The 143,886-nt window shown below is 47.2% G+C and overlaps 1 protein-coding gene across 6 annotated transcripts; it reads right to left on the bottom strand.

The window, feature by feature from the left end:
* Positions 1-2,182: 2,182 nt before the first annotated feature.
* SLC4A11 (solute carrier family 4 member 11) lies at positions 2,183-99,933 on the bottom strand. Of its 6 annotated transcripts, none has more exons than XM_018923162.3 (21): positions 99,637-99,933; positions 81,651-81,701; positions 70,211-70,354; positions 61,331-61,377; positions 55,643-55,874; positions 54,928-54,990; positions 54,303-54,384; positions 44,729-44,852; positions 41,300-41,506; positions 36,088-36,172; positions 28,935-29,060; positions 28,100-28,213; positions 26,930-27,062; positions 26,562-26,635; positions 21,673-21,898; positions 20,351-20,457; positions 19,081-19,249; positions 15,870-16,043; positions 11,215-11,410; positions 9,194-9,363; positions 2,183-5,663 (listed from the first exon to the last, which is right to left on the bottom strand). In XM_018923162.3, exons 1-21 carry the CDS (start codon positions 99,686-99,688, stop codon positions 5,600-5,602), a joined length of 2,640 nt encoding a protein of 879 aa, XP_018778707.1. In that variant the 5' UTR covers positions 99,689-99,933; the 3' UTR covers positions 2,183-5,599. The 6 variants fall into 6 exon arrangements, with proteins under 6 accessions (XP_018778707.1, XP_050830136.1, XP_009096406.1 ...); XM_050974179.1 differs by lacking the exon at positions 99,637-99,933 and adding an exon at positions 98,796-99,609; XM_009098158.4 differs by lacking the exon at positions 99,637-99,933 and adding an exon at positions 94,822-95,323.
* Between the last annotated feature and the right edge of the window lie 43,953 nt (positions 99,934-143,886).

Here is a 143,886-nt window from a genome sequence, read left to right on the forward strand (position 1 = left end):
GGATTCCATGAAGATGTGATTCCCAGAAAATCCAGGCCAGCACTCCCTGGAGGTGCTGTTTGAAATCAGTGGCACTGGCCCCAAATTGACCCCAGGGAGGTGCCAGCAGAGCTCCCAGGGGGAGCAGCTCCAGGCAGGAGGGGACACAGCCTGAGCTCTGTCACCCCCATCCCAGAGCTCCCCCCAGCACTGGGGATGCTCAGGGCACCCAGGGCTGCACCTTCTGCTCCAACCACCCCTGCAGACCCACCCAGGCCATCCAGCCATGGAAAACTTACCTCAAACGAGCATTCCAGGACACCAACTGCTGCTGCTGGGCAGATGAGAACTGCTCCCAGCCCTCCCAAAATCAGCACTGAAATCAGTGCCCCAGGTGTTGGATTTGGTGAGGATTTCCTGCAGGCCCTGATCACATCACAAACACCTCTCTGCTGCAGAGCTCCTGCTTCTCCCCACGTGCTGAAAAGTCCCAACCACACTCAGATCAGGAGGGAGAGATTTTATTTTCAAGCTGTTTTTCCCCAATTCTTTGCATTTTGCTCCCCTTCTGTGGCTGAGTGACCCTTCTGTGTGCCTGCAGCAGCAGGAATTTGTCTCCTGGATGAAGAGCAGAGTCTCCAAGGGAGCAGCTCTTTGCAGGAGAGGCAGATGGGGAGCAGAAGGCAGCAGCTCCCCCAGGACAGGCTCTTCAATATTTAATGTGACATCAGAGCAGAGCCAAGTGATCCCAGCTCATGCAGCGTTTTGTACAAGGCAAAGAAAGACACAGCCAGGGAAGTGTGAGAGGAAAACACCCCAAAGCCAAAGAGCAAAGTGCTAATTTGTGATTCTAAAGCTTGTACTGCAACAACTCCCTCCCCTCAGCTCTGCCCACAATGTTGATGGTTTGTTCCTTGCAAGCAGAGCTGCAGCCACGAGTGGGATGGCCAAGGTTTGGTCCTTCAATGCTTTAATTAGACAGGAAAACAATTAGAGAAGATGATTCCCTTCTAACATTCACAGAAAATAACCCAGCCCCAGCCCATTATGTCTGTTTAGGTGGTTCTGGAAGCTTGGCAGATGAAAGGAGGACACCCCAGCTGGAACAGGGGCCATAAAGGAGATTCTTGAAGAGATGGGGAGGTGCAACTGCTGCACAGGTATGAATCCTCCATCACTGATTCTCTGGTCAAGGAGCCCCAAGGAGCAGCCACTGCCAGACACAGGCTCAGGTCCTCCAGGAAAAAATCCCACTCAGCATTTCCCCAGTGGAAATTCCAGAGGGAGCTTCTAGGACGGGCTGGGGAAGGCAGGGAGCTGCTCAGGAGATGACAGCAAACAGCTTGCACTGAATTTTGGGGGAACAGACACAACAGAGGTGCTTGAGCCACCCCTGGCTCTGCCCATCAGTGTTCTCATCAGGTAAAAACCCTGCAAAGGGCAGATGCAGAATGCAACAAACAAGAAAAAAAGGTTGGGAAGGAGTGCCGTGAACGTGTGACAGTGATGGTGCAGATGCCTGTGGGACACACTGGGAAACAGGAGCTGCTTTTGGTGATGTGACAGCTCAGGTCCCTTTCTTGTTGCTGAGAACTCCACAAAACCCCCCAAACCAACCCCTGCCCTCTCTCCTCCAAATCTATCCAACCTTGGGGGAACTTCAGGAGTGCCCACAGAGCAGAAGAGTGCAGCAGCAGCAGCTCCTAAAGCAGCCAAATGTCACGAGCAGAAGTCTCTGGGTGCAGCTGGGGATGTGGAATTTTGGGGAAGAACCTACAACTGTACATAAGTGTGGCCATCTCCCCTGGTTCTTTCCAGAGCATCCCAGTTCCCTGGACCATCAGGAAGCTCGTGTTGTGTCCCACAGGGCTGGGGCTCTTCCTGGACCACTTCACCAGCAGCAGCTCTGAACCAAACCAGCTGAATCCCTTTACTCCATCCCCATCCTGCAGCACATCCAGGTGGAGCTTGACATTTATTAAATAACTTCAATGTTGGTGCCAGGCAGTTTGGGGTTGTTGCAGAGCAGTTGTCAGCTCTGCTTCCTAAGCAATCCCAAAAGGGCTGCACTGCTCATTCAGCAAGTTCCACCTTTTCACCACCTTCCCTTCATTTACAGGGACAAACACATCAAATCCCACACACAGCACGTCAAGGACGTCTTCAAAAGCAACAAAATAAAGTCTCAGACCAACAAAACCAGTCAGGTACAAATCCAATTTTAATTGTCAAGCTCACTTCTAGCTCCTACATTCAATGCAAGGATCAAAAACTACAAGTTCCAGAGTAGAATTTTATTCTATCTCCAGTTTCTGATCGTTTTGGCAGCTGTCAAATGGCAACTTCCAAAATCCACTCGTTTCAGCAGCTTTTCCCTACCTTGCAATGCCAGGTGAAGCCCACGGACTCTCCCAACAGCTCTTGACACCTTTCAGACTCAGTTCTTTGGCAACAGTTACACAGAGCATTGTGCGTATATAAAGAGCTTATAATAAAACTTCTTTTACATTCTAATTGTCTGAAACCTTCACAGAAGTATTAAAGTGCTCAATCAACTCTGAACAAACCCTCCTTCCCTAGTCAGCTACTTCCTGGAAACGCCTGCACTTAAGTCAGCAAAACCAGAAGCAAACAAGAAGAGAAAAGGCATGGAAAAAAAAAAAAATAAAATAAATCCTCTGCAGGATGATGAAAACCCCTTCTGAGGCAAGAGGCCTCGAGTCTCACATCTCCCTTCCACCCAAATATTGAGACATAGGTCCAAATGTTCAATCAGTCCAAGCCAGCACAGCTTTCACCCCCACCCCCAAGCTGTGCTGATTTCCCATCAGCTGATTCCCTGACTTCTGTAAGAACAAAAACCCTGCAGAACAGAATCCTACTGATGCTACAAAGAAAACACAAACACCGAAGTCACACCACTGAAGGAAAAGAAAAGATACAAACAAGAGTTGTGGTTGATATTTAACCCTCCCTGCTGCCTGGATCTTCAATTCTCTCTGCCACATTTGACACTATCTGAAATGGATCTTTCAAAAAAGCTTTAAATGGGGACATTTTTGGCCCTTCTAAGTGGGGGATGGAGGGTGCACCTCAAAATTATTTCATGTGGTAAAACCTGCATGCCAGTCCACCCCACTATGGCTCTGTGCCCGAGGAAATCCCACCCAGAGCCTCAAAGAGCACCAAAGCCACGTTCCCTTGGGCACATCCTGTCCTTCCTCCAGCCACAGCCCCCAAAATATCACTTAACCCACCCCCCAAGGTGACTTTTTCCTGCAGAGACACCAGGAATTCACCCACAGGTCACGTGGGTGTTACAGCTTTACTCAGCCAGAGGATGACACCTCTGATTGCAGCTTTGCTTCAATCTTTTGACATCTGTGGGAAAAACATGTTATTTCAGCCTCAGCAGCCCTCTGCACTCCCTGGCTCCAGCAGGTCCTGAACTGCTGCCTGTCACCTGCTCTTTTGCTGTTGACTGAAGATCAGACAGAGTTGTGCCACCTCTGAAATCCTGTCTGCCCCTGTTCCTACACGCAGCCCTTGCTCACAGCTCTGAGTGATCCTGCCACAGAAATGACTCAGAAGCCAGGGAATCTTGGGGAAAGCGGTCAGAAACCACGTTTGGGTTTGTACCTGCTCCTGTCAGACGTGGCAGGAGCTGCTCCTGAGGCTGCTGAAAGCCAAATTCCCTGCCTTGATGCACTGGGGTGGTCACTCTCACCCTGACACTTCTCCCATCAGCTTGGTGCCACATGAAGGTCCTGGTGTTGCTGTCTGTGACATTGTTTTCTTGCTAAGCTGAGGGGTTTCCCCTACAATTCCCCCAAGGATATAAAATCATGGACACAGGAACTCTCACTGCTCTCCTCCAGAGTCTCAATACAAAGGGTTTCGTAAGAAAATGCAAAAATTAGTTCTGCACACAAGTTTGAGAGCTGTGGGCAGCTCCACAAAGATTAAATACCTTCTGATCTTTAGTGCAAACACACCAAATCTGCAGTGGCTTGAGCCTGGCTTAGCATCAGCTTTGCACCCAAAGCCTTCCTCCCTCATGGCTGGGTTGGTCTCCCTCACCACACTGGGATGGGAGGAAAAAACTCTGCATCATTTACTGGGCAAGCAACTGGTAAGAAACATTTCTCTGTGCTGATAAATTAATATTTTTCATTCCTCTTCCTCCCTCATTTCTACTCTTTTGAAAGTTCATCACCGAGGTCCACAATTTTCTGAACATTTTTAGCTGTGACCTGTGATGTGCCAAGCACTGAACTAAAGGGCAGCTTGTTTCACAGTACTCCAAATAAAACTGACCATAGTACAAGCAAAATTAAATAAACTGAAATATAAAAGACAGCAGAAGTTAAGATTCATCCAGAAATATAATATAACATCTGGGGGGAAGGTGTGTGGGGGGGGAACTGGAAATCAGCTACACAACAGAAACAATGAAATGACCAACAAGTATTGATTAGGTGGAAAGAGGAAAACTTTCATTGCATTCTGTACATCAAAATTAAATGAAAAATTCACATGGTGGAGCCTCGAGACAGAATGATGAAGGTCTCAAGCCACAGGAAGGAGAAAGCAAAGGAAACACCTTGAAGAAAGCAACACGTGAACAGAAGCAGTAACTGAGCAGCTTCCAAAGGAATAAAAGTGACCATATCTCAAATGAGAAAAAGCAGCACTGAAGCAGAGAACAAGTATATGGTCAGGACATGGTGGGTAACACTGACTGCACAAAACACTTGTGAATTTGGAAAGAACCAGGCCTATTTGTATATCTATGCAAAATATATACACAACTCCAATATGTATATATGTACACATAGGCACTACTGTACATATGTATATGCAACCTCGACACAACTGCCCTCTGGGTGCAGGCAAAAAATGCTGCAGTTGTGCAAAACCCTACAATTCTGTGTTTGATTACCCAGGAGAAATGGGAGAAAGATCCAAACTAATGCCCAAACAGCTCAAAGCCAGCAGGGGTTTCATCCACAGGGCCATGTGAGCCCAGCCTCTGAATGTTCCCAGCTCATTTACTGGGATTAAAAATCCATCCAAAGCTGTGGGTTGTAGCAGTACACATTGCAACTGTTTCCAAACCCATGCATGTGACAGAACAGCCACCACCTCTGCTGCCATCAGTGGTGCAGCACGAGGCCATCCCACCCAGAAACACCAGTTTGGGAACACTGGGTGCACAGGGAATTGGATTCCAAGGCCAGGCCGGGGCTGTCACTCTATAAAACAAGGGTCTGTTCTTAGTGTTGGGGAAGAAAAGGATGTGGTGCATTAAAAAAATCCCTCCCCACCCTCAAACAAGGGAACCCAGGCCAACTCTGGATGCTCCAACCACGCAGCCAGGCTGATCTTTGGGAGTGTGGAAAGAAGCATTTCCCAGAGAGCTCCTTGGCCTCACAGCTCCAGAGAGCAGCGTCCTCTCCGTCCAAGGCTCCCTTGGTCTGGCCCAGGCCCCGTGGAGCTGTGACAGGAGTGCATGGCCAAGGTCAGAGCACGAAGAAAGGGGTGAAAGGAAGGTGCAGGGATGGTCCCAGGCCTGGCTGGCCCCCAGGGGCTGTCTCTGCTGCTCTGCAGGCTGGGACCCTCAGTACTCTGCATCCATGGCATCCAGGTACTTGGCCTCGATGATCCTGGGGAGCAGGTTGTACCTAGGGCAGAGCACAGACAGCGAGTCAGTCCCTGCTCCTGCAGCGCTTTGCTCTCTGTCCCAAAGCTCCTGGGTGAGACTGGCTGTGACATTCACCCAGTCAGGGGACACAAAGTGGGGACAGCAAAACCAACCAGTCCTGCAAGCAAACACAGCTCTGCAAGAGCCTCCTCCCTCCTTCCAGCTGGGAAGGGACAGAACATCCTCATCCTCACTGGAGGAGTCACTTCCCAGAGCTCTGTCACCACCAAGGGCTCAGGGGGACAGAAATACAGAGGTGAAAAGCCACAACTCCAATCAACACCATCCTGACCTGGTGTGTGGCTTCTCCACGGAGACATGGACAAACTCCACATTTCCATGCAGATGCATGGACAAACACATGTTAAATAAATTACTTCAAAAAAATTTATAAACTTACTTTAAAAACTATTTACGTTTTATTTAAGTTTACTATAAAAAATTTAATTAAAAATTACTTGGTATAAATTTTTTTTAAAATTTGATTTTTTGCAAGAACATCCTCACAAATTAATATCTCTGGGTTAGAAAGGCACTGTGAAGTTGCTCTTGTAAATCTTGTAAATAAATAAAACTATTCACACAAATAAATAAACTTATACACACAAATTTTAAATAAAAACCCAAAAAATATATTTACATCAATAAATAATATTATATACATAATTTTTAAAATAAGAACTAACACAACTTTCATACTACCTTCACGCATTAAAATAAAATTTAAATTAATTTTAAAAAGTGTTTTAAAAATATTTTAAGCTATTTTTTTATAAATAAAATAGTTTGTATTTTATTAATATCATTACTTATTTACTATTATTTCATCTTATTACTATTATAGGGTATTATTTTATTTTATTTTATCATAGGGCATTATTTTATTTTATTATAGGGTATTTTATGAATAAAATAACCTATATACCCTATTATATTTTATTTTCTAAATAAAATACCCTATAATAAAATACAAACTACAACTCAACAACAACCACAATAACAAAAGAAGACAATTTAAAAAAACCCAGTGCACATTTATGTGGCATTTTCCCTTGTTTAACAAGGAAGTGACTCTTCAGCTGTTAAAATTTTAACTCATAAAGCACCAAAAAATCAGTTTCAGATTTCAAGAGCTGTGCAAGAGATCCCAAACATCACTTATTAATGAGAAACACCAGGATCTCCCTAAATAGACCCATCACAGAATAAAATGCTTGAGAGCCCAGGTAAGAGAACTTGGAGAGAAGATTCTTCTGTGGACAACCAAAAACTCTTCATGCCAAAGTTCTGGATCTAGGCCAGGAACTGGGAATAGCCAAGGAGATCAAGTTTTCCTCCACCAGGCTGTTTTCCACTGCAGTCATGGATTTCAGTGGCTTCTCAGTATCTGTCTGAGACCACAGCAGTGATCCCCCACTAATGGCAACACAAATCATCTTTCTCAGGCTGTTGGATGGATGGAAATGTGGCTTTGGGACGTGGCTGAGTTCTGGATGGGACACCAAGCCATGCCTCACTCATTTCTGTTTGATTCTTCAATCTGCCCCCTGGCTACTGTCCCATCTCCTCTTTCTCCCTTCACTTCTTTAAAGAAAACTGGAGAAAATATATTAAATTTCTTCAAATGCCTCATCTGTTTAGAGTGCCAAATCTTTGGGAAAAAGTCATTAGCTCCAGAGCTCATGGATCATGGTGCTGCCTTCTTGGCTGGAGGCCACAGAAACTACATGAAGGCAAAAGAAATCAGAGGAAGCAAAGCCAAGGGCAAATTTCCATGCTGTGCCAGGCAGCAGCATCTTCCCCTTGGCAGCAGGGCTGATGATCCAGCTGCTGGGAAAAAACTGCCCTGGAAAGAGAAATGAGTTAACACACAGGGTATAAACTGACAGCACCTTATTTACTGAAAAGAAGACAAATTTGCATATTAGTATCCAGCTCTGAGTACAAAATCAGGTTTTTGACTGCATTCTCTCCACACTAATTGAGTTTTTTATACCATGTCCAATACCTGAATTTGACTGAGTGTGCCTCACGTTTTCTGTTCTGCACTGAGCTGCAATTCCCACAAGAGCCACTCATCCAGCACTGCTCACAGCTGGAATATTTACCAGCCACTCATCCAGGCATCCCAAGTGCCACCAGTGTGAAGGGCAGGTGAGGCATTACCACCAGAGGAACAATAATTTCTGTGTTTTCCAAGCCTGTTTATCTTTGAAAATCCAGCCCAAATGGCTCTGACATGATCCTGTTGAAAGCCATGGTAGCTCTAACATTTGCTTTTCTTTCAGAAAGGACTGGACCCATCTTAATCAGCCAAGGAAAACACCACAGCAGGTGGTGCAGATCAGCAAATTGGCAGCCCTGGACTTTGGGATCAGAGGCAAAAGCTCTGGGACTGCAAGCTCAAAGTCAAGCAGATATCACTGGTACCTAAAAATAATCAAGTGGATTGGAAACTTGATCTGTTCCTTCCAAGATCTTTTTCTGGCCTCTCATTACATCCAAAGGACTGAGAGCATGAATGATTTAACTGGACAATGATGGGCAGTGGCTGCTAATGAACCCCAAGGAAGAAATTAGTTAAATTTCTTAACAATTCTCTCTCAATTCTCTCTCTCTGTAGGATATTGTGGGGTTCTCCCACCTTTAAACACCTATTTTAAGTTTAAATGTGGCAGTTTCACCCAAGTGATCACTGACAGGGGCATCCAGCAGTGCAGGAGGTCTGGGAGGTCACCACAGCTCTGGGTAAGAGATAAGGATCCCTCTCAGGAAAAGTTTCCAGCTCTGCTGGAAAATCAAACTGCAAAGTGATAAGGAACATTATCAAATACCACCTAGAGGTTTGGACTATGGCTTCTCAGGAAGATCAGGCATCTCACAGGCACTAAAAAGGAGAGGTTTTCCTCCTGGGAAGCTGGAAGAAGAGCACTTGCCAGCCCAGAACTCTCTGCACAACTCCCAGCAGCAGTGAAATCCTGATTTCTCCTCAGGCCTGAGCAGGTGGTAAAAAACCCCTTGTTATTACCCCCTTCCAGGAGCTGGTCAATCTGGAAAATGCAGAAAACCTTCCTGAACCACTCCCACTTCATGCAGTAGCTGAAATTGGAAGGGACCTCTGGAGATCCCCCAGCCCAATCCCCCTGGAGCAGGTGACACAGGAATGTGTCCAGGTGGGTTTGGAATGTCTCCAGAGAGGGAGACTCCAGGGCCTCCCTGGGCAGCTGTTCCCCACCTAAAAAATAAAGAAATTCTTCCTTGTGTTGAGGTGGAACTTCTTGTGGTTTACTTTGTGCCCTTTAGTCCTTGTCCTGTCACTGGGCACTGCTGGAAAGAGCCTGGCACCATCCTGGAGGTATTCATATGGATTGCTGAGATCCCCTCTCACTCTTCTCTTCTCCAGAGTGAACAAGCCCAGCTCCAGCTTCTCCTCTCCTCAGACCTCCAGCAACCCAAGCCTGAAGACACAAGGCACAGGAGGCAGGGAAAAAAGACAGCCAGGCTTCCTACCTGATGGGGATCATCCCTATCATGATGAGGGGGAAGATCATCTTCATGTAAGGCAGGGGTGACATTCCAAAGCCACAGAGGATGAGGAGCTGCAGGACCTGCAGGCCTGTGAAATAGTGGATCTTCCTCTGGGGGACTCTGCGGATGTAATGGGTCGGAGGATAAGCAGTCTGGGAAGAGAAGAGCCACATGTTAGACAGGCAGGGACCTGGACTTGGGACAGCAGAATGGAGCTTTGGGACACCAGGGTTTGAGGGAAGTCATCAATTTATACAATGAACAAATCACCATCAGGGTCCTTAAAAGGTTCAGCAGCTGAACACGGGATTTGTAGGGTTAATTCCAGAAACCACAGCATGGGCAGCAAGACCCGGAGGAGGAGTGGGCACTGAGAGCCTGGAGAGAGCCAGGACACCCCTCAGGGCCAGGACTGCCTCTGGGAACACCTGGAGTGCAATGAAATACCTTGGGAAGTGCAGTAATGAGATTCCCTGAGGAGGACTGGGATTGCCAGGGCTCCCCAGCCAGAGGTGGGAAGGAGAGCAGATGCATCCAGGTGTTGTTCCTGTCCATGGCTCCTCCACCTGACACCCAGCTCCTCATCATTTTATAGCCTTGCAAGGCTCCAGGCTTGCCCCTGGTGCTCCCATCTCTTGGCTGAACCCCTCTAGGGGTTCAGGAGATGAGGGAAATGTGGGAAGAAGCTGTGCTCACACTGCAGGAGTTTTTCTCAGCTCCTATAAGCCACCCATTTTTGAGAAAAAGGGGGAAAAAATGACATTAATAGGCTAAATATGGTGGTTTCTTTTGACAGTTCCTTGCTCATGTCTGAGCACAGGCTTTGACTCACTGTCTATACATCAATGAGTGACTGTCTGCTGGCACCAGCACAGCCTCAGTGGCTTTCAGATTGTGCCATGACTCATTAAAAGGTTTCCACAAAAAGGAGTTTTCCATATTTGAGAACACTTTTTAATTTTGCCTGCCAAAACCTGGAAAATTCCACACATAATTCCTACTGAAGCCAGAAGTAATAAGTCACATACATCAGTAGCTGTTCAAAAATTGACATGACATGACAAATGTAATCTTTACCCCAATTTCACAGGTTTGACCTCTGGGGTGTAATATTGGAGATCAAGACAGATTAGCAGAGATGCAGAGCCAAATGTTGGGCTTATTTAGCCCTTGACCCTTGTTATATAAGAGAAGGTGAGCTGGAGATTGCTCCAGGTACCACCTACACTCCCAAACAACACATTTTAGCACCTGTAACAGAGACAGGTTTAAAAAAACATCTTCCAGGTTTGCTTTCAGCCCACATCACAGAGGTTTCAATAACACAAGTAATTTCATTTTGAGTTTAAAATCCCATCTTGCTGTATTTCACACAAAATGAAAGTATAAAACAGCACCAAAAAAATACCTGCCTGAAGCTTTGTTGAGGAAATCAAAGACCATAATTTCCTGATGTTGTGCTTATTATATTTTGTATTATTATTTTTTTAAATGCATGTACTCTGCAGATGACACTACTGAATTTGCAGGGATTCCCAACGAGGGGAGAGGAATGGTGAGGAGGACTCCATCTCATAGAAGGCTAATAATTATTTTATAATACTATATTATTCTATATTATATTGCATTACATCTAAACTGAATCTGCCAAGCACTCAACTCTGCACACACTGCACAGAATCTTGTGTCACACACACAGGCTTGGCCCTGGAAACAAAACCCCATCACTCTGGGTAAACAATGTCCACATTGCATTCTACTTTGGCACAAACACAGGCACAGCAAATGATAGGAATTGTTTTTCCTTTCTCTGAGGTTCAGAAAATGTGAAACCCAGAAATATTCTTGGGGGAAATTGTGCCTTGCTTTTCTCTGGGAAGAGAAATGTGATGACACAACACGACAGCACGGTGGGGGTTTAAAACTCCACCCAAAAAAACCTTCACAAAAAAATCCCACACTGAGAGTTTGAACAGCTGGCTTGCAAACACAACTGCAGGTACCTGTTCCTTGAGCAGCAGAGCCACCCTTTCAAAGAGCTGGTTGCCATCGATGGAGGTGAGGGCGATGTAGAGGAAGAGGCCGAAGAGCACCGGCTTCGGGATCCACTGCAGGGGGAACGGGAGCAGCAGCAGCGACAGCCCCACCAGAAAATTGGCCATCAGACTTGTCAGCCGGGTCTCCTTCACACTCACAATCCTGGCAGCAGGAAAACAGGGGTTGGGAGATGGGAGAACAGCCCAAGATCCTTATTTATCCCAGTGGTTGCACACGTGCCACCAGGGAAAGGGAAACTCATCCCCACCACTGAAATCAGCACTTCTGGCCCCGTGCTGACACTGAGGAGGCAGAGCCTGGCTGGAGCCAGGCCAGGCACTTAATCCTCAGCTCAAACAGAGCAGCTGGAAAAGTGCCAAATTCCCCTTCTGTAAAGCTCTACAGATCCTATCCTGAACTAAACTGCCCTCGAAACTGATTCTGTTTAGCACAATGCAGAAAAGAAAAAAAACAAACCAGCCAAGAATCCTCTTTCTGGTCAGTAATCCTTCCCTTGCTTTACCCTGGGCAACTGGCTTCTCTCTCAAAGGAAACTCATTGACTTCTCCAGGATATAAGGAACATCTTGGAGGGAAAAAAAACAAAAAAAACAAAAAAACAAACAGAAAGTCAGCAGTCTCCTCCTGAGAGCGAGTCAGCATTTCTGATGGATATGAGGATCTCCCTGTTTACATGGAAGGGAATGCTGAGAGCACCACACAGGGATTCTATCCTGCTGTGGGCAACTGCCTATTACCATGCTAAACATGTCATTAATTAATGCAAATTTTCCAGAGCTGACAGGCCACAAATTGAGCTTTTTTGAGGGGAAGACTGACAGGGAAGCAGGCAGCAGCTTTAGCAACCTGCTTGAGGGGAGGCTGCTGTGTTAGCTGGGCACTTCAGCTAAACCTGTGAGCATCTCCTCCCAGTCTGAAAAAAATCACCAGGAACAATAGGAGGAAAGGAAACCCACACCTGTCAAGACTACTTACAAGGCAAGAAAAAGAGGATTCCTATTTTTTTTTTTCTTTTTAGAAGATAAATCCAACAATTCAGTGGATCAGCCAGTGAATAAATCCCCCTGTTATGAGGGAAAATTTTTGTCCATAGGCTGTTTTGGTGTCATTTAGTGACCTCATTCCCTGGATGAGACCCCTCAAATTCTGAATTAACCCTGTACACAAATTTCTCTGAGGATTAACAGCAAAGATCTATCAGAACACATTTCCCTCCTTTGCACATGCACTGCTGGGACTTCTTTATCCCTTCTGTCCTGAAGAAGATTGAATAATTGCAATATTAAGTTGGAGAGTTTTGCTAAGAAGTAAGGTCAGGTTGAACTTCAAACCTGTTTATACCTTCAAGGAGCAAAAGGGGATGAAGGAGCCTTCAACACTTGTATTTGGAGAGGGAGGGAAAGGGGGACAGCCCAAAACTTGTTCTGAGGATTTGGATAACAAGGCAGAATTAACAGCAGCAGTCATGAGACCTAAGGAGCAACAGGTACCACAAACAGCACACAAAATCCTGAGAACAACACTGGAATTCTTCTGTGAGCAGTGGGGCAGGTCCTACAAACAATCCAGGATTACCAGGACAGGATGCACAGAGGTGTTAACCTTTAAGTAACCTTCCAACAGGTTTAAACCACAGCTTTTCTCCTTCCAAAGAGATTTTTTTGATTCTCTTGCAAGTCTCCTACTCCAAGGGGTCCCTGCCAGTGCCTGGAGAAGCTGAGGGAGAGCAGAGTGCTCCATTCTTGCCAGCTCTGGTGGAACTGGGACATCACCTAAATGGACAAAGTTTGGCATCTTTCCCACTGCCTCCAGGTCTGGATCACCACAGAAGTGCTGGAGATGAACAAAGCCAAGCAGCTTCAAGGGCAACTGAAGTGCTGTGCCAGGGGAATTCCAGTCTGGCCACTCCAGAGCTGCCAGAACCACCACGAGCCTCCATGGTGGCTCAGAGAAGCAGGAGTTTAAGGATGCACTGATTTCACCTCATCCAGGTTCAGCAACAGTTCCTCCAGCACCAGGACAGCCACAGAGGAAGAATTCCTGCTGTTTCACTCAGAAATCTCTCCTCCTGCTGAGGAGGCTCCTGCCCTGCAAGCACACACAAGTCTGCAAGGGAAGCCATGCAAGTGGAAGAGCTCAGGAACAAGAAGAGCTATAAAATCACATTTCCATCAGATGCAAGGCTGCAAGAACAGGCTCAGAGTGCCAGCCCTTGGGTAAGAGATTTCTGAAGTTCATGGAATTTTCTGCAGCCATCTCTTAGGGGTGCAGCAATCACAGCACTGTGTTTGATCACAGGCAAGATGCACTGCAATTGCTGCCAGCTCCTGCTAATGCCATTTATTAGTTTGGAATATTTTATCAGAACATAGCTAAAATTGCTCATAATTGGCCAAACATGGTATTTTAAAAACTGATGTTCCCAGCCTTAGATTGGTCTTCTGCTAATTCCAGCACCTCATTTCCAGAATAAGAACATCACAGTCACATTAAGTCAACAGAGGAATCCTTGATTTCCATGTGTTCAGAATCTGGTTTGGCCCTTGAGGAAACAGTTCCAGAAAGTCTGTGCTGTGATGGAAATCAAGTAATTAATGGAGATTAAAGAGCATAATCCAGGCTCATTTTCCCCAAATCCTCTAAGTATGGCTAGCATGGGATTAGCCATTCCTGAACTTCTCCAAGTAAGCAGCAAGAGCCTGTTTGCAGATTGCCACAGGAAACTGAAATTGTTTCTCTACAGGGGAGAAGAAAATTTTGCTTTCAGTGTGACAGATCTTTATCCTTGTTTATATCATCATCCTGTGGGAGCTTTGATTTGAGTGCAGGGAAGGAGCCTGCCAAGGGAGACAGAGTTGATTTTCTAATTGAGCTTCATTTCTTTTTCAGCAGAGCTGGCTAAGAGGGAAAAAAAAAAGAAAAGGAAAGGAAAAAAAAAAAAAAAAAAGATGACTACATTGCTTGGAGCCTCCTGTTCTAGCCCCAGTGCTTTGCAGAGAACAAAAAGCTTAGGTCTCAAAGGGAGTTCAAAGCACTAGGAAACCCTCATACCTATTTCACTCCCAAAATGCAGCTCCCAGCACCAATTTGCCTCCAGCAGAGCAGAGCTGTGCCATGAAGGAACACCCTCAGGGAGATCAGGGCAGCCCCCAGCCCTTCCAGGATAATCCCTGGAGCTGTATCTAGGTCAGAGTGGCCAAAAAAGCCTCTCTGGTGCTTTTTTTGGGGGCAGCTGGGTGAAGGAGGAGAGGAGAAGTGCAGGAATTAGTCCTTAGTTCAGGCAGGGGACTTGAGCTGGTCACAGCAAAGCCAGAATACAGAACCATGACAGTGGAAAAACAGGAAAAAGAGGCACTTGGATATTCAAAGTGACAACAGGAGACAAAGGAGGGAGGTTTGGCACATGGGTTTCAGAGTGTGAGTTCTGCATCTCTCAAAGCAACAGAGAGTGGAGGTATCCTAGAGCAGATCATGGACACAAGAAGCAAGGCCATGGATTAAAACCCTACAGAACTCAAATTTCAAAGTTGATTTTTTTTCTTTAAATAGGGTTTAGCATTTATCAAGAGAGATACAACTATGGAAACAAACAATACCAACATATCCTAATGGGAATACAAACCCAGGGGACTGATCTCCCAGGAAAAGATCTGTAGAAAAGTTACAGGGAGCAGCAGAACTCAGCAATTTCCAGATGTGGAAGGTGAAATCTGCCCATCCCCAACCCAAAAATCAGCTGTGCCTGGCTGGGCTGGGCCATTTGGCACCAAAACAAGCATGAAGGCAAGACTGAGATTAAGACAGACCCACTCCATCCCCCAAAGTCAATGATCACTTAGCCTCACTTTTGGTAAATGGCAATGCAGAAAATGGAAACCAAGGCAGGATAATTAAAACTAATGGTATTGAGTGGAAATTACCACTCCTGTGGTAAAAGCACTCAACTGCAACAGACTGAGACCAGATCTGCTCCAGAGCAGAGATTGTTTCATGAGAAAAAGGTTTTTAATTTTTTTTAATAGGTCTGTGATAAGAATGCATTGCTCAACTCAGAGCTGCAGAAGAGTTGGTCTTAAATAGAAACCCATGACCCAGCCATGGCTTCACACTTGTTTTTGTTTAAAACCCAGAGAATTTAAGCATCTCCTTCCCAAAATGTGGTGGGAGATGTTATGGGAGCTCTGAAATAATGGTACATTTTTCCTCCTCTTTGTAATAACCACCAGACAGGTTTCAGGCAGTGAATCAGCTTTGGATTCTTTCTGGGGAAAGCATCCGGAGGGATCCGGCCAAAGCATCTCCTCAGCTTTCCACAAGGCTGAAACTGCAAATGGCCTTGGCTGACTTTTCCAGAGGAGAATGTGCAATGGAGTGGGTGGGATCCCTGAAGGATGCTGCCACTGCCCAGAGCATGAACTTCAGAGCTTGAGTGAAGGGGATGAAGCCAACTCAAGGTTCAGTGGGTGCATCTTTCCATCACTTTCCTATCTGGAATACAACACCCAACACCCCAACCACGCAAACCCACTGCTCCCAAAAGATTGGCAAGGCACAAAAATGACTCCAAAGAGCTCACAAAGAATCCAAAGAGCTCAACTTACGTCTCATAGATGTGTCCACTCTCCACCCTCTCCTCCACGTAGGCCAGGGCCCGGACGTGCATGGGGGAATGCGGGAAGGCCGCGTGGATCCAGGGCAGGCCGAAGACCGACAGCCCCGTGTTGATCAGTGCCACCAGCAGCAGGTCCCAGTGATAGGCTGTGCCCTTCACCAACCTGCAAGGAGCAGTTGGGGACAGCAGTTACACCCTACAGGCTGCCTTTCTTGAACACTCAAGTTCTCACACACACATACACAGATTAAACCTCTGGATTTATTGTGTGCACAGTGGGAACACTAAAGGAGTGAAATGGGATGGTTTGCTCCCCACAGTTGTTGTCATCTGGGCAGAACAATGCTGAGCAGAAAGGCAGCTCACTGAAGTAACACCCCATGGAAATTTCATCAGTGTTTTTCTCCTACATTTATTGCAGAGTCTACACAAAATCCATGTGTGTGTTTGCTCGCAGAGTCCACACAGGGAGTGGATAAAATCCTGAGCATTTGTTGTCAAAGTACTGACACTCAAGCCTTTTGTTTGTAAGAACAAAAAACTGATCTCTCTCCTTCCCCACGAGCAGAACACGTGCTTGGTATGCTGCAGTAATCCCCTAATTATGTAATTGCTACTGCATGATAAGAAAATGGGACAGGAATTCATTAAACTTCAGCTCCTCCTTGGTAGTCACAGAACTGTGGAATGGATCACAGAATGGTTTGGGCTGGAAGGAATCTTAAAGATATCCAGTTCCACCCCTCTGCTATAGGCAGGGACACCTTCCACTATCCCAGGTTACTCCAAACCCTGTCCTTCCTCTCCATGGACACCTCTAGGGGGGACAGCCAGAGCTTCTCTGGGCAACCCATTCCAAAAGGTTGGTAGCCAGCCAAGGAGATTTGGTCCTTAGTTCATCAAATGCTGCAGAGCCTCCCCGTTTTATTTTTTAGGGGATGAGGAATCTGACAGCCTTCACTGGGGAGTTTGAGCACACCCACTTTGCCAGGACTGTGCAGAAAGCAGCACCAAGACTGAACTCACATCTACTTTAACCATTTTTTCCAAGGTCTGTCCCTTTCCTGAATACTCCTATCTTATACCAACTGCTGAGATATTATAAGTAAAGTTTAGAAAAAAATGCTGGGGAAAGATTCAGCTCTCAGACTTTAAGCCCTCACTGAAAGGTCTAAGGCTGAATCTCTGCCACTGGAGCTCTTGACATCCTCACACAATGCAAGGGATCAGCTGAATTCTTTGTGGCCACCACCAGCTGGAAAGGGAGCATCATTTAGATGTGTCAATGCCACCCAAACGAGCTCCACTGAACACCTCAGCACAGACCTGGAGCCACCCATGATTCTCCTGGACAGGGGGCACATGGAGCTGGCAGAGCTGAGCCAGCACATGGAGATCAAAGCCATTGTTTGGGCAGAAATCTGGGGTGGGGCTTGTTTGGGACAAAAGCCTGGTCCCACTGGGAGTGTCCCCCTCCACTGAGTGAGGAGGCTGTGGGGTGAGTGGGTCAGGTAGGTGTCTGCCCTGCAGTGCCTCTGGAAGGTGCTGGCAGGAAGGGTGGGATTGCAAACGCGTTTCCTGCGTTGGCTCATGCGTTGGAAACACAGCCCCTGCTCACGTGCTGCCTTCTCTGAGCAAAGGCACCTTCAGCACCCTCAGGGTCATTGTTTCTTGTCCTCCCCATTCTTTTCAGAAGGCTTTAAGGATGTCAACCTGCTGGAATGAATCCAGAGGAGCCCACTAAGATGATCAGAGGGATGGAGCACCTCTGCTGTGAGGAAAGGCTGAGAGAATTGGGATTGTTCAATCTGGAGGTGACCTAACTGCAGCCTTCCAGGACCTGAAGGAAGCTACAAGAATGATGGGGAAAGACTTTACAAGGGCCAGGACAAGGGGGAATGGACTCAAACAGACAAAAAGTAGAGTTAGATGAGATATTAGAGAATAATCCTTCCCTGTATGGGTGGTGAGGCCCTGGCACAGGGTGCCCAGAGAAGCTGTGGCTGCCCCTGGATCCCTGGAAGTGCCCAAGGCCAGGCTGGATGGGGCTTGGTGCAGCCTGGGATAGTGCAAAGTGGCTGTGATGGCACCACAGACAGATGGTGTCAAGTCCTAGTTTTTACATCTCTAAAAATCCCTGCCCCAACACCTGATCAGCTCAGCCCTGTACTGAGGTGCTCTGAAAAACACTCTGAAAAACTCCAAAGAATATTTTAAATTCCTTAAAGACATTCTAGTGGAAAATACCAAAAGTGTAGAAGAAATTCATCTTGGCCAAGAGATGACCCACTTACATACAGATTTATGCAACACTTAAAGGGATATAATAGAGATAAGAGGTGGTCAAAGGAAACTAAATTAGTGTAGCTGAATTTGAGCTTGTCTCCTCTCTCCTAATACTGTGTCACTCCAGCTACAACATGGAGAATGCTAATGGATATTATGCAAGGAGAGAACCCTCCCACGCATCACATTAGCAAGAAGTCCTCAGAGACGTGGTAGTTTCCCTGAAAAAAAGTCATCCACGTTCCTTCTTGACATCACATCTGATAGCAGTTGGCACAAAAACATCAGAGGGAATATGTTAATAGTGCAACATCTCCAGTTTGCACATAAGTGAGACTCATCAGACACTGGACATATTGTTTTATTGCACTTCCACCTTTTTTTCAGTTGGAATTTACTAACTCCGAACACTCCTGATGCTCAGCTGCAGCACGTTGTGCTACAGCATTTATGTAGGTCATTGACTTCTCATTCTCTGTACTGCAAGAGCAGTGCAAGTGTCCACATGTGTCAGACACTCCCTAAAATATCTTGAGGTGCAACCAAAGACCTCAAACTGTACAAAACATCCATTTCACATTCACTGTGTCACCTCTCACCTCCCAAACTCTTCCTGAAAAATGCCTTGAGAGTTTTAGGGGACAAATGATGGTGTTGGGCAGAGAGTAAAGAAGAAACAGCTTGAGGTGATGAGCTCAAGGAGGATTTGTGGTTTTGGTCACTGCCACACCCCCAGGCTTTGGGGAGGGTGAGGAGTTAAGCAGCAGAGTTACCTCCACCTGTGACAAGAGGAATTCCTAAAAACACATCCTGAACACAATTTCTGATGTTCAGAGAAGCTCTGGGCCAGCAGTGGTGGTGACAGACCCAGGGACATCTCTCCACAGAGGGAAAAGCAGCACCAGAGGCGTTACCTGTTCTCTGGGGCGTTGGTGAGGGACGCGACGATGTTCTGCTCGATGAAGAAGAGCATGGAGAGGAGAAATCCCAGCCCCATGGCACTCATCACCGACCCAATGGACAGGGACTGCACGGGGGCCAGCACAAACAAGCTGTCAGAGGCGTTGTAGTTAAATTTGGACACTGCAAAGAGGAGGGGAAGGATGTTAGGAGGCACCTTCTTGTAAAACCATCAACGTTTTACCCACACCATGAAGTACTGGGAAGCAAGCAGGAAAGCAGGCGTGATGCTCTGGCATGTGGGAGCCTGGAGGCCATGGGAGATGGGTCCATCTGGCTGGTTTGGTTTATTTTTTATCTCTATCCACTTACAACTTGGCTGCCATCCTGATAGGACAGACCACTGCTAGTCCTAGCGAGGCATTACAGATATTGGAGCAAAACAAAACAGGGAAACTTGTTTTCCACAGATGCAACATGTTTTTAGATGAAGAAGCCTTATTTCTAACCAGCACCATAATGCTCAGTTCATCAATCCACAGAGGCATTTGAGAACTTCCTCATCTCCAACAAGCTGTGCAAGGCATTTTAGTATAAAATCTAAATCAAAACTGCTGCTGTTGGAAGCAATCCATGGCTAGGGATAAATCACACATGGCCACGCATCATTTTGCAATCCAACTGGATGGAATGGCCATCACAATAAAAAAAAAAGCCATTTCTTATTTGTTTCCATACATTTCCTCACATCACCCGCTCACGTCACTGCAGGACAATGCAATTCCTGTCCCCATTATCGCTTCCTGATATGGAAAAGTTGATCTATCTGGCCAATGAATGCTGTCTCATTTTTAGATTTCCTTGTGTTACTTAGAGCTGCCCAGATGCTCTGCACCATTTCACCTAAATTAGCAAAACAAACTGGAGACAAAGAGGACAAACTGGGATGACCAACTCCATGTTGATATGACTGGCAACAACCCTTCCTGCCTGCTGATTACTCTGCCCTTTGTTCTTTGCCAGAAATTGTTCATCTCCCTTATTGTGACACACACCTCAAACTCATTGAAAAGACACACCTGGATAATTTTTCTTGCCCCAGCCTCATTTAATCAGGGTTTTGAATGACATAAATCTAATGGTGAGGAAATCTGAGCTCTTGGTGGGAGGTACACACAATATTTGTGAAATTATATGGAAGAACTTTATTAGCAAAACCCTTCTAGGATTTCATTTCTCTCTTTCACAAACCCCAGTATTCCAGAGAACAAAACCAGAACTTACTTTCAATTTCATTGAAGATAAAGGAACCCACGATAGAGAAGGTCAAGACTGAAATGGGTAAGGCACAGTCGGACAGAATTTCACGTACCCTCGCGTGCAAATATGGGCTGCAAAAGACATAAAAAATTCCCATCAGCACCCCACTGTCAGGAGAATCACTCAATCCAGACAACATTTAATGCTTCAGAAGTGAAAATTCAGTTCCATCTTTCAATGCTGAAGAGATACTTGATGAGTGATGAATTAGTCTTTCACTCAGCCTTAAATCTTCTGGAACCTACAGCTTTTGAAGGTTGATGAGTGCAGAAGCAAAACACAAAGAAACAAAAAAATAAGATGCAAGCTAGGAAAAAAAAAAAAGGCCTTCAAGCACCAATTTGTGTCTCATTTCCACTTTACTTTAATTGCTTCCTGCATCTCAAATGAAGAGTTTTAAGAGCAATAGGAGCAACCCCCAAATTAGAGCCGGTGTTTGACTCCCAGGAGCACACTGAAGGTACATTCCCAGTAGACCTTCATGCACCTTGCCCAGCAAAATGGTTCAATGCCTGTTTGGAGGGAGATACAGGGATCCCAACTGGGAACCCAAAGCTTTTTTAGAAAGTCACTTGTGAGGCCAAACCAAGGATGGAAGGACATCGTCCACTGAGCGAACATTTTGTTCTGCTGGGAATATTTTCCAGGTGGCTCTGGCAAGTTCATCTCTGCCTCTGGCTTCCACCTGATTTTCCTGGGTTGCAAAATTGGTGAGGCCACACCTTGAGTGCTGTGTCCAGTTCTTGGCCCCTCCATTTAGGAAGGACGTTGAGACACTTGAGTGTCTCCAGAGGAGGCAATGAGGCTGGAGAGGGGCTGGGAACACAAACCCTGTGAGGAACCACTGAGGGAGCTGGGGGTGCTCAGCCTGGAGAAAAGGAGACTCAGAAGTGACCTTATCACTCTCTACAGCTCCTGAAAGGTGGTTGTAGCCAGGTGGGGTTGGGCTCTTTCTCCAGGAACTGACAGAACCAGAGCTCACAGCCTCAAGCTGTGCCAAGCGAAATACAGGTTGGATATCAGGAAAAAGTTTTTAACAGAAAGAGTGATAAAGTTCTGGAATGGCTGCTCAGGGAGGTGGTGGAGTCCCCATCCCTGGGTGTGTTTAACAAAGCCTGGATGTGGCACTGGGTGCCAGGGTTCAGTTGAGGTGTTAGGGCTGAGTTGGACTGGATGATCTTGAAGGTCTTTCACCCTGATCATTCTGTGAATTAAGATCTAAGCTGTTAATGACTCCCTCAGAGAGAACAGGAAGTAATCAGCAGTCTGAGCTCTAAACAACTCACCTTTTCTTGAACTGATAGAGGGTATGGCCAAGCCAGAGGGTTCCCAACATCAGCATGAGGCTGAGGACGGCGGTCTCACGCCCGTAGTGCCCATCGTGACTGCAAGTCTGGTTCTCGCTCACCGAGGAGTTCATCAAGAAGCCGGTGTTGATGCCAAGGCCTGGGATAGCATCAGTGTGTGACTTCCCATCTCCTGTGTGGTCATGGTGGTAATATTTCTTGAAAACTGCACAAACAACCAACAGGCAAGTGTTAGGAGAGGACAATCAAAGCAAGTAAATAAAGTGGGTTTCTAGCCTGATCACGAAGTATTAACGTTATGCTTCACCAGCTCTGCCTCTCAAGCCTGCAGAAAGAAATCAGAGCTGTTGCTCTTAGGAAGCCAATCCTTCACAAATTGATTTTTTCACTTATTTTAACAGGTTAGAGTTAGATTAATCTATAAAGCAACTCTGTAAGGACTTCCAGGGCTAATTATGTGGTTTTGTTCCCAACACTGGAAGCACTGCTGTTAGATACACATATAAATATTTCTATCTAGACACCTGCTTTCAGCAGCCTGGCAAACAAATTCCATCAAGATTCTCTGGAAACACTAAGAGCAGCCAGGCTGCACAGATCCTTAAGTGGATTACACAGTGTACACTAATTACTTTTCTTCCAAGGCTAGTCCAGATTTTAGAGGTAAGTGTTGATATGAAAACCTGGCAGAACATTTAAATTTACAATGCAAATTAGAGCTACAGGCCTGAAGTAAACCTGCACAAGCAAAACACCCAGTAAAGCCTCTGGAACTGTCCATAAATGTTTCAGATCAGCTCAAAGGCATTTCTATAAGGAATGGACAGCTGTAAAAACCCTCTTGCTCTAGAGCATTCACTGTGTTCCCATTTCTATGTCACTGGCTGGCTCCAAGTGTATAAATATGGTTTTGGGATCATTTAACCTTTTTGGGGAAGAGGTTAAATGATCTCCTCCTCTTGCCTGAAGGAGCAAGTAAACCCAGAAGATGGGAATTGGGCTTTGCAGCCTCAGTGCTCCCACAATATCTGCTCAAATGGCAACATGCAGCATCCACACTTCCCTGTACCCATGGGAAATACAGGAGCATGGAAACCACCATGCCAGAACTTTGCAGTCCCGTTACCTTTCTTCATTTTGGTCAAAATACCCCTTCAAACTTTGCCTAGAGAACTTGAGGGCAAGACCATCCACTTCTAGGCAAAACCACAACCACCTGAAGCTTAGGTTAAAATGCACTTCCTAACATTTCCCTCACCCTCAAATAACAATCTGGGTTCTGAAAGCCCCAAACACTTCAGCTTTTCCATCTGCAGTGGCCACAGGGAAAGCAGGGAAGACAAACTAGTTCTGAGTATTTGAGAAGAAACTTGGAATGTTCTTGTGCAGCACGACCAATATTTGCAACCACCTTGAGTGTGGCTGAAGCCCAGGTTGTGTTACTGCTGCTTTGGAGCTCACCTCAGTGTAAAATGCCCTGAGTTCAACCAAGGAGCCATCTGAAATGCAGTAATGATCTTTCCTGCACCATCTCTGGAAGGATTTAAAGGTGTTTTAAAAGGAGTCTGGGCATTCCACAAGTGGATGAGGTCAGTGTGGCATGTAGGCCACAAAAGACAAGACTGCCTCCCATTTAATACATCTGTACAGAAATTTAAACATCACAGAAGGTTTACAGTTCAAAATTTAACCTCTTAAACTGCACCAAGAGCAGCCAGGAGTGAAGAGATCACCTTAAAGCTGCAGAAAGGTTCCCCCAGTGAGGAGCAATCCTGTCCTGACCCTGGGGCAGAAAGGTTCCCCATCGCGTGCTATGGAAGAGGCTCTGCTCTCCTTTATTTCCTCCCTCCGTGCTCCAGCTGCCTCAGCCCTGGCAGGTCACACACACACCTGCTCTGAAAACAGGTCAAAAAAAAATCCTGGGCCCCAGGGCACTGCCATGACCCAGAGCCTGGCACAGGATGGGTCGTTAGAAGATTTGCACTTTCCGGCTCCGAACGCCAAAGGACGCTTTTGTCCTGACAAAAATGATTCTGGCAGCATTTCCTGGGAATTCACAGCTGGCCAGGGAGAAAAACCTGCTCACCCTAAGAGCTACTGGGTCCTAGAGACACATCTGAACATCAGAGAAACCAGCAGCACAAACAAGCCAGGAGCTACAGAGAACGTATTTGCATTCCTCTGGATTAAGATGTGGACTGGAATGAGTAACAAACAAATGACTTTGTTTTGGGTCTCGTAGATTTTCTCAAGCTCCCACAGATGGCTATATGGCAACAACATATTTAGGGCTGGGATTATATTGCAATAATGTCTTTGGGGCTGATCTTTGGTGCTCAGCTGGACTGCATCTTTCCACGCTCCATCTCTGAGGCTGCAATTCTATTTATATGCACCAACCCAGGCAGGATTGCTCCAGTCCCTCATGCATGGAGGAAAAAACCTTGCCTTACTCTTGTATTTTAATTCAAGCAACAAGGACACACCAAGACAGAGAGTGGAAGCCTTCAACCCATACAACCTTGCTGGGAAGGATTTGATTCCTGAATATTTCTGGTTTGTTTTCACACCAGAGCTCAGTGAACCTCGCTGCCATCATCCAGAGAGGGCAGCAGAGCTGGGGGTGCCCTGGCTGAAACCAAGCCCTTCTCCAGCCTCCAACAACATGAGCTGGCTTTGTTTTCCTCTGCCTGCTCACCACCATTTCCTGCTCAGTGCAGATGTCAAGATCAAACAAACACAGCCTCGGTGGCCGGGCCAGGCAGTGAAAACAAAGTGTCACCGGGACCTCGTGGCTTTGGTTCCCTTCCCCTCCTTTCCTGCATGTGTACCTTGCACAGAATCAAGGCTATGAACAGGCTGGGAAAACATCTGGGAAGAGGTGGCATTGTCCCCTGGCACTCAGGAAGCCCAGAGTTGGTGCCAGCAGGATAAAGCCCTAACAGTTCACATTTAAACAGCTTTCACTTCCTACCGAACCGCTCAACCAAAATTTTGAGTGGGATGGAGGAGGTGGCAGCAGTGACCCAACACCCTCTCAAAAACCAGGCAGGGAAGAACAAAGATGAGCCTGTGGCCATGAGCTGACTGGTGACATGTTTTTAAATATGAGCTCTAAGGGGGTTAAGGATAAAGTCTGTGCCTGCCAGCACCGGGGCCCTCCTGTGTCTGGAAGCAGCTTTGGTCCCACCTGTGGATGCCCTGAACACTCCCAGGTGCAGCTGAAGCCAACATGAGCTGGCAAAGGAGAGTTGGTGTGACTTCATTACCATCATTCCTACAAATTCATCCCTTCACAAGTACAAAGAATGTTCAACTGGTTTATTAATCACACATAAAATCACAGAATGGCTTGGGTTGGAAGGAACCTTTAAGATCATCTTGTTCTACCCCCTGCCATGGGCAGGGACACCTTCCACTAGCCCAGGGTGCTCCAAGCCCCATCCAACATGGCCTTGGACACTCCCAGGGATGGGGCAGCCACAGCTGCTCTGGGCACCCTGTGCCAGGGCCTCACCACCCTCACAGGGAAGATTTTCTCCCTAATATCCAATCTAAACCTGGTTTCTGTCAGTAAGGCCACTGCCCCTTGTCTTACAGCATCTTCTCCTGTTCCCACCACAATACTCCAAGGATTTTCTTGAATATTCCTGAAAGTCTGCCAGACAAGACCAGTGGATGCTTCCTGCAATTTAACCTCTGCTATGGGAGATCAGCTCTGGGCTACAGAAGCTTTGTGAATATTTGCTAATTTTTACAGAGCAGGTGAATGTTCTGTTGAGGACCACCTGGAGAATGTCCCATGCCTCCAGGACAGGGCACTGACAGCACACACTCAGCAAAGCTCACAGAGGCAACAACTACCCCATAAAACCTCTACCTCACCAAGCTGTAAGCAGGATATTTAAAAGATGCAGGTGTTCTACAGAGAAAAAACCACCCTCTGATTGCACAATCAAAGCACACAAGGCAATTAAGGATTCCCAGTCAAGAGAGAAAGTTTCTCACTTCAAATTGCTCTGCAGTGTCAAATCTCTTGGAAAGCATTCCCTTGCAAGCCTGAGTGTCTTAGAAACAAGGAGTGTGCTTGGGTGTATCCTGAAGGATTTCAAAGCATAGCCCAAACTTTGGGATGCAGGATAACAGGTCATAAAAATCAAGGAATTGTCCAAGTCCTCACTGGGATGAACAGAACTGCTGCCACCCACAAGGTATTTCTGCTACCACGGTTCACCTTCTGAAATAACTCCTGCCAATCCCCGTGGGGAGGGAGAGAAGTGTCAGAGGAATCTGGTAAACCCCAAGGCTCTCCATGGAGATTAGAATTTAACCCAGAAATGGGAAAACCAAGTGGCTGGAAAGGGCAGAGGAGTTTCAGGAAGGTGCTGGAGGCACTGCAGTCATTGACTGCCATTAAAGAAGGGTTTTAGATCCCAGGGAAAACCAGGAAATCTCAACCCATCTTTCAACTCCCCTCCACAGAGGCTGAATAATGTGTCAAGGAATAAGGACTCCACACACTGCACTTAAATTGGACTTTTTTGTTTTTCTTCCAGGACCATTCAAAACCAAACTGGAATCAGGAGAAAGCTCTCACATCAATAACATAATGGTCTCTCCATTTGGTGAAAATTTAGAAACCAATTCTGTCTCAACCAACAGAAATTAGAGCTGCTAAAAATTCTGCACACCCAGGTAAACTGCAGACAAAGGGCTGCTTCCATCTCACACACACTGATTTTCTTTTTTTCCCTAAAGACTTTGAACACAGAACAAGCAAACATCACACATTTTTGCAGCCTTGTGCTTGCCTCTGACAAGGCAGCAAAGCAGAGATCTGCTCTGGAAAACACTGCTGCAAGACTTACCTTTAACAATGCCTTTGATGGCATCAAGCACAAATGTGATGGATATAAAAAGTGCAATTATTTCTTCTGTTGACCTGTGGAAAAAGCCCAGGAATTAATAGAGCTGCATTCAACTCTGCTCAAAGAAAAATCAGCATATTCATCAATTTACATGAAAATATACCAATTTGAGTTAGGCTCCAACTTAGAAACAAAACCCAGTAAATCAGAGAACTTCTTTCAAGCTGGAACAATAAGCCAAAATGATACTTTCCTCATCTCACAAAATACATTTTGCAGCAAGTTTATAATTAAGGAGCTTGTGGAATGTGTAATTTTTCCATTTGAAGAATAATCTGATCAAAATATGACTTTTTGAAAATAGCTACCTTTTAAAGAGCTTCATCAGGAGGCTGACATTAAAGAGGGAGTAGATCACAAGGAAAAAGCTGTTCCAGAGTCCAATCCAGGCATAGAAAGCACTGAAATTCAAGTTGTAGTCATCACAGATTCCTTGGATGACTGCAAAAGTGAAGCACTCATGTGTCACAATCAACTCCTGTCACTGCCACCCAGTGATCCCCATCTGCTCCAGACCAGAAAGAACCAACTTCAAGACTTTACCCCAATGCATTTATTACAGATAGCATTAAATCCACGTTCCTGCACTTCCACTGGATCAACACAAACTGTTCTCCCCTTCCATCATGAGAAACAGGGAGAGACACTTGGAAAAATATTCCCCCCATTCTGCTCAAAGCATTTTTCCTTGGGATTGAGGCCACAAAAGCAGCTGGAATTTGCTCTCAGTGACATTTTGGGATGCTGTTGAGCAAGGGGTGTCACAGATGCTCTTCCCAGCTGGTCACAGCCCATCCTCTGATTATCCCCACAGATACTGAGCTTGTTCCTCTGGCTGATTTCTGGTTCATTGAGATCAGCTTGCAGTATCTCTAAAGCTGCTGATCATACTTTAAACATTGATAAGAAAAATCCAAAACTCAACAAACCCAAAAACCTTTGTCTCAAGCAGGTTAAATGCAGCCACATGAGAAAACCATTACTTAAACAGATTTCCTCACTGAAGCTGAAGAAATGCTTATTTTCATGAAGTTTTTTTCCTGCAATATGATTTCCTCAGAAAACAATTTGAACTAAACCAGGAACTGGTCTTGATGATCCCTGTGGGTCCCTTCCAACTTAGGATATTCTGATTTTGATGGTGATGGAAAGGGGAGGAATTTGATTCAGGTTTTGCAGAATCCCAGAACATCCTGAGCTGGAAGGGACCCCTCAGAATTATCCAACCAACTCCTGGCCCCACACGACACCCCAACAATCAATCCCATGATGTACCTGAGAACCTTGTCCAAGCATTCCTTGACTTTGTGCCCTGTAACTCCCCAGGGGAGCTTGTTCAGATGCCCCACCACCCTCTGAGGGGAGAACTTTCCCTGACAGCAGCCAATAAACACCAAATTATCAAACAAACCCAACTCAAACTCTACAGAGCTCTCCCCCAAAGTCCCAATCCCTCAAATCTCCTGCTGCAGACTCACCATTGATGTAGAGGGCCAAGGGAGCTGTGGTCAGCAGCACCACCAGGGGCTGCCCTGAGAAGAGGGCGTAGAGCAGCCCTCCGATGCACTGCCCGAAAATCGTCTTCCGCACATCTGGATTTGGGGAGGATGGAAACAAAAACAGGGATTTGGGTCAATCCCTACCTCATCCAGGAGCATTCACAGGGCACAGAAACCAACCTACTACTACTGCTAATGAGGAGGAGAAATGGTTCAAGAGTGCAGAGGTAACACACCCATAAATCAAAAAGTGAACCTTTATTTGTATCCATAATTTAGGATCGAGCTGGTCAGCTAATTGATGGACTGGAATTTTTTGTGTGCACTGTTATATTTTAAATTTACATTTTAAATGTATTTGTTTTATTTTAACACCTATAAGACATAAGCAGTGCTTGCTGGAACTGTGACTGCAGCACAAACTGCTTCTACAACTGGGATAAAGGATGAGGTTTAGCTCTGTCCCAGGGATTTCAATACTGGCAATCAAATCCAGGTCAAAAGCACAGCAGCTTGTACCAAGAAAAATGTGCAAATAATTACATGAAGTCAGTATAATTCAAAAATACAGTAGCATACATCTGTATCAGTCCAAGTCAGATGATAACACCCAAAGCAGTGTTCAGTTTTTCTTGTTTTCAACAAAAGTAATGAACTTAATCAGAAAAAAACCCTTCAGTCGTGATTTTGGGTTTGTTTTCCCCCTGTAAATAAAAACTATCAGAACTTTCTGTGACCAGAATGACATTTTGAATACATGGAATCAAATGCACAAAACTGGTAAGTTTAAGAAGCACAGAACTGATGAACTCACCAATAGCTCCTCGGGTATTTTCATCATTGAGGGACCCAAAAGCAATGGCTGGAAGGAGGCAGGCAAAGTACAGAAAGATCATGGTTGTGATGTATTTCCCTATAGCTTTGTTGTTCCCAATAATACCTGGGGCAAACCACAACAAAAACCATGTTGGTAAAGCACTGTAAACCTTCTCACATCAGCCATAGGCACCTTCAGTTCATCTTGAGAAGCAGAAATTCAGTCCACACTTGAAACATGTAACCAAACTGCTAAAGTTTGATTCTGCAAAAGCCACACTCTTCTGTTCATCTGGGACCAGAAGTAACACCAAAATTGCCACCAGACATTTCTGACATCATCAAAACAGGAAATACAAGAAGCCTTTTGCTCAGTTTTGTCAATCCCCATAGCTTGGAAGAGGATCAAGGCAGAAACTGTAAGTTTAGGGTTCATAAACCTCCACCCCTGCCTTTTAACACCAACTTTTCAGGCATTCTGGACTGTGTCCCTAAGGAGCTTCATGACAGTTTCTTGTCTCCCCTACTCTTGTCTTGGGCAGGAAATCATGAAGCACTTTTATTTCTCCCTGAACAGAAGTCTAAGGCTGTAGGTTTGAATCAATAATGCTACCCTGAGCCAAAAAAATGATGGCAGCAGGACACAAAGGCAAACAGCCCCAGAGGTCAGGAATGGCTACACTGAGATTTGCCTTACCAAGCCCTGCTGAAAGAACAGCCTCTCTCTTTTCCATCCGCTCACCCCTCTCATCTCCATCGGAAAAAAACACACCAGGCCAAAACACAAAGCAGCCAGAAAGAGAATTAAAGTGTCAGAATATGAATTTAAGAGCCTCTGAAGTAGCTTCCCTTCCCCTTCCTGTTTTCAGGCTGATGTTGATATGAGCTCACTGGGGATGCACAGGAGAAAGGATGAGATGACAGCAGCTGATGTTGCTCCAGGAGAACACAAGTTTTTCCACAGTACAGAGAGGATGCACTAGAGAAAGCATCCTCAGCCTCCAGGCTGTCTGTGCCACCATCCTTGATGGTGCTGGAGGAGCTTGGATCTGCCCAATTCCCCTTTCTGGAAGGCTCCAGAGCAGAGAATTCCCACACAGGAATCTGCCCTGAGCTCCCAAATGCCCACCTAAGCTTTTGCAGCATCAGTCTCTTGCTGAGAGAGGTAAAACCCAATGAGCTGGATCAGATAAAGGAGGGCTTGGCTTTTGAGGTTATTGGCGCCACACTGAAAATCTTTATCACCAGAATGAAAAGAACAAAAATCTCTCAATGACTTTGGGATCTTATCTAACATCTGCTTTCTGCACCATTTGCAGGGCAGAGATAAGGATGGGAGGAGGATGTAAAAACCCAAAAATCAAAGGCAGCCACATGAATGAAGGACACCTTGTGAGGTGCCTGCTTGTAGGCAGGAGAGGAACAGACACAAACAGCACTTCTGATGCTCAGCATCCTCAAACTCCAGGCTAAAACCTGACAAGAAACACCTCAAGCATGCAAATATGAGCTTGACCTTTTGGGAGTCATCAGACCAGCTGTTCCCAGGCAAATTCCTTTGCATTTATTGGGAAGATCCAGAAACCACAGGTCACATTCCTGACCACTCCTGGCAACCCAAAGGGCTGGAATTTAATTGTCACAGATGAAGATATCCCATGATCCTGAGTCCAAACTGCTTGAAACCTTCAGAGAAAAGGAAGGATTTGGCAAGACAAACAGGGCTGAGGGGTGGGTCCATGAGTAGACACCGTCACACCCTGGTTCAGAGGATTCTCTGTCACACCAAAATATTGCTTTTTGGACAAGGGAGTCTTTCCAATATGAAAGGTCAGGGGCAACGATGCCTGGAAGGTTTGAAATCATTTCTGAAAGGACAACCAGGTCCAGAGAAGCAAATAATATCTTTTTTTAAAAGGTTCAGGTGGTTAAACCATAGCATGAGAGGGCAGTAGGAAGAAAGCTTGAAGAGCATCACAAAAGGTCATTTTCAGATTCCATCCTGGCAAAGGAGCCCTTGCTGGTCATGGAGGTCCTCATGCATAAGACATGGCCTCAAGCTGCACCAGGGGAGGTTCTGATGAACATCAGGAGGAATTTCCTCCTGGAAAAGGTTGTTAAACACTGGAATGGGCTGTCCAGGGAGGCAGTGAGTGCTCACCCCCGGAGCTGTCCAAGGAAGGACTGGAGGGAGCACTCAGTGCTCTGGGCTGGGGACAAGGTGGGGATTGGGCACAGCTTGGACTCAATCTTGGAGGTTTTTTTCCAGCTTCAGGGATTCTGTGATTCATCCTGGCTGGGTCCAAGACTTCCAGCACTTTCTTTAATCCATAATCAGCCAGATAAGATTCTAGGATCAAGAATCCTTCTGATGGGCAGTGAAATTCACTGTGTAATGGAGACAATAATTAAACACACTCCTTCCCAAAGCTGACTGCTCACTCTTTAATTGCAGTCACGACCAAACATTGCCTCTCCTTGTACAGATCCACCTGCAACAGGCACTGAAATCCAGCATTAACCACAATTTACCTTTCTGCCTTTTTAATGTCAACATCTGATGAAACATTTTCAGGATGTTCTGCAGCCCATGAACTGCTGTGGCTACATTCAGGAGAAGGTGAGCTGCATTATGATGGCATTTCATCTGTGACAAGGCTCATAAAGCCACTGAAAAATGTGTCACTCCACCTGCACCATGGAAATTTATAGCATAAAAATCAACTCTTGGTCCAGCTGTGGAGTTGGAGTAGCTGATTATTACAGGAGCATTCCCCTGAAATTAAGGTATAGCTACACACTGGAGTGGGGAGCAATTATGTTCATCAATGTGACAGTTCCATTTTACCTGCCTGGATTTCTGAAATCTCAGTTTGTAGAGACAAGGTTACAGTTTCAGGGGAAACTGCAGCAATTCTGGTCTCACTTTGCTTGGGATTCCACAGCAGTAAGTTAATCACCAGCAGCCCTAAACACTGGGTTTACAGCTCCTGAAGTCTATTAACTGTGCATTTACTAAATCAAAATCACAACTGATGGACATTCTCTGAACTGCCTGTTCATGTTTCTTCCAAATTCTCTGAAATATCCCGTGCAAAGAAAGTTTCATTACACTGACCTGCAGCACAGCAGCAAGGATGTGTTTACTAAAGCCCTAATTAAAAAAAAAAAAAAAAAAACCAAAACATTTTCATATGAAAAACACTGTAAAACTCAGAATTACAAACTTCTCCTAATGCCCTCAAGCTGGCCTTTCATTCATGTGGCGGCTCCTGGATTCTGCCCAATGTTGTGAAGATGAATCTTCCCTGAAGTCCTGTGAAGAATAAATCACAGAACAAGTGGGACTAAGAACTCAACTGGAAAAGAAAATCCACTCAGGGAGTTTGGAGCAGAAGCCAAGCATATGCTGAGAGCAGAGAGGCATGAAAAATCAGATCAAGGCTCAGTCCTTTCCCTTTCCATCTCACTTCCTTCAGCCCAATTCCCAAGAAATCCTGGGTCTCTTGGAAGGAAACATCCATCCACAAAACACGATGCTTTTATGCATCTTTAGAACATTCCCATCCACCACTGACACAAAGAGACCCCAAAGCAACCCAGGTTGGGTGTTTTGGGCAATCATGACAAGTTTGGGATGTTAAACTTTGGTACTGAGGTGATATTTAGGGATGAAGGGCTGCAGAGTGATGCAGGAGCTCCCTCATACCTGATCCAGGGCAGGAGAGAAAAAGGGAAAAACCTCTCTGCAATCCCTTTATTTCCCTCCTTCTCCAGGAATGGAATCCTGACAGACAAGGTGGCCAAGGCAACCAGGCAGGAAAGCTGATGAGGATTTGGCACAAACCAAAACCAGACCATGGTCAACATTTCAGCTCTGGGCTCAGATCAAGGTTTAAGCTCTGAGCAACCTTGGACAGCCAGCAAAACAAAAGTTCTCTTTCAAATCCCATTTCTCCAACACTTTCAAGCCTTCCATTTAAGCATGCCCACACTGCAGGGAGCTTTGGAGATCTCCCTCCTGCAAAACACCACAGCAAATCCCAAGGATGCTGCCAGCAGACCTCAGGAGCTGGTTAGGGATCCTCTGCAGGACCAAGGACAGGGGGAAATCCACACTTCCAGCACAACTTTCCACCCACCACAGCCAGGTATCAAAGACACAGGCCCAGAAAAAAAACAGGGAGAAAGAATAAACCTCTTTTTCCTTCATTTTCCAAATCCTCCTCTTTTTCCTTTGTTGCCCCTCTCCAGGAGGAGAAGGGATGTGGATGTTTAAGAACACAGCATTAAAGCTCACCAGAGAAATCTCAGGCACCTCACAATTCCCACTGGGCACTTCAGGCACTGCAATTGTGTTTGTTCCTCTGTGCTGTCCCAGAAAATAACACTGAAGAATGAGGACAGCAGCTTTCAGGAGTTTCAGAAATCTTGTATCTGAGTCAAGGCAGAAACCCCTTTCACTCTCACCAGCTTCAATATAAAGAAATTTCTGGAAGGCTCCAGTTTGAGGCTTAAAGAGTAATAAAAGTGACTCACAAGTGCTCTGAGCCAATTTGACAGGATCAGGATGAAGTCCAGTCCCACTGGTTTTTTTTTAATACAGAATCCTACACACAAAGGTCACAGCCAACTGGAGTAAATTCCAATTTAAAGGAAAACTACAGGATTCTCAGACTCAGCATAACCCAACTGTTCATCTTCAGATGCTCCTGCTGGAAGACATCTATTAAAAGCCATCTTTATCACTAAAATCTTGGAAAAAAAAAAGTTTAGAAAACTCTTCCTTGATCCTTTGACCCATTCAGTAAAATGCACGAGACTTTGCCACAAAACAAAGCTGACTAAAGAGAAAAACTTTTCCTTTAAGGACAATTTGTGCAGTGTGTGAAGAGGACCAATCCCACAAAACTCCAACTGGCCAAAGATTTGCTGGTCCTACAAAAAGCCTCATTATTTATCACCCTGCCCCTGATGGGTTTATCTGTCTAACCCCAAACCCCAAGATGCTTCTCAGATTGAGGATTTAGAGACTCCAACCATCCAAACCCAGCATCTTTGCAATTCAGAGCTCTTTGATGGTGCACATGTGGCTGTCTGGAGTGCAGATACTGGGATAGTTCAAATCCCTCGTGTTCTGATGCACCAGTGCTTTGAGATGCTCCAGGAATTCCACATTCCTGATCACCTTCAGCCTCAGTGGTTTATGGCAGATGCTTCATGCTCCATCTGCTTTTCATTTCAAGCAGTTCCTTTAAGAATTCATCCTAATTTCTGGTTTCTGAGAAGAAATGGTCATACTAACATACAGCACTTTTTTAGAAAATCCCTTTTCCCCCTTTTCCTATTGAAAGGGCACAACTGCTCCTACAATGAGAACCTCCCATTTGAGCTGAAGTAGCTCTGGAGTTTCACTGGGCTCTTTTCCACTCTCCAGAAGTTGTATAACAAAACACTGACAGTTTTTAACCTGTGGTTCCATCTTGTCCCAATTTGATTCTGTGCATCAATGTGTGCAAAGCCTGCAGAGCTCACAGCCAAGAGCCCAGGGCTGAGGCAGCACCCACAGGGTCCATATGGATGCAGTCAGAGCCACAATATGGACCCTGAAGGGAGCTTCCAAGTCTGCTGACAGCCAGAATTGGCTGCAGGACCAAAATCTGATGGTTTTGTGCCTGCTGGGCTCAGACAGGCACAGCAGACACTGCTCTGTCTTGAGGCAAACATGGGTCCCCACAAGGCACTTCTGCAGCAGTTCCCTTCTCAAGTGCTTCAATATCCCTTTATAATGAAAAATGAGCTTTTGACAGCTCTAGAAAGCAACAGCCAAAGGGAGGAAGTGTCCAGATGAGGAGCTGAAGTCCCCTGCCAGACCTGATGCCAGTGATAAACACACAAAAATTGTTCCTGTTTTATCCAAATCCTTGCTGCTCCCCTAAAAATCATTTTACATCCTCCATCCTCCTCAAAACAGCCTCAAATCCCCAGAGAAATCAGCATTACCCCTCCCATCACACTGAGTCTCCTGAAAATGACTTTCTTCCCAGCAGTGCCAAAGCAGCTGGAGAAAGCACCCAGCCCTCAACCCCTGTGCTAAGCCAGCATCTCATTCATGTTCCTCTGCTGGCTGGAAGGGAGTGAGGACACACAGCCACAGCCTTGGCCAGGCCTCTCTGAAGCTTAAGCTGCCTGTGGAAGGTGGCTTTGCAAGAGAAGACTCTGAAAATTGGGGTCTGGCTGAGCATCTTGGTTTTTTTTATGCCTAATCCAAAGAAGATCACCTTCACTTCATGAGACAGCACTTGTGCAGTGAGCAAGGCAGGGACACACACTTGAGCTAAGGTGGATTTAGCAGCAGGAAGGGATAAATTCCTGATATATCTGATAAATCTCCAAGGTTTTCCCTGCCTACACTTTAATTCTCTGTTTTTTGAACTTTCTGGGTATGAGATTGAATATATTAACAGCTCCCCAACAAGCTGCAGGAAACACGTTCTGATGTCAGGATGGGGCTCTGTAATCCCGCTTTGCCCTGAAGATTCTGCCCAGCCTTCAAGAAAGCGAAAGTCTGTGAGTGAAAAGGGAGAAAACAACTCTTCCAAACCCCAAGGCCACTGTGGGAACTGCATCAAGCTGAGGCTCACTTTAAACACAGTGTGCTGCTCCTGGGATCTGGCGGCAGCGGACGAGCCGTATCCTGTTTTTCACAACACCGGGCTGAAGTTACCGCAGCTCACATTTTGTTTAAGCGTTCTCAACTCCCACAGCATCACTACAATTTGTGTGGAGCCAGCTTGCAGAGGCAGCAGAAAGGGCCTATCAGGCCAGTGCTGAGTAATTAGATTGCAAGGAGTTGATCTGAGTCTACACACGGCAATAACTGATCCATTTAATCACCGCTTAATAAAAATTAAAATCCTCATCCGCGCACAGCCAGCGCCTTCATTAAGGAAACGCTGCAGGAGCCTCATCTCTAGTGCTCCACGCTGCCCATTCACAGGCTTTTGCCAAAACACCCTTTTAAACAAGGGCCAGGAGAGCTGTTACACGTATCAAAGCACACATTGAATGCACACTGTAAACAGGACATCACATCACAAAAAAAAAATCCCCACTCGGGGCAGCGCTTCCATAAACATTGGCCAACGTACCATCGGTGAAGTCCAGCGCGTACACTGGGAATCTTCGTGCAATGTCATCAGAAATCCCCTTGCCAATATTGAGAAAGTCGTGCAGCTGAAGAAAGGAAGGAAGTGCTGTGTCAGTGTAAAGGCTCATGCATTGTTAAAGAGATTAAGCTCCTTATTCAAGCCTGATAGGAGCGAGAGGGCTCGTTTTCAATAGGGCATTCAAATCCCATCTTGTCATGATAATAAAAATAAACTCGCCGGGATTCAATTTATATCCTCGTAGCATTGTAAAGGAGAAAAATCCCTCAGACCACCCTGTTTTCCTCCCTTCCTTCCCTTTTGCCCCTCCCATTCCTATCTGCATCCCTGTTTTGCAGGTGAGGGAGCTGAGGATCCACTGGATGGATGGATCAGACATCGGGTGCCCCGGGGTTAAACACGTCTGAGCTGCCTTCCCCGTCCCTCCACACAACTTTTCCTTTAGATGCCAACATAAAAATTCCCCTAAATCCATGTGAAACCTCTGAAAGAGGATCCCCAGCAAGTGCTTCTTCCATGGCAAAGGGAGATCTCAAAGAGATGTCAGGGAGTTCAGGCTGTCTGCACCTCAAACTCCATCAACAGAGAAAAGCTTGAACAAATCCACACAATCATAATTTCTGCCCTTAAAACACAATAAAAACACTTGGGAAGGGTTCCAAAAATCCAACATGTTCCTTTTTATTCCTGGTTTGGGGGCCTGCAAGGTGCAGTGGGTTTGCTGATAGGATCTGCTGCTCACCACAGGCAATGAGGAGCTTGTCAGGAATATGTGACAGCTGTTATTGACTCTCAGCCTCCCAATCCTCACAACTCCTTCCTTATGGAAAGCACATGGAAAGCATCAGGGTAGGCAACACTTACAAATGAGGCACCTGTCAGATTTTTTTCCTGTTACTCTCAGAGCACACAAACCACTCTGAAAATCAAATGCACCTTTGTGCAGTGATAACAACCCCAGCTGCCTCTGCTCAAACATTTCATGTATTTGTTGCAGAAACAGGCACAGAAGACTTATAACCTCTGCTAGGGAGTGTAAGGGAGGAAATAAAAATCACAGACACAAAATTTACACTGACAGATCATCTCAAAGCAGCAGGGAGCTCTTCCTTTGGCTGCTTCATGTGGAAACTGATAAAAATGACTGCTTTGGAAAGGTACAGTGCTCATTTAATGGACTACACACAGCTTTGCTTCTCTCCTGGGACTCACCTGTTTGCAGCACCTGGAAAATCAGAACCACAACAAAATAAAGAAGGGAATCTTTCCTTTAGATGGAATACACTGGGCACAGCAATCACTGGGTTTGGGGTGCAAAAGAGGAGCAGCTCCTTTATCAGTGACTGTATCACCTCAGATTTCAGCTGTTTAAGTCAATTCTGTTGCAATGTGCCAATGCACCTGTAGGACTTCTTGAACTTTAGGACAGTTTCAACTCTGACCTGAACACCCAGGATGAGCAGACAGATGTGCTGCCAGCAGACACCAGCAAAACATCTGCATTTGAAGCATTTCTGAAAAATCTCTGTGCTTCAACCATATTTGGTGGCAGAGTTGGACATCAAAGCCAGATGCACTCCAAAAGCAATTTAATTTTTCCCCCCCAGAAAGAGATTCCTGAAGGCATGAGTCAGCCAGAGAATCACAATGGCCTCAGACTGGGATGTTTACTTATCATGCTGCAGTGAGCACGGGGAAAAGGATGCTCAGGGTGTCTCATCTTCCAGGGAAGGAGGAGCATGGCTGCTGCTGGCCTGGGGCAGCAGGGAGGGGGCTCTGGGGAACAAAACCTGTTCCAGGCAGCTGGGAGTGTGCAGAGGAGGAAAGCACTGCCTAACTCATCCCACAAGGCACCAGGGTTATGGTTAAGACCCACCCTGATTTCTTCATGCACTTATTTCTTGTGTGTGTGAGTGTGAAATGAGGGTAAGGGGTGTCAGTGGAACCTCACCAGCAGGAAAAGCTGTTCCTTCTGTTGGGCTGATCCTCCTGTGAGCTTTCCTCTCTGCTCTCTACCCTCAGACTCAGCCTGGGCTGCACCAGAGATATCACAGAATCACAGAATGGTTTGGGCTGGAAGGGACCTCAAAGCCCACCCAGGTCCACAGGCAGGGACACCTTCCACTATCCCAGGTGGCTCCAAGCCCTGTCCAACCTGGCCTTGGACACTTCCAGGGATCCATGGGCAGCCACAGCTTCTCTGGGCACCTGTGACAGAAGGATTTCTTCCTAATATCCCATCTAACTCTACCTTTCAGCTTAATCCCATTCCCCCCTCTGGTGTCACTCCACACCCTCTCCAGCCCTCCTTCCACTAGGAGGCTGCTAAAAGACTGAGTTACAAAAGATAAAATAAATACAAAATGTAAAAGACTAAGTTTACTGGCCTCCAAAGTTACAGCCCTTTTTGGTTTCACTTTTATCCCCCAACCAAGCCAAACAGATGAGGTTCATGAATTTTTCCACTTTGCATTCTACAAATCTCTCCCAGCTTCTTGCCATTTTTTGGGTTAGAGGAAGAGGCTAAGCCAGCACTTAGCAGCTACAAAGCCAAACAGAAAAAATGTGCTCCAACAACTCTGACCCTTCCTCAGCCCTCCCCAAAAGTGCTGGGGGGCTGCAGGAGTATTTTACAGAGATCAGGGATGTGAGTCTGTGCAAAACCACAAAATCCTCTGTATCCCCCTCCTGCTGATGCTGAGCACACACATCCCCCTCAGCAAATCCACACAGGACACAAAATCACAGCCAGAAAAACATCACAGCTGTTAGGGGCTCCTCCATGAACAAAATCACAATTAGATGCCTCAGTAAACAAGAGGATTTCAGGCTGACTTAATTATGATTGAGTACATAGCCTTGCCTAAATAATCCTCTGAGATGAGCCAAGGCAAAGTGACTGTGCTGTAGGCACAGCAGGGAATGTGACTGTCACATCCCCCTCAGCATTTCAGCAGAGGTAAAAACAAGCACTTTGCAAAAATCCCACTCACACCCAGAATTTAAGACCTCTTTCCTCACCCATCACTGCAGGACCCAAGAGGCCAGATTTTCATGTCACCCAGAGACTTTACACCTTCCTGAGAGCTCACTTGTCACAATCTAGGGGCTCCAGTGAGGGTGTTTATTTCTCTGGGGGTGGCTGACAGGTTGAAATTACACTCCTGGTCTCACATGGGTTTGTGCTCATATTAAATGCTTCCTCTCCACAAGGGAGGAGATGCTGGAGATGGCTCTCAGGAGCTGAGGAATCCAGCCTAGGGGATCAAATCAACCTCACTTCTCCAGGCAAACCTTGGCTTGCCAGGAAATCTCCTTTCCCAGCTCTTTGTGCTGGCAGGGCGAGGTGGGGATACAGAGGCTGCATCTCCCAAGAGCTCAAGGATAAAATGGTTTTAAAAAAGAAACACTTCAGCAAATCCAGGCCCACAACTGTCAATGCCAAAAGCAAGAGCTGAAGGAAGAAGTGTCACCCTCCACAGCAGTGGCTTGGAGAAATCAGAGTTCTGCCTGGCCAAGGCTGCTTTTCCAAGCAGGCCAGCAGGAATCACCAGTCTCAGGGCCAAAATCTACAAGCTCAGTGTCTCATCCAGCCCTCCTCACCAAACCACAGAGCAGAAAACCCTCTGGAGACATTTTTTTTTGCTATTTTTAGCAAAAGACAAAGTCTTTTGCTAAAGACACTTCAACAGCTCTGACAAAAACCCATTTGAAAGGCCAGGTGTAGAGGGTTAAACCTACTTTAGGTAAATTACTACTCCAAATATCCCTGCCTTGCATGACGTGGGTTTAAAGAGGGTTTCAGGACTTGTTCTGCAAAGTTAAGAGCAGACATGGGGTCTAGCAAAGTTCAAAGCATTACCTATAAGCAAGGGGATTCCACAGGAAAAACATGAGCTTTGCTCATTTCCAGATGTGCAGATCAAACCCCTTAAATCTATTCCAGGGGTGAAAAATAAGTGATAGGTGAAGCAGCTCCTGCACTCTAAGCAACCCAAAGCTTTGGGGTTATTTGTAATGCAGAGACAGGAGCAGCATGCTGGGGATGGCAGAGCTTGTTTTTCAGGTATGCTGTCTGCTTAAAGAATGGATTTCTGAACGGAAAAACAAAGCAATGACCAACACACAGGAAATTCCAGAAAAGAAAGCCGAGTTACAGCATTTCCCTCCAACTTGAAAGTACAAAGCAAGTAATGTTTTACAGAGCTACAGATCAAACAGGGAGAATTCAGGCCAAATACTGACAGGCAACTTTTAAGTGAAATTACCATGCAGAGATGGCCAAGAAGCTTTTTGGCTCCAGGAAAGACAAGCAGCAGCTTCCTTCAGAGCCTTCTGATTGTAAGGATTAAGTACCTTGGACTGACAATGAGCAGGGATCCATTAATCCCACCCCCCATCTGGAATAAAATCCTGCAACCATTTCAACCCCCAAGTGCTCTGCATCCCTTCAGCACCTGCCTCCTTCAAGTGACTTTTTGGAGATTTACAGCAGAATCCGAGGAGGGTGGATGTGCACACAGCAGAAGTTTGGGGAAGCCTTGGTGCTGGGAGCTTGCTGAGAATGCTGCTGCATCCACTGGCCTCAAGTGTTCACCTCCTCACCCCAAATCCCCTTGGATGGATGGATGGATGGATGGATGGATGGATGGATGGATGGATGGATGGATGGATGGATGGGTGGATGAGGGATGGGTGGATGGGTGGATGGATGGATGGATGGATGGATGGGTGGATGGATGGGGATGGGTGGATGGATGGATGGAGTGGATGGATGGATGGATGGATGGGTGGATGGGTGGATGGGTGGATGGATGATGGGTGGATGATGGGTGGATGATGGGTGGATGATGGGTGGATGATGGGTGGATGATGGGTGGATGTGGGATGGTGGATGGCTGGATGGGTGGATGGTGGGGTGGATGGCGTGGATGTGGATGGATGGATGGGTGGATGGCTGGATGGATGGCTGGTGATTGGTGATGGATGGATGGGGTGATGGTGGATGTGGTGGATGGATGGATGGGTGGGTGGATGGCTGGATGGTTTGGTGGCGGATGGGGGATGGATGGTGGATGGCTGTGGTGGATGGTGGTGGTGGTGGATGATGGATGGATGGATGGATGGGTGGGTGGATGGGTGGGTGGATGGATGTGGACACCAGGGCATGGCAGAGGTGCTGGCCAAGCCTTACCGTGAGTTGTTTGCTACCGTGTGAATTGTGCCCATCTTTCCTTCCTGAGGGTCTCTGATTGGCCACTGTCAGCAAGTGGCGTTGGTGCACCAAGGCCTCCTTGAACTCCTCCTCAGTTTTGGTTTCCAGAAGCTTCTGCCGGAAGGTTATGTCTGAAAACATCGTGGCAAAGGTCCTGCCCACTTCTGTGGCCGTTTTGGTGCTTTTCTAAGCAGGGGAAAAAAAAAAGGACAGGAAAAGTGCTTGTAAAACCATTTAATTCACTTCTGAAAGGTAAATCCCATTATTTATCTCTCTGAAGAGGAACCTGCCCAGCTCCCAGGATCCCAGAGAGACCTGAGGGAGGGCACATGTGGAAGCTGTTGCAGATGAACACACATCCACTGCAGAATCCTCTGGAGGCACCACCACAGGTCCTGAAGCCCTGATCGATCTTTACTTGATCAACTTCCCAGAAATCAATCCAGAGCTGAATCATGCTGAGTGTGCATTTTATCCCTGGTTTCCCTTCAAGACAAGAATCTCTGCTACTTAACAGCACCTCAGCATTGCTGCTCCTGGGGTGGAAAGGTTTCTGCAGGTACTGATGTCTTATCTGAAAGACTGAGATTATTGTGCTCATCTGATTCCTTCTTTCTGAGCATTAAAACTCAATTCATTTGGCCACTCTGGGGATATTCTGGCAGCACAAGTAGAGGTTGAGAGCTCTCAGCTCAAGTAACCACTGGCACAGAGGAAAGGATGAGAAAAAACAGCTGGGAACACACACAAGGAGCTCTTGTCTGTCTTCACTAAATGTTTGGAAGGGACAGGAGTCTTGCAGACATGAAAAAAGTATTTATTTTCAGGATTTAATATTTCTGTGAGACACAGAAATATTAAATTGATCTGTGGGGGTCCAGCTTCCAAGAGAATCCAAGCTTTCCTACTGCAGGAAATTAAATGCAAAGGGAAGAGTAAAGGAGGCTGAGGTCCCCATCCCTGCACAAACCCACCAAATCCAAACTCTCCAGGCCCTGACCTGCTCACCTGCTCCTACTGTGGCCAGAACAGGTAAGAGACTTGCCAAGACTAAATTACACAGAACCACAGCTCATTAAAAGCTCCTTCTGATGCCAAGTTTTAACCCACCCACCTCTTCTACACTCCACACTCGTCATGCAGCAGCTACCAGAGACACCCAAACATTCCCCAGCCCTGGAGAACCTCCAAGCTCCTCATTCTGCTGTGAAAAAAAGAGTGAGCATCTGTGATTGATCCCAATTGCTTCTCATGATTCACAACTGAACAGATGAACAATTTCTCCATGGACACAACCAAATAATTCAGTGTGGGTGACGCAGAAGCTCAGGCGTGGGTGGCACTGAGCTGGTCCCAGAGTCATTGCTAATGCTGTCCTTCCTCCATCACTCACATCACCTTCCTCTCTGCCATTTGCTCAGAAAAATTTTGGTTGCCCCATCTTTCATTTGCTCTGAAAAACTGTGGCCCCATCCCTGAAGTGTTCAAGACCAGGCTGGATGGGGCTTGGAGCAGCCTGGGACAGTGGAAGATGTCCCTGAACATGGCAGTGGTTGGAATGAGATTGTCTTAAATGTCCCTCCCAACCCAAACCATTCTGGGATTCCATCACCAAGAATGTCCTTTCCAACACTCACTAGGGCACATTCAAATTAAGTTTCCAGGGAGAGGTTTGGATTCAATGAAGAGTTTTGCCTGGGACTTGCTTTTAGAGTCTGTAAACCAGCCTGGATTTGCCAACAGAGGAGACTCCACCTTTCACCTCTAAGCAGCAACAAACCTTGGACTGGATGCTGCAAAGATTGCTTCAACATTCCCAATGCTCTTCCCATTTTTCCTTTACCAAGGAGATGAACAGTTTAGAGAGGATAGATCTTTGCAAGCAAACTAATTTTTATTTCCTTCCTCCATATTAGCAAGGCCAAGAATCTGGATTCCCAGCATAACAAATGCCCATTTTGTGGACTTTCCCCCCTCCACTGAACGTGTTGCTGTCAGCAGGTTAATTATTTTAACTGCTGCACCAGAAATGCGCAATGGGGGCTGGCTCCACCAACCCATTTAAAATAAAAAAGCACATTGGCAAGTGCAAGCTCTGCTGGCCTCCACTCCCTTCCCTTCATTTGATGCTGACCATTGGAATTGCAAACTCTGGGGATCCCAGCGGATGCGGAGCCGCTGGCGGGTGCTTTGCACGTAGCTGGCCCGAGATAACAATGAGGGAGAGATCCATGGAGCTGCACACAGCTCCAGGTGTTCTCCCTCCTGCTTTGCACAAGAACATCAATATGTTTTCAGCCTGTTGGCTTCGAGGTCGATGCCAAAAGCAAGTTGGGAAAGACCTGCCAGAAATCCTGGGAAAGAAGGAAACACCAGTATTCCCATTTAAATGTGGGTGGTGGTGAAGGGGGGAGGAGACAGGCCAGACCAGCAGGTCCCAAGGTCACACAGATAGCATTGAAGAGCAGGAAATTGAATCAGGACATATCCTGTCCCAGGAAAGGTCCCCAACCTCTCCAGCACCTCCCAGGAGCACAGACCCAGCAGCCCCAAGGTGTAAACAGCCAGCTGGAGTGTTAAAAGGTCCTGAGCTTTGAACCACTCAGCCATCAGCTGGAAGAACCACCTTGGTCAGGCCAGGGCTTTCTAGGAAGACAGGATGGTGATCCCCAATTAACCTTGAAGCACCCCATGATATCAGAGTCAGACTTGGATGATCCTTGTGGGTCCCTTCCAACTCAGGATATTCTGATTGCAGTAAAAGTGTTCTACTGTGCCATTCTTGTCAGCACCAAAGAACCAGAACCTGAGCAAGCTTTAACCTTGCTGTTTCAGGTGCTAAAAGCTCTGAAAGGCCCAAAGTGCCTCAGAGACAGGCTGACCTTAAAAGCACCAGAAAGTCTCACTGCAACAGAGCTCAAAAAAGAATCATCTTCCTCTTGGCTACACCACCTCCAGCTGCTGCAGCCACACGTGCAGGGTAAATGTCAGCCCCATCAGGGAAGTTTGTTGGGAAACAAACCAGACCTCTGCCCTGGGGCACCAGCTGTAGGCTCACAAGGGCCTTTCAAAAGCTTGGCTTTAGCAAGGAACTGCATTTCTTACTTCTAAAAACAGCAGCTCCAGCTGGAGAGGGGAATCCATGGAGTGTTAAGGGCATTCCAGGTGTGTATGGGGACTACAGTGTTCTCCTCCCCATCAGGATCCAGGCCATGAGACAAGAACACAGCCCACCAATCCACTCCTCACCAACAGGATAAATCATCCTGGCAGCTGCTGAGAAGACCTCAGGAATTTTCACATCCCCTTGTGTTTTAAAAACACCATTTATTAACCCTTGGAGGAGCCCAAGGAAAAGCAAACTCAGAAGAAACCCCTGAAATTATGGAGCAAGAAGACAAAACTCACCATTTTGGGAGGAGCCAGGACCAGTATGACAAATCTGACTTCACAGGAGTTCTCCCCCCAGTTCTGAGGCCTCTCCAGGCGGCTGATGCAAACGTGACGTCGCTGAAGGGACCTTATAGTGCAACTGTGGGGGAAATGGGATTGTCAGACTGGGCCCCACAACACCAGGCATGACCTCCCCTGGTGCACTAGGTATAAAAACACATTTCACCTTGGAGAAACACATGATGGTGTTGGCTGAAGACTTCTGAAGTCAAACTTTTAGTTACCATCAGGCCAATTCTGCTCCCTTTTGTACAATCTGACATCCATGTTTTTATGGGAAATACCTTTCAAGACTGTAAGGTGTATTCTGCCTTTTCCTCCAGCTGCTTTTTAACAGCCATGAAAACAAATGACAGAGAGCACAACACACTGAGTACTTGCAGAGCTACAGAAGCTTCTACACACACACACACAAAAAGCCTCTTATTAAAAACCACCTGCATTATTGGAAAGCAGATTACATTTCATTTCACCTGATCTCCCAAGGTGCTTCTGGAAACATAAGGCAAAATGCCAAGCCAATACACTCCCACTTCTGCCTCAGGCAGACCTCTCTGTTGTAATGGCTTTCCCCATTTGCTCCCAGCTGTTGTTTTCCCCTCTCTGGTTCCCAAGTGTTAAAGAAACCAGGCTGACCTCCCTGCTCAAGATCCACAGAGATGGGATCAGTGCTTGGAGGGAAATCCTTGGCTGTGATCCAGGGGATGGGATGGGTGTTCGACTCCCAGAACCAAGACTAGCAAAGAAAGTTGTGTGGAATAAACACAGGGATCATCTCCAGAGGCTGTGAAAGACCAGGTCTGTCTACACCCTGGGATATTTAACCAGAGCTGGGACCTGTTTAGCTGCCACTTTTTCCTGCTGGGAAACTTTGGGGCTTGCTGCAGGGGCAGCAAGTGAGTAATGGCAGCCTGGCCTGCAGCTCTCCTGTTCCCTTTAAAGCCACCAACACTTCCCAACCCTTCTGTAAACCACTCCTGAAAAATGCACACAGGGTTTGCCTCCAGACACCTGGAAGAGGTATGGAAGTGTTTCCCTGCCTCAGAGTTATTATCATACATTCCCCAAATTTTACCTGTTCAAAGTTATTTCAGCTGCTTGCTCCCTTTTGTTCATCTAACAAGCACCTATCATAGTCCTCCAACAGGAGGATTTATTTCTCTAATTTCTCTTCCACAATCCATCTTATTTCTTTCCTTTTCAGATGTATTCTCACCCCCATGCACCCTGGGGGCTGTTCCATTAACAAGATCTTTGGCTGGAGATGTCCTAGTCTGGACCACGTTGGATTTTCTATCACGTTTTTCACTATTTGCATTTTTAAAAAAATTAAAAATCACACCATCAGTATTTTCTTACTGAGTTTGACTTCCTGATCTCAGACTGGAAGCAGCCTGCTTCTATAAATTAATCTCATACAGACACTTGTCTGGGAGCAACCAAACAGCTTAATTAGAACAATACAGGGCATGAGAAAGATGACACTGTTTCATTTATTTCCTAACTTCCCTTCACCACAGCCTCTTGTTCTTTTTGTACTTGAATCAGCTTTGCAAGAGAGAAAGATCAAGGCAGGTCCTAAGGTGAGGAATAAATATCTTTTGAAGTAATTGAAAATGGAGTGCAAGCAACACTTGTTTTCACAACCAAAGCCAAGCCCCTGGTTGCAATCCAGCTGTGGCTGGACAGCAGACAAGTCTCCTTGTGTTACAGCTCAACAAGCCAGAGGGGACAGGAACTCTGGGCTTTGGACCAACTGGAGAACCTTCAAGTGGCCCAACACCTTCAGTTCTGTCACCTTCACCCACCTGGTCACCAGCAGTGAATGATTACTGAAAGCATTAGCATTAATTCTGAGCTCAGTTCTCAGCATTTGCACACCTCAGCTGCTGAGCTTGATGCCCTGTGCAGGCTGACCTAGAACAGAGGTTGGACAGAGCTAAAGAATAAAGCAGGGATTTATTAAAAGGCCTCAATGGATCCACCTTGGGCAGCACAGGAGCCCAGCCAGGGCTGCACCCAAGATGAACCAAAATGGTCCCAAAATGGACACCTGGTCATGGGGTCTCTCACTGGGATCAGCTCTGCTCCATTCCCACCTTGCAGTTCATTGTCCCAGCCCAGCTTTAGCCCAGGCAGTCCCACCCTTGTTTTTCTCTCTCCAGCCCACGGGGTTTGTGCTCCTGGGCTGAGATTTGGCTCATTTGTCCTTGGTGCCCAGCTGGAGCAGGAATTGTTTTGTCTCCCTGCTCTGTGCACAGAGCTCACCATCCCCTGATGTGAACCCAGACCCACACACTAAAGCAGCGCAGAATCTGAAAAGTACAGAAGTTAAAACCTGAGGCACCAAGCTCATCAATTTATCTATTTTGAAAAGAAAGGTCTGCAGGGCATTTTGGACATCCCTTCTATCCCAGCCATGGCCAGCAGCAGGTATCAGCACCTGTGGCTCACAGAGCTGTCCCAACACTTCCCACCCACCTTTCCTTCCTACCATGTGCCCCAGGCAGGACCTGACCAAGCAAGAAACCACTGAAGTCCAAAGCAATCTGGAAAAGCCCATTATAAAGTGCAATAATCAAGCAAGCCACAGGTTCTGGACTTTTCTTTCTCCCTGGAGTGACAGGGTTATGTTTCAGCTCCATGAATTGTCTGCAGGGCTGTGTTTTCCAGAGACAGGAGTCCTGCCAGCAGTGCCACAATCCCACTTCAGCTCAAGAGCTTCTTGGTTACAGAGGGAAAACTGGACTGTAAAAAACTGAGCTTTGCTATTGGGTGTCTCTCATATACAAGATCATTTTCATGGCAGCCACAAAAAATCTGTGCTTCTCCTAGTCAGGAGTTCACTGCTTCCTTAAGCTGAGGGACTGGGCAAGAAGAGGATCCCACAGCAGTGAAAGATTTCACACAATGGAATTGACATTGACAAGACACCACGAAATTCACTGTCATTATCAACCCTTTTTATCTCTAATGGTTTTATCCAGAGTTCTGGAGTGTGAGGTTTCTCATACTTCTGAGAGTCTCCTCCAGCTCCTCTGTAAAGAACTCTATGGACACTGACACATGGATCTAAATCCCAATATCACACCAGAAAAATTGGGAATTTCCAACCCTTAGGTCAATGTACAAATAATTTAGATCAATAACACATTTACAAACCAGGCTGGAGTTGATTTAGTGAAGACAAACCTGATTAAAACCAGATTTAAACAGGTGCCACAGAGAAGATGGGATGGACCTGAGCCTGGCTGCAGGGAGAGGAGGAACAGTGCAGAATGCAGCCTCATCTCACTCTGCTCTCCCTCTGCTATATCCATTTATTTGGGGGAAAAATGATGTTTCAATACTTCCAGTGCAAGGCCAAGTCACTCTTGTCCATGCATCATTCAGCAGCTCAAGCTTTTCTTCAAATTTAAGCCATTATTCAGCTGACTCAAATCCTATTCCCTGGTGTGGCACTTACAGCTCCCACTTTTGTTTTAATTCCAGGATCCAGATACGAATACAATACAAACCAAAACTGCAGACTCAACCAGAATTGTGCAAATATTTGTGAAAGACACAAGAAAATAAAGTTCTCTGGTTTACATGGAGAAATCCCAAGCCAAGCAAGACTGCAGGTAAAAGTCAGCACAGCTCAGGCCAAGAAGAAAGTCATTATTAAAATGAAACAACTTTTTTTTTTCAAGTAGCACTTAAACAAATCCCCACTAAGGAAAAAAAAAAAAAAAAAAAAAAAAAAAAGAAAGCTGGAGGGTAAATAGCCCCAAAAAACTGAGAACTAGCAAGACATTTTCAGCTGACTCTAAATCAAGTCTGGTTTGGTCAAAGCCTCCAAGTTCCTTTTTGGTTTGACTTGAGCTACATTTGAGTCTCCCTTGGTTTGGCCAGAAAGCTGAAAAATCTATTTTCACCGAGTATTAGTCAGCCCAGGAAATGCTGGACTATGATTTAATGAGATGCCAGGTTGTGTTCTCAGCAGTTTTATCTTGATCCCCCAATAATTGAGCTTGTAAAAAGGGCATTTAAATGATAGCACAAATTCTGCTTCCCTGTGCTCCTCTCTGCCTCTGGTGGTGCTGAGGGTGGCACTGGGATGGTGAGAACTGGCAGGGCTCCACCAAAATCCCAGATCCACCAAGTCCCACGTGCCCCAGGTCTGCCCCACACCCAAGATGTTATCAGAGTAATAACACATTGCTCAACCAAATCATAAAAAGGGTCAAATTATGGAGACCTAAGAGAAACAGAAACCCTCTTTTAAAAGGGCAAGAGAGGAAGTTAATTCAGAAACAAATTATCCCTTGCAGTATGAAAAAGTGCCCAGCAGAGGTAATCAGCCAGCCAGCCTTTTCCTGTCCCCACACAGAACAACAATGACACTTCTTGTTCTCAACCACTGCCAATAAATCTTCCTTTGCTGAGCAGCTCCAGGCACCAGCTTTGAGAAACCAGGATCTGCAAGTGAGGAATGAAGCTGTGGCCAGGCCAGGCAGCTCACCCACAGCCTGGCACAGGCTGGTCTCAGCCACAGCACCCCCACTCCAGGCTGCAAGTCCTTCTGGCCTGGGAAATGCACCTTGCTGGGCTCCAGGAAGACTCATCCTCTCCAGGGGAAGGATTTCCTCCAGGTCAGTGAGTATTGAGAATTCCTTCCCATCACACAGCACCTGCAGGAGCTCTCCAGCACCACCTGGGATGGCCCAACATGGGGGGAGAGGCCCTTAAAAGAAAATTTATTGGTTCTCTGAATTCAAAGAACACTTGTCAGATGTTGGCTGTGGCACTGGGGCTGTCACTGTCACATTCTCTGAAAAATTCCTTCGCCAAGATTTCTTCTCCTGGGAAGCTGAGAGGCCTCAGAGAAAAAAACAATTTTATCTCATTTGCTTCTGCCTGTTTCGCTGCTTTGGAATGTGGCTGGAGGTTGTTTACCAACAGGTGCATGTTTGATTGGTATCATGTGAATTGTTTTTAATTAATGACCAATCACAGCCAGCTGGGTTGGACTCTGAAGAGTCAGTCATGAGATTTTTCATTAGTATCTTGTTAAGCCTTCTGTCTGTATCCTTTCTCTTTCTTTAGTATAGTTTTAGAATAGCATTCTTTTAATATAATGTAATATAAAATAATAAATCAGCCTTCTGAGAACATGGAGTCAGATTCTCAATTCCTCCTTTGTCCTGGGGACCTCACAAACTCAGCACTGGGGCCATGGTTTAGAGGTGAACACCGTGGGGCTGTGTTAAGGGTTGGACTTTTCCAACCTTCCTGATTCTACTGGGAGACATCTCACCCCTGTACAGACCCTGCAGGTAGCAAAACAAGCCATCTTTCTTCTCCAGGACCCCAATTCCTAATGCAGAGGTTGAATCTGAGGTTTTCTTTACATAAAACAGCACCTGCAAAAGCTTCAGCTCTCCAGCATAATCTGGGAAAACCCAAAAAGGGTGGAGAGGCCCTTAAAAAAATTATATGGTTCTCTGAGCCCTAAGAACACTTGAGAGATGATGGTTGTAAATTCTGGAGAAGAGGCTCTTGCTTCCAAGGCTCCCAATCATGTAATCATTCCTCTAAAGGAAAATATTTGTTTAAGCAGTCCAACTGTTTTAATTTCCCATTTTGCCCTTTAAAAGAATAATCTGAGGAAGAGACAGCAAGTGAAGCATCTCTATTTGCAATCTATTCAAGAGCTAAATCAGAGACAATGTGACTCTTCTAGAAACCCACAGACCCCTGGGTCTGGAAAAATCCTTAAACACATGAAATGGACTGGCATTAGTTCTGCTGAGAGAGACACCAGTCCCATCTTTCACAGCAATACATTAAATTTGGGATCTAACTCCTCAAATTTGGATTATCTCAGCAGCAGCCTTGCTGGTTATCCAATATCATCTCACAATGCCTATTTTTGAGAGGCTACCTGGGTTTTTCTGAGTTCAACTCCTCCACAGGAGTCACTGCCATGACAGGTCACATCAAAGGCAGAAATTCTACAGCAACACAGAGCACACAAACCACTGAACCACTCTTTGCTGGCAGCCAGGCTTTTTCCACCCTCTGCTCTGCCTGTTAAAAGAGCTTTAGGAAATCACTTTAATGCTCAGTCCATGTAGAGCCAGAAATGGCTCTACAACTACCCCATCCAGGCTATGGAGCAGCTTGATCTCACATTTTTCTAAGGATTCAGCTCTGGAAATCAGCAGTTATATCAATGTGCTGGCAGGGAGAACACAGCCTGGAAGCTGGGATGCCTGGAGAGTTCCATCAGCTCAGGGATATTTGTTCCATAACCCACTGAGCTGATGTTTTTCCTAGCAGGACATGAGGGAGAAAAATCCACCAGCACACAGTGAAGCCATTTTAAAATCATATATCCTTCACTCCAAGAGGAAAAAATTAAAAATCAGGCATGTTCATTTGCCAGGCAGTTAAGGAAGGAGTGGGGTGTGATAGGACTTGGCTTGTGATAGAGTCACCTCTCCATGGGATAAGGAGGGAACGGTTTCTTGGCCTTTTTGAGGCACAAAACTGCAACACCAAAACCAGCAGCTCCCACTGCTTATCCATTTTTCCCAGTCCAGACATGGAAAACATCCAGTTTACCCCTCTGTGCTGGGATCATGGCAGGTCTGGGTGGTTCAGGGGGAGCTCCTGGCAGCACCTCTGCCTGCTTCAGTCATTCCATGCTGCAGGTCCTGCCAGCAGCTGAGCTCCCTCACTTAAATAACTGAGGAAAACATTCCCCACTCTGGGACAGGACCACCCTTCATCCCAGCTTCTCAAGGAAACCAGCAGCAGCTTCCCAGGGAAGCAGGGGAGATCTCTGGGCCAGTTTGGGTCTTCCTGTTCTGGCAAATGCTGGAATGGGAGGAAAGAAGAGTTGTGTCCATGGTTTCAAAGGTATGAGATCTTGTCCTGGGCTGATGAAGCTCCTCTGTAACTCTCCAGATTTGCTTTCTAGTTAGGAAATGACCATGTACACAAATAGAAACCTTCATTCCTCCAGAGCTGGACCCTGCTGGTCACTGGGCCATGAAAGGCTTTGATACCCTCAGCTCTCATTTCAACAGAAGAATCCCAAGTCTTCCATGAGCTGATGTAGCCTGGTATGGCCTCAGCAAGATCAGGTTTGGGTCATTCCTGACAAAACCACCCCTAAAGCCTGCACTGAATCAGAATTCAGTTGTGTTCCTGGACTTCACAGGAACACCAAAACCTTGAGATCTTCAATTCCTCAGGGGTTTGTTCTGCCCTGTGGCTGAAGCCCAGCTCCATATGGAATGTGTGACCTTGCTGAGCTTCCCTAGACCTGAAACCATCAGGAAAGCACCAAATCCAACAGAAGCAGAACAATTATTTCAACCCCAGGTTTTCCCCACTGCTTTTCTCATAGAGGATAAATCAGATAAGAAAGCACAAAGGAGAGGGAAACACATTTTTGTCTTCATTAGGAATGTTCTTCTGCAGCCAGGCTCTGCACAACTCAGTGAACATCCTACAAAATTCCTTCCTTTCTCATCCCAAACTAATTTCAGCTGTTAAAATTTCCCCTCATCATCTATGCAGAAGCAACACCACCACAACCTTATCTCTGAGCTGTTCCTCCTCATTAATATAATCTTATTATATCAATTTTATCTCATCCACCAGGAATTAGAAGTTGGTTAAGGTGCACCAACCCAGCAGTGCTAATTTAAAATTTAGCAAAGGGTATAGACCAAATGCAAGGATAAAGAATAGCAGATATCTTAAAGGTTCTTCCCACTCATATGGAAAATTTTTTCATCAACAAATTCCTTTTACTTCAGAGGTTTGGAAGCTGTTTTGCAATCTGACTTCAAGAAAAATGTAAGATCTAAAAATATGGTTCACAATCTGTTGCACAATAACTCCAGCAGAAATCCAGTGCAATAATTAGATAATTATAGTTAATAACTCATCATTGCTTTCCCACCACTTTCTTCTCCCTCTTCAGAGCAACAAAAGGAAGAAACAAGGAAAGTTTTGCACAAGACACCTTCAGGCTGTGAGCTTATTTTTTAAATCATCTCTTGTCATGGAAGCCAGGATTACTCACATGGATGCATTTAAAGCTCTGGCTCGCTCTCCTAACAGGCTGAACCCACCCTTTTCAGTCTCATGTATGTAATCACAGCATTTGTATCCTGACCTTTAAAATGCTTTGGTGTTAAGGCAACACTGCCCAAAACCCTCTACAGAGCTGTCTCACCCCACAGCAGCAACTTCCATCCCCTGCATCAGCAGCACCTACATATCCTTACTGCTGCTACCCTTCCTATGGCATCCAGAGAGGAGAAAACTGCCCAAAAGTCCTCTTGGTTGACACCACTTTACTTTATAAACTAATTTTGTCCATTGTGGTCCTGCTCTGTATGTGCCAGGTGTAAAAAAGTAGCAGACAAAGCAGAAAATATCATCCAGCTCTCTTCTCTCTCAGGACACAGCCCTGATATGCCACCACTTCTTTTTCACATGGAGATCACATCCTTCTCTTTCATAAGAGATTCAAAACAAGGGGGAGATTTTTCCTTCTTTGTTGATGGTGTTGTCTCCTTTTTGATTATTTTTTTTTTAATCCTCTATTTCTCTCCATTTTCCCCAGCCATAAGCAGAGGGCAGGAGAAGAGCAAGCAGAAGGAAAACTATTGTGACAGTTGTCCCAGCAAAGTGGCTGTGAAGGCTAAAATATGTGCATGCCTTTAGGCACCTATCCCACATATCCCAGCCATTCCTCTGGGAATTAACATATTTCTTGACAACTCTGACTTTAGGACTGCACAGGAATAAAGCAACAGAGTCAAAAAGGCACTGCTTTGGCTGGCTCAGGGACTCAGGTTCTGGCCTGTCCCCTGTGAAGGGACAGCCTGGCTCACCCCACAGGCCTGACTGGGAGACAATAACTTCAAATCCCAGCTCTGGTCAAGTGCAAGCTGGGGAGAAGCCACCACATCTCATAAATCCCAGGTGACAGAGTTCTTAAGGGCCTGCTCCTCCAATGTTTAACAGTGTTGACAATTAATCAGCATCCAAATTAATTGTCAAACAAAGTAATCAGTGTCTAAATAGTGTGGAATGTCTGACTTCAATTTTCAGCTACAAAGTTTGGATGGTTCCATCAAAGGACCTAAGAAATCTTTTGGTTCAGGCTCCCAGACTTTGGCAGGCAAAGCAGTCCATGAACCAGTCTGCTTGTCTCTTTGAGAAGTTCCTTTATTAGGGTTTCTCAGTAATTAGCATTTTCTGGCTCATTTTTTCAGCATTCTTAGCTTGTTAACAGCAGATTTCTATAACATCCAAGAGCTGAATGCCCTGGAGGGGCTGTGGTCACCTACTGCATGTGTTTGCAAAGAGAAGCAGCTCAGAGAGAGACAGATCCCACAGGATGGATGGAACAAGCCCCACCATTTTAACCCAAAAGGGCACATTCTGAACTTCTGCTCCTCCCAGCAGCAGGAAAAGGTTTGGATGTCAGTGATTTTGCTCACCTAAGCCAGGTACTTACATGATACAGAGCCAGGACTGCTGATACTGCACCCCCGTGACTGTGGCTGTGACCCCTTGAATTGTGTCTGATAAGAGGTGAACTGGGAAGAGAAGAGAGGCAAACATCACAAGCTGTCCTCATTTATTCTGCAGCTGTAAATAACATTTCTGTCTAAATGGAAGCTGACTACTAATCCCAAGCATTCCTATCTGCCCAGTGGACTAATGCAGGGGTGGGGGCTGACAGAGAGAAATGGAAACATTTGTCCTGCTGCTTTTGAACTGTGTCCTTAAACTATTCACAGCTTAGAAAGGCAGCTGCTTTCTCCTCCCAACCTCATCCTGCTGCAGTACTGGGTTATTAGATTAGCATTATCCACCACACACACACAGACAGGACTGGGAGGGGTGTCACCTTCCCAATCCCCTGCCCTCTCTCCCCCTCTTCCCAGCTACTGCTCTCACACTATTTTACAGCACTACTTACTTTTTGTTCTTTATTGGCAGAAAGCCTAAATTAAAGGGATTACAAATGCGAAGCTCTAAGACAGGTAGCAAGAAGTAACCAAAGCATGAACATGCTTACTACATGCTCAGGACTTGACATATCTGTTAAACAAATTCACTCAGGCTGTGACAGTTACATTTGAGGTGCGATGGATATGATTGTGCATTCATTCCTGTTGACTCTGTACCATCAGGGGTGCCTACAGAGAAACAATGCTCAGTTAAGCTTCTTCACATCTTGGGCTAAAAGGCAGCGTTTTTTAGACTACACTACAACCCTTGTTGATAGCTTAAGGTGATAGTATTTGTTGATAGCTTAAGGTGATACCAGTTGTTGACAGCTTAAGGTGATACCAAGCCAACAACCTTGGCTAGGGGCTGCCCTGGTTGAGCTTCTAGAGGAAAATCAAGTGTCTCTAATCTCCTCCAATGGGCTGGGAGTGACACAAAGGATCGACCCTCCCCAATTACTCATCCCAAACAGGCAAAATTCCCCAGCCTGTGTGAATTCAGGTGGGAATCACAAGGCAAAAGAGCCATTGCTGATGAGGACAAGCAAACCAAAAGGGTCCACGCAGACAAGACACCCCAGTGCTGCTGACTCCTCATGCCAGAGAGCACCACAATGGATGATCTTAATGAAACAGGGGCAAGACTCCACCAAAACACAAAAACCCTGGAGAAATGAGGCCCTTCAGTCTGAATGACATGGGGAAAAAAAAAAATCAACCCACGGGGTCACATGCAACGTGCAAGCCTGGGGACCACACAGTGATTGTCCAGCACCCCACCAGGGCAAGGATGGCAAATGAAGAGCAGCCCAGCAGCTGAAGCAAACCAAGAGCTGATTACCGTTCCCTTCCCGTGGCGTCCCTGAATCTGTGAATAAAGTGTTCATGATTTTTTCGAAGTTGCAGCTGGGCTCCATGTTCTCAGGATCCTCGGCGAAGTGTTTCAGCATCTCCCGGAGAACATCGTCCAAGGATGTGGCTGTTTCATCCAGGATGATGCTGGCTCTGGCCAAGAAGCCATCCAGGTCTCTCTGGGCTCTCACCTCCTCCTCAAAATTCTTTAATTTCAGGTACTGTGTTGAGAAAAGGTCAGAGCATGAGACAGCTGTACACAAACCCAGCAAAGTAGAATCTGGGTCCTTCAAGCAGTTTTGCTGAGGTTAGCACCCAACCAAAGATTCTATTGGCCATTCAGATCACTGGAGAAAAGGCACTTTATGCATTGAAGGTTTGCATTTGCAAGGCTTATCCTAACAGTGTGCCCACAGGTGAATGCCCAGGTACCATTCATACCTTGACATAGAATGCCAAATTTTAAAAAAAAGAGGTTCTTTTGGGTTTTTTTTAGCCTAGAATAAGTTGGTCTAAAAGCAAAAATACTTAAGGTAGCATTTAAAATCTTTGTTTATGTTCAAGTAATTCAGGAAGTTTGAAAAAAAAACATGGGAAAGTTATTTGGGAGAAATGGACACTGAGCGCAGCAACATGAAAAATTACCAGTATGAATCTCAGTGCCAAATCAAGCCAGTTGTCCTCAAACTGGGAACCATCTGTCCCCAGTGCTCCCAGTTAAGGAGCATGAAGTAGGAGGAGGAGAATCTCATCCAGCCCATCAACTTTTCTGACATTTGCTAAAATTCTGTTTATTCCACTTCCATGGGAAGTTTTCTTCCTTTGTGGATTTAGCTTTAAAGCAATAATGAATAAAAGACAGCAGAGGCTGAAATGATCCCAGCTCTCTGCTGGTTCCTTCTGCTGTCCCAGACTGACTGGCCTTGAGATGGAAGAGACAGCCCCAGTGTGTTGGGACTCATGCAGGAAAAGTTAATTCTTTATTCACACAACTCATTTCATACAGTTTTTACAGCCCTCCTGAGCAACTTTAACTGCTTAATAGCTTTCTTGCTAATTACTCTATTGGTTAGTAAAAGGTATTTTACTTGTCTATCAAATCTTTCTTTTCTTGAATTGTTTACATATTATCTTCACTGATGGGACTGAGCTTATTGTTTATCTACCTATCTTCTTATGGGACTGAGCTTATTGTTTATGTAGGTGCACTTATTTTCTACCCTAGAAATAGACTGTTGTGTTAACAAATTCTCATTTTCAAGATGTTTTTGCAAGAGAACTTGCAAAGTACTTAGCTGCACTTAGAAGTGATAGGCCAGCTATTAATTTAGCAGAGCAGCCCTGATTTTATGAGGCTTTTTGTTTATAATTTTTCTACCTGTCTGTGACATGTGTTCCAGAACCTCAACTCCCTTCTGTACCTGTCAGCTGGGAAGGTGATTAATTGAGTGATCAAACTACAAATGCCTCCTTCCCACTAGAGAATCCTTGGAAATCCACACACAAGCACTGGACAAGGAGAGCTGGCAGACCTGGCCCTCTCCTTCAACAGCCTGAGTGAGGAAATGGGAACTGAGCTGTTCTATGGATCTTCCTTCCCATGGGAAAGCTGCCAGGCTCAATTCGTGATGCTGAGAACCAGATTGTCAAGAGACATTGAAACCCTCAGTTCCCCTTGAGCTCAGGAAGAACCAAGCTCTGAATTGCTTTCACAAATCTGATCCCCAGCTGCCTCCCCAGCCAGGACCATGCCAGCTTCCCCCCAGGGTACAGGGCCATCCCTCACGGGTCCTCTCCTTCCATGCACACTCTCTCTTACCTTTTCCATTTATAGACACAGGCAAAAAAATGCTAACATCTCCCTAATTACTGTAATTATCACAGCAACTATCAAGTTGTCAGTACACATCCATTGCAATTAGCACTGTTTTACTTTGCATCAATCACTCTTTCCACAGCATCCTTGAGAGGGAGGATTCTCTGAAGCATTTCAGCTCCCACCCCCAAGGCTTTGGAGCCATCTGCTCGTAGGAGAGGAGACGGTGACATAGCTACAACTCCACCTCAGAAGTGCAAGCAGTGAGTCTGTCTCAAAGTGAGAGCAGATTAACACACACCTGAAACAAGAGTTTTCAAAATAGCAAAGGTGGCTTTGTGTCACCAATTTCTGGAGAGAAGCAACCAGAAGCAGAACAGCAGATGAAGAAAGGTGAGGGAGAGCAAAAAATTAATCAAAGGCATTCATGTGGGTTATCTGCCCAGATCACAGAATGGTTTGGGTTGAAAGGACCTCAAAGATTATCAAGTTCCATCCCCTGCTATGGACAGGGACACCTTCCACTACCCCAAATTGCTCAGAGCACTATCCAACCTGGCCTTGGACACTTCCAGGGTGGGGCAGACACAGCTTCTCTGGGCAAGCTGTGCCACGGCCTCACCATCTTCATGATAAAGAACTTTTTCCTAATATCCAGTCTAAACCTACTTTCTTTCAGTCTGAAGCCATTTCCTCTTGTCTTGTCACTCCAGACTATTTTAAGTTGTCTCTTCCTCTCTTTCTTGTAGCTCCCTTCAGGCACTGGAAGGCCCCAGTTCATCTCAATCAACCCTGATCCTGCACTGAGCTGTGCTTGACAGCACCAGCAGCAGCTCATTGCAAATCAGGAGGATTTAGCTCCAGCTGAGCCACAGGCTTCAAGCAATGCCTTGGAAAAACAACTTTCCATGCCCCACAGCTCTTTCATTTCCCTGCTGTTGGTCCTTTATAGGAAATAGGGGGAAAATTCATATTTATCACCCATTTGTCATTATTATCAGTTCCTAAGATTAGGGAAGGCATTAGAGAGTCATGGAATGGTTTGGGCTGGAAGGGAACTCAAAGCTCATCCAGTTCCAACCCCTGCCACGGGCAGGGACACCTTCCTCTGTCCCAGGTTGCTCCAAGCCCTGTCCAGCCTGGCCTTGGACACTTCCAGGGATCCAGGGGCAGCCACAGCTTCTCTGGGCACCCTGTGCCAGGGCCTCCCCACCCTCACAAGGGAGCATCTCTAACATCCAATCTAAATCTACTCTCTGAGCTTAAAGAGGCTTTATGCACATTAAACATCACAAGGCAAGCAGCCACCATGAAAGGAGAGAAATCCATCACTCCCTGAGACACACCAAAATCAAATTACTGGAAGCACTGGCACAGCAAAGCCTCAGAGACAGCTCAGGCACAACTGTTCCAGCCAGGACCCCCACTGGGTTCAGGGGAGATTAATGAATGCTCCCTCACTAATATTTTTAGCTGGATAGTCAAGTCACACCAGGAAACTTGATACTGGAAACTCGATGCTGGAAACTGCTTAGGAAGAAACCCAAGTCAGCTACCCAAGAGCCATTTGAACAGCTCTGGGCATCCTTGATTGGAAAGCTCCACCTTGCACCGTGACAGGAACAGAGGCTGTTGTGCCAAAAAAGGGGGAAAACACTGAAACAGCCTCCCCTGACTTCAGGCAGGCCAAAATCACACATTCTAACTTATCAACAAGGCTCGAAATGCAAGCTCTCTCCTGGCTGGCTGCTCAGGAGACACCTTTGCTTAGAGACACCAGCAAATTTTTTGTGGTGTCCAAAAAATCCCATCCTCCTGATCAGAGCTCTGCCTGGGCTGCTGCCATGGTCCTGTGGGCCAATTCCCTCAGAAGCACTCTGTGATGGTGATTAAATAGCTCAATCTGTATGAAGAGCCTTTATTCCTGCCCACCAAGAGCCCTGCTAGATAGCAAACTACCTGAGACACAAACTGCCCTTCCAGAACCACAGGCTTCCACCAGAGACAGGGACAACCTACAGGGAAACCTCTCCAGACAAAGCTTCTCACTTCTCTGCTGGTGATTCCCCTTTCCCAGACACTTGGAGCCATCTCCTCCATGAGTCAGGTCTCAATTTCCTTTGCATTTGAAGCACAAAATTTCCACTCATCCTCCCCGGAGGGAAAAACTGGCAAAAGTATCTTTTTCTCAAGCCCTGCTAAAGCTCTCTGGTATTTGTGGCTCCACAGCACGCTAAAATGCTCAAGCATGAACTACAGGCCAGAAAAAGCAAGAATCCTACAGCTCTGAAAAGGAAAAACAAAATAGAAGAGACACTTATGAGTTAGCAGTTTCCAACTATTTCTTATCAGAGGCAGATCCTGAGTTTGGGCTTAGAATTTGCACTTTTAAGTGATTAAGTTCTCAGGTTACTTTCAGTCAAGTGTGTATGACTGAGAACCTTGGCACTGGGATTAGACAAGACAAATTAGGGATAAATACATTTTCATTCCTGAGCATGGAATTGCTTATTTTAACTTTCCATGATTCTATACCAAACAATGTTTAATTTTTTTTTGGTGGTGGCTTTGTTTTGGGTGGTGTTTTCTTTGGTATTTATTTGCTTTGGGGTTTCTTGTTAACTTGGGGAAAAGGTTTCTAATGCTATCACACATTTCATCCCACTACTAATTCACACTTCTGAAATATCTTTTCAGGATTTGAGCTGCCTTAGAGTCCTAAAGAAAAGCAGAATTAAAGAGCTCTCTGGGATTCCCTATAAAGCCCCCAAAGCTCACAAGGCTACACAAACTAAAACCTCAAGTTACAACCTGCAACAAAGCCTGAAATCCAAGATCTCAGGCACTGGCACAGCTGCCCAGAGCTGTGGTGGAGTCCCCATGCCTGGAGGGATTTAGAAGCCATGAAGATGTGGCACTTGGGGACATGTCAGTGGTGGCCTTGGCAGTGCTGGGGGAATGGTTGGATTTGGTGACCTTGGAGGGTTTTTCCAACCTAAATGATTCTGTGATTTACCAGAATCAGGGATGCTACAAGTTCCCATGACAACAGCCACTCCTTCCAGCCTTCAGGCAAGAAGTCAAGACAACCTAATGCACCACCAGCCTCACAACATTAAAGGCAAAACTTCCCAGGGTACTAAATGCAGAATCAGAGAATTAAAGAATGGGTTGGGTTGGAAGGGACCTCAAAGATTACCCAGTGCCACCCCTGCCACAGGCAGGGACACTTTCACTATTCCAGATTGCTTCAAGCCTCATTGTCCAACCTGGCCTTGGACACTTCCAGGGACAGCTGAAGGTTTGGAATAACAAAGCCTATCAAGGTTTTTTTTTTATACTTTCACCTTATCATTAGTGAGTTACAGTCTCAGGAGCAAGTGTAAACTAAGTGTGGGCTCCTAATCCTCCTCCTAGCCTGCTTGTTCCCAGGGATTTCAGTCCTGCTGAACCTCGTGAAGGATGAGTGATTAGCTGGAATAAAGAGGGAACCAAACCCCAGCCATGTCTGCTGGGTGTCTCTGTTTCCAGCTCCACAGGAGCTCAACAGCCAGGACCTCTACAGCACACACTTGGATCCCTGTGGAGGCAGCTGCAGAAGAGAAAGTGATGAATTAACATGTCAAGGAATTGTCTGGGACAAAAAGCAGTGGAACAATCAGAATTACAGAGAATTTGTTCTGAGAATGAGCAGCACGTGGTGGCTTTTTAGGTTTAAAGAAAGGCAGAGGAATTGAAGAGAAGCATTTAAATGCATTTGCTTATGCCAGTGACAAGCAGCCCCTCAGAGTGTTTCATGATCCTTTTCTGTTCTTCTGGATGATGAAAAAACCAAATTGGTCACACAGCACCTCTACTTACCTTCCTAGATGTGTGCAGTAACACGCAGCCAGCACCTTCACTTTCAGCTGGAAAGAAGGAAAAAAAAACCCACATCAGAAGAGTGTTCCTATCAGAGGTACCTGACAGGCAGCAGGAGCTGAGCAGGAGGCTCAGGAGGAGGTGAAGCCTCACTCTCTTGGCAGGGGATGATCTCTAGAGAAAAGCACAGATTCAGTTTTTACAACATCTCCCATTTTGGAAGCGTGAACCAAGCACGCTTGGATTGGCATTGTCTGATCACTAGGGGATTGTGTCTTGCAGCTTTTTTTGGCTGGGTTTTTGTAACTCTGATGTATTTTTGCTCTTCCCTTCTCTCCCTCCCTCTCCACCTCCCCAAAAATCTAAGTCCTAATCCTTGAAGTAATCATTTAATCCAATGCATCGTTGTTTGATAGATTGAGGCTACGATTTCATGAGTCACCCTCGTTTGGAAACCCTCCTTGTCCTCGTTAAGGAATCAACAATAACAGCCAGGCACTTCCAAGGGATTGCAGGCAGTGACTCCAAGATGAGCACATTAATGTCCTGTCAACTCACCACGCTGCCTCCATAAATCTGAGGAGAAAGCAACACAGCTCTTGGGAAAGAAAACTGCTGTTTAGGGACTAGTAAATGTCATTGAATACACAGGATGGGGGAACCCGGGAAATTCCCACTTCAAACTTCCAAGAGCCAACAATAACATTTTCTTAGAGTAACTACAAAGCATTTTTTGGGTATCAGCTACAAAACAAAACAAAATCAAGCTGCATTTGCCAAAATCCCACTCCTTGCAGCCAAGGCAGCCTCTCTGTGGCATTATTTGTCCCACAGGTACTTTTTGTGCAGAGAATCACGGAATAGTTTGGGTTGGAAGGGACCTTAATGACCACTGAGGTCACCTTCCACTTGACCAGGCTGCTCTAAGCTCCATCCAACCTGGACTTAAAAACTTCCAGCCTGGCATCCTTCTCCTTAAGTTCTCCAAAAACCCCCCAAAAGCCTGAGCTGCTACCAAAACAAAACACATGAACAGCTTTAATCTGAACGAGTGCAGTCGCAGCAGCATGGAAAAAACCCACTGAAGACCAAAACTTTTCCAGAGGCTAAGTTGTGGAAAACTACAGAGAAAACACAGAGTTACAGTTATTCAGATGAGGATTTTGCTTCCTTTCCAGATCTCTTCTTCCAAATCCTAACCTGTAAGAGCTGTTGCAATCCCATGACTTGGCCATGCACCTTCAAGCCAAGCCCTGCTACTCTCCAAAAAATAAGCTGAGGGTGCAACTCACGTAAAAACTCCAGAAGTCCAAAAAAACCCCAATTATCTTTTGCATGCAGAAAGCTGATTTAAACAGAATCATCACTGATCAAACAGAAATTTGAGTTTTGCCCTCAATGGGGTTCAAAGGCTCCAACTCAAAGTGCGAGCAGAGCTGTAGAAAAGAGGGAAAAGATTGACTTCACCTCCCCCTAAACAAAATGAGGCTTTGGTTACATCACCCAACTTCTCCCAAATTTCACTTGCATGCTGTACATGTGATTAAAAGCATCACTTAACCAGACAAGTCTGCTGCTGCAACAGCCCCAATTATTCCTGCTTTCGCTGCGCCTTTTGGAAAACACAAGCTGTTTCATCTAAAAAGTGCAATTTATTATTAAAAAGCAAGCACCCAAATAAACCAGAAACATCAAGCATTTTCCCCAGGCTCTCACATCTGTAGTTCTCCAATGCTCACTTACCCAACTTCCAGCCTAATTACACATGCAGAAGTATGCGGGGAGATTTGGAAGCCCATAAATATTCATTGAGGAGAAAACATGTTTTGGTTTATCTGCTTTTGCAAGAAATAGTTCTGGAGAGACAAAAAACACCCACAATCCTGAACCATAGCAGGCACATGCTGAAGAGAGAGCTGCAGCCTGTCCTCATGGATACATGGAAATGGAACAGAAATTCTTGTTGTGCTTTTATCAGGCAGCTACTCTTGGCTCCTCTTATCATTTTCAAGGTGTATCAATCTTTGCTGACAGCTCTCTCACATACCCAGCTGGAGGAGCACCAAGTGCTGCTTTATCAACACAAGCAAAAACATCTCATTACATCTGTTGGAGCAGGATCTTTCAAACTTCTCAAAAAAGCTGCTCTGGGTACAGAGGTGGCACTTTGGAAAGCCCAGAGCCTCATTCATCATTCATCCCAACAGCACACGGCTCAGATTTAATCCAGAACAGGAGACAGATGGATATGGCCATCCCAGTTCTGGGCTGGTATCTTAAATGCTCACTCGAGTGCTACAACATCACTCAGGGATAGCAGCAAATCCACTGGAACATGACAAAGGGAAGGGAAAAATACACAGAGATTTCTTAAGTGCTCTTCTGCCTTGCTCACAAGAAATATCCATTTATTTCCTGCCGGGCAATGAGGGATCAAACCCTGCAGGAGGTTGCCCATGACACATCCAAAGCTCAAGTCCAACCACCACCAGCCTGCCACTCATTTTCTCCTCCTCCACAGCACCATCCCTGCCTCCCTCCAGCCAAGGAGGGGTAAAAAGAATCAACACCATTGGCCCTTGCACCTCCACAGAGGAGCCCTTCATGGAGATGACATGGATACAGAAAACCCTGGATTCACCCTACAAGAAACTCCCCATCAATCTCCTCAGCCAAGAGCAGCAACTTGAAAATCTCAGTAATTTGAGATTTCACACCTCAACATGACAATTAAGCCCAATGAAACTCTACGAGGAGCTCGGGACCACGTGAAATTTTCACGTCTATTTTTGTGGCCCTCCTCGCCGGACAGAGCAGGCAGCAAAAGCCTATTTTAGGCAAGCGAGCGAGCGAGGGGCATTATTGTGTGTCCTCACACACAGCTGAGGGAGAGCTGCCAGGGGTGGCTGAACTTATCTGTTGGGCTCTGCTCCAGGTCCTGCCCAGGGGAAAAGCCAAAAAGTCAGCAACGCATCCCCGACATCCCCTGGCAGGCAGATCAAGGCGCCACGCGCATCCCGAGTTGCTGGGATGCGTGCACACAGGCACGGAGCGTTACTGGGAACCCCACGGGCGACTCCCAGGGAGCTCAGCTCTGACTACGCTGAGGAATTGTCACCATCAGAGCTTGTGACACACTCAGGACCACGTCTCTTCTTTTTATTCTCCAAACAGGTCCTGTAGAACTTCAACACGAACGAGGAGATTTAATGCTTGGAAGTTTATTTGCTCCGTTTCATCCCAGCTGCCCTAATAATATCCCTGAGAGCAACCCAGAGAAACAAAATCCCCTCCACCCCCTGCTTAGGTAACAACATCTGCCATGCAAGCCTGAAAACAAACCCCTGAAAGTCAAATACCAAAGTTTAAGGTTTTTCACCTTTTGCCTTAAGAGATCTCCTTTCACCCAGGATCCCTTTCCATCCTTTTCCTCATCCAGGTCCCCAGTGCTGCCCTTAACACCTGAGAAGATCCAAACGCCTTTGGAGTAAAGCCACCACTGGATGCCTGCAGCATCTTAAGACAGTATTTTATTTTGGGATAAAGGGAGTGGAAATTAGAGAAAAAGAGCTTTTTGGCTGTGCACATTTCTTTAGATCTAGAAACACTCCCTGGGGCATCTTCACAGTAAATATATATAAGCACAGTAAAATAAATCAGAGCAGAATACTGTTTTAGCACTTCCATGGTTTTCCCTGAAAAATATCAAGGGCCTGGTGTGAGTGGAAGCATTTAAGGTTTTGAGGGATTATTACTTAAAAAAAAAAAAGTCTATTTTATCTTTATTTTTATCAGGGGTCTGCCCAAATCTAAGACTCAGCCACTTGTGTCAAACCATACTGCGAGCAGAAAAAAACTGTTCTGCTTTTCCAATCTGCCTTAAAAATATTTAAATAAAAGCCCATCACCACATGGCATGACAGGAGTTTGTCAGGAGCAGTGGTGACACCTCTAACACACCACTGGCAGTGAGGCATTGCACAAACAGGATCTCAGAGGGATTCTTTGCTTTGCTGTCCTGAACTTGGATTGATCACCATCAGATCTGAGTAATTTTGGTTAAATATTGATGGATAAATAACTGTGTCTTCGTTATCCCACATTCCCACAACAGGTGATGGGCTGAGCTGAGGCAAAGAGCCTGAAGTCTGCTGGGCTCATCCCACAAATCCTCAGGCCAAAGGCAGGTGGGAATAAGAATTCTGGAGCAGCAAAAACAGCAGGGCAGGTGAAGAACCATCCCTCACACTCCTGGGTGGGGAACTGGGAAGAGAAGGGACAGCACAGACTGATTAGGGCAAGGTGTCACTTGTCACACCCGTGTGCTATAAAAGCCGAATATTTCATGAAAAAACCCACCTGTGATAGGTTCTGTCAATCAGTTTGGAGCAGGGGGAAAATGTGCATTTTTTTTCACGCACTCTTAATCCCACAGGAGGGATTTAGCTGCTCCAAAGCACCAAGGTGAAGCACATAGAAGGGAGGCTGCTGCCTCCGTGCAGAGGCACCCGTGCTCCCCCCACACCTCCCTCGGCTTCCTAAGCAGCGCTTTGAAAACACCCTGGTCAGGAAATTCGGAGGGAGGCCGTCCCCTCCCCAGCACACAATCGCTATATCCACTTTCCATTAGAGGGTAGGAAGCCTCAGGAGCCCAACATCCCACTCTGACATCAAACTGCTAAAACAGGAGTTATCAGATGGAACGCGTGGGTCAGCATTGTGCCTCGAGACATAAAAAGGACCTTGGTATTAATGTGAGGAAATGTGACTATTGTGTGCAGAGTGATACCCATTCAAGCCCAGACCACTTGTCTCTGGACGTTACTCTCCCTGGAATATCCTTGGCGCCAGCATCCAGCTTTTCTCCTCGTCCCCTTGAAGAAAAAAAGTCATCTGGGCAGGGGCTGGGCCAGGACTTGGATATGCTGTGTTTTGTGGCGGCGGGCGTGCACGTGTGTGCCTCTGGAGCGGGATACAGGAAACTGTTGAGTCTCTGTATCTAGGAATGATCAGTTGGAGCAGGGTGGAACGGCCTTTAATTTCTCCTGAAGCGTAATTGGTGTTCCGCTGCTTCCCCCCCCACACCCCGGCAGAGCCACATCCTGCTTTCCAATTGGCTTCTCCCTGCTGGAAAGAGTTTGTCTTGTTCTCCCCAAAACTGCTGGAGGCACCTCTAAAATCTCCAGTCTGTGCATCAGTTGCAAGTGGGATAAGTGAGGCAGCTACAGCTCCACAAATCCTTGATCAATTGTGCCTAAATTTAAGGAAATACTGTGCTAACCTTCTTGCAATGTGGGTAAAGAGAGGTTGAAGTGTTTCAGAGCCTCCAACTACAAAACCAACACCCAAAGAACTGCTTTAAAAGCCCAAACTACAAGAACAAGATTCAAATGATTGTTTTAAAACCTAAAACTGAAAAAAAAACCCCAAGATCCAAATGATGAAAATATGTGCCTGGCTGATTTAAGGGAGCTGCCAAGGAGATAAGAATGCTGTGACTGATGGCAAGGATGTGCCCCCACATATTCCCAAGACTCACTTGCATGACCTGTCCATTAAATTTAAGGCCCAGCCTAAACCAAAGTGCTGTATTTACTTGCAGGGATTTAATTCCAGGTGTGCTGCAGATAAAGCTTTCCTGGACAAAAGCCTGGAGTGCCAGGACAACACGGAAATGGCTTCTCACTGACAGAGAGGACATTTAGATTAGACTTGAAAAAGAAATTATTTACAATGAGGGTGGTGAGGCCCTGTTGCCCAGAGAAGCTGTGGCTGCCCCTGGATCCCTGGAAGTGTTCAAGGCCAGGTTGGATGGGGCTTGGAGCAAACTGGTGTAGTGGAAAACATTCCTGCTTACTGCAAGGGGGTTGGACTAGATGACCTTTAAAGGTCACTTCCCACCCAAACAATTCTGTGATTTTACTTGCAAACATTTATTGTGACTTCAGAAAAAGCCTCAGCCTAGAAACCACCCTGATCTTCCCCCAAAAATGCAGATCCCAGGTTCAAAAACCTCCAGCTTCAGATAAACACCCACCTTCCTGTTAGAGCTACGAACACTTGCTGAAAATAAATGTTACCACCAAAATCCAAGTTACAAGGATGAAAAGCAGAAGAGAATTATAAAAAACTTCCATCAGTTAACAAAAGGAAGCACTGAAACACCCAGGAGAAATGACCCAAATGTCACCACTGAGCAGCACTTCAGTGCTCAGGCATCTGCACTGCTTTGGGCTCAGTACTCCCTGCAAAGGCAGCCAGGATTAATTAAAAATAAGACAGGCCATGCCTTGAAGCCCAGATTTCCTCAAGCCATCCTGTTTTACACACACCTGTGCAAAAAGCCCAATATTTTATGTCAATGGTCAATTGTTGGAGTTTTATGGGTCATGCTGTGTTTTGTTGGCTCAAAGCTTAATCCCACACAGTGATCTTTTAAAAACAGAATTGCAGTGGAGAGCATCCAATTATGCTCATGGAGAGCTGCACACACATCACACAGAGAGGAACAGCTCAACAGGATGATGCAGAGCTGTCACTGCATCTGTAATTCCACCTTCACTGCCTGCCAGCACCTGCATCCCAGGGTTCCAACTCATCCCCTCCCTAAATGGGAATTTTAGATCTTTTAGCCCTTTATTAAGGTGGGCAGCAACCTCACAGCAGCTGACTCAAAAAAGTCTCAAAAAAGGAGAGAATTTGGGCACCACATTCAGCCAAGAGAGCACATTTGGACTCAAGCATTTCACCCAGCCTGGAGAACACAGGAAAATTAGATGAGGATGCAAAGATTCCACTCCCATGCTTGGTTTTCCTCTGTGTTTTCAGGGCAGCAGAGGATTTTGTAGGATCCTGGTGCACCAGCTTCCCAGGGGTAGGAAATGATGTTTTGGGGCTTCTGGCACTGCCTGGAGAAACCCCACTTTTATTTCCAGCTTGGACAAACCATGCAAAAGTTCAGCTCCAGCTCTGTTCTAGGAAATTAGCCTTAAAGAAGCTTCCAAAGTGTGGCAGTGATGGAAGGGAATTTCTGTGCAGGAAACAATTCACTCCCAGACACACTTGGCTCTGGCATAATTAAACCTCAGTTTGGGAATTGGGTATTTTTTGCAGAAGTTCAGGGTATTTTTCTCGGAGGATTTTAAGGGGTTCATCTCAGCCACGCTTAGGCACACCTCCAGGAGGATCAGCTGTGCCCTGGGCAGCCACAGACTGATTTGATGTGTATAAATCCAGCCTGGAAGGAACTCCAGTAAAACCATCTGAATGCTTTGCACAACAGTGAAAAAGTTGGATTTTGGCTACCTGGATCACTTTGATGTTGTAAAAAGGGAAAAAAAAAATCTCTTTTTTCACATATGCCCTTACTGAAAGTTTGGGCTTTTGCTCTATCTGAAGCTCATTTTAAAAATCTCCACCCTTCCATTTGAAACAGGATCCCAGCACACCAGAAATCCATTTTTTCCTTTAAAATTCTAATAATCTCCGCTAAAAAAAAAAAAAAAGGATACAACTAATAGCACCAGCATAAACAACAGTGCTTCAGGGAAATAAGGAAGCCTTTTTTGTCCTGTTTTGAATGGGAGAGAAAACAAAAAAAGCCCAGGAGGACACAGAAGGAAAGTGAACTTCTTCAGATGCAGAAGAATCCACAGCACTTGCATTCCTCATCCCCAAACAATGCACCCCACGGCATTATGTCCTGACTTGTCATAGCAGAGCACAGCTCCCTTAAATCTTTCAATTAAGATGGCATTTGTAAAATTGCAGGCTTGGAAATTGCTGGATATTATTCCTAAGTTCAAGTCATTGCTCAGAGTCAAAAAGGAGACTCCAAGATAGTCAAACAGGGGTCCAGGCTGTGCCCAGTCTGCATCACCATTCCCAGGAACTGCTCACTGCACATCAACTGGGATTTGCATGTAAAAATTACTTTTAACAAACTTAAAAGACTCTCTGACACTGTGACACCAAGAATAATCCAGAGCCTGTGCATTTATCCTCTAAAATAGTCAGAGTCCAAACAGGCAGGCTCCAGCTGCTGGGACAAATCCAGGCTGCTGTGTGTCCCAGAGCTGCATTTTCCCAGGCACATCCCACAAAATCCAACTTTCACAAATTTCACAAAAAAGGACCACAAAATTCACAAAAAAGGACCTTAAAGATAATCCAGTTCCACCCCCCTTCCATGGGCAGGGACACCTTCCACCAGACCAGGTTGCTCCAAGCCTTGTCCAACCTGGCCTTGAACACTTCCAGGGAATAAAGAAGGTTAAGTTTTGTCTAATTGAGAACTACTTATCTTTCTAAAAGTGAAAATATTTTCTAGAAAAATAAAATTGCTACAGCTAAGCAAGATTGTCACAGCTACCAGCCACAAAAAAACCTCTTTAGCTGTATGACTTGATTTCTGTCTTCTCCTAAAACCTCTGTTTCTCAGTCCTGGCTTGGATCTCAGTTTAAATCTGTATTCCCTTCTTCTTCCAGCTTTACTTTTCAAAGGATTCACAAAGCATCAGCACTGGTTTTTATGGGAAATTAAGGCAACGGGATTTTGTTTGATTTTATGCAGAAGAAAAAAAGTTCAAAATCGTATATGAAATCAAACAAAATGACAGAAGTTTTTGGTGAAAGGCTTGGCTATTTTCCTCCCTCATCATTTATCAGCACTGAGGATATTAAAACACTGTGCCTGAAGCAAAGGTTCAAGGATGGGTTGGTTGGACAGGGCCTGGAGCAACCTGGCCTAGCGAACGGTGTCCCTACCCTTAAAGAAATCACATTTAAAACCCCTTCCAACCCAACCTGCTGTGATCCCATGAAATCCCACCACCAGCACCACCCCCCCTTTGCCATCCCTGTAATTTTGGGGCCACTCACCGGCGGCGCTGGGAGTGCCCTCGAGGTTGACGTTGACGAAGAAGCGGATGCTGTCCCCGGACACGATGGTGGAGTTGACGCCGTCGAAGAGCTCCTCGCTCGCCGCCTCCTCCTTCGCATCGTCCGTGTCGCACTTGAGGTACCCTGACAACGAGACGGGGGTGCCATGAGAGGGGAGGCTCTCCTGGCCTGTTGTGGTTGTTGTTGGCACTGAGGAGGTGTCTGTGGACTCCGTGTCCGACTCCGGGGCTGAGCTGTTCTCGGCCATGGCCGGGGCCTTGTGAGGCGCCGCTCTGAGGCCCTGCCAGGCCCGCGGCGTTCAAGGAATGGCACCCAGCATCTTTTGGGGTGGCTTTTCCCTCATGCCAACGGCCACAAAACCTCGCTCCCCTTCAGGTAAAAGCCACCACAGGATAAAAATGCTGCATAAAAACAGCACCAAAAGCAAGAGTTGCGCCCCAGCCCACCCCGAACCCGACACCTCGACCGAGCCAAGGCCGCGCCGCTGCTTTGCGAGGCGGCAATTTGAAACTACAGGTGGAAAAATTAGGAAAAAAAAAAAAAAAACAAATAAAAGAAGTTTCCAAGGAGACACCTGATATGGACAGAGAGAGCCACAGTTCCCCACGGGGCAGAGGAGCAGGTCACTGGGGGCGGCAGCACTGAGAATGCGAGACAAGTTTCTTAATTACACCAGACAACTCCTTAGCCTTTTGCAAGGCTTTAATTAGAGTTTAACCCAGCCTCATCCAACAGCAAAGTGGTCCCTGTAACATCTCATTAGGGAGCAGCTGGAGGACTCTTGTAGCACACTCATGTATCATGTTTAATTAGGAGAATTAGGGACATTATAGAATGTCGATTTTTACATTACCAGGATTATTCAGCAGCTTCTCCTCATCTTCTAACAAGTCTTTTATGCCTAATTTGAAGCAGGAGGGAGATATTTCATTAGCTGGCTCTAGGCACTACAGTGAAATGAAAAGGGGGAGCTTCAAGGCAGAGGCTTGAATGGAAACTAAAATATTGATGGCTTTTTTTAAAGCCTCGTATAAGCAAATGTGGAGGCAGCAGCTGAAAGCAGCACATGCTGCCTCTGAGGGACCGAGCCAACAGTTCTCCACCACAAAACACAAACCCAGAGGACTGAGGCCACAAACAGGAACTCAGTGACACAGGACAGGGGCTGCAGCATTTCCTGCCACGAGCTGATGGAGCTCAGCATCCCCCCAGAGGGCTCAGAGGGTGCAAAGAGGCTGCAGGAGCTTCAAGCCTCCAGATGACTCCTAAACTGCTCATCAAAGGTGTGGGAAACCTGATAAAGCCCCTCAGATTAACCCCCCTCCTGATCTCTGCCTTCTTCACCTTACAGCTTGACAGGAATTTATGTGAATAAGCCCTGCCAGAAGTGTTCTGAAGGCTTCAAAAAGCATCCAGGGTGCTGCTGTCCCCATCCAGCAAAGCACACTGAGAATATCACCCTCTGCTGCTGGCAGAGCTTGAAGTGTTTGCATCCCTGCACGATGGAAACTTGTCCAGCCAGAAAAAAGTGAAGTGAGGAAAGTACAGGAAACACCTGAACGCTGAGGGCACCACCAGCTATGGAATCTCTGCTGGCAGATGTGGCAGGGATGGACAACAGCCAGATAAGGTTACAGCCTGCTGCCATCAGAAGTACAACAAAGTCCCACACAACCATCTCAAGTCCCAAAGTTGGGGTGTGGCTCCTCCAAAATGCATGGTGGACACCATAATCTCTGCTCAAAGCTGAGCACCCACAGTGCTGACATTCCCCTCAGTGCCAGGAGAGTTTGGGCAGCCCTGCAAAGGGAAAAAAAATCAGCCTGGGGAAGGCTCTTTCCACCTCAGCCACATCCAGAGGAATAAAAAAAATCAGCCTGGGAAGGCTCTTTCCACCTCAACCCCCATCCAGAATTGCAGCCTCAGGGAGGTTCTGAGTTCATCTCCAGCCTTCCCACTCACTGGGTCAGATGGGAGACACATAAGGATGGTCTGAGCACCCAGCTCTGAGAACACGGCTGAGCTTTTCCTCCCTGTCCTAAAGGAATTAGATGGGTAAACAGGGAAAAGCCAAGCAGGGACAATGATTTATTCCCCTCCCCAGCCACTAAAACTGGTTTGATAAGAGGGTGGCAGTGGTGGAAAGCAGAGAGGGCTGGAGACAGGAGAGAGGCAGCCCAGGAGCTGGAAGAAGGGCAAGGGTGGAGTAGGATCAGAGGGTTGGGCAGAGGTCAGCCAGGACTCTGGCAAGGGAAGCATCCTCTGTTCCTCCCTCTTTAGGGGAGGAAAGAGCAGAACAAAAGGCAGCCGAGCCTCGTGTCCCTTGGGCAAGGCACGGACAAAACACTCAGCCTGCAAATAATCCCCAACCTGGGCTGGACAGGAACTGCACTCCCAGACAGGTGTCTGCTCTGTCACTGAACCACCTCCAGGCCTCAGACCACTCCTGTTTGGAATCCTTCAGCCTATTTCATCTGCCAGGAGTTTGAAACCACGAGCAATTCACGCCTGTCAAATGAGGGGTGACCTCGAGGTGACACAGGCTCTGTGGTGGCAGATGCACCTTCCCTCTGAGCTGCAGCCTTGCCTCCAGCCCTGGCAGCTGCTTCCCTGCCTATTCCCTGATGCTCCCCGAGTGCCACCCCCTCTGCTTGAAGGGCAGCAGATGCCACGAGCGACAGCAGAAGCTGTTCAGCTCCTCTGCAAGTCTGATGGGTGTTCTGCAGAAGTTCAGAGCAGGAGCTGATGTGGCTGTTGCAGAATTTGTGCAAATACCAACCAAGTTTCCATATGGAAGTCCCAGAAACACTTCCAGGCTCTGTCAGGAGCAGCTGCTTCAGAAACAGAGGGCAGAGTTAAACACATTTTCATTGGCATCAGGTTTCCAGGGGGAAGAATTTAACATCTCCAAACTGGAGTTCCCCCCATCTTTATCTCTGCAAGTTGGCACCTTCAGATGAGGGCAGTGTTTGCTGAAGTGCTCAGAGCTATGTGACAGGGCCAGTCAGAGCTCTGAGCACAGAAAGTGCCACTTCAGCCAAACTATGGCTAACGAGAAAAGAAGAGGAGATAGGGTGACGAGAGAGAGTGATGAGAGAGCTGCGCTGCGCGCAGATCGAAGATCGTTAGAGGATCAGTCCCTATCATCTCTGCCTCTCCCCTCTCGCGCACTCGTTCGCTAGCCCACTGCCGAACGAGCTCGCGCCCAAAGAGAGCACGAGATCTAACCGCGAAGCCCAGAGCGCGCCACTCGCGAGATCCCATGAGTCCCGCGCTCGCCCCCGCGCTATCCCCTCCTCGCCACTCAGCCTCGCACCGTCATACTCTTCCTCCCCCGCTCTCTCCCCCCTCTCTTCCCCGCGCTCTCCCCTCTTCGCCCCTCCGTCTCCCCGCGCGGCCCTTCTCTCCCCGCCGCGACCAATATCGCGCCCCGAGCCTCTCCCTCGCTCTCCCCCCTGCGCTCGTCCCCTCTCTCGCCCGCTCGTCGCCCCCTCCGCCGCCCATATTCCCCCTCGCGCTCCCTTCGTCCGCTACCCGTCGCGCTGCCACTCAGCTCGATACCCGGCTCATCCAAGCGCTCTCCCACGGCTCTCTCTCCACGAGAGCGACCCTGCGCTCCCACTGACCGTCGAGAGAGAATACAGCTAGTCCCCCTCGTGGCCCCTCTCCCTGCCGACCCGCTAGTCCCCCTCTCTCTCCCCTCGCTCTACACCCGCTCTTCCCCATCTCTCTCCCCTCTGTTTTCTCTTCTTCTTCGCTGAATCCCTCCACTCGCATGCGTCGCTTTCCTCCCCTTTCCCTCCGACCACCACGCTTGGGTCCCAGACAGTGCAGCCCTCCTGCACCATGAAGAACTCACTGTGCTCAGGATAATCCCCCTCAGTCCACCCTGCAGGACTCATCTCATGGCAAAGAAATGGAAAAACATGGCAAGTGCACAAGACCAAGGAGAGCAAGCAGCACTCTTCAGTGCTGCAGGAACAAAACCCCTCCTCACCCTCTGCAGCCAGAAGCAGCAGATGCTTTCACCTTAAAGCCTCCTTTACCTCAAGGGCTTCCCTCAGCCCTAACTATGCAACAGGAAAATAAACCAGAATAACTAGAAAATAAACTCAGTTTTATGCAGGTGCTGGGAAGAAAAAAAAAGGGATAATTAGGATTTCTCTGCTGATTCCCCTCCAAAGCATCAGCCCTTCCTCTGCAGTTCATCCCAGACCTGCCATGCTCTAATATCCCAAAATCCACCCAAGACCAGGCTTGGAGGAACCTGGTCTGATGGAAGCTGTTCCTGCCCATGGCAAGAGGGTGATGGATGATCTTTAAAGTCCCTTCCAACCCAGACCATTCCAAGATTCCATGATTCCATCCCCAGCCTTCTCTCTTTCCTCACATTCCCAGCTCCACTTCACCTCCCAGCTCCTGCTGCTCTCAGCCCTCTCCCAGCTCTGACAAGGTGCCTGCCCTGCAGCTATTTTCTTTTGGAGCTGAGTTTTAGTGCCCAGGGTTCTGTAGGGAGCAGCAGTGACTGCAGCTGCTGCCATCAGAGGTGGCACTGAGTGTCCTACTGCTGCTCTGGTGGCACCTGGCAGCTGCACCTGAGGCAATAAAAGCAGCAGAGTCATGGTGAGCAGGAAGCTCAGCCTCATCCACAATAGAAATATTCCCTGGAAAAGCTGAAGTGGGAGCAGCACTCCCAGCCCAAGGGCTGCAGAGTTCTCCAGGAAAGCCAAAAACCTTAATCAAACTCAATTTCCTGGGAGAAAAGCAGCTTTATTACTAAAAACATCCTCTCACACCCCAGGTGATGGGAATTATTCCAGCCACAACCCCTGCACAACCTCCCAGGTGACAAAGGCATTTGTGGAGCTTTAACCAACATCTGCAGGCACAAGCCACTAACTCAGAGCAGCTTTCTGGAAGCAACTGATTTTGACCCTCAATTTCCAAGGCAATCTCTTCTCTAAGCCTGGCAAAACTGGTCTCATCTACAGCAGTGCTTATTCCCTCTGTCAAATCCAAGGCCAGGCTTCCAGAATCATGGATTGCATCTCCTCCTCTTCACAAGTGGCAGTTACCCCCCCAAAAAACTCTCCCCAGAAAGCCAGGAACCTCAAACTACATTAAAAGAGGCTTTTTGAGCTATGATTGGCAATCCAACACTATCAGCTTGTCACCTTAAAAGCCATTTCAGATTCCTCAAGTGAGTTTTTAGGCAGAGAAGGCAGCAAATTGTTTTGGAGAACCATTTTTGCATCCATTTTTCTCAGAGGAATTACAGGTCAAGTACAGAAGGTCAAAGGAATCAATGATAATCATGTATATTCAATAGCTTTTAAAGGTAAAGGAGCATCAGCTGGGACATGGGCATTACCCTAAAATCCAGCCTGGTTCTTTGGAGCACACCAGTGCTAAGCTGTAATACAGAACTGAGGAACTCCAGAGAGATTTAAGGCTAAAAACTCACTTGATAATGCTGGCATTGAGTTAAAAAAAAGTCATCTTCACCTAATTTTTCTCCTTGTGGATTTTTAACTTGCTCTAGCCAAATTAGACAGTGATTTTCAAGAAAGGCATGAAGTTTTAATTAACCTGAGCTCTCAGAGGGTTTGCTTTGCTCCCTGCAGGCTCCAATTAATTGCACCACTTGGAAAACACCCAAATCCCCAACTTTGGGTGTAAAAGGAAACTCAATTAATAATGGAGCATCCACCTCCAAACTGACCCTTCCACTCTGCACAGAAAGCAGAGACTCCTGGTGCCTCCATAGGTGAGGGAACCTTCCAGTCAGGTAACTCAGGCAGGGAGAGAGCAACTGGAGGATCCAGGAGAGATCTGGAAGAGCTTTGTGCAAGTGTTTTCAGTTCTCCAGTCTCCAGAACATTCCAGAAAAAAGGGTTTAAACAGCACCCTACTCCCACATGAACCAAATCCCATCTCACAGGCTGATTCCAGCATAATCACCTACTTACCAAAATAATTCTCTTTTTTCAGATAAAATGAGAGCAATTACATTGCTATAACCACATTTTTAGGTAAATACACACCTAAATCTTACACATCCCTGCTGAGGTTAAACTGCAAAGTTTGGGGTTTGTTTTGAATGACAAGAGTCATAAACAAACCTCTTGCTTCCTAACAAATTATTGCATTTCAGAGACAAGAACAACTGCAAAGCTGCAGCCAGCCAGCAGCACCCAAAGCTGTCTCCCACCCTGCTAAAACTGTGAGGCACAATGATTAAATCAATCTGGATGCTTGCTGGGATTTTAAGCTTTTTCTCTGGTTCACAGCTGAGAGAGTCCCTGGCAAAGCTCACAGGAGATTTATTTACCCCTGGCAGCCACAGGGACAACTGGAGGGCTGGGGGTGCCCCCAGACCTCATGGTTAGACTGCTGAGGGTTTGCTGCTGAAAATTCATCAGTCAGGAAGACCCAGAGCTTATACCTTGGTTAGAAAAACTCTTTGATTAAGATTCATAGAGAAGTTGTGGTTGCCTCATCCCTGGAAGTGTCCAAGGCCAGGCTGGACAGAGCTTGGAGCACCCTGGTCAAGGGGAAGGTGACTCTGCCCATGGCAGGGGTAGAAGAGATATTCTTTAGGGTCCCACTCAAATAAATCACTCTGGGTTTAAGCCAAATAATTTGGGTTGGCACAGGCAGATCTTCAGATCATGTAAATAGGATTTAGAGACGTGTCCCCCAATGTCAGACCTTCCCCAGGTACCTGGAGAGCCAGGGAAGTGTTGGGTGAAGCTTTTTGGCTCTCCAGCACTCCCTATAAAATACAGATTTTCTGCAGCAATGACCACCTGCTAGGATGATGTCAATCCATTACCTAAGCTCAAGAGCACAGATTAAACCACAACCTCCTCTTAGAAAAGCAAAAAAAAAAAAATAAAATAAATCCAAACCAGAGGTAGAAAGTGCAGAGCAGGTGAGTCACCAAGAGCAGAGCTCTCCCACATCCCTGCACCACTGGCTGACCACAACCTCAGCTGCATCTTCCCAACCCCACTCCAGCCTTTTGTCATGAAGAGCCAGATGAAAACATCAAGCTTCCCCTGCCACTCCAGTGATAATTCATAACAGAACTCCAAGAGCTGATCTGCTGCAAAAAAAAAAAAAAACAAAAACAAAAACCAAAAAACCCCTCCAAAACAAAACAAAAAAAAACCCAAAACAAACAACACCCAGGCACTTTTGAATTAATTCCAGTATTGTATTTTGCAGCCAGATTTCTAGGAAATGTTGTGAATAATCCAAGTAATTCAGTGGAGTGTTGTGGGGGTTTTTTGTTTTGTTTTTACAGAACACAGGAGCATGTGGAGTTTCAGTGCTGCAGCAGAACCCTCAGAAATCAGAGGTGTTCCTGCTCCTTTTACTATTTTATTAAAATAAATTTTATTTATTTATTATAAAATGGGCAAGGGACCTGTGACCTCTCCCACAGGTAGCAGCAGTTCATCTCCTGCTGGCAAACTGGGCATCTCATGGGAAAAAACCCATTGTGAAAAGGACTTATTCCACAAAAACATTTAAATTAACCTCCTACTGAAGCAAACAATTCCAAGATAGATACAGTCAAATATAAAAAAAAATAAAAAATAAAAAAAGAAGAAAAAAGAAAGAAAACTCCCCCAGAACACTTACCAAGCTGAACTGCAAACTGAAAAACAAAAACAAGGAGATAAAATATATCCAAACATCCCAAGCCAGACTGGGGCCTTGGGGCCCTTCAACACAACTGTGATTTATTGTGCCAGCAAAACCAATTAATAAGTCAGAGGAGTCCAGGCAGTGAAGGATTTGCTCTGGGAGAGCAGAAAAAAACTAAATTCATGCTGGAGGATCTGTTGAGCCAGCTTTTAAACAATGCAACAATTCAGATATCCCCATCACTGCACTGGGATTCCTTCCCTCAGATTTTGCAAGAGGAACCAGAAAACTTCTGGGTTTGTGTCTTATCAGGGAAAGTTTTTGGCTCAGTTAAAAACCTCATCACAATTTGGGCAGAATTTAATCACCTGCAGGTAATTCCAGTGCTTTTAGAGCTCCACTTCCACGAGGAGGGTGCAGGATGTTCACAAGAGACAATGGGGGGCTTGATGAGTTCATTCTGAGCCCTGATTGCTGAGCTGCATTTTATCAGGACTCCAATTATCCCCAGGTTTGGATTGGGGCTGCACAATCATCTCATTACTCACTTACATTCACCAGAAAGAAAACTCATTTGTCAAAACAACCTTACAGAAGATTTAAGTGACTTTAACATGCAGGGAGGGGGACACCAATTACCAGCAGGTTTGTTTGTGCAAGAGGCTTTTTCCAGAGACTCAAAAAATGAGTAAAAAGATGGATTTTCATCAGCAAGATGGCACAGGACAACTGTTAAAACTGACAATACACATGGGCTGAAAACAGACCATGGCCATCTGATGCCATCAAATCTGCTGCCACCACCCTCAATCACAAATGTCCAACTGGGCAGGCAAAATTTATTTCCTTTTTTCCCTCTTAATATTGTCTTTACAGAACAAACTCCTCACCAGATTTTTTTTTCCCAGCTACATTTTAAGTATTTCCCTCATGCAAGGCACTTAAAGCTACAAAAGTGGCTTTCAAGTTCTTCCAGAAATCAGGGAGAACTTGACCTCAAAGCTGATTTCCTTGATGAACTTTCCAGATCTTTAGCTAGTTAGGTTGGGAGATGGCTGGGACCATAACAACCTCTGAATTTCCCAAATAGTCACATATTAATTCACTAGAAAATCCTTCCAGGGCTTTCCCCAGCTCCTCAGTAATTACCAGAGCTACAAATTACTAAACACTTGAAGTTTTTATGGATGTCAACATCCAGGAGGATCTTCCAAAGCTCTGCTCTGGTGCTGCAGCCAAGATCACACTCACTACAGTCCTTTCAACTGAAAACAAGGTTTCAACTTTTAAATTTGAACATTGCTGAGAACACAAGAAGGGTAAAGAAAAGTTAGCTGGCAAAAGACAAACCCAGGCTCCGAAGAGAGCCTCAGATATGCTCAGAAACAAAAACATCCTAATTACTAAGAATACAGAAAACCATATGTATATGCAAGATCCCAGGAGGAGATAAGGAAAAAGCTCCACTCTACACAGAACAAGAATATCAAAAGATGTTGCCCTGCTGAGAAAAAGGGAGGAAAATGTCCAAAAAACAGAATTAAAGAGGTTTCTTTTTTATCTTTGCCCTCTTTAGGGGGACTGGGGATTTGTATTGCTTCAGAGGTGGGGCAAGAGCATCTCCTGCCTGGCAGAACCCCACAAACAGCTCGGTGATTTCATAGCTCCATTTCAAAACGAGCTGTTTTGAAACCCTGTGAAAAGGTAACATCTTTATCTGTGGTTTCCTCCAAGCCCTGATGACGTTTTGGGGTGAAGGCTTTGAGAATGTGAGGGCACAGAGCTCCTGCAGAGAGATGACCAAAGCAGCGCAGCGGGGTGGGAGCGCTCACACCGGCACGCTCGGGGATGTGCTGTCCACACACTCCAAGGCCTCGGTTCAATCAAGCAGCAGAAGGTGACTCATCCTTCCACAGCAGCTGAACTCTTCCAAAAGGTCCCTTTGTAATGAGGAGTAAGAGTGAGGGCAGCTCTGAGAGTGAAATAACCAAGAAATCCAGTGTATTTCCAATCACAAATAACACCGGGCCAAGGAGGAACTCGTGGGCAATGTCCCCTCCTTCCCCAAACCACAGAAGCACAACAGGAAAGCACCACAGAGCTTCTCAAAGCCCTCAGAAGCAGCTCCAAGGTGCTGCCTCCTTTAGACAAAGGAGGAAGATGAGTAACACCACAAACACAGGGCAGAAATGCCCATTGCCATGGCACCAAGTCCACAAAAGAAGAAGCCTCTCTCAGAAGATGCCACAACAACAACAAAAAAAACCATTCAGAGATCTAATTTTGGGGTGGTTTTTTTGTTGTTTGTGGGGATAGTTTGAGGAAGGCAAGACTGACTCCTGGAAGGGGACATGCAGAGCCACCTAAGATGTCAGGACAGAGAGCTGGGCTGTGGCAGAAGGGTTTGGGAAGAAGCAGGGGCTGGTCCTGCCTCCAACACCAGCAGCATTTCTCCCCAAGCCCTTACACTGCTCTCAGGCAGAGTCTGGGGGCTCAGACCCCTCCCCAGGTCCCAACCTGGGTCACCCTCTCCCATTCCCAGTGCTCAGGAAAGCACCAACCACACCCCAAGAGCCCCCAGGCGAGGTGGGAAGGAGGGAAGGAGCAGGGCTACCCCAGCCTCACACCCCACATGCCCTCAGAAAACCTCCCTGAGGTCAGGCATTATTTTCTGCCCTTCTGCAACTCAACCCAGCCTCCAGAGAACACCTCTGGCTAGAGATGAGAGGACTGGCTTCCAGTTTTGTCCTCTGACTCCCCAAAATTTGTTCTTTGTATGAGAAAGGCAGAGCCAGTGCCAAAGGAAGTGCTGTCACCAGCAGTGCTGGATCAGCTGACATCTGGCAGACATTCAACTTCCCCTTCCAGATGTCATCCTAAGGCTTGGCCCTCTGGAACAAGAAAGATGAGCCTTGTGACAGCTACAAGCATCTAAGGGCCTCAATACCCAGAGATTTTTAGTCTTTTTTTCTCACCATTTGGAAGTCCTGAATATTTCCAGCACCTCCAAGGGCAGGGAGCCCCAAGCCCTCAGGGACTACTTCCTGAAGAGTCTGGAACTCACCAGAAGACCTCTCCCTAATAGTCTAAATACATGCTGTTTTGGGATAAAACACAGGGCAGGGGGTTGGAAAAAGATTATATTTAAGGTCTTTTCCAACCAAAATTATTCCATGATTCTATTTCTCCAAAATCAGCAGAGAAGATGGAACTTCAATACCTCCAAGATCTCAGCCATCTTTGAGGCAGATGATCCAAGTTGAGGCAGATGATCCAAGTTTTCAAATGCCACCATTTAATCTTGTTTCAAAGAAAAGAAAAAAAAATCACTGCAGTAAAAGATGTGTCTGCCAGAGCCATCCAACTTTTGCTTGATGCTCTTTGGCAGGATGTCTCCAAAGGATCCAACACCCACACATGATCCCCACTCCAGAAAAAGACAAGCAGATCCACCTGCCAGGCTGTATGACAGGAAAACATCAGAAAAGAACTTGAAAAACAAGGAGCCACCCAGAACAGTCACTGATGACAATGTGGAGTTGATTATTTACTGCCTATCTCAAACATCTCCAGGATTTAAAAACACGGAGCCTGCTCCTAGTCCTGGATTACACAACCACCACACCAGACTGTTTTCACATCACACTTCAGCTAAATGGATTCTGTATCACCCATGTTTGGTGATATCAGGTTTGCAGCTAGCCCTGCAGGGCAGCTCTCCCTCCAATAAGGTGTGTGTGCAAAAAAGTCAAATAATACTTGCCACTCTCTTCAAAGAAGTATCCATTTCTTGACATCGCTGCTGGTGGAGACTCTGGAGAAGAGAGAAAAAAATGAAACATGAGAATCATCAAGATGCTGAATGTCTTCACTTTACAGCACAAAGCCAGTCCCAAAATACTGCAGGCATCAGATTTTTCTGAGTGTGGTAAATGTAACTTTTTGCTTATTGATGTTATAGTATTTACCAGAAATTTCCTTTATAGCCACAGGCAGTACTTGAAAAAAAGTCTGAGACATCCTGGGCTGGGACCACAAAAGAGCATGGCTAAAGATCAGGATGACTCTGATCATTTCAGGGATTTACCAAACCTGAACAAGTATGTCAGCAAAAATACAAACTAAACATCTGAAAGGTTTTTATAAAAATACAAGCCACAATGAAGCCCAGGTTGTACCTTGTGCTCAGATAAAAAGAACCAGTTTAATTTAGAAAAAACAACTCAATTTTGATGAAAATGGGAATTCACTTCCCATCCTGCTGCTCCTAATCATTAGGATATCCCCCAAACAGTGCTTGGCACTTGAAGATAAGCCCCAAAACCCTCCAGCCTTCCTTGGCCCACTTCCTGAGCTGAGGTCCTGCAGGCAACACCATCTGCACCAACAGGGTCTGGTGAGGAAGCCACAAATGGGAAATGATGCTGAGCAAGAGCAAATCCACCAGCACAGCAGCAGCAGGGATGGATCCCCAGCATTCATCAGGAACAGGGATTTTGCTACTGAGTCAGTTCTGCAACTCACTGCTGGCAAAGCAGCTACTGAACATCTCTTGGTGTGATGACAGAGCACAGGAGCACCTGCTCTCAGGTGTGACCAAAGCCAGCCTGGCTGCTCTGAAGGCTGACAAAATGTGACAGCTCAGCCTGCGTGGGCACAGGCAGCAGCTCCCCTGGACAGGTGCATGGCCCATTTTCCATCAATAACAGAGCTCTTGATTTCAAACCCTGAGCAAGAATCACCCAAGCAGCCCCTTGGAAACGTGGGACTCGATGCTGCCTCTTCACACACTTCTTCCCAGCCAAAAAGCAATCAGAAAAAGGAATAGGTTTGCTCTGTCTCTCCCCAGCTCATTAGGCTAATCAAACATTACCTACGCAAGCCTGGGATGAATTTGGGCCAACAAGGAAAGAGGTTTTGCCTGCCTTATTGTTCTACAGATTAGGCTTCCTGCTTTTCCTTTGAGGTATGACACTGTTCCCAAAGACCCTTTCTCTGCCCCATCACTTCTGGCTCCCAGATTGCAGGCTCTTTATTCCCTTGTACAGTGTGCCACGTTTTCAGGGCTCACAATTCCTGCTGGTCCCCCGGGAGCCCTTGTGCACATGACGGATGCAAAGTCACTTGCCACTGACGGCAGCACCTCCCAGCCCTGTCAATTGTCACCACTGAGACCTTCCAGGGCTGACAGGTTCCTGAAGGGATACCCTGATGGCCATGGAAAAAAGAAAAATAAAAAAGAGCCAGCTCATAAACCAGAGGGCAATTCCAGTGTCTGGTCCAAGGGAGAAACACAATGTTCCAAAGTTCATCCCAGAACAATGGGCTGGAGGAACAAACGGCACCGAACTGTGGCCAAGGGGCACCCATTACACCAGTCAATTGTTTCCCTCCACCTGGAAGGGAAGGAGAAGATCCATCCAGACTGATTAGCATGTTAATGATCAAAGGAAAGTTTTTAAAGAGGTTCTTATTGTGCAATGATTGCATTTACGTATTTCAGAGAAACAAACAAAATACGCCTCGGCGGGCGGTGGATTACCCAAGGAACCCACATTCCCAGCAGGATGGTTTATCCATTTCTCACTCCTGTTATGGCTTCTGAGGGAGCCTGAAGCAACATGTTCATCCTTCACTGGGCAAAATGAGACCCTCTGCTCTTTCTTCAACTGAACACAACTATTTCTGTGGGTTGATGCTGTGTATTGATCAGGAATTGGTTGATTTCTTCCTCAGAAATTCCTTCCAGCTGCAGCATCCCCCAGGTTGGCATCACACCTTTATGGGAGACTGGTTTGGTCCCTGCTTGGGCCAGGCATGAAAAGGGCAAGGCTGGGGTGTTACAGCAGGCAGTGCCATTTCATTAGGTGCCACTGGTTCCTCTGAGTCACTAATGAGCCACAGTCCCCCCGGCAACATGCTCGGGTAATTATGGTGGAGGTGCTGGTTTTTTCAGATGACTCATAAAACAGAGGTCTTAACCTTGTAATTAAAGATGCAATGGCACGTTTGGGGAAAAAAAAAATAAAAGAAAAAAAGTCAGGCGTTCACCCTACTATGTCCTGGCAAAAACCCAGCCCTGGTAATTTGTCTTCTCCCAGCATAATGCTGTCCCACAGCACCAACCCAATTCAGACTTCCAAACAGCCTTGTTGGCGCCTTTGGAAAAGCTCCTCCATCCCCCACGGAAGGGGCACATTAACATCAGGAACCTGTGCCTGGCGTGCCCAGGAGGTAAAAGGTGATGGGTGTTTATACAAGCCCAGACACAGGCAGGGAGCCATGGGAGCAGCTGAAAGGTCAGGGATTAGCACAAGAGGAGGTGAGAAGGGTAAATTGGGGGCTACAGCATCTGCACCTCTGATGCACTACAGAATTCAACATTCACCTGATTTTTTCATACAAAAATTCGGGTTGGAAGGGATTTCTAAAGGTCTGCTCCACCTTTACTGCCATGGGAAGGGATATCTGTGACTAGATCAGGCTGCTCAGCCATCCAGCCTGATATTGAACATTTCCTGGGATGGGGCATCCACCAATCTCTGGGCAACCTGCAAAAATCTTATTCCTTATGTCTAATCTAAACCTCTTTTCATTTAAAACCGTCACCCCTTGTCTTATCCCAAGAAGCTTTTCTAAAAAGTCTGTCCCCACCTTTCCTAAAGGCCCCTTTTAATCACTAACATGCCACAATAAGTTCACCCTAGAAACTTCTGTCCCAGCTTTGGATAAATTAGGAGGAAATGTCTTGAAATGTGTCCTCTGATACAGGACAGCTCTTTTCCAGTTTGAACAATCCCAAGTTTTGAACTGAGCAGAACAAACCAGACAGATCTTGGGGACAGCCCAATGAATCTCCTTCCTCCCCGTATTCCCCCATCAGCAGCAAGCATTCCTCATGCTGAGGGATGCTACCTAAGGACAAGGCCAGCTGGCTCCTGCTGAAGTGCAGGCTGAGGAGCAGCCAGAAACACAAACACATCAGCAGCTCCACCTGCTCCCCTCTCCTGGTGCTTACAGGATTTCACATCCAAGGTCTCGGCTCCTCGGCCGCGTTTGCTGCGCTGGGTTTGGGCTGTGCAGAGCTGGCAGCAGAGCTGAGCCTGCTCTGCTCCAGCAGCCACTGGAGCCTGACACACACACCAACCTTGCATTTCCTCTCCCCACCTCACCTCCACTCCTGAAATTAAAAAGAGTTCAAGCAAGGGCCAGTTATGAAACACCACAGTGATCGATGCAATTGCTGGGCTTAGGGAAGGCTGGGCAGGAGTACAAGTCTCCAAATTCATTAGGTATCAACATGATAATGCTCCAGCGTTTGCCTGAAGTTGTAGAAGTGTTTCCATGAAGGATAAATCTCCCTCCAGCCTGCAAAGTGCAGGGGCTCAGGGTTCCCCCTCTCCACACCCTCAGATCCTCCAATCCCATGCTGCCACTTCTTTCACTCAGGTTTTCTTTTAAAGGCTCCAACAAGTAAAGAAAAAAAAAAAATTCAAGCAAAGAAATTTCAGCAAGACAAATGCTTCTAGAGACAAAGCTGGAAAGCACTACCCCAAGGAGCAAAGATGGAGCACAACAACTCATTCCTGTGCCTCTGAGAGGTCTCAGAGAGGTCCTGCCTCTCTCCAGACCCTTTCTCACCCATCCCCTCCAAGGACAACCAGACTCTCCAAAGGCAGAACAAGGTGCCACCTTGCACTGTCTGCCCAAAGGCACATGGTGCAGCTCTCTTTTGACAATTTAGGCCGTGCTCTTCTTTTCTAAACATTAATTTACTCCAGAAAATAACTTCCTACTGCCACCCCAACCTTATTCCCTGCAGGGATGCCTGTTAGATGAGACTAAATTGGAGAGGCACACGGTGTGACCACTTCTTTCCTTTCCCAAAATGAAAATTTCTGAGCTTTCCGAGCGCTGAATTCAGAGGTGAAGAGCTGAAGTGCTGCAAAAGAGAAAACAAAGCTGCTTTTTCTAGACTCAAGGATACAGCTGAAGATTTCATGGCTAAGCCATTACCTTTTGAGCTGAGGCAACAGCAGCGGCCCCAGGAGCCACCAAGGCAGAGGAATATCACAGAATCACAGAATGATTTGAGCTAAAAGACCATCCAAGACTCTGCCATGGGCAGGGACACCTTCCACCAGATCTGGATTTGACATTTATTTTTTAACTGGTAGCAGAGTCAGGGTTGCTGCTGTTGTTTAAGGTGCTGGGATGGAACAGTTGAGGTGCCATGGGAAGCATCAGACATGAAGTGGGTACATTTCCTGATTTCTTACATTCTTATCATTTTTACATTTAACAACAAACCCCTGCCATGCCATCCTCCATTATTAAATTCCTGTGCACACTGCATCTCCAACTAATAACCCATTTTGACTCTCTTGTTTTAAAGTTAGCAATAAGTTCCCTTGAGCCTTGCAATACTGGAGGATTATGAATAAAAACACATTCTCGGGATACTTGGGTAACTCAATTACAACGTTCTGGTGCTGGCATCTTCCAAATAAACAGCCCTCTGCAGCACAAGCCTTATACTGAAGTGAAACACAGCTCTGCAAAAGCTTTCTACAAGTACTGCCACAGCCTTTGGCATTTATGGCTTTTTTTGGCTTAAATCTCTAAAAATTCTAGTGCCTTGATAGTTAATTGGAGTTTGTTTTGAGACAACACCAGTTTGAAAGAGGCACTGGGGAAGAGCTTTTTTATTTACAGGTCCTTTAATATTGGCAGTCCTTGGGCAGTCTGTAAACATGGGCAACTTGTACATCTGGCAAATTTAGTTAGCCCAAAGTTCTGACCAGAAAACATCATGTAGCTTCATTATCCTTTACTCAGGGTGTGCTCCAATACCTCAATTTCACAGAATGGTTTGTGCCAGAAGGGTCCTTGAAGACCATCCAGTTCCAACCCCATATTCCAACACCTTCCACCAGACCAAGCTCCTCCAACTCCATCCAACCTGGCCTTGGACACTTCCAGGGATGGGGCAGCCACAGCTTCTGCAACAACCTCAATTTCCACCATTTTTGGCTGGAGCTCTGAGGACATTTCTCAGATTCAGCATGTGCAATGTCCTGCCTCAAAGCTGCTAAAGCAAAACACGTCAGCCTGCGAGTGAGAAGACACCACAAAAATCACTTGTTTGTGCTGAAAAAGCCTTCAGACTCTGCCCATTTCCTCCCAAGAAGAATTAGCAATTGTTGCATCATACTGAGCTGCCCAGTCAGAGAACTGGGCAGAAATGGGATGGGTAACTGGAAAGAAATCCACTTCCCAGAAGGCACGCACGACTTCAGCTTTGCAGCAAGGTTTTGGCCACTTCCAGCTGACTCCAGGAGTTCACTGAATGCAAAAATGAGGAATGTTACAGTTAAGCTGCACCCCCTCAAACTGATCCAGGGATAATTCCAGCTTGGACAAATTCAGGGTCTCATCCAAGGCTTCAAGCTGGTGGAAGATGATGCAGCTTCCCCCATTCAAAGCTCTCCAGTCCTGCTGTTCAATATTAAACTCTTAATACATTCTTATTATTTGCTCTCTCCACCCCAACATCCCAGGACAAGGGATTGGGATCTGCATTCAGGTTCCTGCAATTTGGAGCAAGGAGAGAATCACAATTTATGTGCTTTAAATACCCAATAACCAAATGGTGCTGCTCCCCTTCTCCACCCAAAGTCAGCAGAAAGCCAGACTTAGAGAAAAATCACACACAGAAGAAATAAAACCTCAGGGAATACCTGTAGGAGAGAAGGAATTTTTTAATTATGTGGAGCATTGGCTGAAATGGAGTTTAAAAATCTCAGTGTGCAGCAAGAGCTCAACAGGAGGAGGATGAGGAAGCCTCCAACTCCTTTGATAACACAACTGCATCACAGCAGAACAGGACAGGAGCTTGACAGGCAGCAAATCTGATCACAGCCGAGATGATCAGCTCCAAATATGTCAATATTACAGTTTTTCTCCAACAGAGCCTCTCCTGTGCTCTTAAAACAAGAGATTCTGGGAATTTTCAAGAAGAACCAAGCAGCACAGGCCCTTGGTGGAGACATTCCCTGCAAAATCATTTCAAACCACCCAAGTCAGCAAGAATTAATGGACAGCAGCAAGCAAAAAGCTATTCTGGCTGAAGTTGCCACTTCTCATTTCTATCTACACCTTCAGCAGCTGATTCCTTCCCACTGCTCCACCTAATTCAGCTGGAAAAGGCTGGTGAGAGCAAAGCTCCTGCTGGCACAGAGATTGGAATATGCCCCTGTGCTGCTGCTCTGGGCAATCACAGCTGACAGACAGGAGGACAAGAGCTGGAGATTTCACTTGTTTTTCTCCATGCCTAGAAAGGTGTGGCCAAAAAAAAAAAAAAAAAAAAAGAATAAAAAAAAAAGAATCACAGAAGTCAGGGTTTCCAAACTGATCACTGTAATTCAAGTGTGAGATCAGTGAGGGATGCTTGGAAAGGAAAGTGCCTGGGAAATGGTGTCTGATGCTGCCTGACACAGACCCTTCCCTAAAAAGCATGGATAAAGGCAAAGGAAAACATCAAACACAAAATCCCAGAGGGGCAAAAAGACCTTTTGTAAGTCATCAAATGGGGAATATCCACACTGGGAGTCCCAGGGAGTTTTTTCTTGAAGGGCTGAGTCAAGATCAACTCAGCAGAGTCTTGTTAGGCACAGCTTTGCAACCTGGCTGTCCTTTGGCAGTGCAGCCACACATCCATCCCCAGCAGAGCCTGAGGGGGATAATCCTCCCTTCCCAAGGCTCAGCAGAGCCCTATCCCTGCCCAGCTCAGTGCCAGGGCTGCAGGGGAGGGCTCTGCAAGGACACCAGCTGGGATCCTGCTCCCCCCGGTTCCACCCATCACAGACAGCAAAATATCCTCCCAACAGAGCTCCCAAAAACACCAGGGGGAGAGCAAGGAGTGGGCAATGCCCCACAGGGCAGCTGGTACCCACAGGGAGGGCAGCTCCCCTCTGCCTGCATCTGCTGCCCCTCACCTTCCTCAGCTCATCCTCCTCCTCCTCCTCTTCATGAGGCTGGGAGGAAAACCACAGCCCCTGAAGGGAAAAAAAGCCCAGCACACCTGGAAATCTAACACAGGCAGTAGAAGGGTGCCTGGCATCACTGGGCAACAAAACAGGGATATTCACTGCACATTTTTACCTAAATGGGTTGATTTAAACATCATCTGCATGCAAATACCTACAAGAAATCAACTCAGGAGGTCTTGAAAACAGTTTAGGAAATAGCCATGCCCCAGAAAGATTTAAATCTACTCTGAGGCTCTTCACCCCAGTAAACTTTTGGAAGGTGAAGTGCTGCTCAGAGCAGACACTGAGGAGGAAGGTGCTTTTAAGTAGCCCCAATTTGATGGTAAATTATTGCTCCAGCCCAGAGACTCAGACCTGCAGGGACACAGGCTTTGCCCTCCTGAGGTATAAACACATCCTGTAGAAAACCTTACAGGAGAGAATGTTTGTGTTAAATAATTCTTCAGAGCTCCCTTTATGTTTAAGCTGCTCCTCTTGCCCAGGGCTGCACTGATGTGCTGCTTATTCCCCTCTGCCCTCACCAGAAGTAACCCCAAAGGATTTTCACCATTTCTTTGTTTCCCAGAAGGGTTTCATTCCCCCAGATCCCTGTTTTTAGGACTCAGAAGTCTGGATTATCTAAAGTAAACATCACACCCCTTGGAAATGTCCCATTTCTGTGATTTTTGGAGAACACAAAGCAGTCCTCTGACATTTCCAGGGCTATCCTGAGTCACTTGGATAGAAAGTTTTGCTTCATGGATTTATCTAAACAGTGTCCTCCAGCAGAGTGGGATGATATCCCAGCCCTGGTCCAGGCAGAAAACACAACTCCATGGCTTTGGGGCTCAGCAGGCACTCAGGACTCAAACCATGGATTATCTGCAAGGAGCTGGATATTCCTCTGAGGATGGGAATGTGGGGAGGTTTTAAGTTATGCCACGGGGCACTGTGGTAAATGAAACCCCAGAACTCATTTTCACAGTGGCTGGCTGGGAAAAATAAAGCATCATACTGAAGGGATAAAGCAGGAAGCATCCTCCTGCCTGCTCCCTGCCAGGCAAACACCCACCCACACACAGGCTCAGGGATCAGACGTGGCTGTTTTCAAAGCCTTTTCCTCACTGCACTGAACAATTCCCCTCCTCAGCTTCCTCCAGCTCACCCTCTGCAATAAAACCAGCTAATAAAGAGTCACTGGGTGCAGCAGGGACAGCTCCCAGAGACCTCCCCCCACCACCCAAACCAAAAAAAAAAAAAAAAAATCTGTTTGGATTTAGCAGGAGCACATTCTCCAGGTTGACTCATCACAATTTAGCCCACCCAAACAATTAATATCCGAGGCTGCCTCCCAGAGGTGAGCTGCAAAAGGAAGCCACCCTGCACATCCAGAGTCATGCAGGATATCCACTCCTCATCCACTGCATTTCTTGGCCAGAATTTCACAGGTGAGCAGGACAATTTCAGCAGCAAGACACCAACAACACTTGGGGATTTGGCTGATGGACTATTCTGGCTATTCTCCCCCTTTTTACTTTGGTTTTTTGGGGTTTTTTGGATTTTTTTTTACAGGTTTTGGGAGGTTTTGTTTTCCTGGACCCTCTAAAAAGTCTTGCAAGGATTTCTTGCTTAAACACTACATGGAGAGGAGAGACAGCAAACACCTCCAGAGATGCCACAAGCTGGCAAAGGCCCAAGATCAGGCCAGTTGAGGCTCTTCAGCAGACTTTTCCTGAAACATGTAAATAATTTAGAAAGCATTAACTCTTACTGACAGCTTCTCAGACAGCTCTTTCCCTTGCAGGGCCCTATCAGAAGCCTCATCACTCTTAATCCAAAAGAAAAAGAGATACTGCAACAGCCCCAAACCTTGGTTAGGGTTGAAAATGGATTTTAAAAGATGCCTGAGGTCTTTTTCTCTGCTGAAATGCCTTCTTTGTACAGGCAGGTCTTCCAGAGGCCAGCACCTGCCACTTATCTGCAGTGGCACTTTGTAAACCATGCAAAAATGGTTAAGAGACAGTCTGACAACATTTCACTGACTTGGGGCTGTTCAGAGGGTGGGAGCTGCTCCCTGGAGGGGTTTAAATTGAAAAAAAAATTAAAAATTAAGCAGCAGGGAGGAGTAAACTGGTGGGAATAAGCCTTTCTTGGGGGTTAAGTGGAAGAGATGCTGCAGCACCACCAGTCTCACTCTCAACATCCCTCCCTCCTCCAGGGTACCAGGGTCATGTTTTGGAACAAAGTGAATTTCTAGAAAGTTTTTTTGCCCCTGCTATCTTATCACCACCAGGAATGAAAACAGCTGCTGAAAGGCAGCAGGGGCTGAGCCAAGCTTTTACAGCAAAGTTGTTCCTGCATCCCTTCCCACCACCAGCCCCCAAAAAGGCACTGGATGGAACAGATCTAACCCACAGAAAACCAGAAGTCAGGCCAAAGCCAAGGTCTATACTGGAAACAGAAACAGAGCACTGAGCCCAGCTACCTGACCACCAAACACATTTTCAGCTGTGCTTCTCACCAAGACTCAGAAAGAAAAATTTGCCTCTGCCACGAGAAGCAAGAACAGCCCAAAGGATCCCCAAATGGCCACAGAGCTGCACTCTGCAGCCTCAGAAACAGGGTCTGCAATTCCCACCAGCTTCAGCAGGACAACACAAATCACCCCATGCAGTTCCCCATGTTTGGGAGCCATAAAACAACATCAGTGACAACAACAACAACACCACAGGTGGGGGGAGAGGCAGCAGCACCAGATCCCATTTTCCAGTCCATCATCAATCCGAAATTAAAATGCCCCAGTCCAGTGATGAAATAACTGCAGACTGACAAGCTGTGATATAATGTTATTCATTAGGATGTTGTTTGTGGTTCCTCTACGAGGCTTCCACAGCTACAGCACCAGGGATGATGTTTGGGAGCATTTCAGACACACCACATACATGATTTTGTCTCCACTCAGCACTGCACTTCCCCCGAGTGAAACAGCTCTATGTAAAGCTCACTGACAGGCTGGGAGGATGATTTGCCATTAATTAAGAGAAAAACCAGAAGAGAGAAGCTCTTCAGTGCTCATTTCCCCATGCATACCTTGAAACTAAATTCAAACCCCGACAGCCAGCGCTCTGGTTAATTTAAATGGAATTCAAAAGGCATTCTCCATCCTTAAACACAGAGACACCCAGCACAGGCAATAGATATCATCACTAAGCAGAGCAAAGCCCATAGAAAATACATCAAGCACTGCCTTACTTTAGTGAATTAAATAATTCAAGAGCTGGCAGAGCTGCTTTTTTAGATTTCCTGACCAAATGCATCACCCAGCAACAGCAGCGCTTCAGTCTGGAGGGGGGGTTTAAACCACAACTTACCTGCACTACTTCTCCAAGAGCCTCTGCTCCCCTCAGGATGCTCCCCCCAGCCACCAGCACTTGTCCCCAAAGGCCACTCGCTCAGGTGGCCGAGGCAGAGCCGGCTCCTGCTTTTTCACTGGCTCCAACATGAATCCATCCAGAGCATCTTTGTCCCTCACTTCCAATTGGCGAGCGGCGGATGGGTGGAGTGAGAGCGCGACCCATTAGCTCCCAGATGGACACCTCCAGCCCAGCTCTGCCAAGCCCACACCTGGGCAGCACCTCTGCACATGCCACCACCGCCCCAGCCAAGGATTTGGGGCTGTCTCCCCCTGCAGCCACCCGGATCCCACCACCTCTCAGAGCTGTTTGCCTCCCAGAGCAGAAATCGAGTAGTTAAAGCGACCCAGCGCTCCGGAGAGTTTTGCTGGATGCAGGATGGAGAAAGCTCCTGTGCCTCCTTAAAAAAGAAAAAAAGCTCTGTGCCAGCCAGAGCTGAAGTGAGAAGATGCTGTACCTTACAGAGAGAAGTACAGGGAAAGCCAGAGGATGAAAAAAAAAGGAGGAGGTGGGGGGGGGGAAAACCTGCTGCTGAGAGGGAGATAGAGCAAATTCCTTAAAGATACAGCTGCCGTGCCTGCCGGGCTCGGGTGCTTCATCCAGCTCAGCTGCACGGCAGCAGCAGTGCAAGGGTTAATGCATGCATGCAGTGGAATGAGAAACAGGGCAGCAAGTCTGTGCTCCAGCAGCAAGTTGCAGAAATTAGAGCTGAAAGACCTCACCTCATCCGAGGGGACTTAAATCCCAGCCTGGGTGCCCAGCGCTGAACCCTGAGGTGCCTACAGAGCTTTGGAGGGAAGATGCCACATCCTCTCCTCCTGCTCCAGCCTATTCTACACTGCTTCACTTTCCTTACAATTCCAGATTTTCAGCACAATAAGCCAAGCCTCCCCCAGAGACTTAAACCCCAGAGGAATGGTCTAAGCTGGCCAAACAAACAAACAACAAAAAACAACAACAACAAAAAACCTCCCCAAAGCAACATCAACTCAGAAAAGGCAGAACCCTAAAAGACTAAGACAGAAACAAACAGCAAATTATCCAAATGCTGGCAAGGCTGGATCACTCCCCTACTACAGTAACTCTGACAATCCCTGTGAGTTCAGTAAAAAATGCTGGGTGATGATATTTACCAGAAGGCAGCAAACACTTCCCAGAGCACAGCAAGGGGAGGCAGCACCCGGCTGGGGAAGGGGCATCCCTTCAGCAGAGGCAGCCCCAAGCCCCCATCCCCAGGCCCTGCCCCAGGCTCGTTTCCTCTGCACAGAACCACAGGCAAAGCGTGTTTTTAAACACCTCCCACGCCTTTTCTCTGCTGAGACTGCTCAGCCAGTCTCCTCCATTTTTTATTTTTTTTTCCCCTTGCCATGCCACCTGACGAGCTTTTCCAGGTAAGGCACATCACAGACTGGAAACAAGATGCTAAGGAGGTAGAGCTGTGGTTCAGAAAGTGTTTGAGGGTGGAGGAGATCCCTGGAGGTCTCCAGTCCCACTCCTTGCTCCACCTTTAAAGAGAAATCAGGGCAATACAACACCAGACATCTTCCCCCAAAAAAGTTTGATAAGAAGTTGAGACTCCCATCCTTAGGATCAGCACTTACAGAGCTCAGCTCCTATACCAGCAGGATTCACCAAGCTCCCCATATTACATTAAAGCAAGATTTGAACCAAGCTGGAATTTTTAAGGTAACTCCTCCTAGTGAGACAAACCTGCACAGAGCATCTTGAAACCTTCCAGCATCCCCACACCTGATACCTCCACTAACAGTTTAGAGGATACCTGACAGCATCACAACCCCAAAGGTGAACTGAGCCCGCTGAGCCTCCAGCAGGTATTTCAGGTTTCACGCAGCACCGGATCCATTTCAGCAAGTGAACAAGCTCAGGAAACAAAAGACTGGCTCAGATCAGTTTCTATTTTTAATTTTTTCCACGCTGAGGTTGTTTATCAGCTCTCCCTGGGTGTAGCAGCCACCGGAGCTTGGTGGAGATGCCACCACGACAGCATCACCACAACCACACCAGCCATCCTAGGGCAATCCTACACAAGGAATCAGGACTTCTCCAGAAATGGGTTCACATTAGGAGGAGGTAACTCAAGTGCCACCCAGCCTACTGCAACAGAAAGGTTCTGGCAACCCTGTGGCTTCCCAGAGACACCTCAATCATAGCACAGTATTAAAATTATTAAAAAAAAAACCCAAAAAAAGCAGCTTTCTCCAGTTAATGGATTTAACACCTGTCCTTAAGCATAAAGTACCTATGCAGAGCATCAGTGAGTTCTGCCAGGACAGAATTGGAGGTTTTAGTTTTATACAGGCAAATAAAACAGCACCAGGCTAAACTGGGTAATTCTGGACTAAAATCCAACTTTGCAACTAAAGCTTGACCAGCTCCCACCTGCGCTGCCTCCCATCTCCAAACCCTCCTCAAACCCCACTTGGGCCTCTCTGCTGCCCTGTCCCAACCCTTCCAAACCCTGGGCACGCACCATCCACCGGCCTGCTCCACCTCTGCTGCACCAAACGCTGCGGCCACGGGGCCAAATCCTGGGAAGAGGCAGCGCTGGCCCCGAACTGGCCGTAGGGCGAGCGCAGGAAGGTGAGCCGGGGGTAGCAGAAGGATGCAGGCTCCATCAGGACAGAGAAGAGAGGAGAGCCAGGAACGAAGCAAACCGCGTCTCCCTTCGCCTCCTGCAGCGCGTACTGTTGGGACATGCAGTCTCAGAGCCTTCTCCCAGAGAAGTTCCTTTTTCCCAAAGGATTTAGTGCAAAAATAATGATTAAAAAAAAAAAAAAAAAAAAAGAGTAATAAAAGAAACCCCAAAGAGGCCGGAGCAGCCCCGCTGCTGCTGTCAGAGCCCAGCAGAGCACACTGGCAAGGCAGCGTCTCCAGCCTGTATTTAAACGCCCCTCTCAGAAAGCAGAGATGCAGCACAGGAAGAGACAAATTCCAGCTCTGCGTCGGGCTGATAAGGCAGGTTTATAATATTCAAGAAGTATTGGCATTACTACAGTTCCTCCCCCCCCTTCCCAACCTCCTCCCGCAACGAATATCTTGTGCAGGAGCTTGTTGTGCACAATAAGCAAAACAAAAAAAAAAAAAAAAAAAAAAGAAAAAAAAAGAAGAAAAAAAAAAGTCCAATCCCTTAAAAAAAAAACAAACCTAGAAAAATCAGCCTGTTCCGGTGGGAACAGCCAACACGTTGAATAAAACAAACACACGCGTGTTAAGCCCTAGGGACGCAATTAGGCTCAGAGCAGGGGGAAGAGGCATTTAACTGCTGGAAAAGGAGATGGCAGAGGAAAAGGAGAATAAACCTGGTGCCTCACACCTCATCCCGCGGGGTGGCTCGTCCCAGGGGGCACTGCAGGGTGCCAGCACCTGCCCCAGCACCAGGAGGGGAGGAAGGTCACCTCACCCTCCTCCCAAGTTGAGCTGTTCTCCTAATTTCCACTCCTGAACCCCTCTCAGAGGGCAACACCCAGCAACAACTCCACTCTACCCAGCAACAACTCCACTCCACTTGAACACCTTGGGACAAAGGTTGCCCAGTTCTCAGCACTGACCAGCTGAGATCTTCTCTCCACCAGCTCCAAACCGTAGTTTTCCCCAGCACAGCCCCCACTCAGCACTGCTGGCATCCATCCCACCACAGCCCCACCAGCCTTTCTCCTGCCACTTCCAGCAGCTCCTTCAAAGCTGGGGAACCCCAAAGGACACGTGAGGAAGGAGAGTCCTCACCCAACACCTACATAAACTGTAACCCACTCCAATGCCTTGTTTTTCATGTTTTTCTCCCTGTGTTCTTGCACTTTCTCAACAAATCTCTGAGGATCTGCACTACTCTTGCTTTGTTCCCTACCCAAATCTCATCAGATTCCCTACCCAAGCTCAGAACCTCCTTCAGCAGCAGAGGTAGAGTGAAGCCCTCAGTCCTGCTGGTTTTAATTGGGAGTCAGAGCCAGGGATGAATTTAGAAAGAGGGAGAAGATGAACCCATGGAGCAATGAGTGACAGCAAAGCCCTTTGATGGCACAGCCAGCACTGACAGATGCAGGAGCCCTCAGTGCTGTGCTCAGGGCCAGCGTGTCACCGTGCTCTGCAGAGAGCCTTCGTGGGGAGCTCTGCCCAGAGCACAGTTAGGAAGTTGCATTTCCACTAAGAAAGAGGAATAAAAAACAAAACTTGATTTTCAGCATCGCCAGGTCCCAGCACTAAGTGCTGAAGGAGCTGCTCTGCAAACTGCAGTCACACAACCCTGCTCAGACTCAGGTAAGGATGAACTTTGAGGAACTGCCTTGGCATTCCCAATTTTTAACCACACTGCATCCCAGTTTGGATGGGAATAGCAAAGGCAGCTTAACCTGCACTGGATGTCTTGACAAGGATTTGCATATTTAGAGGGTAGAAAACACCTCCACGATGATGATGATGATGATGATGAGTTAAAAAGTGTCCCAGGCTTTGATTGCTCCCAGGGCAATCCTACACAAGGAATCAGGACTTCTCCAGAAGTGGGTTCACATTAGGAGGAGGTAACTCAAGTGCCACCCAGCCTACTGCAACAGAAAGGTTCTGGCAACCCTGTGGCTTCCCAGAGACACCTCAATCACAGCACAGTATTAGAATTACTAAAATAAAACCCAAAAAAAGCAGCTTTCTCCAGTTAATGGATTTAACACCTGTCCTTAAGCATAAAGTACCTATGCAGAGCATCAGTGAGTTCTGCCAGGACAGAATTGGAGATTTTAGTTTTATACAGGCAAATAAAACAGCACCAGGCTAAACTGGGTAATTCTGGACTAAAATCCAACTTTGCAACTAAAGCTTGACCTTGAGCCTAACTCTTACCTCAGCTGCCTCCTGCAAGAAAGATCAAACCAAACAACAAGCAGGCAAATTGAACAGCACCAGGCTAAGTCTGATAATTCTGGATTAAATTCCAACTCTGAAGCTAAAATCTGACCCTAACTCTTACCTCAGCTCCCTTCTGCTGAAATATCCAACTTCTCACTGACACTTTCCTTTAAGCCAGCACAGAAAACTTCCCTTGCAGATCCTTTCCCTTTGAAACCCAAGACATCTTTGTTTTCACACTGACTCAACACAAAAATAAAGCTTGTTTTAATAAATGTTTACAGCCTCAAATGATTTACTACAGCTTTACTAGAAGTCAAGCCACTCTGAGCTTACACACAGATATCTTATGCCACCGGGTGGGTCAAGCGAGGGCTCCAGTTAAAAAACCCCAACCCTTCTTTTTATCTGCATTTATTTAAACAAGCTGAAGCATTCAAATTGCCAAGGAACAACAGGAGAGCCGGAGGGGAACTTCCTCTGCGGTCCATCATTCTTAGGGAGCACCAACTGTACAAAAGCCACAGATATTTCAAAACTGGAGGGCTCTGGCTGAGATGGATTAGCCAGCAAATCCCGATTATAGCCGGGACGCGCGGCTCGCAGGGGGGGTGGCAATCACTGAGGTTGCTGTGCAGACAGGACTCAAAGTGTTGCCTCGCTGTTCCAGCCTCTCAAAAAAACCCAAAAAAAGCAGCCACAAACCCAAGAGCAGCAACCCAGGTGAGGCACAGCTGGATTTACTCAATCCTGGGTCAAGCGGTTTATCCCGTGCTGCAGCACTTGAGGAGCAGGAATTTGGCAGAGGAGGGACAAGGCTGTGCTCACACCTAGAAACAATCCAGGAGAAATCCTGCAAACACTGAAGCAACTCGGGGCAAAGGGGGAAATTCCCTGAGGATTCTCCACGTGCAAATCCTGCCCCTGGATCCCTGGAAGTGCCCAAGGCCAGGCTGGATGGGGCTTGGAGCAACCTGGGATAGCAGAAGGTGTCCCTGCACATGGCAGGGCTGGAATGAGATGGACTTTAAGGCCCAAAACCCAAACCTTCCCATGATTTTCCATTCCTGCAGCACAGCACAAACCTTCCCATGATTTTCTATTCCTGCAGCACAGCCCAAACCTTTCTATGATTTTCTATCCCTGCAGGACAACCCAAACCTTTCTACGATTTTCTATTCCTGCAGGACAACCCAAACTTCTCACGATTTTCTATTCCTGCAGCACAGCCCAAACCTTTCTACGATTTTCTACTCCTGCAGGACAACCCAAACCTTTCTATGATTTTCTATCCCTGCAGCACAGCCCAAACTTCTCATGATTTTCCATTCCTGCAGCACAGCCCAAACCTTTCTATGATTTTCTATTCCTGCAGGACAACCCAAACCTTTCTATGATTTTCTATCCCTGCAGGACAACCCAAACCTTTCTATGATTTTCTATTCCTGCAGGCACCACCAGGTCTCCAGAATGCCAACACGGCCGTGAAAAAGCAGCAGCGCCGAGCTCTAAGGCAGAACATCAACTCTAAATGAAAACTTTTCCATTAACCCGGAGCGGGGAAAGCTCCGGAGGCACAAACCCTCCCCGAACACCGATCCTCACCGGAGGTCCGGGGACAGCACGGGTGACAAAGCTGCTGTGCCACCTACAGTCACTTCTGGTCCAACACAGAAGTCCCTGCAGCGGTCCCTGTCACTTCAGCCGGTGTCACCCAGCGCTGCCGCGGCCATGCCGCTGAAGGAAGCGCTTCCTCTGCAGGGCAGCGGGGAGACACCGCACCAAATAACTCGGAAAGTTCCCCCGAAATCACACAGCCAACTCCCGAGTGCATTTCAACCCTTCCTCCCCCCCGCATTTCACATTTACTCCTTGCTGGGGGTCTTTCCCAGCACGCACAACTGCCCCAACTCTTCGCATTGAAGTTTCGCTTTTTCTGCTTTTTTTTTTTTTTTTTTTTTTCCCTCCCCTCCTTTTTATTGCGGTTTTTACACCAAAACGAAGTCAGGCAACCTCATCCGCTCGGCAGAGCTGAGCACCACAGCGTGCCCTCCGCCCCATGCTGGCTGCAAACGAGTCAAAGTAAAACTGGGGTATAAAAACCCCCCAGAACAGGCAGACCCCAACTTTCCATCGCTCCTTTTCCCTTCCGTCCTCCTGTCCCACCGCATCCCCGGGGCTGGAACATCCCGCTCTGCCCAAGCAGCTCAACTTTAGGAGTGTCACCAACACACAAAAAAAAACCCCAAACCAACAAAACAAAAACCCTTCAAGCAAAGTGAAGATTTTTCACCCCCGATCCCAAGAGGGAAAACCAGAACACATCCCCCTGCAAGCCCACCGCGATCCCTGCGCTGATGCAACAAGCAGAAGCCGGGATGGCAAGCGGGGGTGGCAGGGGGACAGCCCGGTCCCCACGGTCCGCCCGGAGCCCCCTGTCCCTCACCGCAGGGCTGGAGGTGGAAGAGCCGCCGGGCTGCCATGGCCGCGCCGCTCATCCCGTCCGCACCATCGCCGCGCCTTCGCCTTCGCCTTCCCCGCGCCCGCCGCCGACGGGGGAGGGGGGCAGAACTTCTTTATTTATTTTCCCCCGCCGAAAATAAATAAATAATTAAAAAAAAAAAAAAAAAGAGAGAGAGAGAGAGAGAGACAACTGGGTTTTCACCACCCCCCCACGCGCCAATTAATTAAATAAAATAATAATAATAATAATAATAAAAGAGCTGGAGAAAGTCCCGAGCGAGGAGCGCGGCTGGGAGGGGAAGGGACAGGCGGTGTCACAGCCGGCCGGGTCCTAAAGCCCGCCCGCGGCCCCGGCGGGGACAGCGACACCGCCAAGGCACCTCCTGCCCGCACACCCCTCCTCGGGGAGCCCAGAGGGGAGGCGACATTTTTTATATCATATATTGCGTTGGAAGGGACCTCAAAGATCAGCCAGTTGCAGCTCCTGCCATGCAGGGACAATTTCCACCAGCCCAGGTTGTTCCAAGCCCTGTCCAACCTGGCCTTGGGCACTTCCAGGGATCCACAGCTTCTCTGGGCACCCTCTGCCAGGGCCCCCCACCCTCTTATTGGAAAAATCCTTCCTAATATTAATTCATATCTATATGGACACGTATTCTTCAGGTTAAAACCATCCTCTCTTGTTCCAGCACAACAGGCTCTGGATTGAGGCTCTTCCCTTCAATGAAAAATTAAATCTTAATTCTTCAGGTTAAGACCATTCTCCCCTTGTTCCAGCACAACAAGCCCCGCATTGAGGCTCTTCCATTCAATGAAAAATTAAATCTTAATTCTTCAGGTTAAGACCATTCTCCCCTTGTTCCAGCACAACAGGCCCCGGATTGAGACCCTTCCTTCAATGCAAAATGAAATCTGGATTCCCTTTTCCAGGGATGCAGGCTGCTGGAAGCACTGGCAGGGGAGATGATGTTCACAACTTCAGAGCAGGGAAAAGCACAGCACTGACAAATCTTGCTGCTCCCATCAGGTGTGCTCATGGACACCATGGGGTCCCATCATCCACACTGGTTTTCTCTGGCACTTCAAAATTCCTCTGAAATCACCTGGCACAGGCACTTTTGAGTCAAAACCAACCAGCTGGGGGTCAAAATAAATCCCTGGGGCTCAGCACAGCGAGGGAGCTTGAGGTTCTTGACCAAAGCAAGCAGCAACAACAAAGTTTGCAAAGCAGGTGCAGAAAAAAGCAACCTGTAGCCTTTGTTTTAGGAAAAACCAGGCACATTTAAGTTCTTATACCATAAAGATTGGACTGGGACTGTTTTATTTCTCCATTTCTTGGTTTTTCTTTCCTCCAGAAGGGTCTCAGCTGATCCAGCTACAGCAATTTGGGAATCCTGGAATGGTTTGGGTGGGAAGGGTCCTTAAAGACCCACCCCACCTGCCACGGGCAGGGACACCTTCCACTATCCCAGGTTGCTCCAAGCCCTGTCCAGCCTGGCCTTGGACACTTCCAGGGATCCAGGGGCAGCTGCAAAATTTGGATATTTGGAAATGAAGAAGGTTTAAAGAAATCCTATTGACCTCTTGGCTGTTGATTGCTACAGATCTTGTGCACAGGCAGCACATCCTGAGTGAACCTTCCCCATCCTCTAAATAACAAACCACATCCAAAAAACCCAAATCACCCAGGAAAGCATTTGACATCATTTGAACTGAGGTGGGAAACTCCCTGTCAAAAGCTGAAGGTTAAAGCTATTACTCCAGCATTATTCTCTTACTAAATCCAACACACAGCACTTTACCAGCTCCTGAGGAAGAAAAAAAATCAACTTGATCCCAGCCTGAACCAGGACATCACCAAAAAGAGAAAAAAAAAAAAAGTGGGGGGATTTGGTTTTAATCCAGTTATGTTGGTTTGGAAGATGCATTTATTGAGGAAGGGAATGTTTGAGTGGTTCAAAGTGTGCATGTTGAATACAACATTTAACTCTGTGCTCACACTGAGCACATGGCAGCTGCACCCACTGAGAGGGAGCCCAGTGTCCCCAGGGGTCACCTTGTCACCTCCTCCTGAAGAGGATAACTAGGAAGGACTGTGGAATTCATGACAGCATGCAGGGACAACTTCCCAGGGCCAGGAAGTCTCTTCCAGGAGTTCTGAGGTCCCTTCCAGTCCTGCATCCCTGGGCTCTGAGCTCATGGTAGAGAACTTGGCCCTGTATTAACTCCTTTTAGTACACCAAGCCATATTTCCCCTTGATGATAAATTGTCATTAAAGCAGTGCCTGTGCACGGTGGAAATCTTAGCCCCCCACCAGTAACATTTTCTGGAGGGTATCAGCTTATCTGCCACGATGCCAGGCACCAGAGGGGACATCAGATACTGCAGTGTCTGGCTCTCTCTGCTCTATCCCAGCTCTCCAAACCTGATCTCTGCAGACATTCCCCACTGCCACAGCCAAGCACAGTCACCCAGGGACAGCTGGATCCAAGGAGCAGCAGTTCCACCCTTCCCCAAGCCCATCAGCTGCTGAGGAGCCTCATCCCAACATTCCCCTCCAGCAGGTTCTTAACTTTATGCACAAAGCCAACCTCCCTCCCAGGCAGAAGTTCATTTTCCTCTCTTATTGACTGACTGCTTGGCATTAAGCAGCTCTTTGTAGCCAGGCTGGTTTGTGGCTGGAAACCAGCGGGAAGTGGATTTGTGCTTCACAACCAGATCATACAGGACCTGCTTGCCTGGTCCAGCAGGATCAGCCAAGTATCCCAGCAGAAGATACTTGGGTTCCCTCCAAGGCAGGGACAGATGCCAGGTGTATTTGCTTTTTAGCAGGATGCTTTTCCAACACTCTGATTGATTTTTTTTTTTTAATTTTTTATTTTTTCTTGCTGGTGGCCTCACATTGGAGGCTGCAAGAGCCTGGACACAGAAAGTAACACTAGGTGGACCCAAGCATTGCAGAGAAACCCTTATCCCATCCTCGTGAAGCAGCACTGGGATTCCCAAGCTGTGACACTGCCAAGACTTGAAACAAAAGCAAAGAAATTGCTTATGGGATCCAAATTAAAACCTGAGGTGCCACCATACCTGCAGCCTGGGTTGTTTTATTCTGTTTGCATCATGAACTCCTTAAATCCCACCCTACCTCCTGCTGCTTTGAGTGCAGCTCAAGGGAAACATGAGTTCTCTTCCCAGCTCCACATCCTGTTCGTGCCATCACCTGCAATAAAGAAGCACAGCAGAGGGAGCAGCGACCTGCTGGGAGCTCCCAGGTAACTCCTGCCTTGGATTCCTGCTCTTTTGGGATGGGTTTCAGTGTTTATCCCACCACTGCTCCCTTCAGCCCTCTCTGATCCCTCCCCTGGAGCTCAATGCCACAGGAGCAGCTCTGGGGATCCCATTCCAGGCTGCTCTGAGGAGACCCAGGCTGGTTTGGAGCACCAGCTTTGCTTTCAGGAATCAAAGGAATTGAGTTTAGAGGCCAAGGGAGCCAGTGACCTGCAGTTGGAGCAGGTTTTGAGACTTTGAGGTGAGTTTAGCAACTGCCATCTTCTTTTTGGTGCCTTTTCAGCTCTCAAAGGCACAAATCAATATTACACTGAACAGCATCAGCTCACCCAGGTGAAAGGGAGCACATCAAGTCTTCCTTTAAGAGTCAAATATTTTAAGGTTGCCCCCACCTGAGAAACTCATCCACATAAGAGAGAGAAGCCTATGAAATTCCCAAAACAACTCCAGGAAAAGGCACAACAATCCTTTCAGCACAAGGGGGAGTTTAGGAGGCAGCTGCACAAGGAGCAGACCCAGAAATCTGAAGCTTTAAGCTAAAGGCAATATTCTGCTGCTCCTTGCTCATGCTCCCAACTAGAAGGTGGAGAAAAAAGAAAAGAGAAGGAAAAAATCAGCTATATTTGATTGAAATGTACAGAAACACTCACTCCTTTGTCTCCCTCCTGCACAATCTTTTTCCCTAGCAAGGGAAGGAGCTGAGTGAGGGCAGAGCTGGTGCTCAACCAAGAGCTGCTGGGAAGGTCAGGCTCCTTCAGCTGCAGATTGCACCCAGATGGTGATTTCCTCCTGGCAGTGGCAGGAGCTGGGGAAGGCAGCCAGGCTCCAGCAGGCTGTGCCAGAGCTGGAGGCAGAAACTCCCTGGCCAAAGCCATGCCAACATGCAGATCTTATTAGGCCAGAGCCTGCAGCCAGCTCGTGCTGCCCCCGGCCAGAACAGGAGATGAGAGCAGGGCTGGGAGCTCAGACATCACCACTGTGCTCCCTGCACAGGCTTTGCCCTGAGCACAGCCCCTCCTCCTGCCCTAAAATGTTGATTTGTAAAGATCTCCCACCTCCAGGAGGTGTTTAAGGAGACAAAAAGGGAGCAGCTCCCCCCTGGGAAGGAGCCACAGGAGGGAACTGCAGCTTAGGGGGAGGATCATGGAATGGTTTGGGTTGGAAAGGGCCACAAAGCCCATCCAGTGCCACCCCCTGCCATGTGCAGGGACACCTTCCACTGTCCCAGGTTGACTCAAGCCACATCCAGCCTGGCCTTGGGCAGTCCAGAGATCCAGGGGCAGCCACAGCTTCTCTGGGCACCTGTGCCAGAGCCTGCCCACCCTCAGAGGGAACAATTCCTGCCCAATATCCCATCCATCCCACTGCCCTGTGGCAGTGGGAGCCATTCCCTGTGTCCTGTCCCTCCATCCCTTGTCCCCAGTCCCTCTCCAGCTCTCCTGGAGCTCCTTCAGGCCCTGAGCTCTGCCTGGATTTTTCCCTTCTCCAAGTGAGCACCCCCAGCTCTCCCAGCCTGGCTCCAGAGCAGAGGGGCTCCAACCCTTGGAACATCTCCATGGCCTCCTCTGGACTCTCTCCAGCAGCTCCAGCTCCTTCTGATGCTGGGGGAGAGAGGAGCAGCAGCAGATGGACGTGGTTGCTCTTACAGCCACAGTCTGTGCTCAGGCTCCTGAGCACTGCCAGTGCACCCAGGGCAAAATCTGAACCAGAAATGATTGTGGTCAATTTTGGTGTAAAGGAAAAAGTTGTTTCCTAAGGAGTGTGGGATTGAAATCCACCTCCCAGGCAGCAGCTCAAGCTCTACTCTGGGTGTCAGTTTTGCCTCCTGTAGCAATCAGAGATCCCTGCATGGAGCTTGTCAGGGCACATCCCCATTCCTGGCTGGTTGGCAGCAGGACTCAGGGTCTCTGTGTCACACAGGGGCTGTCACACACTCTGCAGAGAGCCCAGGCTGTGTCTCCCTGCTGCCAGAGACCCAACCCATCCTCACAGGACACAGTGAATATGGAATATCCTGAGCTGGAAGGGACCCACAGGATCATTGCTCCAGCTCCTGGCCCTGCACAGACACCCCAACAATCCCACCCTGTCCCTGGGTGTGCTGTCCAAACCCTCCTGGAGCTCTGGCAGCCTGGGGGCTGTGCTCATTCCCTGGGGAGTTGGGCAGTGCCAGCACCCTCTGGATAAGGAACCTTTCCCTGATTTCCAACCTAAACCTGCCCTGACCCAGCTCCAGCCATTCCCTGGCTGCTGTCCCTGTCACAGGAACCAGAGCTGCCCCTCCAGTCCAGCACAGTGGCATTGCTGAGGCTCAGCCGTGCCACTGGAGCCACTGAAGAAGAGGGGGACATTCAGCAGAAGATGGTTTGCCACTGCTCTGGTTTCTTTGTGGGGAAAATCTTGGGAAAATCCTACCCTTCAAACGATGTTACAGCTACACAAAGAGTCCTGCTGCCTAATGAGCACATCTTGGGCAGAGATAAACACAATAGATTTGCACGGAGCCACGGCTGAATAGCTGACTTCAGCCTTAGTTTAGCCTCAGAGCATTAAGAGGTTGTTGATTCCAGTAGAGAACACATTTGCCAACCTTTTTTTTTTGTGTGTGTGCAGAGCACAATTTAAAGTTAAAAAACCCTCAGTGACTCCAGGCAACCTCAGCCCCTCTCAGGCAGTCAGTGGCCACTCAGTGGGAATATTTTCACTGCTGCTGGAGGCAGCGTGCTGCTGATAAGGAATTCAGCATGGTGGGTATTTATTTTCAGAACTCTAATGGATTTAGTAATAAATTCTGCTCCTTGCCCAAGACTCAGCTGAACATGTTCTGAAGCCCAAAGCCCAGAGCAGCAGCTCCAGATGATGTCATGTAAGAGTGCAATAAAGAATTACACAACGAAAGCAGCAGATAAAAAACAGGGACAATCAGCAGCTTCTCAAGATGTAATGAGGAATAACCTTCAACTCCAGCCATGCAGAGCCCCTTGACTAATTAATCCAGTTAAATCACACATATCCACAGGCATAAATATTTACCTGAAACCTTCATGGGGAGGAAGAGGAGGGCACCAGGCAGCAGTGCAGCTTCACACCAGGCAAAATCAGAGAGGAAGCAGCAGAAACAAAAACAAGCCTAATGAAGATCATTTTCCAGGAAAAAAAAAAAAAAAAAAGAAGCAGATTTTAACTGACTCAGCAGCAGGTTCATGAGGACTTAGAGCACAGAGAAGTTGTGAGCAACTGGAAGGGCTTCCAGACGAGCTGAAACTCCCACTTTTAACACAAAAATGGATCAGATTCTGGGATGTGGTTGTGAAGATTCTTCACACTTGGGCATGGTGACTTTCATCTCACTGAGCACATACAATTGCTGGCAGCAAACTCACAAGAACAGAAAAGAAGGGGGAAAAAAAAAACCAATAAAAAGCCCCTCGAGTTCCAGAAGCAGCTTCAAAGCCCAGTGGGGTTTTCCTCACTGCTAAAGGGGATTCAGAGTTCATGGTGCTCATGGAACTCACGTTGGGCTGCAGGAAAATCCTCCTGCTTCTCAATGCTTGAGGTGCCACCTTCCCCCAGCAGTGGGACAGAGGGGGTGAGTGGCAGGGATGCACAGAGCACCCCAAGAAAGCCATCACAGCCTCACACCTCCAGCTTCCACCCAACAGCCTGGACCAGGGGGGGATATCTGGTGAGAGGATGTGGCACAAGAGACATTTCAAGGGGTGTGTCAAGCACAGGTACCAGCAAAGGGCTGGGGTGGGGGGGGAAATGGGGGCAGCAGCTCCTGTCAGGTCCTTGTGGAGAAGGAGAATTCACCAAGAGCACAGAGAGTCCCCACAGAGCCAGGCTCAGGTTGGAGAGCCCATCCCTTCACACCAACAGCAATTTCAAGGAATTTTTTACTCTGAAAGGAGTAAAGCAACAAGTAATGGAAACCAGCAGCACAACCCAACAGTGGGGCTGAGTTACCCTCCCTACTGCCACATTCACCAAACCCAGCTCTCCTAATGCTGATAGCCCAGCACATGTTCTTCAGATTAATTTGGATCAGCAGCATTCCCACCACCTGGAGAAGGGCACAAATAAAGCCCTCAAGGCCTTTAAGAAACAGCTCAGTATCTTTATAATGATATTTTTGCATTAAATGCCACAGACTATTGATGGCAGCAGGGATTCAGAGACTCCCACTGAACAGTGACAAAGGACAGAGTCTGACAGCAGAGGGGTTTTTTCCTCTAGCCAAACACCTCCCTTGTCCATGAGAGGGAAGAAAGAACAACCAGCAGGACAAACCATTCCTGAGGTAAAGTATTTCCAGCCAAAAGGGACCTACAATGATCATCTAGTCCAGCTGAGAGATTAGATCTGCCTTCTGCAACCCTTTCTGGGCAGGAAAAACTGTCCCAGAGGGATCTGGAGGTTTGCAGCTTCCTTTTCAGTCTGTACAAGGCAGAAAGGGAAACTTTAAAGCACTTGATACCCAAAGGAAGAAGCCTGAAATCACCTGCAGGCTTACAAAGAAAACTATTCCAATAAAAAATTCCAGGTAGGCCACGAGTTTTTGCCATGTTTTAGTGCCACGAGGCAGAGGAACAGGAAAGGAACAAGTGCAAGGGAATTTTGACTCACTAGCAGGGAAGTTTTCCAACATTAAGCCAGTTCAACACCAGTCTGGTCATCATCTCCTAGGAGATTATTCTTCCTGCACAAACCAGAAAAACCCCAAAGGTTGTCATGTAAAAAACAAGGGGGGGTTTGAGAGTTTTACTCCTTTTTAATAGAGGAGAGCTGGAAGAAAAACAAGTGATTCTTATCTCTGAATTCAGTGTTTCACTATCAGTCCTGTGCCAGAATATGAAATTATTTCCTTGCTACAGGGAAAATCTCTACGTGCAAAGAGGTGCAAGACTCCATAATATTTATATTGTATTTATTTCATAGACAGCCCATCCATACTCCCCTTTCCTCATTCTCCACCTGAGGCTGCAGAACTACAGGAAATATCTTTTAATCCTGTTGCTGCCTCTTACCCCAGTGAGCAGAAACAACTTTTACACTCCAAAATGCCCCAACCCAACCATTATTTGCCACTTTGAGAGCTGCAGTTCAGAGCTGTCCACCACCTGCCAGGCTGCAGCTCCTGATTCTGCAAAATTCAGCTGCAATTTCAACTCCTGCTCCCTGTCCTTCTCTTCCAGGCTGTATTTTGGGCTGTCCTGGCTGAGGAGAATGTGCAGACTTCAAAGAGCCACCTACAACAGTGCTGGCACCTTCTCATCCATTGAGATGCTTCTCTCACAGACAGGCTGGCTCCATGCTGGAAATCCTGAGAAAATAGATAGAAATGCCTGGAATTAAAGCAGAGAGTAACTTGAGAGTCATTTCCTTCTCTGGGGAGCTCCCAGATGCCCTGCCCTTTCACCAGCCTCAAGTCCCAGGATGTGGCAAGAGATTACACCCAAGGACAGAATAAAACACGTCAGGAGCACAATTCCTTTATCACAACATTCTGTCCTTCCTTTTTTTGGGGTGGTGCACAGCCCCAAGAGCTCAACCAGTCTGAAATGTCCCCGAGGATGGGTTTGTGGAAGGAGCCTTGGTGTGATTTCAGAGCCTTCAGCACCAAAGCACCAAAACAAGGGGTTTTCTGAGAAAGGGAATAAAAGCAGTGGTGTAACACCCACCACAGAGCAGCTCTGGATGAAACCAAACATTCTTGGTAGTCCAAGGTCTTTGCTGCCTCCTCCATGAAGAAAACAGATGAGAAAAATAATGCATTTCAAACCCTCTGCCGACCTCCAGTGTCTGAGAAACTGCAGCAGACTGATATGAAGAGAGGCAGCAAGATTCAGCTCAGACTGGCCTGCAAGTCCTGTTCCCACAGGAGAATGTATTTCCAGCCTGATAAGCTGGGCAGCAGCTTGATTTGGGAGATGTTTTAGTTCCAGAGTGAGAAACAACTCCTCTCTTTGCAGCATTTGCTTCCCCCACGACAGCACCAGCCTCATCTGATTTTGTCTCTGGGCACTGAAGCCTGCTGGGAGCCAGATAAGCAGCCAAAATTAGGGCCAGAGTTGATGTTATTCCACCAACTAATGCCCAGTGCTGTTCAAAGGAGAATCTTTTCATGATCAAGTTTATTGTCAGTCCACACAGCTCTAAGCTTTGGGAAGGAGAGCTCCAGAGCAGCCAAAACTGCCCTTCATCCCCTGCCAGGACCAACCACACTGATCCACCCTGCCAAAAACTCCTACAGGTACCAGGGAATTGTTGGTTTGGCTTGGAAGGGATGGTAAAGCTCATCCCACCATCCCAGGTTTCTCCATGTCCCATCCAACCTAGCCTGGAATTGGGGATATTTTTGTCTTTCTCCACAAACATGCCAAGCCCTCATTCAGAACCTACAAAGTTCCTCCCTAATAAAACATAAAAACACTGAGAAGCTGCATTCACATCTTCCTCATCTCCTTGCCCATGCAGATCACTTCAGGCTGGTTGAAGACCCCTCCTCTCCCAGCTCATGGGGGACATGAACTCCATCCCTTCCTCACCTTCTCTGCCCCTCCCCTGAACTGCTGCCAGAAACAGGGGAGCAAACAAAGGCAGCATTTGCAAGGAGCAAATCAGGGAGGCTGCTGCCCTGGCACGGTTGTTTGCAGCCTGGAGACACAAAACAGACACTCTCAAAGCTTTTTAATAGAGAGTTTGCCTGCCATTACAAGTATTTATTGATTAGAGACTGAAACACCACAGCAGTTCATTGCCAGCCACCTTCTGGCTCCAGGACTCCCCTCCAGCTCAGCCTGGCTCTTTTCATGCTTGCTCCACCTGAACTCTCACAGTCACAATGTTCCCTGTGCTCTAAAATGATGCTACAAACACCACTAAGGACCAAAAGTTCATTGTGGTTGTGAGAAATGATATTCACTGTCAAAAATCTGAAAGGTTTTATTAAACCTTATCAAAAACACAGCAGAAGACTGAAGAGAGAAAATATTCTGGTGTTGAGAGCAAAGGATTTCCCCACCATGTGCTCATCCACACCATGGAGGTTTCACCTTTTAACCCTTTAGCCCCTCCCAAGGTTCTGTCCATCAGCTCCTTGTTGTCTGTCCAGTGCTGGAGATCACTTCCTGACATCTTGATTGGAGGTCACCTGTTGCCATAGTAACAATCCCACCCTCCCAAATGTCCCAAACCCAGGCCACCCCCTGATAACAGCACAAGGGGGGTAAAACAGAACTATAAATCCATGAAACTTCTCCTAACATACACACATGATATTTGCCTTTTACTTGTGAGAGTCAGGCATGGCATTACTCATCTGTCACCTCAGGCTCTTTTCATGCTTGCTCCACCTGAACTCTCACAGTCACAATGCTCCCTGCACTCTAAAATGATGCTGCAAACACCACTAAGGACCAAAAGTTCATTGTGGTTGTGAGAGATGATCCTCATTGTCAAAAAAAAAGTAAAACAGGTTTAATAAAACCTTATCATAAATACAGTGGAAGACTGAAAAGAGAAAATATTATGGTGTCAAGAGCAAAGGATTTCCCCACCATGTGCTCATCCACACCATGGAGGTTTCACCTTTTAACCCTTTAGCCCCTCCCAAGGTTCTGTCCATCAGCTCCTTGTTGTCTGTCCAGTGCTGGAGATCACTTCCTGACATCTTGACTGGAGGTCACCTGTTGCCATAGTAACAATCCCACCCTCCCAAATGTCCCAAACCCAGGCCACCCCCTGATAACAGCACAAGGGGGGTAAAATATGACTGTAAATCTATAAAACTTCTCCTAACATACATAGATACATGATATTTGCCTTTTAATTGTGAGATTGCTCATCACATTACTCATCTGTCACCCCAGGCTCTTTTCATGCTTGCTACACCTGAACTCTCACAGTCACAATGTTCCCTGTGCTCTAAAATGATGCTGCAAACACCACTAAGGACCAAAATTTCATTGTGCTCATGTTGGGTGAGTGATGCAAATCCCCCCAGGGCTTCTCTCACCTCCCTGGGCTCGAGGCATTCATTGGGATGGGGATAGTCCAGCCTGGTCCATGCTCATCAATCAGGTGCTGCTGGTAGTTTTAGCAAGAAGCCCTCACTGAGGGTTTGAGGTGAGTTTGTGACCCAGCTTTGTGTGATTTCACCACAAGCAGCTCTCCCCAGATGTCACATATCTGGTTTCTTTTCCCCAGCAGGAGGAAGGAGAAGGGAATTCTGTCCTGTCAGAGATAGGCTGCTTCTGTCCTGATACCAAAACCAATTCAGGCACAGCCTGAGAGAGTCCCAAAAGTGTCTGGACAACTCTCTCGAGCACAGGGTGGGAATCTTGGGCCAAGAGTTGGACTTTGATGGTCTTTGAGTATTGTATTTGCTGGGTGCCATGGCAGGAAGGAATGATGAACTGACTCCATGTTCTCAGAAGGCTCATTCATTATTTTATGGTACTTTATTATATTAAAGAATGCTATACTAAACTATACTAAAGAATACAGAAAGGATACAGACAGAAGGCTAAAAAGATAATAATGCAAACTCCTGACTCTCTCCAGAGTCCTGACACAGCCTGGCCCTGACTGGCCAAAGAGTGAAAACAACTCCCAGCAGAATGCAATGGAACAATCACCTGTGGGTGAACAATCTCCAAACACATTCCACATGAGCACAGCACAGGAGAAGCAAATGAGATAAGAATTGTTTTGGTTTTTTTTTTTTCTCTGAGGCTTCTCAGTTTCTCAGGAGAAAAATCCTGGGCAAAGGGATTTTTTAGAAAATGTGAATGCCACACCTGTGGGCCCCTTCCAGCTCAGAATATTCTACAATTCAATGATTGAAATTCTGCCCCAAGCAAGGTGAGATCTGACAGCTCTAGAGAGCTCCAAAGTCTTATCCCTTCTTGCCCAAGGAACATCCTGCAGCTCAGGCAAGTCTGGCCCAATCTGTGGTTGATTCCAGCTCATCCCTGCCTGGATCTGGTGTGGGCTGGGACACCAGGCTGCAGCCAGCCTCACTCATTAAAAAGGTTGAAATCACTGAGTGGCAGTGTCCCCATCACACAAAACACCCTGAGGTGCTGACAGCCCCATCCTGGCTGGATTCAAGGTCATTATCTGACTTTCTGAAAGACTAAAGGGTTCACCTGGCACATTTCCTCTGTCGTGATCAGCAACAAGAAATAGAAACTGGGAGGGAAGGGTTGAGCAAGCCCTGTGAAAACCAAGAGGAGCAAGATGCAGACAGCTAAAGGCTCAGCCCCTCTCCTTGCAACATCCACCCAGGGTGAGTGTTCCTGGCCACAATTCCCACACAAACATCCCATTAAGGTTTTGGTTCTGCAGAGAAAGCAAAAGCCTGGAGCACTCTTGGCTGCCAGCCTTGGAACACAGTGGGAGTCACTGGTGATGGGGATGGAGGGGGAAAAAGGGCATCTCAAGAGCCTAAAAACTGCTCCTTCCACTGATCCATCCATCTGCTCCAGCCCAGAGCCCTGGATTGGATAAAAATTCCCAATAAATATCAATTAAAGAGCTTTTGCAGCTTCCCAGCCTATGGAGAGGCTCCCTAAGGTGCTGCCAGCCTTTGAACACAGTGGGAGTCACTGGTGATGGGGATGGAGGGGGGAAAGGGCATCTCAAGAGCCTAAAAACTGCTCCTTCCACTGATCCATCCATCTTCTATATCCCAGAGCCCTGGATTGGATAAAAAATCCCAATAAATATGCAATAAAGAGCTTTTGCAGCTTCCCAGCCTATGGAGGGGCTCCCTGAGGTGTCCTCCAAGGATTTAAAGATCTCTGCAGCACATGTGCCCCTCACAGGAGGGCTCACTCATCCTCTGAGGTCATTTCAGCATCTCCAAAAATCCTGCAGCAGGGAGACCTGCAGCTCTGCCTTGTGTCATGAGAACAGTTACCTTCTGTTAGATTTTTAAGAAAAAAAATAACAAAAAAATCTCCATAATATTTCTTTTTTCCCACCTTTGACCATTCTCTTCAGTCTCCTCCCTTGAGCCCTTGGAGATTTTTATTATTTCACGATGTGTAAGGCAGAAACTCCTCCCTGCAGTCCCAGTAACCAAGAGAACCCTCAATCAAAGGGACATCAGATCAGACAAAGCCCTTCAGATCTCCAGCAGCACAAAGAGGATCAGCTGTGGCCTGGAGCAACACAACCTTCACAGGCTATTTCAGGGAGGTTAAGCAAATTTGGCTCAATAACACAAGTTTATGCCCCCTCTCCTCCCTGTAAATCATGCCCCATTCACAACACTGGAGCACAGATTAAAGAAGACAGGGTTGATTAGCACCACAAAACTCTAAAGAGGTTAAATAATTATCCAGTCATTATCCCAACAGAATACTTGTGGCTAACACGCACAAAAAAAAAAAAAAAAAAAAAAAAGAAAAATTCCCAAAGTTTGGTGCTTGATGAAGCAACAGCACCTCTGCTCCAAAGAGAGGTGATTTGCAGTGATTTCAACCATCTGGAAGAGTTTTTTTCAGGAGGCACAAAGCAGAGCAGGCCAGAAGAACAGAGCAGGGAGCTCTGGGGGAAGCAGCTGAGGTGCTTTGGAGCAGGTGAAGGTTTCCCTGTCAGAGGGAGAGATACAGAGATAATTCCAATCAATCATCCCTGAGAACAGGCTGATGTGGGATCAGGGCAGGAAAAGCAAAGATCCCCTCCAGGCTCTACAATCCCTGCACTTTCCAGCCAGGACTGACTTCCCTGTGCCCTCATGGTGGCAATTCCCTTCCCAGTGTGGGATGGGAGTGCTGGGAATGGGATGGGGACACCCCAGCTGGGGTCACCAGGCAGCCCCCAAGATCCAAGAGACCCCAAAGCTGCCAGAACCCCCCTGTTAACAACGCTACAGCCCTGGAGCAGGGTTTGTTGGCACTGAAAAGGGGAAAGCAGAGCTCCTCTAGTGGTGTCCCTCAGGGCTGGAAGCTCTCCAGAAGTTCAAGAGCAGCAATTTTTGGGTGGGTTAAAAGCATTTTTTCATGAACAGCTCCCAGCCAGTCCAAACTTCTGAGGGCTGAGGGGATCCCAGGAATGACCAGGAGCATGGAGGATGCTGCAGAACCAGCGAGCTCTGGAGCTATCCAGAGTATCCCAAAATCCCTGCAGCTCCTCCTGCAGCCACCCCAGAGCTCTGCAGGGCAGAAACCTCAGCCCCAGCTGCCCTCCCCACCCCACAGGGCACTCAGCACTGGGACAAAGGAGAACATGGGATGGATCCCCAGCACACCAGTCTGGACTTCTCAAGGCACTTTTCATCCTGCTCATGCTGGGACAAGCCCTCCTTCTGCTCCTTAGGCTCTCCCATCCCAGGGGGAAGCTGAGAAGGAAAAGCTGAGCAGATTTCCCAGTTTCCAGCCTCACCACCCCAGATCAGGGCTTGTCACCAGTCCTGCCCTCACCCTGGCAGAGCCTGGCCATGGCCATGGGACACTCCACCACCTTCTCCCAATCCAGAAGTGGTTTTTTCCTTCTCCACCACAGCAGTCCAAGGCTGGGCTGATCTACAGGAGTTTTACAGGGCTGTGGGGCACAGATCCCCTAAAAATATCCAGGAAAGGGCCACCATCCCTGAGCAGGAATGTCCCCAAGGTCTGGAAGGAGCTCCAGGGGGAACTCAGCAGCTTCCTGGTCAGGGCAGCTGTTTGTGCTGGCAGCCCCACCTGGGGACATCCCTGCCCTTCACCCAGGCTGGGACAATTCCCCACATCCCAGGCCAGCCCCTGGACCCTGTGTGGGCAGCAGGAACAAAGCTAAAAAGGCATCTGGGAGCATCCCAAAAGCAGCTCATCCTTTCAGCATCTCCTGAGGAGACATCCCAGGGCATCCCCCAGCTCCTGGGCATCAAGAAAAAGGGGCTGGAGGAGATTAGGACAAAGATAAAGCCAAGCTCAAGGAGAGACTAGAACAGGAGCAAAACTCATTCTCTGCACACCCAGCAATGCAGCTGGATGATTCTTCCTCCTCTTCCCAATGGCCTGTGGCTCCTCCCTTGCTTGGATAACCCCAGAACCCCCAATCCCATTCCTGTTTTGCCCACAGACAGGGGCTATCCCTACCAGGAGCATCAGGGAAGAAACCCACAGCTGAGAACAGCAAATTCCCATTAATCTTCCTGGCTCACGGGGATGGAGGGGAAAGAAGAAGAATAAAAATGAAAAGAAATTAAGAATCATGCCCAAGAAATGCTGTCACTTATCACAAAGCAAGGTTGTCTGTGAGGCAGATCCCAATTAAAGGTGTCAGTTTGGAGTGACACAATATTCCCAGCACAAACACATTTAATTCTTGGATATAATCAAGTAGCTGGCAGGGGGAGCAGGCAGCAGGTCCTCTGAGCCTGCTCTTGAGGCTCTGAGCTGAGGTGAGCCCCAGGCACAAAATAAATGCATCTGCTGCTTTTAAACATGGGTATTACAGAGTCATGGAATTAATTGGGTTGGAAGGGACCTTAGAGACCATCCACTGCCACCCAGGGACACCTTCACTGGCCCAGGTGGCTCCAAGCCCTGTCCAAGCTGGCCTTGGGCACTTCCAGGGATCCAGGGGCAGCCACAGCTGCTCTGGGCACTCTGTGCCAGGGCCTCACCAGCCTCAAAATCAATAATTTCTTTTCAAATTTCTGCTCTAAAGCTGTTCTCTTGCAGAAAGGCTCTCTATCCATTATAGACTTTAATGTTCCTATAAAAGCAACCTGGGCAAATTTTCCCCCAAGTGTTTCCCAGATCCAAAGAAATCTAAGCAGGTGTGGACAGAACAAAGCACTCTGCAGAAAAAATCTCTGCAGCTATTTCACCTTCAGTTAAAAATCCCTCTCCACATTTGCCCCAATTTCTGCAGCCTTCAGCCCCAGATCCCAGCCCTGAGCTGGCCTTGGGGAGGTATTTGGGCTTGTGGTGGGGCTGACCCTGACTGGGTGCCAAAGCAGATCTGGCACCAGCTCCCCAGCTGGACAAGGCAGAGAAAACACAACAAGAAGCTCAAGGTCAGGACCAGGGCAGGCAGAGATCCCTCACTGGTGAAACCAAGGGAAAGCCAGGCTCAGTTCAGGGCAGTTTGTTTTATTTATTGCCAATCAAATCAGAGCAGGGCAAGGAGAAGTAAACCCAAATCTCAGAAACACCTTCCCCACAGCCCTCTCTTCTCCCTGGGCTCAGCTGGGTCCACCTTGCAGCCAGCTGGCATTGCTTCCATGGGACATGGGGACAGTTCCAGCAGCTTCTCATGGAAGCCACCCCTGTACCCCTAAACCATCCCAACCCCAGTGCAAGCCTTTCCCTCTTCTGAGGGACACCAGGGCCACCAACCCTGGGGACAGCATCACCTCTGCCAGGCTCCTCACCCACCTGCCCTGGCCTCTCACCTCTCCAGATGGAGCCAAGAAAGCCACCTGGGTGTTTTCCTCCTGCTCTGCTCCTCTGAGGGAAAGCAGAAGGCTCTTGGGCAAGCCAAGAGTGGTTTTTGTAGTGGTGGGACCAAGACTCAGCCTGCTCTGCTCCCTGACTTTATCAGTGACAATGTCCACTATCCTGTGACCCTGGGCAGCTGGGATAAGGACACAGGGATACTGGGACCACTGGAACCCTCCTGGGGACCCACAGGGAGCTCAGGGTGCAGAGGCCTGGACTAACACCCCCTTCCCTAAAAACTGAACCTCAGGAGCAGCCCTCCCTCCTGATTTTGGGAGCATTACCTCAGCCATGAGTGACCAGAGCAATGATTTTACCTTCTCACTCCCAAACCCAACCTCATGGAGAGCTTGGAGAGACCACCAGGGAGTCCCAGAGCTTCTTTCAGGCTCACAGAAGAGCTGGTGGACATCAAGATTTTCATTTTAAGGGGAGCCATGGACCTGCCCCTGAGTGCTCCAGGCTCTCCAGAGTTTGTGCAGAACTCAACAAGACACCAGAGGCATTCAAAATGTTTTTTTTTCCTCTCCATCCACTCTCATCCTCAGTGGGGAAAGCAGACTTGTAAATGTTCAGTCTACCATGCAGCACTGTTGATTTTCTAGGAGGTTTCCAGGCAAAACAGGGTGGGTGTTAACTTTTGATAATCCCCTGCTCTGGCCTGAGAGAGGATGAGGACACTGGACATGTGGGACCCCCAGGATCCCCTGGGACCCTCAGGCAGAGCTGGCCTGCAAGGGGACAGGGACCCTGGGCATAGGGGACCCCTGGGATCCCCCAGGAGTCCTGAGGAACCCCAAAATCCAGGGCCACTGGTGCCCATCAGCAGCAAGCACAGGGCACAGAGGCAGGGGTGGCCTGAGGGGATGAGGGGCAGAGACCCTGGGCACGTTTCACATCCCCCTGCCCACTCCAGGCTGGCACACAGCCCCTTCCTCAGGGGTGGCCAACACCCAGCCAGTGACCAAGGTCATTTCAGGAGGCAGCTGCACTTCAGTGCACTTTGCAGCAAGGTCAAATCATCAAATCCAAACATCTTGAATTTGTCAGAACGGGCTTTGCTACATCAAAGAGACCCCCAGGGAGGGATAAGGATAAGGGAGGGGCACCCTGTGAAACCACTGAGAAAGCCACCACTTAGCAAATGGGATTTATGGAAAGGCCAGAGTGGGTTTGGGCTGCAGACTTAACTCTTCCACACAAAGGAGGAGCCCCAGGAGGGGCAGAGGCTCCTTCAGGGGGTCACTGCACAAGAAAGGGAGCCCCAGCAGGACACACAGCACAGCAGGACCTGCTTTGTGCTGCACCGTGGGACTCCTGTTCTGCACAGCTGGGGTTGGACTGGGCTCCAGGGTTCTGCTTTTCCTCCTGAAGAGCTTTCTGGAGAGCCAGCATGTCCCAGTGTCAGCACCTTGGCATGGCTGAGGCGCTTCTGGAGGCATTGGGCTTGTCCAGATGATGCCTCAGGTTTGAGCTTTTCTATTTTCAGATCTGTGCTGCTTTAGTGTGTGGGTCTGAGCTTCATATTATGGGATGGTGAGCTCTGTGCACAGAGCAGGGAGACAAAACAATTCCTGCTCCAGCTGGGCACCAAGGACAAATGATCCCAATCTCAGCCCAGGAGCACAAACCCCGTGGGCTGGAGAGAGAAAAACAAGGGTGGGAGTGCCTGGGCTAAAGCTGGGCTGGGACAATGAACTGCAAGGTGGGAATGGAGCAGAACTGATCCCAGGGAGAGACCCCGTGACCAGGTGTCCATTTTGGGTCCATTTTGGTTCATCTTGGGTTCATTTTGGGACCATTTTGGTTCATCTTGGGTGCAGCCCTGGCTGGGCTCCTGTGCTGCCCAAGGTGCATCCATTGAGGCCTCCTAATAAATCCCTGCTTTATTCTTTAGCTCTGTCCAACCTCTGTTCTAGGTCAGCCTTCCCAAGGCATCACAGCCACAGAGGGGAGGCACCCCCACCACCACACCACCCCCAGCCCAACAAAACAACACCCAGAACAGGTACAGAGCATCAGCTCCTTTGGAAAACCCCTCCCAGACCATCAAGTGCAACCTTTGTCCATTTGGCTCACGTGGATTTGCTCCTCTCAGCTCTGCCAGATCTCCCCTCACCTTGCCCTGACATCTTTTGTTTCACAGCAAAGCCTCCTGTGAGGTGACACACACACAATTTCAGCCCTTGGGGCCTCCCCAACCTCACCCATCATTGTCACCACCCCATTCTGTGCCACCCCTGCCTCTCAGGGCCACCTGGCCACCAAACCCCAGCCAAGATCTGGGCTAAAACCCCTCTGAAGTGATCCTGAACTCCTGCCTGGCTGGGTTGTGCAGGGATAAGTCTGAGATTGTTTTCACACATCCCCAGTTCAAAGTCTGTCACATGTAAAGCTGGACTTTTTAGCCAGAAAGAGCCCAAGTTTAAAAAACTCTCAGCTCTGCTATAAATTGCCAAGATGTGTCACAAGGGAGGGAGTGCACAGGGATTAAAACCCTCAGTGCCTCAGAAGGAGATGAATTTGTTCTGCAGATGTAACACAGGGTGTTATCCCAGGGGTTAATTTTAGATTTTTAATAGGCAGAAATTACTCACATGGGAGCATTCTTAGAGGGGGATTGCAGACACAGACCTGTCTTGCAATCCAGCATGGCTTTTGCAGTGCTTTAAACTTCAGAAGCTTTAATTCCAAAGAGCTGGTTTGCATTTCAGCTCCAAGATCATTTGGTTGGAAAGAAGCACCAGGGCCAGAGAAGATGGAAGGAATGTTTGAGGCCAGAACATCCAAGGGCATTCATTAATTAACTGAAGGGCCATCAAGATGTGGCACCACAGACACCTTATCCCTGTTAAACCCATGAAGGGGTTGCCCTGCTAGGGAAAATTCTTTTAAATTTATCTTTTAAATCCCTCTGGAAGTGGTGACTCCAGCACTGTCCTGAGCATCCCTTTCAGTGAGGAAATTTTCCTTAATATCCAACCTGAATATCTCCTTGTGAGGAGAGCTGATCCCCACCTGGCTCCACTCTCCTGTCAGAAATCCATGGGAATTATCCAGTATTAAAGCCCCAAATGTCACATGGGACCTTCCCCCAGTGCCACTGAAGTGGCCCAGGCAGGTGGTTTTGGTCAGCAGGCTCTTGCTGCCGAGTCTCAGCTCCCCAGAGGCAATTTCAGGGGCCTGGGAGGTTATTTGGAGTCATGGAGATGCAGCCTCACCCTGAGGGGGTCCTTCAGCAAAATGACATTTGGAGTGCTCAGATAACACCAGGCTGGTTTATCAAGGTAATGCCTGGTAACATAAGCAGGTATTAAATTGTTGTGGTGATTTAACACAAGCCTTACTATAACCACCTCTGTTCCTTAAAAACTGAACCTCAGGAGCAGATCTCATTCCTGATTTTGGGAGCATTACCTCAGCCATGAGTGACCAGAGCAATGATTTTACCTTCTCACTCCCAAACCCAAACTCATGGAGAGCTTGGAGAGACCACCCAGAGCTTCTTTCAGGCACACAGAAGAGCTGGTGGACATCAAGATTTTCATTTTAAGGGGAGCCATGGACCTGCCCCTGAGTGCTGCAGGCTCTCCAGAGTTTGTGCAGAACTCAACAAGACACCAGAGGCATTAAACATGGTTTTTTTTCCTCTCCATCCACTCTCATCATCAGTGGGGAAAGCAGACTTGTAAATGTTCAGTCTACCATGCAGCACTGTTGATTTTCTAGGAGGTTTCCAGGCAAAACAGGGTGGGTGTTAACTTTTTATATCCCCTGTTCTGCTTTTGCTAACACTTAGATGGAGAAGACTGTTTAGATTTATTCATAGTAAGACAACATACACACAATAAAACAAAAAAAAACCCACCACAGATTGATTTTGAAGCTGCCAGTGCCAGATTGGCTCTTGCTTGGACTCTAGGTGCAGCTAAAAATCACATGTATATGGATTTTTTGGTCTGAAACTGTGTTGCAGATGTATTTGAAGCTGTCCTGTCCAGCCTTGTGTCACCTCTGGAGGAGCTGCTGGGTGACTTGTACAAGGCTTTTCCTTCTCACAATGTTGAGGTAAAAAACAACCTCAACATTGGGTTTTTTTTACCTTTTTGAAGTAAAAAAACCCCAATGATCTTAGGTTGTGGTTACAGTTTTGAAGTTATAATTTTGAAGTGACAGTTTTAGCTACAGGTTTTTGAAGCAGCTCGTGCTTCAACATCCCCCCAACCCCCTCAGAAGTGAAAAGCAAGGCCAAGCTCTCAGTGCTGCTCTCCAGGACACCTTTTTCAAGGTTCCCCTCAGTTCCTCCACACCAACCTTGTGAGTACAAACCAAAAGCTGCAGTGAAACAGGAGCTCAGCAGCCAAGGGCCCTGGGGGGGTCACAGGGGGTGTGCAGGCAGAGCTGGGCTCCTACACTGAACATTTAAACTCAGAGCTCATTAAATAAGCATCAGCCCCACCCCACATCTGCCACTGGAGCCTCTGTGAGAGCTGCTCTCCAAATTCCCATTTCATGCTGCAAAGGGGGTGGCTCCAAGCAAACAAACTCACACTGCCCTCCAAGACACACAGCCCTGCTGCCTCCCCAGGTGCAGACTGAAATATCAAACCAGCCTGTCCTTTCAGACCCCTCCAAAAACCTGTCACTGCCACGTTCCCTCATCTGCAGAGCTGGAGAGCCCCAACAGCCCTGGCATGCTCCTGACATGGGAACGCTCTCCAGCTCGTTTTTATCTGCTCTGGACTTGGAGGCAAGGTCAGGGCTGCACTCACAGACCTTCTCTCCTCCAAGAACCTCTGCTCTGCTCCAGGCAGTGCCAGCATCACACCTTCCCCCATCCCTGACAGGAGGCAGAGCTCCAGCATCAACACATCAGGGTCCACCAAACTGCTCACGGGGCATGGGATGGCAACCACGGTGCTGGAGGAGGCTCCAGGGAGAACCTCCTGCAGCCTTCCAGGGCCTGAGGGGCTCCAGGAGAGCTGGAGAGGGGCTTGGGACAAGGCATGGAGGGACAACAAGGAGGTATTGACCTCTATGGTTGAAGTGGCCTTATATTGAAGGAAGAAAGGTTTAGATGGAATATTAGGAATGAATTCTTCCCTGTGAGGATGGGGAGACCCCTCTGCCCATGAAGGAATCCTTTCTGCCCACCCAGGTGGGGAAAAGTCTCTCCAAGGCAATGCTCTGGGGATTTCCCTGAGAGGGAAGGATTCAGAGGATTCCAAACTCCAAATTTCTCATGGGGCATGGGATGACAGCCCCAGTGCTGGAGGAGGCTCCAGGGAGAACCTCCTGCAGCCTTTCAGGGCCTGAGGGGCTCCAGGAGAGCTGGAGAGGGACATGGGACAAGGGATGGAGGGACAGGACAATGAGGAGTGGCCTTGCAGTGAAGGAAGAAAGGTTTTGATGGGATATTGGGAGTAAATTGTTCCCTGTGAGGATGCTGAGCCCTGGCACAGGGTGCCCAGAGAAGCTGTGGCTGCCCCTGGATCCCTGGCAGTGCCCAAGGCCAGGCTGGACACGGCTTGGAGCCCCCTGGGACAGTGGAAGGTGTCCCTGCCATGGCAGGGGTGGCACTGGGTGATTTTTAAGGTCCTTTCCAACCCAAACCATCCATGGTTCTGTGATAAGATTTGATTTCTTGCTGGTGGATTTGCAGAGCCCTCACCTATGGCTTTTTTTTTTGAGATGAAAGCAAAGTTATTCCTCTTTCCAAGCAGCTGGGTTTTCCTAAGAGCCTCAGCTTTCAGCAGCTCTGTTTTCAGGGGCAAGTATTCCTGACAAACACCATCCCAGCTCCTAAAGCAGCTGGAATACATCAGGGGCATCATAATTAAAAAGCCTCTCAGGTGAGGTGTTTGTGTAGCCAGAAGAAGACACCATAAAGAGATGCCTTTATATATATATATATATATATATATATATATATATAAAATCTAGATAAATAAACAACTCACCACCCACAAAGTGGAAACTGCAGAGGGCAAAAAGATCTCTTAGGGAGCAAAATATGTGAAATTCATGGCCCACAGGGCACTCTGGGAGAGCTGAACAGGAGGGCTGGGGTCATTTGGTGATGCAGAATGCACCACGTTAAGATTAAACCAGGTTGAAAGTCAGCTCCACACTTCAGAGGCAGATTTTTTAGCTCTGCAGGGAAGTGACAATTTGCTGATGTGTCTGTCAGCATGAAAAGAGCTGAAATTCTACTTCCAGCTAATAGCAACTGGAGGAAAAAGCAGAGGGACTCACAGGACTAAAGAACCTCCTCAAAAATAATCTGTGGTAATAAGGAGCACTTGAGATGGGTAAAGCATCCACAGGAGGAATTAATGATGAACCTGGCTCTCAGCTTGGTGGAGCAGCTGAAAAATCCAGTGTTTTCAGAGAGGGCAAGGGATTCACCAAGCTAAGAAGTCATCAGTATCAGCTGAGGAAAGGGGGTGAAGTCATGGCAGTGGAGACAAAACAAACACAAAATGTGCAATCACACAATTAATATTCAGACTTTCCTTCCTTCAGTAGAAAGGAGCTGTCACCCACAAATGCACAGCGCTGAGGATGGAATATAAAATCTTTTTTTTCCCCTCTACCAAAGCAGTTTTGCTTTAAAAAAAACCTCACCCTTTTTGCTCATTTAAAACCAGCTTGAGCAAGACTGATATCACCCTCCCAGAATTGTATTTATCTTTGTATTTGGCTAATTCTGATCTGCTAGGGAAGGATCCACACATCCCTTCCCTACAAAGCCTCTCTCAGCCTCTGGTACACCATGTACTATTTAATATACCCACAGAGATGAGTGAGGCAAAAGCTCCAGCTGAAAATTACTCAAGGAACAGTGGTGTTAACAGAAACCTGCCTGGGGGAATTAATGCTCATCATGCCAACCTTCCTGTGCCTGCCTGGATTGGTCTCCTTCCTGGATATCTGTGTCACACTTGGGCTGCATAACTCCCTGCCAGACCTCCATCTTGTACTATTTTAAGTAAAAAATGACTCAAATACCAAAAAGCATCACTTCTTTTTTTTTTTTTTTTTTTTTTACCAGTAGCCAGAAGTCTTATTTCCTACTAGTTACAGCAGGATTTAATGCACACTTAGTGCTTTTGAGAGATAAAGTGTTATTTAAGTGTCATCATAAAGCACTCATGGAGAAAAGCCAGTTAAAAAAAAATCAAAGATAATTCAGCAGGTTTTTAAAAAAAATCAAAGATAATTCAGCAGAAAAGATAATTTAAGCTTTTCATAAAGGAAGGGTCTTACTTCCAAATGTTTTTCCAGCAGAGGTTCCTTCTCTGGGCTGTTTTCATCTCCTGATCACCAAGATGGGAGTCACACACACATTTAAATAAGATATGGTGGGGGGCACTATTATGGCTTGTCAGAGCTCTTTGGGGAACCTAGATCATCCTCATTACCAGAAACAAACCAAAAAATACCTTAAATTGTCAGAAACAAGTATTTATTCCTTCAGAGTTACCCTCATCCAGGTTTAGTGTTTCTCTTCTCTGCATGAACAAAATGATGAAATAAAAATCAGCACCTGAATTCTGTTGCTGACAGAAATTCAGTGCTCCAAACTTCTCTGCAATCTGTGATTTAAAGGTAATTCTTGCACTGTCTGATCAGCTTTTAGGCCCTGAAGAGCATTTTCAGTAGACAAGAACTGGTCTCCTCCCCTTCATGTGGAGTCTGTAAGGGAAATACTCAACTCTTCCAGCACAGAAGTTGAAGCCTTTCTAGGTTTTTAGAGGAAACAGAAAAAAAAAAAAAACAAAACAAACCTAGAAACCCAACCAGCTTCAAGAGTACAGAATGTCCTGTCAGCCTTTGAAAGTCAGAGTAGATTTAAAAAAATTAAATAAAAATAAATCTGGCCAACCCTAGCCAGCTATCACCAGCCTCTGATGGCAAATGGAAATACTGTGGCTTTGAGGAAATACCAATTTCTTATCTTTGGTCCTGCTGGCTCCTCCATCCCTCACTAACAGCAGCAGAGAGATGGTCATGATGAAATCCAAAATAAAGAGTGGTTTTGGGGGTTTTTTAAGGAATTTCAGTCCTCAGTGTGGAAGGGGTACCTGGAACAGCCATGGCATGGATGTGCTCATTCCTACCCTTTCTTGGTGCCTTTCCAAACTCACTCTGGAAGCCCTGCAGAGAAAATGTCATTCAGCAGGGACCTGGGGAGGACCAAGACCTGGGATTTGGGGAGGACCAAGACCTGGGATTTGGGGAAGAAAGACCCAGCCTTGGGATTTGGGGAAGAAAGACCCAGCCTTGGGATTTGGGGAAGAAAGACCAAGCCTTGGGATTTGGGGAAGAAAGACCAAGCCTTGGAATTTGGGGAGGACCAAGCCAAGCCTTGGGATTTGGGGAAGAAAGACCAAGCCTTGGGATTTGGGGAAGACCAAGCCTTGGGATTTGGGGAAGACCAAGCCTTGGGATTTGAGGAAGAAAGACCAAGCCTTGGAATTTGGGGAGGACCAAGACCAAGCCTTGGGATTTGGGGAAGAAAGACCCAGCCTTGGGATTTGGGGAAGAGAAAGCCTTGGGATTTGGGGAAGAAAGACCAAGCCTTGGGATTTGGGGAAGGAAGACCAAGCCTTGGGATTTGGGGAAGACCCAGCCTTGGGATTTGAGGAAGAAAGACCAAGCCTTGGGATTTCGGGAAGAAAGACCAAGCCTTGGGATTTGAGGAAGAAAGACCAAGCCTTGGGATTTGGGGAAGAAAGACCCAGCCTTGGGATTTGGGGAAGGAAGACCAAGCCTTGGGATTTGGGGAAGACCAAGCCAAGCCCTGGGATTTGGGGAAGACCAAGCCCTGGGATTTGGGGAAGGAAGACCAAACCTTGGCATTTGGGGAAGACCAAGCCTTGAGATTTGGGGAAGACCAAGCCTTGGCATTTGGCGAAGACCAAGCCAAGCCTTGGCATTTGGGGAAGAAAGACCAAGCCTTGGGATTTGGGGAAGACTGAAGTGGTGGAAGTGGCTGCTCCAGCCTGAACCTGTGTCACACCTGAGCCAGCCATGTGCCCCTCCAGCTGCAGGGCTGTTTTATAAGAGTGACTGAGCAGAAGTGGCGATTTTTCTTATTAATGCCATTTCTGGTTACCATGGAGCTCTGCTGGGAGTTCAGAGCTGCTCACCCACGCCAGGCACTGAGGAACATTATTGCAGGCAAGACCCTTCAAGGACTTTTCAAGAAGATCATTCAGCCCACCCAAAATGCCAATTTAAAGTTTTCAGCAACCAGTGTAACTGGAATTTGAAGTGACCACTCGTGGGGTGGAAAGAGGGGGAGGAAGCTGGTGGAGAACTGGGTTCATCCCAGGCTGAATATTAAACTCAGCTGCTTTTTCAGGCTCAGAGAATGAGGAATTTGGACAGTAGAGGAAGGCAAAATAATTAATGGTGCCCTGTGCAGGGCCAGGAGTCACTGGATGATCCTTTTGGGGCCCTTTCAACTCAGAATATTCTGTAGTTCTATTATCAGCCAGCATAATTCAGGAAAAGTTATCCAGAGGTGCTGTTCAGAAAGGATTATTCACAGGGCAGCAGCTCCCAGTGAGGAAGCAGGAGGGCAGAAACCCTGGCAGAGAAGAGAAACCTGGGCAGGGGCTTCTCATATTCCAATATCAGAGATGTGACAATAAAAAATCAGCAAGGGAAGAAGATGAACCCGTGGTGGAGAATCACAATTATTATTTCTTCCTTCTTTCCCATCCAGGATGAAGGGTGGCAGGGATCCCCCGTGCTTGTGGGGCTTTTGGACTGCAGGAACTACAAGAATCCTACAGCCTTTACACAAATCACACAAACTCATGGAAAAAAACAAGTCACAGGATGGTTTGGGTTGGAAAGGACCTTAAAGGCTGTCAGGTTCCAACCCCCTGCCCTGGGCAGGGACACCTCTCACCTGCCCAGGTTACCCCATCCGGCCTGGGCTTGAACACTTCCAGGGATGGGGAGTCCACAACCCCTCAGGGCAACCTGTGCCAGGGGCTCATCAGGGAGAATTCCTCCCCATATCCAATCCAAACCTACTTTCCTTCAGTTAAAGCTGTTCCCCCTTGTCCTGTCCTAGAAAATTCTCTCCCCTGCCCTCTTGGAGCCTTCTAACACCTTGTGGAACCCTTCAAAAACTACCAAAACCCTCTGTGAAGCCTCAAGCAACAGATAATAACCTAAGCTGCCAGGCAGAAAAAAAAAATCCTATAGTCCCATAATTGGATAATAAATAATAAAAAATATCAAATAAAAGAAAAATTAAAAATAATAATAAAACATAATTGGATAAAAAAAATCCCGTAATCCCTCTGCATCTCTTTTTCTACTCCAAACACCCAAAACTGGGAGGACACAGCCCTCTTCCAACAGGCTAATTCACACACAAGCTCTTGTGCTGGCTGTCCCAGAGCTCACACACCCCTGCCAGACTGGAAATCACCACTAACCTCTCCCAGGAAACATCTCCATGGCAAGGCCCTGGCTGGAGTGGGTCAGAGGGATACTCTGAGACTGCTGGAGCAGAGAGGCCAAGGAGCAAGTCTTGAGATCCCAGCCACGGGTGCAGCATTGATAAAACCTCATTCAAAGCACTGAAGTCTGTCACATTCACATTTTCTGAAAAGTCCCTTTGCCCAGGATTTTCCTCCTGGCAAGCTGAGGAGCCTCAGAGCAAAGGAAAACAATTCTTATCCCATTTGCTTCTCCTGTGCTGTGCCCATGTGGAATGTGTTTGGGGATTGTTCACCCACAGGTGATTGTTCCATTGCATTCTGCTGGGAGTTGTTTTCACTCTTTGGCCAGTCAGGGCCAGGCTGTGTCAGGGCTCTGGAGAGAGTCAGGAGTTTTCATTATTATCTTTTTAGCCTTCTGTAAGTATCCTTTCTGTATTCTTTAGTTTAGTTTAGTACAGCATTCTTTAATATAATATAGTACCATAAAATAATGAGTTAGCCTTCAGAGAACATGGAGTCAGATTCATCACTCCTTCCAACACTGAGGCACCCTGCAAACACAATAGAGGTCAGCCAACTCCAGCCTTCCATTGAAAAAATCACCAGATCAACACCAGGCTTATTCCTCACCATACAGACAGTAGGGGATGAAGTCTTTAAAAAGCTGTTGAATCACACCCATTCTTAAAAATAAATTGATTTTTAAGAGGCATGCTGCTTTAGAGATACATATTCCTCATTGTCCTAGTGACAGAGCTGGCTGAGGGCAGCCCTTTGGAGGCTGAGCTGGGGCTGCTGTCGTGCTGGTTCATCAGGGTGGTGTGGCAGAGGAAGTTCTCCAGCAGACAATGTTCTCTTGGGGTCTGAGTGTGGAGCTGAGGCAGGCCCACATGGCCCGTGACCCCTGAACGGCACAGAATGGCTTCCATTCCTCCTTTGTGCTGTTGTGGTGGAGTGGAGAACAACTGAGATGTTTAAAGGGGATTTTGTAGGGTCTGGGGAGGTCTGGAGCCTGGCAAGCCTGAATTCATTCCATCCTTCACATCCTTGCAGGAGCTCAGCAGGACTTGAGTATTTTTTAAGGCTATTTTTTAAAAGAGATACCCTTCCTTCCAAGAGTGCATCTCCAGGCAGGGTTATCAAGGCTGCCTGACTCTCCCCAGCTCTGCTTTCAGTTGGTTATAAATTCATCAAGCCCTGGCTGTTCAGGGTAGGAGTTTGCATGCTAGGCTGGGTCTGCCTGGGGCACAGTTCTCTTGGAACATGTGAATCCAACTGCTTCTCAGAAAGCAGCATGGGAATAAACACATTGTTTTGTTCAATTTCTGGTGGCTTTTTCCATTTTTTTTCCCTTAGAGCCTTGGACCCATGATTTAGAACAAGGGCTTTAATGAGCGAGGGACAAGCTTTTTGTGTCAAATTTCATTTTTGTCATCGCCAAAAATCCAGGCAAATTATAAGCCTTTTGAGAGGAGGAGAAAAAGCAACTAAATTGCATATGCTCAACAGCCCTTAGAGTTCAGGATTTAAAACTCAAGGGTTTTGGGCTTTGCTGAGGAAAATTGGAAGCAGGTATGGGGCAAGGAACAGGAGGCAGTGAAAAAGTCGAGGAAATGTGCAACAGCAGGGGAGACACCAGGAAAATTGGTGACTGGAGGAGATTCAAAACCCAGGTTTGAAGGCAACAGGGCCAAAGCTGTCACCCACATGTTCTATGAAAAATCCTTTCCTTGGGATTTTTTCCTCCTGAGAAGCTGAGAGGCCTCAGGAACAAACTGCAAACAATGATTCTCTGCTGCTGTGGAATGCACCAGGTGGGTCTGGGATTGGTCTCATCTGGTTGTTTCTAATTAATGGCCAATCCCAGCCCAGCTGTCCAGACTGTCTCAGTCAGACACAAACCTTTGTTATTCATTCCTTTTCTATTCCTAGCCAGCCTTCTGCTGAAATCCTTTCTTCTATTCTTTTAGTATATTTTAAATATAATATATATCATAAAATAATAAATCAGCCTTCTAAACATGGAGTCAAGATTCTCATCTCTTCCCTCATCCTGGGAGACCTGAGAACAATGTCACACAAAGCAAGTTGGGAAGAAGAAGGGACAACATCAAGAGAAAGGTGCCAAGGAGTCTCCACTGGCTCCAACATAAAGCACAAAATCTTGGAATGGTTTGGGTTGGAAAGGACCTTAAAGATCATCTCTTGCATCATGTTTCCAACCCTCTGCCATCATCAGGGACTCTTTCCACTAAACCAGGTTTCTCAAGCCAACATTCCACAGGATGTGCGGGGTTTCATCCTTTCTCCAGCAGTGGCAAGAGCCTTTTACCAAAGTCTGTTCTGTGTGTCCCATTCAGCTCTGAAAAAGCTTTGCAGTCTGAGCCTGGAGCTTTGCTGCTGGATGTTTGAAGGCTGTTTGAAGGAGCAGGATCTGCCCAGCAGCCCTGCCAACACCACCCTGCTGCTGGGCAGCCCCACCACCAGAGGCACAGAGCAGCACTTTCCCAGTAGCAGGCAGGAATTAGCAAGTTTTTTCTGATTAGGGGAGTGAAAGAACTCCAGTCAGTGTTTAATTATTGCCCCATAAAACATCCAGCTTCAGTTCCATTCTTCTGGGCTGCCCAGCACTGCTTTGGTGGCCTTCAACCATCTGGCACCAAGTTGGGTGTTGGGCCTTGTGCTGGAGGGAAAGGGATCCAAAACTGTGGCCTTTGTGAAGCCCTGCCCAACGTTTGTCTAACCCTGGATCTGAGGATTAGCCAGTTTTCCTCTGTGCTTTGGGACAGGGGTGGAAAAGCACGGGGTGAAGGCAGCAGCAGATGGTTCTGCCCCCAGAGGAATAAACTGCTGCAGAGATTTCCTGTGGGACTGGGTCCAGAGGAGACACCAGGTTGATTTGAGGGCTCCATCACCTCTGCTGTGAGGGAAGGCTGAGAGAATTGGGATTGTCCAGCCTGGAGAAGAGAAGGCTTTGGGGTGACCTCATTGTGGCCTTTCAGTACCTGGAGGGGCTCCAAAAAGATGGAGAAAGATTATTGACAAGGGTCTGGAGTGACAGAGAAGGGGAAATGGATTCACATGCCAAGGGCAGGGTTAGATGGGGTATTGGGTGGAAATCCTTCCCTGTGAGGGTGGGGAGGCCCTGGCACAGGGTGCCCAGAGAACAATCTGGAAGTGTTCACCGTCCTTGGAAGTGTCCAAGGCCAGGTTGGACAGGGCTTGGAACAGCCTGGTCTGTGGGAGGTGTCCCTGCCCATGGCAGAGGGTGGAATGGGATGATCTTTCGGGTCCATTCCAACCCAAACCATTCCACAATTTCCACACTTTTCAATATTCCACATTCCAGAATTTTCCCTCTAGCAAGGGGTTCTACACTGTGCTAAGACTTAAACAGTTGTGCACCAGCAGGGGTTAGAAAGGTTATAAACACAAATCCCCAGTTCAAATCCTGCCCATCCCATGTCCACAACCTGCAGATGGAGGTGGCACCTCCAGTTCTAAGATTGCAACACCACAGGCACAGGTTTCAAGCACTTGATCTCATGTTGGGTAGAGGCTGTAGGAAAAGTCAGAACTCTGATCTCATCCTCTTCCTTCACAGGAGCTTCCAACAGAATCTGGTAACACTCAGCTCATTTCATGCTTCAAATGAGCCTCTGCTAATGCAGCTGCAGGGGCTGGGCTGGAGCATTTGAGAACTCCACCATTTGCTGCTGGGAGCAAAGGATTCCTGCTTCTAATCAGGGGCAGAGCAGAACTCTAAAGCCCAAAATCTCCTCAGGACCAAGACTTGCACACCACCTCTTTTCCTTCAGTTTATTTGCTCTCACTTTGGAGATGGAAACAAAACATTTTTGTCAAGTGTTTCGAGGTTTGTTAGAAGCCTAAGCAACTAGAAGTACACCTTGTGGAAAAGTTAACTTCAGATCTGACCCCAGCAGCCTTTCCTTCCCCTTTTGTCAGCCCACACTTGTAGGAAGATCACTTTTATATGCTTCTGTCTTGTTTTTCTAGCCCCTGCCAGCTTTCCCTACACACAAAGTTTATCATACCTTGTTCAGGGTACAATAAAAGCATATGAGAGCATCTAAAAATGAGGTAGAAATGGATCTATTACATTGCTTTATTCAATTTATGGCTTGCAGGGAAAGGTAATGAGGCCTGAAGAGAAATAGATAGAACAGGAGTCTACCCCTAAAAGTTACCCCTCACAGTTCAGTTTCACATTTGCCATTCCACAGCACTTGGTGTCTATTTACTGAGGAAAAAAAAAACCAAAAAAATAAACCAAACCCCAAGCTTGTTTACAAGAGGATAGGTTTCATAAAAATGAGATTTTTTTTGGATCCCCAGCCTGGGAAGAATCCTGATTAGCAATTCCACAGTCCTGCTGTGCTGAAGACAGGTGTACTTTTGGTAGGAGGCAGGTTAACAGCCTTTCTCCCAGTCACTGTCAGGCCAAGTGCTTGTTAGTGGTCCCAGCTCTGTCCCAAATATGTCAAACAGCTTCCACTTGCTCTGCCACATCGCCCTTACAGCAACTGCTGGGCACAGCAAATGCTTTAAAAACACTCCTGGTGGGTTTGAGGGTAGCAAGGAGAGCAGCAAGGTGAAAAGGACACGCTCTGAAGGTGATGAGAACAAGGCAGGGAATGTGTCTCAGCCACTTTGGGTGATCCCTGGGCTTTCCAAGCAAAAACAAGTTGAGGAACGAGTCAACACCAATATTGGGGGAGGTTCAACCCTCAGCTCAGCCTGTTCCTGGATTTCCATTTATCTCTCTCTTGGGCTCATCCCTTTTCTCCCAGCTCTTACACAAGCTGGCTGCATCCTGCTTTCCTGGAGTGACAGAAACGTGGCTGTGTCTCCACCAAAACATCCTTTTCCCTGTAACCCCCTATCCATAAATGCACTTACACAACTGCTTTGCATGCTCCAAGGTCAGGGGGAGCAAGTTTTTTAGGGGATTGCATTCCCATCTCATATCAACATCCACGGGCTGTGGACCAGCTTTGCTCTTCTGTCACAGAATCCCAGAATGGTTTGGGCTGGAAGGGACCTTAAATCCCATCTCATTCCACCCCCATCCATGGGCAGGGACACCTTCCACCAGCCCAGGGTGCTCCAAGCCCTGTCCAGCCTGGCCTTGGACACTTCCAGGGAGGGATCCAGGGGCAGCCACAGCTGCTCTGCCAGGGCCTCAGCACCATCACAGGGAAGGATTTTTTTCCCTCTTATCTCATCTAAACCTTTTCTCAGCTTGAACCTATTGCCTCTTGTCCTGTCACATACCATCACTCATCAGGAAATGCTCCAGCCAAAGGATAAACTTTAGAGAATGTAGGAGTTTGGCAGAGTAGAAGTTTAATACAATCACACTCCCTCCAGCAAATATTCTCTAACATCACCACAACACTCTGAACAAGGAAAGGGCAACTTCCAGCCCTTGCCTGTTCCAGGGAGCTGGGGAGAGGAGATTGGATAATCCAAGCTGGACAGTCTGGTATTTGAGAGTGGCATTGGATGAAGAAGTATTTCCTTGAGAAGAGACTGAAGGAAATGGATGTGGACTCCCAAACCCTGCAGGAGGCAGGGCTGGATGGGGCTTGAAACAACTTGGGATAGAGCAAGGTGTCCCTGAAACAACTTGGGATAGAGCAAGCTGGAATGAGATGATCTTTGAGACCCCTTCCAACCCAAACCATTCCATGATTCTATTTACCACTTGTGGGATAGAGGCTGTAGGAAAAGCCAAAACTTTATTAATTTAATTAAATAAAGTATGATTTAAGTAGAATAGACGAGAATAGAGTAAGAGAATATATGCTGAGTAATTAACTATGATAATGATAGAGAATAGAGGAAGAAGGAGGAGAGAGAGGAGAGGAGAGGAGAGAGAGAGAGGAGAGGAGAGGAGAGGAGATGAGAGGAGAGGAGAGGAGAGGAGAGGAGAGGAGAGGAGAGGAGAGGAGAGGAGAGGAGAGGAGAGAGAGAGGAGAGGAGAGAGAGCAGAGGAGAGGAGAGGAGAGCAGAGGAGAGGAGAGGAGAGTAGAGAGAGTAATGAGAGGAGAGGAGAGGAGAGGAGAGGAGAGGAGAGAGAGGAGAGTAGATGAGAGGAGATGATAGTATATTATAGTATATAGGAATTAAGGATATGATAGGAGATGATATTATATGAGATATTATATATATTATATATATATTAATATAGAATATATATATTAATTATTATTTATATTGTAATTATATTTATAATTATTTTAATATAATTTAAGACTCAAATTTATCCCTGGATTCCAAGCCCCAGGTGGATCCCTCAGCACCCACTGGACTGCAAGGAGACTCCTGCAGCAGGAATGCTGATCAGCAATTCCCCTTTCCCTGTAGCCTTGCACGAGGCTTTGGGCTCCCCTATGAGCCCTGGCTGGCTGCAGGAAGGACTCAGGTGGCACCATGACATAAACCCACCTTCCTGCAGGGGGAAAAGCAGCTGGGAGCAGCTCCTCCATCCTGTGATCCTGCTTCAAACAGCCAGGGCAGAGCCCACGGGACATCTCAGAATGACAAGATCTGCTGGGGGCTCCATCAGCTGTGATCCTTCCAGCTCCTGGAGCACACAAATCCAGGGAAGCGTTTCTGAGGATGAAGCACCTCGTTCAGTCACTGCAGCAGCTCAGGAAGACTCTGGCATTTGTTTTTATTTCAGTTCCAAGTGAAAGGCATCCCCAGGCTGAGCGAGCTGCCAGCCCCAAGCCTGCAGAGAACACAGAGCAGCCACTCCAGCCCTGCTGCACGGGGCAACCCCTGCTGGCTTGTGAGTAAAAACCCATTCCTCAGCTCCCTTAGCTGGGGAGAAGCTGCCAGGGGGCTGAAGAGACCCAGCCCTCGTGTCCAAGGGAAGAATGGCTCGTTTGAAGGGGATCTATAACAGCAAGGACACAGGAATCCAGAGATTAATGAACCAACAGCCTCCAGTGTTAGCCCAAGGATCATTTTGCACAGGCAGACGTGCAAAGATTTCAATTTCAAGCATGTTTGTTTTGATGTGTGGAGGCTCTGACTATTCCAGATGCCAGCCCAATCCTTTCCTGCAAATCCTTATCACAATCCCAGCAGACACAGACATGTTGGTGCTGGTGAGACTGGTCCAGCAGCAGTGCTCTGGAGCAGAAGGAAACTGCAGCTGAACCCATGGCCTGTGATGGGCAGAAAAGGGAAATCTGGGCACTGTAGCAGTAGGGACAAACACTGGAAGAAACTCTGCAACACTGAAAGGAAAAGCCCAGCACTCACTTCTTTGCCTTTAGCTGATTTATCCAGCTGATTCAGCCACCTAGCTTGGTAAAAAACCAACTCAAACAAGTCTTAGGGACAGTTTGAACAGACAAGGCCTTGTCCAGCTGTTCTGATCTAGGGTGTGTTCCTCAGCATGCCAGAAGCCACCTCTGACAGACTCACTTTGAACCACCACTGAAAACAGGCAGGTAGATCCAATTTGGGATGTAAACACATCCATGCCTGCTCCCAGACCTGGAGCAAGGATTCCTCTTTGACTTCCTAACAGAAAATAAGCACAAGCAAACCTTGACAGAAAAGGGTTCAAACTTCTTGTTAGGACTAGAACAAAACTTTTGCACAATGCTAATGAAATCCTCCTGAGACATCAGACACAGACACTTCTCCTTGAAATCAGTGTCTGTCAGAAATCAGAGCCACCACCAAATTAGGAAACAAGGGAGGGCCAGGCCAGAGTTGCCACATTAATGAGCCTGACCACATCCAAAGGAATCCAGGAGATCACCCAGGGAGTCCTCTGCTCTGTCTGTGCAGGTGAAAGCCTCCAAAGGCAGCAGGGTAATTGCCTGCAGGAGCTCATTGGTTTAGTGCTCAAGCAGCAGCTGGTGCATAAAAGTTTTAAGCTTTTCAATTATGAGTAATCTGAGAGCTCACACCAAGCTCCAGCCTGTTTGCTCTAGACTTCAACCTTCTGTTTATCACCTGAAAGCAAGACAAGAATGAGCCTGAGCATCAGCTCCCCTCCCTCCCCAGCGAGTGCGTCATCTCTCCCACAGCAGAGGGGGAAGAGAGTTATTTGGGGAAATGCCAATATTGAAACCTATTGAAAGAATGTTCTGAGGTGTGGGATGGCTATTGTTATTCCTGAGGTATCTTGGAGGAGGCCCTCAGACATTTCTGATCCTGAGAGTTCCAGAGAAGTAGCCAAAGCTGTGGGTTTGCTCATCACGGATCCTTTCGCTCATGGAATGGTTTGGGTGGAAAGGACCTTAAAGATCATTCCCATTCCACCCCCCTGGATGGCCAGGGACACCTCCAAGTGGCTCCAAGCCCTGTCCAGCCTGGCCTTGGGCACTGCCAGGGATCCAGGGGCAGCCACAGCTTCTCTGGGCACCCTGTGCCAGGGCTCCTCACCCTCCCAGGGAACAATTCCTTCCCAATATCCCATCCATCCCTGCCCTCTGGCAGTGGGAGCCATTCCCTGTGTCCTCAATCCCTTAAGAACCCACAGAAATTGAGACAAGGCTCAGTAGCATCAGCACCATTCCTTTGTAGAGTCACAGCAGCTTTGAAATTTAAACCCTTTTTTCACTGATCTGCTGTTTTGAGTTCTGCTTTATCTAGAGCAGGAGGAACTTCTGAAGAGAGAAACTGAGCTCTCCTCATCAGTGCTGTGAGATTTTTAACCTTAAAGCAAGCAGCTCTAAGAGACCATAGAAGTCAAAAATGCCAATTCCATCATCATGGGGGGGTTTTTCTCTCTTTTTTTCTGGCCAAGTCCAAGCTGTGGATCAGGGTCCCAGTGAGGTGGGGGAGTCTCCAATCCTTCACTCTTAGGAGCCTGACCTTCCTTGAAAAGCCACCTTGGAGCAGAACCAGAGACCCCCCCCAGACCTCCCTTGCACCATAATTTATTCCATAAATCACATTGAACTGGTTACTGATGGGAGATTCCAATCTCCCTGCCCAAGGGATTAAAGGCACTTTCCCTTCAGCACAGCAGGCACAGGTGAGGCCCAGCCCTGCCCTGCTCCAGACTCCTCCATCCTGCACAAATTAGCAATAATCACATTGGAAGGAGTGCTGCCCATTGCTGCTGCTGAAAGCACCAGTGACTCAGAGCTCAGAGGGGGCCCAAACAGGTCCTGGCCCTGAGAAAAACTTAAAATCAGGTTTGGAAATTCACCTGGAGTGACCCCAGAGCAGGCACTTCTGGGTAGAAAAGGGCCAAAGTGATGCTGGTGCTGTGATTTGATCTTTTAAGATGGCCATGGGAAAGATCTCCAAGATTTTTCCCATTTCTTCTCCCTCAGCTTCCATTAACATCCCACTCTCAGCCTTTCACCAGCAGTGGGTTCCACAGGGAAAGCAGGAATACAGAAATATAAATTCTCTTTCAGCCTTGTAGCATAAGATAAACCAGAAGGGTTTGGCAAGGCTTTGGTAGAAATTTTTATATAAATAAATGAAACAAACCTAGAAATGTTCTATATATAAAAAATCTGCTGCCAAACCCCTCTGTTTTATCTCACTTATGCATTTTGAACCTCTCTCCTGGGAGGGTTACAGACAGTCCCAGCACACACACACACCCCTTCCATAGCAGATTCCCTGCTCCCAAGCACTCCCACTTGGAGCAAATGGCATTTCTGACAGCTGCAGATCACAAGCTTTCCTCTCAGATTTCATTTCTAAATGCTGTCAAATCAAAGGAAACGCTGCCTTGCCTGCCAGGAGATAGAGATCAGAGGCAGACAATACAAAATCTGCTGGGAGAACTGAGGGGGAAAAAAAAAATCCAGCCCATTTGCAGAGAACATGGCCAAGTCATGAAGTCGTTCCTTGGGATTTGAGTTTGTGGTTTGAGTTGTGGGGTTTGTTTGGTTTGGGGTTCTTTGTTTTAGTTGGTTGGGTTTTGATTTTTGGTTTTTTTTTTTTTTTTTTTCACTCCAGGATGCAAATTCTGTTTACAACAGACATTGCAAGACAGGAGATCCCAAGGAGCACTGGTTGGTCTGGCAAAGCACAGAATCAGCCATCTGGTTGGGAGGGACCTTAAATCTCTCATTGCACCTCCTGCCATGGCAGGGACACCTCCCACTGTCCCAGGGTGCTCCAAGCCCCATCCAACCTGGCCTTGGACACTTCCAGTGATCCAGGGGCAGCCACAGCTTCTCTGGGCACCCAGGGGGGAAACTGATACCTTGGGGTTTGAGTTTTTCTGTTCTGTTCTGGTGTGCAGCTTTAGCTTTGTATTAAATGTCACTGGGATCTTGTCACAGGGGGGTGAAGACAAAACAATCCTGTCCCAGCTGGACACTCAAGGACAAGCTCTCCAAACTTCAGGCCCAAAGCACAAATAACACGAAAAGAGGAGGGTGGGCAAGCAAGGAGGATGAAACTTCATAATTTGAGCTATTAATTGGGCAGTTAACTCCTATGTGCAAATGGACTAAAACTTATAAAATGTGAGATCTCGTGACCAATCTCTCTTCTGCTTCCACCTCGGAGCCATCCAGGCTCTGCTACTGCCAGGGTGGGGCCTTTGAAGGGAAATAAATCAATAAATATCAATAAATATCCACTTTATTCCTCTTAACTCCCTTCAGCCTGTTCCAGCTCCTTAAAGCATCAGTGCCAGGGTCTCCCCACTCTCCCAGGGAACAATTCCTGCCCAATATCCTAATCAAATCTCCTGTTTTCCAATCTGAAGCCATCCCCTGTGTCCTGTCCCTCCATCCCTTGTCCCCAGTCCCTCTCCAGCTCTCCTGGAGTCCCTTCAGGCCCTGCAAGGGGCTCTGAGCTCTCCCTGGAGCCCTTTCCTCTCCAGATGAGCTCTTCCAGCATGGCTCCAGAGCAGAGGGGCTCCAGCCCTGGAGCATCTCCATGGATTCCTCTGGATTTGCTCCAGCAGCTCCAGGTCCTCCTGCTGTTGGGGATCCCAGACAGGGCACAGCACCCCAGGTTTCTCTGGGGATGGGTGAGCAACTCTCAGCAGAAAAACTGACATCCAGCAGTGCTGTTTGCCAGCCAGGTACCTGAAGGCAAGGCAGACAGGCTGACTGCATCCAAGGGGCTCCCTGAAAAGGCTCCACAAGGATCTGAGCAGCTTTCCCTGCCCCATTCCCTGCCTTGTCCAAGGCATCCCAGCAGAACATTCACTCTCCTGCTGCTGTCATGACTGTGGTTTTCCCACCAAGAGCCCTCCACCTCACCCCAGGGCTCCTAACAAGCGTCAGAGATTTCAAGCAAAGCCCCCAAAGCCCTGATGAAAACCAGAGAGGTCTTTGAAAGGCAGAGCAACACCCAAGTTTGCATTTCCCTTTGTGCTGTCTCTCGGTGACCCAGGCAGACAACAGCAGCACTGACAAGGTAAGAGCAGCCCTCCCCAAAACCAAAACCATCCAGCTGGGATTCCAGCAGCCTTCCCAGGCAGGAGCAGAGCTGCTCCCTGAGGATGGGCATGGGCACCCCTGGGAGCATCGTGGCTTCACATCAAAGCTCCCAAACAGCAGCAGAAATGCTGAACACAGACATGAAACACAAAAAGTGTTAACCAAGGCTAGACTGTGGCTTGCTGTCTGTCCTGCAGCCACTCTCAGCTGCTCTCTGGGGCATTAAGTTCAGAGCAGTGCAATTGGGAAGCTGGATGCCAGCAGGAATGGGGAGCTGGGACTCGCTGCAGGGCTTCTGGAGCCTCCCTAAAAGATTTTATCAGCTGCAGGCATCAGGGGGGAGGGCTCCCAGTCCCTCTTCCAGGTGGGACAGTTTGTATTTGCAGGGACCCTCGTGGCAGGAAGAAATCACAGAATCACAGAATGATGGGGTTGGAAGAGACCTCTAAGACCATCCAGTCCAACCTGTGCCCTCACACCCCAACCAGACCACAGCACCAAGTGCCATGGCCAGTCTGTTTTAAACACATCCAGAGATGGTGATTCCACCACCTCCCTGGGAAGAGCATTCCAGCACTTTATGATCCTTTTGGTGAAAAATTTCTTCCTGATATCCAGCCTATCCCTTCCCTGCTGTAGCTGGAGACTGTGTGCTCTGGTTCTGTCAGTGCTGCCTGGTGGGAGAGACCGACCCCACCTGTCTGCAGCCTCCCTTCAGGGAGGTGTAGAGAGCAATAAGGGCACCTCTGAGCCTCCTCTTCTCCAGGCTGAACAGCCCCAGCTCCTTCAAATGAGGAATCTGACTCCATGTTCTCAGAAGGCTAATTTATTATTTTATGACACTCTATTATATTAAAGAATGTTATACTGTACTAAAGAATACAGAAAGGATACAGACAGAAGGCTAAAAAGATAATAATGAAAACTCCTGACTCTCTCCAGAGTTCTGACAGAGCCTGGCCCTGACTGGCCAAAGAGTGAAAACAACTCCCAGCAGAATGCAATGGAACAATCACCTGTGGGTGAACAATCTCCAAACACATTCCACATGGGCACAGCACAGGAGAAGCAAATGGGATAAGAATTGTTTTCCTTTTCTCTGAGGCTTCTCAGCTTCCCAGGAGAAAAATCCTGGGAGAAGGGATTTTTCCAGAGAATGTGAATGTGACAGGACAGGGACCAAGAGGTTCCTCCAGGGTCACACAAGACATTTCCAGCACCATCAGGAGATTGGATCTGCCCCAGAGCCACCCCAAAGCAGCCAGCCCCTCCCAGGCTGCAGCCATCACATCCCAGCTCCTCCCCACTGGGAGGGAGGGAGTGAGGGGAGTTGTGAAATGAGTGTCTCTGCTGTCACTGTGACCTCCCCACGTCCAAATGGGGGTCAGGTCCTGGTTTTTCAGCCTCACTGTGGCTGCACACAACCACCCTGGCAAGGGCTGGGAATGCTGTCAGCACCTCCTGTCCCCAGCCTTCCTCAGGGCCACTTCAGAGACAGGGAGCCATCCCCACTGATTTGGGAGGCAGGATGTTGAGCTGATATCCTGTGAAATGAGAGATCCCAGCCTGATCCAAGCCCAGGGGTGCACAAAAGCCAGAAAACAGCCGTGGACACCCAGCAGCAGCATCCCCACAGCTCCAGCTCCAAGAGCTTTGCTGCCTCTCCAGTCACAGCTTGCCCCCTTTTGTAAAACACACTGATCCAGAGTCTGTCCTTGATCCAAAGTCTGTCCTTTAATTCTAACAGTGAGGGCACAAAAAAAGGGTTTTAAAGCAATAAAACAGCACCTGTGCCAAGGGCTCCTTGTTAAACCCATCTCCACTCAGTCTGTGCAACGTGGGGCAAAACACAAAGGTCACTCATCACCTGCAAGGTTTCATCAGAGCAATCACTGTCATGGAACAGCAGGGACTCTCCTGAAAAGGAAAAGTCACATCCAAAGAAGTTGTCTGCTGGAGGAGCAGTCAGGAAAAAAATATCAGAGAATAAGGGCTTGCCCAAACTGAACTTTTCAAGGGAAACTCCTTCAGCAGTCCCAGCTACAGGAGTTTGGTGGCAATTTCCAAATTGAGGTGGAGAAAGTAAAAGAGTCTGGGGGAGAATAAACCAAATTTTTTAAATTGCTAAACTCATGACAGGAATCTGGGCTAGAGGAGCTGTAAAGCTGCTTCATGTGAAGATGCAAATTGAGTTAAAATCACTGAACTGCAGAGCAGAGACAACCCCTGGTGCAGCAGTCCTGGAAGTCAGAGCTGAGGCTGCCCAGAACAGAGCAGCAGCTACAGGAAAATCTCCCAATTTCCAAACTCCCAGCAGACACCTTTAGCACCCAGAGCTCAGGTGCTCAGTGGCTGCACAGCCCAGTGTGTCACCTGCTCAAAGGCTCCCCGAGCTCAGCAAGCCCCTTGATAACAAAAACTTCTCAGATTACATTTAATTCTACTAAAACAACTCAGGGTTGAGTTGTTCCACACCAGAGATCCTGCTATTTGCCATTCTCAGAAAGGCCAAAAAGCAGGGAAACACTTTTATTTTTCTCTGCAAACTGATGCTTCCTTCAGCCCCACCTGGGCCTGAGGAGCAGCTGATCTGCAGCTCAGTGCTTTTCCTGCTGGTGAAGGCTAAGGAGGAGCAAAGCAGCTCCTGCACTGTTCATGCCAGGAAACTTCTTCCAGAGATCAGGTGTCACTGGGATATTTTCTGAAGAATCCCTTGGCCAGGATTTTTCTCCTGAGAAGCCTCAGAAAAGAAATGTAAATAATTGTCTGATTGCTTGGAATGTGGGCTGGAGGTTGCTCACCAACAGGTGCATCTTGGATTGGTTCCATGGGAATTGTTTTTAATTCAGGACCAATCCCAGTCCCCCTGGTCAGTCACAGGTTTTTATTATTCATTCTTGTCCAGCCTTCTGATGTCTCCTTTCTCTTTCTTTAGTATAGTTTTAGTATAGCATTTTCATGAATAGAATAGAATAGAATAGAATAGAATAGAATAGAATAGAATAGAATAGAATAGAATAGAATAGAATAGAATATCAGCCTTCTGAGAACTTGGAGTCAATTCTCATCTCTCACCTCGTCCTGGGGACCCTCACAACACCACAACAGTCTGGCAGTTTGAAAATAATCCCAGTCTTGTTAAGATATGACTTAGACACACACACAGCCATAAAGGAAAATCAGATCAGTGTTTTTCCCCTCCCCAAGTCATTTTCCTTACATCACAGGCTGTGAGCTGCACTCTCCAGGTGATGTTCCACCTGGTGGAACAGAGCAGGAGTTTCAGTAACATCTCCCCCAGGGGCCATTCCCCTCACTAAAGGAAGGAAAGCAATGCAGAGAAAATAAAAACATCTGCACAAACAAAGAGCAAGCAAATCCCAGTACCTGCCAGCACAGGAAGAGCAAAGACAGGGCTGGAGCTTCATCACTTCAGTCACTTTTATCTCCTATCTGCACCCTCCTTTGGCCCAGGACTGCCTTGGCCAAGCCCAGGCAGCACCAAGCCCTTGCCAACCACCAGCCTGTGCCCAGTTTATCAGTGCCAGCTGCAACTTTGCAAAGTCATGCAAAGCCAGGGACCTGCCTGCCCTTTATGATATCAGAGCAATGTCTGTCCTATTGTATTTTTGTCCCCAGATGAAGGAAGGAATGATCAATCTGACTCCATGTTCTCAGATGGCTCATTTATTATTTTATGGTACTATATTATATTAAAGAATGCTGTACTAAACTATAATAGAGAATACAGAAAGGATACAGACAGAAGGTTAAAAAGATAATAATGAAAACTCCTGACTCTCTCCAGAGTCTGACACAGCCTGGCCCTGACTGGCCAAAGAGTGAAAACAACTCCCAGCAGAATGCAATGGAACAATCACCTGTGGGTGAACAATCTCCAAACACATTCCACATGGGCACAGCACAGGAGAAGCAAATGAGAGAAGAATGAGATTGTTTTCCTTTTCTCTGAGGCTCCTCAGCTTCCCAGGAGGAAAATCCTGGGTGAAGGGATTTTTCAGAGAAAGGGAATGTGACACCTGTCCCAGGGCTCAGGGTTGAGATTCCCCCATGATCAGCATGAGCCAGCACCAGCAGCAGAGCAAAGCCAAGCAGTGTGCATTTCTCAGCCCTCCCAGATTCAACAACTGCTCTCAGTTTACACAGCAATTATTCAGATCTCATCTGTCACACTGAAAAAGGAAAAAAAAAAAGCACCAAGCTGGGTGCTCAGGGCAGGCCAGTTTTCCCCATGAGCCTTACCATCAGGATTTGAAGCTCAGCTGGCTCCAAAATCCAATTTCAGAGCAATTTCAAGATGTTGTGTTGCTGCATAATCAGTGCAGCATCATTAAGAGGAAACTCGAGTTTATTTTCTTTTTAATTCAGGATTTATTTTTTTCCCCTCTCCAAGGTGAGTTTTGATATCATGCTTAGCAGGGAAGCAGAGCTAAGCCCCGTGCTGGGTGAGAGCTCTGATGTTTTTATAAAGCATCTTTCACAAGGCAGCGAGGCACATTTAAACAGGAAGCGTTTATTGACTTTAAAACTCACTTCATAAAACATTTACACAGACAGGAGGAGAAACAGGAGCTCCCAACAACCCAGTTAAAACAAAGATGAGTCCGTGCATTGTTCTAGATGTCAAACACTCCTGGAAAAATAAATAAATAAAATAAAGGGAACCATCCCAGTCAGGGCTTCTTAATCCTTGGCCACGATGGTCACAGTTATCTCCCACTGTCCTTTAGATAATGGGTGGGGGGAAAATCACTTGAATAGAGTGAGAATGGCCATGGAATTGTTACAAAAAGAGCAGGTGGAGGGAAAGAGGAGCTGCTGTTGAGGGAGCCCCTCAGTCACTGCAGGGTTTCAAAGGCTTTGGAGGGAAGCTGAGGACTCCACTTCCCAAGAGAACCAAGAAGGCTCTTGGAGCCACTTTGGGACCTGATCAGCAGCAATTGGTCCTCGATAGGCATTCCCCAGAGGGACAATAACATTCCAGAAACTTCAGCCTCCTTCTATACCTGGCTCTGATTTCAGTCAGCACCTCTCCTCAAGAAGATCCTTAAAATGTTCGTGGTGTCCTTGAGCTACAAGTTTTGGGGATTTTCTCATTACCAACTATAAGTACAGAAGGTCTAAGTATTTTTTTTTTTTTAATTTTAAAATGTTCCTTATTAAGTTGACAAAGATGTTCTTTAGTGGCACCCAGCTGTGCACCCACTCCCAGGCTGGAAGTGTGGAAATCCCCAGACCTATTGAAAGGCATTTCCCATGAAATATGACATCCTAGGAAATACCTCAGGTGCTTTGGCCACCACACAAACTGCATCCCCACCTCCTCCTGAGGTGACAAAGGCCAGATGCTCATCTCAGATCCCTCTTCTTGAGGAGAGGTGCTGACTGAAATCACAGCCAGCTGCAGAAGGAGGCTGAAGGCTCTGGAATGTTATTGTCCCCCTGGAAAATGCTCATTGAGGACCAATTGCTGCTGATTTAACGTGGTGCTGATCAAGTCCCAGTTTTGTTCTTGGCTCATCAATTAAGCTCATTGTTTAATTGAACTGTATCAATTAAGATGTTTAATTAAATTGGAGCAGGGGGTCCTGACCAGCCCTC

This window comes from Serinus canaria, chromosome 4, assembly GCF_022539315.1.
Source record: "Serinus canaria isolate serCan28SL12 chromosome 4, serCan2020, whole genome shotgun sequence".
In the NCBI taxonomy this organism is placed as follows: Eukaryota; Metazoa; Chordata; class Aves; order Passeriformes; family Fringillidae; genus Serinus; species Serinus canaria.

Excerpts from the sequence above, each read along its gene's own strand:
- SLC4A11 (XM_009098158.4), bottom strand. The coding sequence starts at position 95,047 with ATGTCCCAACAGTACGCGCTGCAGGAGGCGAAGGGAGACGCGGTTTGC. Across the intron at positions 28,214-28,934 it reads AAATACCCGAGGAGCTATTG|ATGTGCGGAAGACGATTTTC; the intron begins GTGAGTTCATCA and ends CCCCAAATCCAG. Across the intron at positions 19,250-20,350 it reads TATCTTCAATGAAATTGAAA|TGTCCAAATTTAACTACAAC; the intron begins GTAAGTTCTGGT and ends TCCTCTTTGCAG.